Source organism: Halichoerus grypus, chromosome 4 (genome assembly GCF_964656455.1).
Source record: "Halichoerus grypus chromosome 4, mHalGry1.hap1.1, whole genome shotgun sequence".
Lineage (NCBI taxonomy): Eukaryota > Metazoa > Chordata > Mammalia > Carnivora > Phocidae > Halichoerus > Halichoerus grypus.
The window spans coordinates 187,450,193-187,591,606 of NC_135715.1; the positions used below are offsets into that span (position 1 = coordinate 187,450,193).

The 141,414-nt window shown below is 48.5% G+C and overlaps 4 protein-coding genes across 6 annotated transcripts; 2 read left to right on the forward strand and 2 right to left on the reverse strand.

Moving 5' to 3' along the window:
• The first annotated feature begins 3,582 nt into the window (after positions 1–3,582).
• LOC118546694 (UDP-glucuronosyltransferase 1A6-like) lies at positions 3,583–37,761 on the forward strand. 3 transcript variants are annotated; one of them, XM_036109596.2, is made up of 5 exons: positions 3,583–4,495; positions 33,106–33,237; positions 33,995–34,082; positions 34,371–34,590; positions 36,731–37,761. In XM_036109596.2, the coding sequence occupies exons 1-5, from the start codon at positions 3,647–3,649 to the stop codon at positions 37,026–37,028; spliced, it is 1,587 nt and encodes a 528-aa protein (XP_035965489.2). In that variant the 5' UTR covers positions 3,583–3,646; the 3' UTR covers positions 37,029–37,761. The 3 variants fall into 3 exon arrangements, with proteins under 3 accessions (XP_035965489.2, XP_077927611.1, XP_077927610.1); XM_078071485.1 differs by lacking the exon at positions 3,583–4,495 and adding an exon at positions 13,147–14,052; XM_078071484.1 differs by lacking the exon at positions 3,583–4,495 and adding an exon at positions 24,058–24,958.
• Positions 18,541–19,977, reverse strand: LOC118546695 (dnaJ homolog subfamily B member 3). Its single transcript, XM_036109597.2, has one exon. It carries the CDS (start codon positions 19,973–19,975, stop codon positions 19,100–19,102), a length of 876 nt encoding a protein of 291 aa, XP_035965490.2. The 5' UTR covers positions 19,976–19,977; the 3' UTR covers positions 18,541–19,099.
• A 4,741-nt stretch (positions 37,762–42,502) lies between the features above and the next one.
• MROH2A (maestro heat like repeat family member 2A) lies at positions 42,503–87,982 on the forward strand. Its single transcript, XM_036109598.2, has 42 exons — positions 42,503–42,590; positions 43,329–43,427; positions 43,673–43,854; positions 46,838–46,969; positions 47,194–47,356; positions 49,413–49,511; positions 50,001–50,152; positions 50,650–50,793; positions 52,065–52,157; positions 52,418–52,496; positions 52,861–52,974; positions 56,475–56,551; positions 57,513–57,632; positions 57,934–58,044; positions 58,803–58,950; positions 59,767–59,807; positions 60,449–60,590; positions 60,847–60,899; positions 61,348–61,455; positions 66,369–66,488; positions 66,711–66,833; positions 68,038–68,190; positions 69,325–69,447; positions 70,393–70,472; positions 72,071–72,179; positions 72,969–73,064; positions 75,093–75,197; positions 76,305–76,428; positions 76,967–77,085; positions 77,912–78,064; positions 78,471–78,625; positions 80,711–80,870; positions 80,950–81,143; positions 81,502–81,639; positions 82,135–82,249; positions 83,366–83,512; positions 83,656–83,838; positions 84,391–84,546; positions 85,986–86,117; positions 86,758–86,860; positions 87,124–87,189; positions 87,706–87,982. The coding sequence occupies exons 1-42, from the start codon at positions 42,503–42,505 to the stop codon at positions 87,825–87,827; spliced, it is 5,121 nt and encodes a 1,706-aa protein (XP_035965491.2). The 3' UTR covers positions 87,828–87,982.
• A 1,665-nt stretch (positions 87,983–89,647) lies between these two features.
• Positions 89,648–106,956, reverse strand: HJURP (Holliday junction recognition protein). Its single transcript, XM_036109599.2, has 9 exons — positions 106,842–106,956; positions 106,437–106,503; positions 103,684–103,739; positions 101,037–101,139; positions 98,538–98,599; positions 97,140–97,232; positions 96,078–96,156; positions 92,515–94,084; positions 89,648–89,908 (listed from the first exon to the last, which is right to left on the reverse strand). The coding sequence occupies exons 1-9, from the start codon at positions 106,935–106,937 to the stop codon at positions 89,872–89,874; spliced, it is 2,163 nt and encodes a 720-aa protein (XP_035965492.2). The 5' UTR covers positions 106,938–106,956; the 3' UTR covers positions 89,648–89,871.
• Between the last annotated feature and the right edge of the window lie 34,458 nt (positions 106,957–141,414).

Sequence of the window (141,414 nt, forward strand, 5' to 3'; positions counted from 1 at the left end):
TTCCTAGGTCCCAGCATGCCTCTTGAGCCAACAGGCATGGGTTATGACAAGACCTTTTGTGACAGTTCAGTTGTGCGTGACTATCTGTGGGCAAGTCTGTTCTAGCCATGCCAGGAACCACCTTTCACTTAGACAGCCTGGTTTCCACATCTATCATCCTCTTGGACCTCCCTTGGTCATGTGGTAGGATAAATATGACCCTCTCTCTCTGGGTCTCAGTTGAGAAACCAGTCAGGAGATGGGTCATGCCCCAGGCTGACAGGGAGCAGGGCTGGAAGTGGGCTCCAAGCTGTCCAAATCCTGCTCCAGGGCCCTCACCACCTGCTGGCTACACTTAGACTTCTCAGATCTTAACTTCCTAAAAGGCAAGTGACCCATCACATGCTCATAATGCCATTGACCAGTTTCTTCTCAAAAAAGAGCACATGGTTCCTTAAATTTCGTATGTGAATTCTCACAACTTGGAAAGAATCATGAAAATGAAATGTAGGAGGGGGGTGCCTGGGTGGCTCAGTTGGTTAAGCGTCTGACTCTTGGTTTCAGCTCAGGTCTTGATCTCAGGGTGGTGAGTTCAAGCCCCGCGATAGCTCCATGCTGGGCATGGAGTCTGCTTAAAAAAAGAAAAAAAAGAAAAAAGAAATGTAGGAATAAAACAGGTAAACCAAAGTCTCATTCATTAATCAGCAAACATTTGTGGAGAGCCTACTGTATGCTTGGCGTTCTTCTAGACATAGGGCATACAGCAGAGAACAAAACAAATATTGTTCCTGCCCTCAGGGTGCTCCCATTCTAGTCGGGAGAGACGCATAAGTAAACAATAGGTTAGGAAGTGTTGAATGAAACAGAGAAATATAAGGAGGGTGAAGGGCTTTCTAGTGCTGGGCTGGGTTATTTAATAATGAGCTCACCGGAGAAGGTCTCTTGGACATGACACTGACTGAAGCCGACATGAAGGGAGGGAGTGAACCATGTGGATATGGAGGGCAGGGAAGAGGTGATCTCTTGGCTTGTATCATTAACTAGGGCAAGGGCCTACAAAAGCTCAAATATGTACTATTTAGGCCTTTCCAGAAAAAAAAAATTGCCATCCCTTGATCTAGAGCAGTGATTCTCAAAGTACAGAAACTGAGGGATCCCTGAGACCCTTCCTGGGAGTCTCTGAGATCAAATGATTTCATAATAGTGCTAAGACGTCACTTGCTTTTTCCACTTCATCTTCTCACCACGGTACCGTTGAGTTTTCCAAAGGCTCTGTGAGGTGTGGTGTTGGACAGGCTGAGTGCAGAAGCGGGTGGCAGAGTCCTGCTGTCCTCTACCAAGCCAGACAGACGTTCATATCACAAGGGCTTGCTTGCAGAATGTGTAAAACAATGTCACGCTTCTGACCAATTTTTTGTTTCTTTGGGGAAATAGAGTATTTTTTTCACAAAAGACGTCAGTCATGCTAACTTGTCATGGGCTTATTCTTGTTATTGTAAATGAGTGAGGAAGTCTTTTTTTTTTTTTTTTTAAAGATTTTATTTATTTATTTGACAGAGAGAGACACAGTGAGAGAGGGAACACAAGCAGGGGGAGTGGGAGAGGGAGAAGCAGGCTTCTGCCGAGCCGGAGACTGATGCGGGGCTCGATCCCAGGACCCTGGGATCATGACCTGAGCCGAAGGCAGACGCTTAACGACTGAGCCACCCAGGTGCCCCGAGGAAGTCTTTTTTGTATGTGTCAGTTTTAGTTTCTGAAAGAGTTCATCTGGATAGACATGACCCACATAAACAAAAGTTTTGGGGGGGGGTCTTCCATTGTTGCCAAGAGGGTAAAGGAGTCCTGAGATGAAAAGGTTTGAGAATGGCGGGTCTGGAAGGGTCCAGTTCTTGTATTTCCTTCTGAGCTGCGGAAGTTCCCCAAAAATGCCCTTTCTGTAAAGCAACAAGCCTCAGTTTCTCACATGTACAAGGATGATCAGACCTGTACTTTGGGGTTTGAATTGCGTGAGATGATAGATGAGCGCTATGGGTTAACTTGTATCCCTGGAAAGATGTGTTGAAGTCCTAATACCCAGTACCTCGGAATGTGACCTTTTTTGGAAATATGTTAGTTAAGAGGAGATCATTGGGAGTGGGCGCTAATCCAGTATGACGGGTGTCCTAATGAATAGGGGAAATTCAGACACAGACATACACAGGAAGAAGGGTGAACATGAAGGTAGAGATGAAGTGATGCCTGCATCTATCTAGTAATGCCAAAGATTGCCAGCAAACCACCAGGAGCTAGGAGAGAGGAACAGATTCTGTCTTGGAGCCTCCAGAAGGACTCAACCTTGCTGATGCCTTGGTCTCAGACTTCCTGCCTGCAGAACTATGAGAATACATTTCTGTTTGGGCCAGCCAGTGTGTGATACTTTGTTGCAGAGACCCTAGGACGCTAAGACAATGGGAACCTGTTTTGCAAGCCAGAAAGCGTTCTGCAGGTGTCAAGGCTCCCGATGCTAGAGCCTCCTTTTTATTTTGACTGCTGGTTGGTCAGTTGCTGTCGTCAAATGCCTTGTCACCGGATGCATTCCCATGGTTTTATATTTCTACATGTTCTTCCCTTTTAATTTTTCCACCTCCTCTTCTGTCCCCTTGTATTCCTCCTATACTCTTGCGTTGACAGTGTAGAGCTGGATCTTTCAATTGCTGAGACTTTAGGGGCTACTTTCTGACCAGCAGAGTGCTCCTTAGTTCATATTACATAGAACCCAGCTGCCTGATGACAGCCAGAGGGAGCCCCTCCAAGGGACCTCTCCTGGGCACCCACGGATTACGAACTGACTCACTAATTTTCACAGGCCTCCCCCCACCCCTCCGGGGGGTGGTACAGAGGCAACTCCCGTTTGAGAGATGGGGAAGTCAGGCACAGAGCAGTGGGAATGCACAGCTCGGAAGGGGTAGGCTGACTCCAAAACTTTTGCTTTTAACCACGGTCAAAGTGGGAATTCTGGTTTTAGAGCATGTATCTTCAGGATTAGATTCTGTCTCTGATAGAACAGAAAGCTCCCCCAAACAGTGGTTTACCCCAGAGAACGGGGGGAGCTAGATCAGACTCCTCTGTGTCCCCTCAGCTTCCTGCAGGCCACTTTTTAATCCAGCTATGGGCTGGAGTAACCGGATCACCAGGAGCTGGAGTAGGCAGCTCCGTTCTGTTGTTTCAAATCTTGAATTTGGCATCTGCTGACACTTCCTCTCGGAGAAAAGTTGAGGAAGCGGAGCAGGGCTAAGAGCTATTCGTCTGTGGACATCATCCCCATGCTGTGGAATCCAGAAAACTCAGGACAGAGGCCTGCCACCAGCCTCCAGGGCCCTCACAAGCTGTCCTCCAAGTGTGACTGGGTTTGGGAAGGGGAGGCTGAATGGTGGAGAGAAAGAGAAAAATAAACCCAGAAGCTCAGGTGAAATCTGGTAAGAGACCTCATTGGTTCAGGTTCACTTGAACCATAAAAATGGTTAAATATTAATTTAGGTTCTTTTAAAACAAGGGGCAAAATTCAGAGCAAGGAGAGGTGGGCAGGGGCTATAAAGAGCACTGGTTTGTTTAGGGAGAAGAGCCAGGAGCCGCGAGGTTTAGAGAGCGTGAACTGTTTATTCTTGTTGCTACCTGTACTCTCCCCCAGATGGCCTGCCTCCTCCACGTGTTTCAGAAAGTTCTCTTCTTAGTGCTCTGGGCGGGGGTTGTAGGTGACAAGCTGCTGGTGGTCCCTCAGGATGGAAGCCACTGGCTCAGTATGAAGGACATAGTTGAGCTCCTCAGTCAGAAGGGGCACGACATTGTGGTGCTGGTACCAGAAGTCAATTTGCTGCTGAAGGAATCCAAGCACTACACAAGAAAAACCTACCCAGTGCCATTCGATCAGAAAGAGCTGGAGAATCGTTACCACTCTTTTGGAAACAATCACTTTGCTGAGAGATGGCTCCTGAACGCTGCTCAGATGGAGTACAGGAATAGCATGATGGTTATTGACATGTACTTCACCAACTGCCAGAGCCTGCTGGAGGACTCAGCCACCCTGAGTGTCCTCAGGGAGAGCAAGTTCGATGCCCTTTTCACAGACCCAGCCCTACCCTGCGGGGTCATCCTGGCCGAGTACCTGGGCCTGCCCTCCGTGTACCTCTTCAGGGGCTTCCCATGCTCCCTGGAGCATATGATGAGCAGGAGCCCAAACCCTGTGTCCCACATTCCCAGCTGCTACACTCAGTTCTCAGACCAGATGACGTTCCCCCAACGGGTGGCCAACTACCTCGTTAATTCCTTGGAGACCTATCTGTTCTGCTGCCTGTATTCAAAGTATGAAGACCTCACCTCCAATATCCTCAAGAGAGATGTGCACTTACCCACCTTGTATCGGAAGGGCTCCATTTGGCTGTTAAGATATGACTTTGTGTTTGAGTATCCCAGACCGGTCATGCCCAACATGGTTTTCATTGGAGGGACCAACTGCAAGAAGAAAGGAGTCCTGTCTCAGGTTGGTAGTTTTATTTCTTTTTGATTGCTCTGTTTCTTAATGGGCAGACATTGTTCTTACACGCTCAATCTTCCCTCACTCATTGCGCTCTTAGCCAACTGTCACCTGTGAGGGCTTCCTGAAGAAGGGGATGCTGGGCTCAGAGTAGAAGGGTATGGATCTGAGGCTGAGGTTCTGAATGATGCTGAGGCTTTGGATGAAGACAGGGGGCATGCCTGGCAACAATAGGAGGTATCTTTAGCTAGGTCATCTGGGGACAGTCACAGAACATAGAATGAGCCTTAGAAATTTCCAGTCTAAATCGTACAACCACCTGTTGAAGAAACAGATGAAGGCTTGAACAAGAGGATGCATTGCTGAGAGGACAGTCCATGGGGAAACCCATTCTCCCACCTCTGTAACATGCTTTTTTCTGGGCCCACAAAGCAGAGATCATCAAACGGCAGCTAGTGGACCAAATCTGCCCAGAGGCCTGTTTTTTTAATATGGCCCAGAGCTAAGAATGGTTTTTATATTTTTATTTCATTTTTTAATTTTTATTTTATTTGAGAGAGAGGGAGTGAGAGAAGGAGAGAGCAAGTGTGGGGGGGGGCACGGAGAGGGGTAGAGGGAGATGGAGAAGCAGGTTTCCTGTTGAGCAGGGAGCCCAACTTGGGGCTCGATCCCAGAACCCCGGGATCATGACCTGAGCCAAAGGCAGACACTTAATCAACTGAGCCACCCAGTCACCTTGTTTTTATATTTTTAAAGGGATGTTAAAAACAGCAACCACGAAGAATACGTAGCAGAGATGCATGTGGCCCACTAAGCCTACATATTTACTACCTGACCTTTTATAGAAAAAGTATATTGACCTCTGACCTAAGGCAAATGCTCTTAGATGCCTTCCTGACATATGGGAAGAGAGCCCAGAGCTACTATGGAAAGTTAAAAACTTGTGAGTTCTTTGTTTTTGTTTTAATATTTATACCTTTGAAAGGCTTCAGATCACTCTTTCCCAGCAGAATTCTCTTTTTCAATGCATTTTTCATCAGAAAGAAAGCCTCAAATAGGTCCCAGAGACCCTCATCCCTCTTCTTTCACATCTGACAATTTCTTTGTTAGCACGTTGGACAGTTGGCCCTAGCCCTGAGAGCTGGCAGGAGCAGGGGCAATGAGCATAATTGGACTGGGTCCAGGAAGCGTGTGGCACAGAATACAAATCCCACGTGCCAGGAAAATTTAACCAAGTAATTAATAAGCAAAAATATTGTAAGAAACATTTGGCATAAAAAGGAAAAGAAATCGCTTTTTTGGTACCTTTCATCCCGACCGTCCTATTTTTGCAAAAAGAATTAGATTTAGTCATATTGCAAAGCAAACTGTAGTGAATGCATTTTTTTGAACATCAAGAACTTACATTGGCATCTCAGTTACCCAAATGTCCACCATAGAGAACCTTCTGTATTACACAATATGTAATTATCAACTTGTATTTTTATATTAGGAATTAAAGTGATTAAAGAGTTTTTTTTTGTTGTTGTTGTTAGATGATCAAACCATTTCAACGCTGTGGGGAAAAATGTGTACTTGACGTGATGGAAATGTTTTGGAATCATTTAGAGGTGGTCGTTGCATAACACGGTGAATGTACTAAATGCATTTACCGTTCACTTAAAATCGTTAATTGTGTTATGTAACTTCATCTAAAAAGATTACTTAAAAAAGAAGATACATCGTAGATCAGGAAAAATAAAGACCTGATGTATAGCTGGAAACAAACCAACAACAACAAAACAAACCCAAACACTCCTTAGGAGGCAAATAACTGGATCAGGCAACACAGAGCCCACCATACAAGGGTCCACTAAAAGTTTAGAAACATATTTGACTTCAGAAATAATCCAAGAAATTCAAATTAATAAACAGTGAAATTCGATTTTGCTCATTAAATCAGCAAGCATGTTTTATAGGTAACTATTGGCCTACCTACAAAACAACTATAATTAAGTTTCTTATTACGCTTTTGCTAATGTGCAGAGCCTTTTGAAAACCAGAGCCTGGTGAACACGCCTTGCAATAATGCTATGATTCACAATCTGGGGAGGTGTGCTTATTCTCAGGGTCACCTGTGTGCTGCCAGGCTTGTGTGTAACAGAGCATGAGATCACTCCCCAACACCCACTGTTGTGTGACTGACTACAGCTCCTCCTGCCTCCTCTGCCCCAGGCGGGACTTGGCCCTCTCAGAGGGCTTCCTGGCTGTTTTTACACAAGATGCTCCCAGAGAAGCTGCTCAGGCACCTGGCTGATGGTTCGCACTGGGGAGACCAGATGTCCTGAAGCCACTTATCCCGGTCCCCACCCAGGGCCTCCTTTCCAACCCCGTGCACCCTGTCACCTGGTCCCTTCGCCTTTCCCTCTGCCTACAGGGGCTCTAATCCAGGCCAGATGCTGGAACACTCTCTCCGCTGTCCATGTTTCTTAGTTGAGACTCATCTGTCCCATGGCTAATCTCTTTTCCTTAGGTTTCCAATATCTCCATTTTTAAAAAAGTTTTATTTATTTGAGTGATCTCTATGCCCAACGTGGAGCTCGAACTCATGACCCTGAGATGAAGAGTCAGATGCTCTCCCGACTGAGCCATTTTAGAAGAGTTTGATGTGACATTTCAGTATTAAAAGGGCCGTTGAGGTGTTTTCCTTAGAATAAAGGAATTCAGAGATAAATCCTGGTCTCTTCCAATTGCAAAGCAGAGAACTGCTCAAAGCTTCAGGGACAGGTTTTTACTCTCCCTCTTAGGGGCCACACAGACCCAGGGAGCTCAGGCTCCTGGACTAGCACATCCTCTCTGCCTAGCCTGCTGTGGGAGGGAATGCACCAGAGCCCAGCCCTAGCTTGAGCCAGGGTGGGAAAGGACCAGGTGTCCCTCCCCTGCTGGCTCCAGGGATCCCTCCTTTGTCCCCATTCCATTAGTAGAGTAAGGACTATAAGACTCGGCTTCAAGTCCAGCTGTGTGGCCAAGGCAGGTGGCTTATCTCTGGTGTTCATTTCTCCATCTGTGAAACGGGAACACTCTAGAGGTCAGGGCTGGGGGCAGGGAAGATAGAGTTTATGGGAAAACTTTGAAACTGTAAATACAACACATGCAGGACAGGCTGCTTTAGGCTGGAATAACAGGATGGAGGCCCCTCAGACAGGAGATAGTCCAGTTTTCCCATATGTGAGCAAACCAAATTTTCCAGGCAAGCCGAGTGAGCTGCCTGAGGCTACCGGCTGCAGCAAAGGGCTGAGGCAGGGTAGAACCTACCCCCTTGTCACTCTCCCACTCGGAGGCCACATGTTTGCCCAGAACTCTTTTCCCAGCTATACAAGACCTAGAGGGTAGCAGCCCCATGAAGAGAAGGAAGGAGGGAGAAGGATGAGTCAGCGGATCTGAGGAGCTTCGTTCTGGCCACGTGGCCTTGGACGTGAGTCTTCTCATCTCACAATGGGGCTGACAGCATGTGCCTCACTCCTCACAGACTGTTTGAGGATCATGAGGGCAGTGTGTGGAGGGGCTCGGTGGACTATCAGGGGAAGCCATGGCCCCTGCCCCTCTCTTTTCTGGACCTTCACTCATTGCAGGCTGAAACGTTCTCTCTGCGAGCTGATACGAACAACATGACTTTCTCGCACCATTCTTTGGGGAGCATTTTCTCAGAAAACTAGATCCCAATTCCTCAGGACTAGTTCTTCTGTTCCCAGGTTGTCTCGTGTTCTGGAGTCATCTAGATAGTGGTTCTCAAATAGGGGCAATTTTGCAACCCTGGGGGATAATGTCTAGAGACATGTTTGGTGTCATGATTAGGGGATGACACTGTCTAATTTTAGAGGCCAGGGATGCTGTTAAAAATCCTTTGTAAAGCACAAGAAATACCCACCCACCCACACCCAACAAAGAATTATCTGTCCCCCAATAGTGCCGAAGTTGAGAAATGCTGATCTAAATCAATGCCACGTGACTATCAGTGACTTTTACCAGCAGGGCCCCAGCTGGGTGGTGAGGGGCCCCAGGGATCCTTTGCCCACTCCCTGAGCCATCTGGTCTCCTTTCAGGGGTCTCTACAAGTAATAGTCACTAGGGCTGCAGCCTCTACATTTGTTGGTTGAGCTGAGGATTGAATCCCAGGCAAGTCAGGGGAACAAAACCCCAAAATGCCAAGTCATTCTTAATAGGTACTTTTTAAAGTACATGACTTAGGCCAATGTCTACAATGTCTTTCGTGGTTTGTTTTTCTTTCAAAAAGGATTTTGAAATGTGTTTATCTTTATGACTGATCGGACATGCAGAATATTTTGACAGTATTGTTTCTGTTAATAAGTAATTATCCAGAGTAGCTAAATGTTAGCAGGAGTCAGCAATTTTTTTTTTAAGATTTTATTTATTTATTTGACAGAGAGAGACACAGCAAGAGAGGGAACACAAGGAGGAGAACTGGTAGAGGGAGAAGGAGGCTTCCCGCGGAGCAGGGAGCCCGGTGTGGGGCTCGATCCCAGGACCCTGGGATCGTGACCTGAGCCGAAGGCAGACGCCTTACGACTGAGTCACTCAGGTGCCCTGGGAGTCAGCATTTTTTAAAAGAAGTATTCAACATGAGTATCTGAAAAACTCGAGAACCTTGCTTGATTAATAATTGACATAATTTTGGGCGCCTGGGTGGCTCAGTTGGTTAAGCGACTGCCTTCGGCTCAGGTCATGATCCTGGAGTCCCGGGATCGAGTCCCGCATCGGGCTCCCTGCTCAGCGGGGAGTCTGCTTCTCCCTCTGACCCTCCTCCCTCTCATGCTCTCTGTCTCTCATTGTCTATCTCGCAAATAAATAAAATCTTTAAAAAAAAAAAAAAAATAATTGATATAATTTTTTTTTTTAAAAGATTTTATTATTTATTTGACAGAGAGAGACAAAGGGAGAGAAGGAACACAAGCAGGGGGAGTGGGAGAGGGAGAAGCAGGCTTCCCGTTGAGCAGGGAGCCCGATGTGGGGCTCAATCCCAGGACCCTGGGATCATGACCTGAGCTGAAGGCAGACGCTTAATGACTGAGCCACCCAGGTGCCCCAATAACTGACATAATTCTAAGAGAATGAGATTAAGTGGGTTTAAAAAAACAAACAAATAACTTTCCTGAGCTATAAGTCATGGATCATACAGTTCATTCATGGAAAGTTTACAGTTCAGTGGTTTATAGCATATCTTTAGCAACCATCACCACAATTGGTTTTGGAATGTTTGCAATCACCCCTAAAAGAAACTCCCACCCTATTAGCAGTCACACTTCAGCCCCTGGCAATCACTGATTTATTCTTCTGTCTCTACGGATTTGCCTATTCTGATCATCTCAAATAAATGGGAATCACAGAATATGTGACTGGCTTTTTTAACGTGGCATAATGTTTTCAGGGTTCATTCATGTTGTAGCATTATTTTTTATTACTGAATAATATTTCCTTCTATGGATATACCACACTCCATGTATCTACCCATCAGTCGATGGACTTTTGGGTTGTTTCTATTTCCTGGCCATTATAAATAATGCTGCTGTGAACATTCACGTGCAAATTTTGTGTGGACATATGTTTTCAATTCTCTTGGGTATGTACCGAGGAGTGGAATGGCTGGGTTGTGTGATAACTCTATGTTTTATCTTTGAGGAGCTGCCAGATTTTTTTTAAAAGTGCCTGCTCCATTTGTTTTATTGCAGCAAAATACACATAAAATAAAATTCACCATTTTAAAGTGTGCAATTCAGTGGTGTTTAGTACACCCGGCATGTACACCATCACCACTACCTAGTTCTAGAAGAGTCTCGTCACCCCAAAAGGACACGCACATACCTTTTAAGTAGTCACTCTGCATTCTGCCCTCCCCAACCCCTAGCGACCATCAGTCTGCTTTCTGTCTATAGATTTGCCTATTCTAGATACTTCACAGAAATGAAATTGTACAATAGGTGGGCTTTTGTATCTGGCTTCTTTACTTAACGTAATGTTTCAAGGTTCATCCATGTTGTAGCATGTGTTGGTACTTAATTCCTTTTTTTTTTTAATAAGATTTATATATTTATTTGGGGGAGGAGGGGCACAGAGAGAGAGAGAGAGGGAAAGAGAGAATCCTGGAACATACTCCCCCCTGAGTGTGGAGCCTGACACGGGGCTCCATCCCAGGACTCTGAGACCATGACCTGAGCCAAAACCAAGAGTCGGACGCTTAACGGACTGAGCCACCAAGGTGCCCTGGTACTTCATTTCTTTTTATGGCTGAATAATATTCCATTGTGTGGATGGACCACTGTTTGTACATTTATCAGTTGATGGACATTTCTTTTTTTTTTTTTTTAAGTTTTATTTATTTAAGTAATCTCTGCATCCAATGTGGAGCTTGAACTCACCATCTCGAAATCAAGAGTCGCATGCTCTTCTGACGGAGCCAGACAGGTGCCTCTGCTGCTGGACATTTATGTCATCAGTTGATGGGTTTACACTCTTTGCCATTGTGAATAGTGCTGCTATGAGCATTTGTGGACAAGTTTTTGTTTAACAGTTGTTTTCAGTTCTTTTGAGTATATCCCCAGGAGCAGAATTGCTGGGTCAGATAGTATTTCTATGTGTAACTTATGGAGGAACTGACAAACTGTTTTCCACAGTGGCTACACCATTTTATATTCCTACAAGTAAGGTATGGATATTCCAGTTTCTCCACATCTTTGCCAACACTTGTTATTTTGCATTTAAAATTTGTTATTATAGCTATCCTAGTGGGCAAGAGGTGATATCTCATTTTTATTTGCATTTCCCTAATGACTATTGATGTTGAGCTTGTTGACTGTTCTTATATCTTCTTTGGACAATAATTTATTCAAATCTTTTGTTTAGTTAAAAAATTTGTTTTTGGGGCGCCTGGGTGGCTCAGATGGTTAAGCGACTGCCTTAGGCTCGGGTCATGATCCCGGAGTCCTGGGATCGAGTCCCGCATCGGGCTCCTGGCTCAGTGGGGAGCCTGCTTCTCCCTCTGACCCTCCCCCTTCTCATGCTGTTTCTCTCTCACTCGCTCTCTAATAAATAAATAAAATCTTTTTTAAAAAATTTGTTTTTTTTGTTGTTGTTGAGTGTTGGAGGGAGTAATTGGGAGGATGCTCATGCTGGTTTACCTGGGGGCTGGACAGGCAATTGGAGGCTTCTCAGCTCCTTTGCTGTCCTTGGGATGTATGTTCTGCCCACCATTCTCCAGTGGGAGCTGTTTCCAAGGATGTAGCCTTGAGGGAGTCAGGTGTTGTTGATGGTATATTATCTGGATCGTATAGATGACTGAACCCAGTTAAGGCCTCTATGTAAACTTTTAAGATTTGGCAGGCAGGGGCAGAGATCTACTGGTCTTGTGGCCACTCAAGACAAGCCTTGTGAGTGAGTTCCCTTCGTTATTACCCCTGCCACCCACCATCTGGAGTGGCCTGCCTCTTTCTTTAGTCTCTCCTTGCCCTCCGTGTATGGTGGCCAGTTCGTGAGCCAACAATTGGTGAACCAGCCAGGAAACTGAAGAAATGGGCCTTGGGAAAGAGTGTCAGGAGCATTACAATGTTAAATCTTCCCATCCCGTCTCCTTATTTATTCTGTCTAGATTTCTATCTTAGAGTTGCTAAAGAACAAAAATCCAACTGAGTAAATTTGCAGATCTAATTGGCTTTATTAAGGATTCATGAATTGGGCAACATCCCATCTAGGAAGTAGAGGGGAGCTCTGAGGCATTGTATGAAAGGGTGGTTTTCATGGGAAGGAGGGTGGGGTAAGGAAGTTATTAGTGAAAGACCCCTGTCCCTAAACAGAGTAGTAGAAGACTGGAGAAGAGGAGTGGAGTCAGAGCTTGACCCGAGGCTGGGTGACCACTACCTCTTGTTCTGAGGAAAGCAGGCTCTGGGGGAGGGTGCTCTCTGGTCCCACTATGTCATCGATAAGGGTTGTTTTGCCCATTTACGCTTTAGATAACAGCAACTCTTATTCTGCGAAGTAAATATAGAACCCTCAACAAACCCTTGTGTTGTCCTCATGTCTCCAGTGCAGGATCCTTTGAGATATTTCCATATTTGATGGCCGCTTCAAGTAGATCCTTCCCTGACCATTGCAAGAGATGTCCTGGTGTGGAAAAGGAACAAAATCAAAGGGCTAGTGCCTCCCTTCCTGTTTAGAGAAAGCTGTCTTAGCAATGTTATATATTCTTCTGGGTGTGCTCCATGTTCCCCATAAATGGGAGGAAAGAGTTTTAGAGATTTCAGGTAAGGTCACATCCAACAGAGAGGTTATGCTTGGAGACTGGGGCATTGGTGACTCCTCAGAGCTCAGAAATAGGACATCAAATGAAATGGGCATCCACAGCCCTGTTTTGGGAACTGGATAAAAAGCAACAGAGTGAATTAGAGTGTTCCCTGGAGAGAGCAGCCAAGGCAGATGAGCTTTTCCGTGATAAGGGAGATTGATCTCTCCCTGCGTGGAAGCAGAAGGGTAAGGCCGGTCGTGAAAGCGAGGGATAGATCTAGTCTGTAATGATTAACACGAGGAGGGCATGCTGCCTGCCAGTTACCTGCCATTCTAAGTGGCTCAATGATAAGATAAAGACAAAGGAAATAAAGGCGTAGGAGGCATAGCCTGGTCTGAAAAGTCAGCTGCTTTGGGCTTCTGTGGACATGGCCGCAAGATTCCTGGTTCCCCTGCCAGCACTCGTGGGGCTATTGCTCTTCCTGTGCGTTGGACCGGGGGCTGAAGGGGGGAAGGTGCTGGTGGTGCCCATGGATGGCAGCCACTGGCTCAGCATGAAGGAGGCCATGCAGGAGCTCCACGCCAGAGGCCACCAAATGGTGGTCGTTTCGCCAGAGTTGAACATGCATATCAAAGAAGAGGATTTTTTCACCCTGACAACCTATGCCATTCCGTACACCCAGGATGAATTTAATCATCTCCTGCTGGGCCAGACTTATCTGGTTTTTGAAAGAATGCATTTTCTAAAGATGTTTTTGAAATCTATGGAAAGTTTGAAGAGTGTTGCTTTGGTTTTTCAAAGGTCTTGTGAGGAGCTGCTGCGTAACAAGGAGCTGGTCAGGGACCTGAATGCCAGCTCCTTCGATGTGGTTTTAACTGACCCCGTTTACCCCTGTGGAGCAGTACTAGCTAAGTACCTCTCACTACCTGCTGTGTTTTTCTTGCGTTCCATTCCATGTGACTTAGATTTTCAGGGCACACGGTGCCCAAACCCTCCCTCATATATTCCCAGGTTATTAACAATGAATTCAGACCACATGACATTCCTGCAAAGGGTCAAGAACATGCTCTACCCTCTGGCCCTGAAGTACATTTGCCACATCTCTTTCACTCCTTATGCAAGCCTTGCGTCTGAGCTTCTTCAGAGAGAGGTGTCAGTGGTGGACGTTTTCAGCTTTGCATCCATGTGGCTGTTCCGAGGAGACTTCGTCCTGGACTACCCCAGGCCAATCATGCCCAACATGGTCTTCATTGGGGGTATAAACTGTGGCCACAGGAAGCCATTGTCTCAGGTCTGTATTGGTGCTTATGTCCAATCAATGTTCCAGGTAGAACCCTTTTTTTTTTTTTTTTTTTGGTTGTTGTTGTTTTTGTTTGTTTGGTTTTTGTTTTTAATTTACTTCCAGGTGCTTACTTATCTGCCAATCTTTCTAAGATTTCTACCTCTCATTCTCCTAACAGTTCGGTGAGATAAATGTTAAAGTACCTCCACTAGGGTAGTAAAGATTTGCAATGGTCACCAAAAGAAATGAGAGGCAGGGGTGCCGGTCTGTGATAGGATTGACAAGCACTGGTGTGGGTCAACCAAGACTGTTCTTTCGTAAAGGCACCTTTTTTGTGGTTGTGCAATTTTCTCCGACTGTGTAGGAACAGGGATGCTGAGTTGTGAGCTGATCCATCAGGGGTTTTTGCTTGTGGGGTGTTTGCTTGTTGAGGAGAAGGACAAAGGAACCAGCAAATTGCGTTTGTTGACATGATAGTTTTTGGTGGCCCTGTCTCAGAAGGGACTAGAGTGTGATCTGATCACAGGAGACCTAAACACCAAAAGGAAGCAGAAGTGTCAGAGAGCTTGAATAAATTAAGTGGAAGTGAGACAATGTGGAAGAGATAAGAAGGGGTCTGTGTGGTCCAAGAAAGAAGTAAGTGAGTTCAACTTTTCAGAGATGGAGCTGTGCTGACAAGTTTTCTGACCAGGAGTTGATGTCAGGGATATGACATGGGGACAATCAGAGTTGGATTGCAGGTTGGATAGGTCTTATACTTAGGATGCTGAAGTCATCAAAGGATGGTGGGAGGGACTTGGAAGATCAAACTATGAGCCTATAAACCCAGTGAAGGGGGCGGGCAGTGATGAAGAGAACAGAGTCTAAAAGGGGAAGGGGATGTTAGGAGGAGAAATCAAGAGTTGGACGCTTAACCTACTGCGCCACCCAGGCGCCCCTATACCACGTCTTTATCCATTCACCTATTTTATTTTATCATCCATTCTATTGATGGACATTGGGGCTCTTTCCATAATTTGGCTATTGTAGATTATGCTGCTATAAACATCAGGGTGCATGGATTCCCTTCAAATTAGTGCTTTTGTATTCTTTAGGTAAATATCTAGTAGTGCGATTGCTGGATTGTAAGGTAGTTCTATTTTTAACTTTTTGAGGAAACTCCATACTGTTTTCCAGAGTGGCTGCATCTTTTAGTTTTCCTATGTGAATATATTCTCTGGAGTTAACTGCACTGGTTCAAATTCTCACTCCCATTTTTCTAGCTGAATGGGCAGGTGAGCAAGTGACCTAACTATTCGGGCCTCACTATTGTCACAATGAGTACACAATAAGTATTTTCTATTATCATTATTTAAAAAGTGCCCAGAAGGACAAGGTATGTCATCTGAAGACCTTTAGATATGTTTGTGCCAAATTTATTGGGTACACGAGAGATCGTTTATACTGAAATTCTCAAGTATTATATTTGATAGGCATACCATTATCACTTTTGTTCCACTACATTTTTTTTTACTTTGAGATCTTGTCACTCTTATTTATTTGGTTTGGTTTACCCTTAAATGTGACTTCTTTTAAGTAGTTTATGGAAATTTTCTCCAAGTATGAAAGATCAAAGCCTAAATCTTTCATATTTTTGCTCCTTTTCTTTCTTCTTTAAGATTTATGATGGGTTCGGGGCACCTGGGTGGCTCAGTCAGTTAAGCATCCGACTCTTGATCTCAGCTAAGGTCTTGATATCAGGGTTGTGAATTGAAGCCTCACGTTGGGCTCCACGCTGGGCATGGAGTCTACTTAAAAAAATTTTTTTATGATGGGTGAAATTATTTTACTGGTTTTCTCAAAGAAATAATTTTGGGAATTGCTTATTCTTTTTACTATTTTTGTTTTCTATTTCATTAATCCCAGCTTGCTTTTTATTAATGATTGTCATTCTTGTGTCTTTTGGTTTATTTTATAGTTATTTTTCTAATTTTCCTTAGGTAAGCATTAAGTTCCTTTCTGTAAGAGTTTTCTTAATAATGAAAACATTGAAGTTCATAGAACATTTTCTATGTCTCCTAGGTTTTGGCATTAATCATATTTTTTTCTTTCTTTTGTTTTTGGTCATTTAATTTTCTGGTTTGGCTTTCTTTAAGTCCCTGGCTATCTTCAAACCTGTTTATTCCCACATAGTTAAAATTTATTTTAGCTAACTCTCTCTTATTTTTTTTCTAATTATTTTAGATTTTAATCAGAGAATGTTTCTTATGAAATCCCTACATTAAATAATTTGATAGGTTTTCTTTGTGGTCTAGTACAGAATTGCCCAATGGAAGTATAATGCAGGCCATATATATAATTAAAAAAATTAGTAGACATGTTACAAAAAAGGCAAAAAGAGGGCTAAAATTAATTATATCTTATTTAATCAAATATATCTAAACATACTTTCAACATATGCTCAATATAAAATTATTAATGAGATATTTTACATTCTTTTGCTTTCATACTAAGTCTTCAAAATCTGATATGTATTTTACACTTACAGCATATCTCAATTTGGACTGGCCACATTTCAAGTGCTCAGTAGTCACATGTAGCTAGTGGCTACTGTATTGGATAAGATATGATCAACATTTGTAAATGTTCCATAGATACCCCTAAAAAATGCGTATTTAAAAATTTTATTTAAAAAACCTCAATATGCCCAATTCTTAAAATGATGTCTTACACTACTTCCTTATTTAACTGTGTGCTCCATGGGAAGGGGCTAGTGAGTCCTCAGAGAGAGTCCACTGCAGGGTCCTCCAGATGGTCATCTTTGCACCAGAGAAAGTGCTGTTTTCTCTACTCTGAAAGCCTACTCAAGCTATTCCATAAATGAGGAATACTGATATACAGGACTGTGATTTTGGAGCCAAGACATTTTTTAAAAGCAGTTTTCAGTTTTGAAAATTCTTTAGATAAAATGCTTTATATTTCTGTAAAAGAGAAACTTTCCACTCAGCAGCACTAATCCAGATCTCTAACTGAATGCTGTTTGTTTCAACAAATGCTGTTAAAACCCCTGGCAACCTGCAATCTACTGTCTTCACTAACTTGACCACTCTAGGTACCTTATATAAATGGAATCAGAGTATGTCTTTTTTTGACTGACTTATTTCACTTAGCCTAATGTCCTCAAGGCTCGTTCATGTTGCAGCACATGCCAGAGTTTCCTTACTTTTAAAGGCTGAATAATATTCCATTGTATGGATTGACCACATTTGCTTATATATTCATCCATTGACTTGTGGGTTGCTTCCACTAGAGCTGTTAAGATCCATGACTTCTGAGTGACCCCCGTACGCCAGTCTTACTGGGCCCAACTTGAAGACTTTCCTGACCAATGGAGACTTATGTTAACCAATTGGATAGACACAAATGCACTTATTCTGTCCCATACAGAGTGGTGATTTTTAACCCTTAATTAGCATAACCACCATGAAATTGTGCACCGTCTTTTCTATCACTTCAAAACTCTTGACATCCCTTCTCTCCCTACTCCTCCTCCCCTCCCCACCAACAACTATGAATATCTTCACTGGTCTGAGTTCCCTAGCCTAGCAAGCAAATGCACTGATTTTTTAAAAGCCCCAGTACTGTTTTATTCTGATACTTCTCGTACAGTTAGTGGGTGAGAAGCACTGCCTAGGTACCTCAGTGACCATCTGATGTAGTTTTAACAGACCGTGTGCCCTCGTGGGACAGTAGTGCTTGAATCCTATGTCCCTGCTGCATAATTGTTCGCATGCCATTCCATGGGGATTGGACTTCACAGGCATCAAATTCAATTTCATATATTCCTAGTTAAACAGTGCGCTCAAGTCACACGACCTTCCTGTAAAGAATACGCTGCATTTTTTAGTCTGTCTAGTTCAGTTTCCTTTTTGCTCCCATGCCTTATGCAAACTTTTCCTTAGACATGACCAAAGGGGATGGCACAATTTGTGATGGACCATCCCAAGGCAACCATGCCCAAAATGGTTTTCACTGGGGGTATAAACTGTGCACAACAGAAATGTACTCTCAGATGTACGCTGCCTCACCCAATCTGTACTCCAAGCTTTCCAATATTCTTGGCTTTTGTCAACCTAATTTGAAACGAGATACATCCTGCACGCGGCAATGGGATAGTTTTGTGTAGTCTTAAGAAACACTTTCCACATTTTCATCAATCATAGTTGTAGAACCAAGTTGGCTACAGGCTAGCAATCAGATTTGTATTAAGGTTTTGAGTTATCACTACCTTTTTTTATTCCTTTTTTTTTTTTTTTTATCTGAATAAAGTCCACAGGATGCTCTTAACTAATCATGTAACTGTGAGTAATTCACTTAAGTATTTTGCTCAAGCCTTTGGAGGGAACATGTTCCTGCTTACACTTTCAGTCCCCTGAAACGCATTTCAGACTTCTGACCTCCAGATCTTTAACAGAATAAATCTGCATTGTTTTAAGCCACCAAATTTGTGGTAATTTGTTACAGTAGCCATAGGAAACGAATACACCCACTTTGCCAGGTTTACGCCTTTTTAAAAAGCCTAGGCTTATTATATTTAAACGGAAAACTCTCACTAGTCGCCAGCATTTATGTGGGACTAAAAACCATCCTTAAGCCAGAAGTATTAGTGTAGTCACATCTTTTACTATTGTGTGTTGAAAAAACTTGAAGTAGAACGATTTATCTTGGCAACGTTAACTTCAGAGAAAACTACCTGGCTGACATTTCAAACAAAATGGAAAGGCAAGGTTCAAGGTGCTGTAACACTTTGTCCTGGTACTAAGAAATAATCACCGTCTGCCTCGGGATTATGTTTAATAAAAAGCAAAGTGCACACAGATATTTACAACAGTTTTAAAGACAAACAGAGGTCCCATTCGTGCAGTCCCAACAATGACAACAAATAGCACTGGCATGACTGTGTATAAATTCTTGAGAACAGCTGTTCCGAAAGTAGAGTTCCCTTGTCATCTTCAAAAAAAAAAAAAAAAAAAGTCCAATTCCTCACAACGTGCTCTAAATTAACCGTGGACTGGGATTACTTGGTGTCAATGCGCAGCAACTGCTCTCTGCCATTTATCACCAGGGACTTTAACTCTCCATCTTCCTCCACCTCCACTCTTTCTTGGCCATTCTCAATGATTCTCTTGGTGGTGATTTTTTTGCCATTGACGATTTCGGTGGAAGTCGACATGGATTTGAAGTTGCCGGACCCACCACTACCACAAGACACGGAGAAGGAGGAAAGGCCTCCGCTCCCCAGGGAACCAAAGGAACTAAATCCTGTATCGAAAGAAGAAAAACCACCCCCAAATGCTGGAAATCCACTGAAGGCCGAGAAGAAGGGAGTGGGTCCTCTGCTTCGGCTTCCCCGGGAGCTCCTCCGACCACCCACGATGTTCTCTAGCGGGTCTCCGAAGAAGTCGAACGAAAATGGGTCGCGGCCGCCGAAGAACTCCCTGAAGACCTCAGCCGGGTCGCGGAAGGTGAAGACGTAGTCGAAGGGGTGGCGGCAGGGCCCGCCGCCCCCGCCGCCCCCGCCGCCGCCGCCGCCCTCCACTCCCGCCTCGCCATAGCGGTCGTACACGTCCCTCTTCTTGGCATCTGACAAGACCTCGTAGGCCTGGGCCACTTGCTTGAACCGCCTCTCCGCCTCCTCCTTGTTCTCAGGGTTTTTGTCGGGGTGCCACCTGAGCGCCAGCTTGCGGTATGCTTTCTTGATGGCCTCGGACGACGCCTGGCGGGGCACGCCCAGCACCTCGTAGTAGTCCACCATGGCGGAAGGCCCAGCGCGGCCCGCGGGCCACTGGCACGACGGCGGGGGTTGCTGGCTGCCCCCGGGGCACAGGCCCGAGCGCCCTGCGAGGCCAGGCCGCCCAGAAGGTGCGCCCTTGTGACGTAGCCCGCATCTCATTGGTCGAGACCGCATCCCAGGATGCACTGCGGGGGGGGGGCTTGCCGCTCTTCCGCGAGGGCCTCTGTGGCGTGTTTCGCACGGGCGCCGACGCCCGCCCATCGAGGCCCCGCCCACCCTCTGGCCCCGCCCCACCTGCCCCCAAAGCGAGCTGTGATCTCCAAATCGCCCCCCGCCACGGTGCCGGCGCAGGAAGAAGAGCAAGTTCTTGGGAGTAAGGTGGCCTGGGGCTATGGCGGTGGGGGAGGAGGGTTTTGCTGAAGTAGGCTTTCTGTCAGGCTCCTGCTCCGCCTGTCGGGGTAGAGTGATGGGGGTGCGTTTCGTCTGACCTTGTGCTCAAGGACAGCCGCATCATTTGTCCAGAACAGCAGTTCTCCGGTTTTTTGGCTCCAGGACCCTTTTGCTTTTTTTAATGTAGGTTATATCTATCGACACTTACTCCATTAGAAATTAAAGCAATGGAAAAAACTCGTTAGTCAATTTAATAGCAATGAAACCTTACGTGCTAACATAAATCATATTTTTATGGGAAAATCACTTCTTTTAAAAAAAGATTTTAGAGAGCGCGAGAGCGCGCATGCGCTTGCGCGAGGGTGGGGGAGGGGCAGAGGGAGAGGGAGAGGGAAGGAATCCCCAAGCTGACTCCGCTCTCATAGCAGAGTCTGTATGGGGCTTAATCTCAGGACCTGGAGATCATGACCCCAACCGAAATCAAGAGTCCTGTGCTTAACTGACTGAGCCACCAAGGTGACCCCAAATAACTTCTTCAAAGCAAAAAAATTAGTGAAGAGTGGCATCCTACTACATTTTTCACGTTTCTCTGGTTTAAAAGAAGAGAAGGGGATTCTTCTCTCTGCTTCCGCAGTCAATCTATTGCTATATCACAGGTGATGTGGCCACGGAGAAGCTCCACTGTACCCTTAAGAGAGCATGTGAGGGAGAAAGCCAAATATCATTATGGAAATAGTTTGACTTTGCAAAACTCCCCTAAAAGAGTCTTGGGTATCCCCAGGGTGTTCTGGCCCATAGTGTGAGAACTCCTGGTCTAGTTTATCAAAACGATTAAAACTTGCCATGCTCGTAGTGCTGTTGGTCGACGTGGTGCAGTCATTATTTCCACTAAAACTGCTGTACCGTGACCGTGACTTTCTTTTTGGCATTTTTGGACATCTGACCTCTGTCTACTTTCTCCTTATTTTCTGACACTATATTTTTTGCTTTGATAAATGGCAAGGCAGTACCAATAAAGGTCACTTAGTTCTAAGAGGAAAATGATTAACCAGTGAACTCTAATATTTCATCATAAAGGGTAGTAGATCCAATGAGGCACTCTATGTCACCAGGACAAACCTCATGTCACCTTGAGGGGCCGAGTACGATCCTGGAGCTGGCACTTTAATCATGCAATAAACAGCAGTAGGAAGTGGATTGGGAATAGAGTCTAGTGTGAACAAAGCCATGTGGGAAAAGCCTGTTTGGGGAAGGTCAAGTGATCCAGAATGAGTGGAGGGAAAGGGGCAGAGGGGTCGGGGTCGGGTGAAAGGGCTGGAGAGGAGGAATGAGCTTGGACAGGTGGGCTGAAGGTCCATTCCAGGGAATTTTGAGGGCAAGGCTGAAGAGTCTAAATTTTATTCTGGGTCCTAGGAAGCTGTTGACCAAGGTTTCAGGGATGGTGGTGGGGTGGGGCAGTGCAGGGAGCAGCTGATGCTGGGACTCAGAAAGGGTAGATAGGGGTTGGAGGCCCCAAAACAGGACTATGGCAGCTGGGTCTCAGAGACAGTGGATTCAGCACTTGCTTGCTTGGATATGGGCCTAGAGTGAAGGAGGGAAGTGTCACATCTATACAAAAACATTTACTGAGTGCTTACTGTCTGCAAAACCAGGGACTGGCACCCAAGTGAGTGATTCCAAAGCTGAAACCCCGCTTGTAAGGGCAGAGTCATGTCCCCAAACCATCCAGGTACACAGAGGCCTCAAAAAGTCCCGAGGCTCTGTGTGATGCAGAAAAGTCATAAAATCATTACAATGGTGACTGTGGGTTTACAGCTCTTTTGCTACGGGTAATTTACAGATGAACTCTTTTCACATAGAGAGTTCAGAAGAATTATTGCTCCTAATGTTTAAACTGGACTATGAATTTCAGAATTGCAGATAGGGGCACAGCAATGGGTTGAAGCATTGCTGCCCCTTTTCTAGCCACCCAGAACCTTAGCCCAGGAGAAGGAAAAGTGCTTGGGGTGGGGTGAGGCTCTGTGTGGGTGGGGAGCTTCAGAGTGCATGTGTGTTTGAGCATATGTGTATGCGTGCACCCATATATAAGCATATGGGAGCCTGGAGATCTCTGGAGGAAGGATAGTGGTACAGGAAAAAGGGACTCTAAGTACCTGTTCTAAGTACCAGAATGAAGGGGTCCCTGTGAATATGCCCCACAGAACATCACAACTTTAAGAGTTAGCAGTTTCTCCATGACCTTCCTATCAGGTCCCCGAATATGGGTGGCTAGTGATGTCCACGGTCAAAATATTGAGATCTGTGCTCCCATCCTGGGATTGTAACATACAGCAACAGATCCCCAAAGGACAGGGCGAGATGACCGGTTCTCTCTGCACTCAGATTTGCCTTTTCTTCGGGAAGGGCATTTCTGTTTGCGACTACCATACTTGCTCCCTGACCCTACCCTTGAACTTTTGGGGCACCAGCTAGTGCTGGGTATTACTGTGTGAGCACATCTGCCTTCTCCCCATTTATTTCGATTGGGTAGTGACTGCGGGGATCACAGCTTTACTTCTGGCTCCTAGTTGGCTGTAAATTTCGACCCTGGCCCTAAGATCTGGATAGTGCTAGAGGCCATGGGGAGTTGTGGTTAAGAGCAGGGTCTCCACGCTCTGACACTCAGGGCTGCGTTTCAGCTCTGTCACTTAGTAAATGCAGGACTCTGGCTGGTCGTATTTATCTCTCTGAGCCTCAGTATCTTCTTTCGTAAAATGGGAATAATAGTATCTGCCTTTAAGGGATACTTTTAGGGGATTACATAAGATGTGTTGTAAAGTGCTTAGCACCGTACTTGATATGTAGTACATACTCCATACATATATGTTCTTACTGGTTTTGTCACCTTTCCCCTTTGCTTCAACCGGGTCATCAGAATTTCTCAGAGTGCTCTCGCTGCTGCCTGTCTGAGCGAAGGCACGTCTGTCCTGAGAAAGGCCTTCTGCACATGTATGCTCGAGTGGGCTTCCCTTCCCGCCATTCACTAGCCAGCAGCATTCGTCTCCCTCTTGACATGCTTCACAGCCTCTGACATGTCTATCTGCTTTCGTTGTCAGTCTGTCTCTTCTGATGGAGCCCGAGTTCTGGGGAAGAGGGAGACTCATCTGTGGTGGTCTCTGTGGGCACTCCCTAGGCCTGGTGCCGTGTAGGACTAAATAAGTATTTTGTTGGACGAATACATCAAAATGATGATGGGTTGGGCAAGACCCTGAGTGACCGTGGGGAAGGACATCCTGCAAGACTGTTATGGCCCAAAAGTAGGCTTGCAGTGTCATGCTCTTCTCTTTCTAAAAGGCATATTCTGCTTTCTATTTCATTCCTAAAAAGGAAGTCTAATTTGTCACCACATAACCTTTTTCTCCCATCTTGGTCCATGGAAATACTCATTTAATGCATTCAAAGGTGCTGAAGCTGCTCTCCCTTCTCTGGCCCCTCAAGAATGTGATTTGAATGGTTGGTAAAGAATTCCAGCCAGTTAAACTGTTGTTGCCTATCAAGAAAGCTAGTACGCTTGTCGGGATGAGCACCGGGTGATGGATGGAAGTGTTGAATTGTACATCTGAAACCAATATTAGACTGTATGTTAACCTAACTGGAAATAAAATAAAAACTTTAGAGTAAAGAAATAAAAAATAAAAATACTTGGGGGAAAAAACCCAGAAACCTAGTAAAGCTCTGCCCTCATTAGCTCTAGAGGTAAACTTCCTGCTATTTTCAGCTGACTGACCAGCTATAATCATGTGATACAATCAACCATTAACTTTGAGTATAGATTGGTTCTTGCGACAGGAAAGTAGGAGAGGGCAGATTTTGGCAGGAGAGAGTCTTGGTGGCAAAGGCAGGGGAACCATGGCGGCAGGGGCCCGGGGTCCGCGTCCGCTTGTCCTGGGCCTGCTGCTGTGCGCACTGAACCCCACTGTGTCCCAGGGTGGGAAGCTGTTGTTGGTCCCAGTGGACGGCAGCCACTGGCTGAGCATGCTCGGGGTCGTCCGGCAGCTACACCAGAGGGGACATGACATAGTGGTCCTAGCTCACGAGGCCTCCGTGCACATCAAAGAAGGAGCATTATACACCTTGAAGAGGTACCCTGTGCCATTCCGAAGGGAGGACGTGGAAGCGGCTTTTACCAGACTTGGGCACGGTGTTTTTGAGAAAGAGCCTTTGCTGCAGCGTGTGGTCAAAACGTATAAGAAAGTCAAGGAGGACTCTGCCCTGCTTTTGTCTGCCTGCTCCCACTTACTGCACAACAAGGAGCTAATGGCCTCGCTCGCGGAAAGCAACTTCGATGCTGTGTTGACAGACCCTTTCCTCCCTTGTGGCCCCATCGTGGCCCTGTACCTGGCTCTGCCTGCCGTGTTCTTCTTGAATGCGCTGCCGTGTGGCCTAGATTTTCAAGGTACCCAGTGTCCCAGCCCACCATCCTATGTGCCCAGGGCTCTGTCCCTTAACTCAGATCACATGACCTTCCTACCGCGGGTGAAGAACATGCTCATTTTCTTGTCAGAGAGCTTTCTGTGCAATGTGGTTTATTCCCCGTACGGACCACTTGCCTCAGAAGTCCTTCAGAAAGATGTGACTGTCCAGGACCTGATGGGCTCTGCATCTCTCTGGCTTCTCAGAAGTGACTTTGTCAAGGATTACTCCAGGCCCATCATGCCCAACATGGTTTTTGTTGGTGGGATCAACTGTGCCAGCAAAAACCCACTGTCCAAGGTGTGTATTTGAGGGGGAACTTTACAAGTCCATATCCTTGCAAGTACTTTGGATGGATGAACTTGCCCCCGATATATGCTGAACGAGCATGCTGAAATAGTCTCAAATGCCCTCTTTCGTTAGTTTCTACCTTACAAATCTCCCAGGTCTGGATTGTAATTTATATGTCTTAGCCATCCTCTTCTGGGTTATTTCTTTGTATGGGACACTTTAGGAAAGTATACTTTGGGCATTTTCTTCTGTGTGCTCCATTGAACAGTAATCGGTTAGCTGCGACGAAGGTTAATTGTCATAAGCACAGAGCAATGAGTGTAGGGATCCTTGCGGAGAACACAAATTTGCATGGACCTTGCCCTTGACTGGGTCAGACACACAAGGGTCAAGACTGCTGAAATAATTCTTTGACATCTATGGGTCCTGATGGCAAAAGTTGCTTTTATGTTTCTGGTTAAAGATCCAGTTGCTAGATATTCTGATAGGAAGCTCGCTCCTGCGGTCCCTTCTCTTCTAATAAGTAAATATCAGACAATCAGTTTCTGGCATTGGGCAGAAAGGTCCTGAGTTTCATTCTCTGCAATGCTTATGAGTTAATTGTTTCCCATACAGAATTTGAGGTATGCAAAAAAGTAGCATTCACATCCTCTTCCAATCTCAACGGAGGTGATAGAGAATAACAGGAGAACCTCTGTCAGATGAGGGGTTGGGAAGAATTTTCCAAGGAGGTGACATTTCAGTGGGCATTCATTTATTTTTCAAGTATTGGTTGAGGATTAACTGGTAGCCCAGGCACTTTGCAGGTGCTGAGTCTGGCTCCTACTAAGGGACTGTCATCACCCTCGGAGAGCACTGAATCTTATTCCCAGAGTGACTCCAACGTGATTCACATCTTAAATGATCATGTCATTGTCATGGCACGGATCTTAAATGATCATGTCATTGTCATGTCATGTCACATCTTAAATGATCATGTCATTGTCATGGCACGGAGAAACTATGGATGGCAGAAAAAAAAACACCACATGAGAAATCCGGTGCTGTGTGTTTGCCTCCACCCCATTGCCGCATGACAAGATCCCCTCTGTGGGGCTCTGATTCCTCCCCCATAATGTGAAGAGAGATCTGGTGACCTCCTCAGATCTCTCACCAATCAGATTCTGACACCCCATGGCCTGTTGGAGAAGGGTATGTCTGATGGGGTGGTCTGGTTAAGAAAGAAAGAGATGGTGTTGATTTTTTGGAAAGCAAAATGAGAGAACCTCACGTTATAGAAAACCAGTAATAATTCTTTCATATATAGGAAAAGGTGAAATATTACCGAACCAGGGGTCACATAATAGATCAAAGAAAAGAGAGCTAGTCAGCATGTCTAAGTTAGAGTGGAATTAAAGAGGAATATTTTTGGCATCATTATATAGGATCCAAGTGAAAACAACTGTGTTTCACCTTTACTTTGAAATGTAAAACTTTGGAGATGTGCATGCATAAACGAAATTCCATTTGAAATAGAAGGGCTTGCTTATAAATCTGCATGGGTATTCTCCATTACACTGGCTTTCTTTCTATTCCTGGGACATTCCAAAATCTTTCCCTGTTCAGGACCCTTTAACATGATGTTCTGTCCTTCTGGGATGCTGTGCCTGAATTTGTGAGGTGGCTGTCTTATTTTTTAGGTCAGCTGTAATGGCACTTCTTCAGGGAGTCCTTCTCTCTAAGATAGGATCCTGTGCTCTTTCCTTCATAGCACATCAAGTACTGTGATCATCTCATTTAGATAATTGTTTATTGATCGTCTCTTCCATATATGTGGGGGGCAGGGATCACTGCTGCCCATTACCATACCCTTAATACCTGGCAATGGGTTTGCACGTGATTGGTGTCTCATAAATTATCAGCATCTTGGGCATATAATTAGCACTTGCTAAAAGTTTGTTAAAGGAATGGATGAGAACCACGAAAGGGTATGAACTGAGGACTAGTCACCAGATAGGCAGTAATCTCCCCCAGTTCTTTATACTCCTACAATTACGTAAAACATATGTGCTTGTTTTTTTTCTTTTCTTTTTCCTTAGGTGATTTTTTAAAATTTAAATTCAATTAGCCAACATATAGTACATCATTAGTTTCTGATGTAGTGTTCATTAGTTATGTATACCATCTAGTGCTCTCGTCAGATCATGTGCCCTCCTTAATGCCCATCACCCAGTGACCCCAACCCCCCACTCCCTTCTGTTCCACAACCCTCAGTTTGTTTCCTGGAGTCAAGAGTCTGTCATGGTTTGTCTCCCTCTCTGATTTCTTCCCATTCAGTTTTCCCTCCCTTCGCCTGGGGTCCTCTGTTCTATTCCTTATGTTCCACATATGAGTGAAACCATACGATAAGTCTTTCTCTGCTTGACTTATTTCACTTAGCATAATCCCCTCCAGTTCCATCCATGTCGATGCAAATGGTGGGTATTCATCCTTTCTGATGGCTGAGTAATATGTATTGTATTTATGTATATATGAACCACATCTTCTTTATCCATTCACCTGTTGAAAGATATCTCAGCTCCTTCCACAGTTTGGCTATTGTGGACATTGCTGCTATGAACATTGGGGTGCAGGTGCTCCTCCTTTTCACTACATCTGTATCTTTGGGGTAAATACCCAGTAGTGCAATTGCTGGGTCGTATGGTAGCTCTATTTTCAACTTTTTGAGGAACCTCCATACTGTTTTCCAGAGTGGCTGCACCAGCTTGCATTCCCACCAACGGTGTAGGAGGGTTCCCCTTTCTCCACATCCTTGCCAACATTTGTTGTTCCCTGTCTTACTAATTTTAGCCATTCTAACTGTTGTGAGGTGGTATCTCATTGTGGGTTTGATTTGTATTTCCCTGATGACAAGTTATGTGGAGCATTTTTTCATGTGTCTGTTGGCCATATTACAAAGCTTTGATCATCAAGACAGCATGGTGTTAGCACAAAAACAGACACATAGATCAAAGGAACAGAATAGAGAGCCCAGAAATGGACCTTCAACTCTATGGTCAACTAATCTTTGACAAAGCAGGAAAGAATATTCAATGGAAAAAAGACTGTCTCTTCAATAAATGGTGTTGGGAAAATTGGACAGCCACATGCAGAAGAATGAAACTGGACCATTCTCTTACAGCATACACAAAGACAAACATATGTACTTGTATTGAAGTTTTTGTTGCTTGTTTTACAAAACAGGCAATAATATATCCCCATGGCTCACATATCAATATGTCATGGATATCGTTTTGGTTCTAAATATTATATCTATTTTTTTAATTGCGCCATGTTTCATGGTATTTACATGCCACAGGTTGTTCTGTTAACCATGTAATCTTGTTCCCTAGGAAGAACACTGAAGTTTATATTCCAGGGCCTTGCTCTTCTTGTTGTTACTTCAAATATCACCTTACCAAGGATCAAGCTCTTTGTAGTTTTCTTCATATTTGTTCTGTTCCTTTCTTGTTCAGTTTTTCTTAAGTATTTTACACTTTTTTTTTTTTTTTTTGGTCACTCCTGTGAATGTGATAGTTTTTCCGTTTCTGTTTGTAGCTGGTTATCTACTCACTATTCAGCCCCAAATCAAAATTGAGCCTAATAAAAATATTGATTTCATCATTAAAAAAAAACTAGCATGCAGACTTTCATCAGTAAATAAAATATGGTTTCTTCTGTTCTGAATTCCATGCCAGGTATTGGTCTTACTGAATTCACTAGAATGTTTGAAAACAATTGAATAATTTCGGCAATCGCAAGGATTCTTGTCTTGCTCCTGATTATAATGAAGATTGATTTTCATTTCATCATTTTATATCATGTTTGCCATTTTTTTTTGGCAAATAGTCTTTATGTATTTAAGTGATTTCCTTCTTTACTTTAGGATGTTTACTAGGAGGGTCTACAGGGCTTTATCTACCATCTTTCTCAATATCATAGTTTTGTCATCATTTATCGATACTTTTTCTTTGCCTGAAATTTGTCTAAGTGCTGAGCTCTAATGATTATGCGTTGGCTGCGGCTTTGTTTGGTGCAAGCAAGCCTTGGTGTGAGGATGTCTTTGTAAGTTGTACTGGATGGCAACCCTCTTTGTCTTACTTAATATTTTTAATTTGAAATTCCACTTTTTTTGGTATTAATATTACCATTCCTGTATTATCTTGTTTACCTTTCCCTAGTGCCTCTTTGGTACCCCTTTGTCTTCAAGATTTTTTTTTTTTTTTTTTAAACACGGAGCTGAGGGCGCCTGGGTGGCTCAGTTGGTTAAGCGACTGCCTTCGGCTCAGGTCATGATCCTGGAGTCCCAGGATCGAGTCCCGCATCGGGCTCCCTGCTCGGCAGGGAGTCTGCTTCTCCCTCTGACCCTCACCCCTCTCATGCTCTCTTTCATTCTCTCTCTCTCAAATAAATAAATAAAAAAAATCTTAAAAAAAAAAAAAAACATGGAGCTGATATTTTTAACCTGGTTGGGAAACTTTTGCCTATTTGCACTTAATTTAACAATCGCTAGATTTGATTCTAATTTTACCAGTTTATTTTAATTTTACTTGGTCATTTTCCCTTTTCCTGGCAAGTTGCTGTTTATTTTCTTTTTCCCCCTTGGTTAATTAAAGAATGCTTTTCTATGCTTCCATTACTCTAGTGGAAATCGTCCTGGTCCCAGTGCTCTTGGTCAAAGTCCTGAACTTCAAGAAGAGAGATACAACCTTTAGCTGATAGAGTCCATATGGAAGGCACACCTGGTGTTGGGCATGTCTGGGATGCCTGGCAGATAAAAGATAGTAGGACAGTATTAAGAACAAAGCTCAAGGATTCTAAGATGTCCTTCCCCGCTCAGGGTGAGAGACCATCTTTGGAGACGTGTGGGGATTCAGAGATGATATCCATCCATACATGTTGGGTCTGAGGGAAACAGCCAAACGGAAGGTCAGTGAGAACAGAGACTTGACAATGGCGAGGAGAAGAAACACTGGTGAGCAGGGAAGCTGGCAGTCTGTCCGTGGCTCTGAATCCGTAGTGATAAAGCAACAGTTTTCCGACATGCTAAGTGCTTACCAAGCATTTTGAGAAACAGATGACATTTGGGAAGAGAAAATCTAATAAAAGCCTGGAACTCAAAATACTAAACTCTCAGCAAAAGTTAGGACCGGTGTTAAAGTCATCGACAGGGTGGGCAAGTGCTTTCGTGTCAGAGGGGGCCTCATCCTTTTTGGAAGGGGTAAGAGAGGGGGCAATGGAGGGTTATTTTCGTTAACCCGTTGCTTCACTCTTTGGCCGCTCTAGAGTCTGTGAAGTCAGGGCCAGGTTTGGGGAAGTTTTGCCAAGTAGAGTGTGGACCTCACCATTGTTGAATTCCAGAAGAGCTGGCCCAGAAGAGGTGTTGGCCGCGATAACACAATCTCTGCAGTTTGCCCTTCTGTGATCTGTCGATGAACCTCTGTGACATTTAAATTTTAGTCTTGCTATGTACCTTTGGGTGTTTATGGACCTGTGGGTTCCATTTTATGATAATCACACCCTGCTGGGTGCCGAGTGGGTGTGGGAGAGTGTACGAGGAGGGGAAATCAGACGTGGCCCTTTGTAGATATGGTTAAAGTAAGAGTGGGTTTCATGAAGAAGGGAAGGTCCTAGGAAGTGAGGTGATCTGTTTACCTTCACTCAGAAAAAAAGAGCTCAAAAGGTACTTGGAGATGAGCTTTCTTTTCGAGGAAAGAAGGATGTGGTGTAATCCAGAGGAGGAAGGACTTCAGGAAAACTGTCCTTAGGATGTTTTTGTCATAGACCAGAAATGCAGCATGGTGGTGGGGAGGATGATGCTGGCCTCCCTGACCTTTCAAATGCGCCCCATGGAGAAGGCTGGGACACACCTGCTAGGAACCAGAGGCCTTGAAGAGAGCTGGTGGGGGTGGACCAGGCTGGGGCTTTATCCCTGAGGAGGGCTGGGCAGTGTTCGGGCTTTATTGGTCATGCTCTGAACCAAACCTGAAAGAAGTCTCTTAAAATCACATGTGCTGAGCCCTGTGGGAAATGCTTTCCATGTCACACCCAGGGTGGCCAGTGTTCTGGTTTGAACAGAACTGAAAGTCCCATATCTCAGGAAACCCCTCAGTTCTGGGCAAACCCCAGCACATCATACAGTGACATCATTAATGTCCTTGGCATTCTTGGGAAACTTAAAATAATTTGGAAGACTCTAGGGGAGTTCATTAGATCATGAAAAGCTTACAGTTGGGGGAAAATTGCCACACTCACACATACTCTATTTCCTCTACATGGAATTGCCAGTCTGTGTGCGCGTGCCCCCACATGCGTGTGCATGCAGCTGTGTGCATGTGTGTATGCCCAAGTGCGTGTGTATGGTTCCTGAAGACCACAGGACACTGGAGTTGGCTTTGAAGGTTGGGGCCAGATCAGGCTAGGCTGAGATTATTGCTGAGGGTTGAGTCTGGGGGCTTCCTTCCCCCTAATGTTGCTGTTCTTCTGATTGGATCATCTTTTTCTTGCTTCCTCTCAGAGCTTTTGTCTGACATTCATCTCTAAATTAGTCTATTCCTTGTTACTTTAGGGGTAGAGGCTTGATAGGTCATAATCTGTGATCTGTACTTACTAGTGGGGTCCCAGCCATCACTGTCCCTCACCCTTATACATGCAGACACTTCTGAAGATCCCATCCCCCTGCTTCATCCAAGGGAACCATGGATTGTCCATTTTCTAGTAGTTGTAAGTTTCATTATTGACTACAAAACCACTCACAGTTCATTTCTTATTCCTTGGGTCATCTGGCTCAGAAGTTTCTTCAGAAACAAGTCCCATTGCTTTGTCTTGAGTTTTGTCCTTATGTAGCCAAGACTGTAATGCCCAATGGTGGTCTTGGTTGGAGGAGTCGGAGCAGCCTTATAGTTGCAGACTTCCTTGGATGATGGTGATGGATATATTGCTAGAAGGGATCAGCTTCTGGAATGGGACAGGAATACTCTGCGGAGGTCATGTGCTGGGTGGGTTGAGACTCACTGCTTGTTCCCATTGGTGGCTGGTACTCAGGGTTTGCTCACATGCCCTTGACCCTCTCTGAACTCTGCAGAAGCGGCTCAGATCCTGGTACACCCTTGGCAAGGTTTTCTGTCCCATTTTGTATCTCTCATACCTAGAGAGAAATATTTTGCTTTTTACAGTACATTATGAAGCCGGCAAACAAAGATTCAGATATCTTTCTGTATGTTCTTGCTAAGGCAGGAAAGTTGACTTAGACTCTTCAGAAAGCTCTTCTCCAGGAAAGGTGGGAAATTGCCTGGTTGACTGGTTAAGTTTCAGCACTGAGTTGACATGAATATGACCCCTAATCACCCCAGTGTATTGGCTGCCATATGGAAGACTGCTGTAGACTGTGGGGAAGCAAGAATTGTTACAGGCTGTCTTGGCTATTTGAGGTTTTTTCTTAACCATGAGCCTCATCTTCAACACTATTTGCAGCTTTCTGCTTTGGCTCCATTCATTCTTTCAAGATAAAAGGAATATTCCAGAAGCCTTGGAAAATAATACACATCTTTACTGTAGATTTTCATAAAGGGGTGGTGCAGGAGTTTTAGAGTCTGCAGAAAGCTTTCTGAAATCTTCCTTGGACAGCTTTCCTCTCTCCCAAGGTCTCCCTTCACTGATCTGCTAAATGGCTCTCTCCCTTCTCTGTGATGCTCATTCACCTTTCCCTCCTCCTTCCGTACTGCCTTCTGCTCTCTCCTTTAGTTCCCTTCCTGAAAGCCTGTTTTCTCCCAAGACCCTCCCAGCTGCTTGAAGCCCCTGGGAAGTGGATCTGGTCTTATCTCTGATTGCTTTTCTTTTGGGAAATTAGCATACTACCTGGATTCCGCATCTCAAAGAAGAAGAGAAGAACCCAGGAGACAACCTAATATGCAAGAAGCCTTCCTCCTTTGGAAGGGAGTAAGGGGAGTGGGGGGGGGGGGAAGGCTGTAACGTGCACTAATATTTTGTATCTCTAACACACACACACACACACACACACACACACACACACTCCTTTAATCACATTCTTAAGATGAAGACATCTGATTCATAGCTGAATGTATGCAGTTCCCGAAGGTGAGAAAAAAATTAACTGGAAATTTCTCTTACGGTTCTAGGAATTTGAAGCCTATGTTAATGCTTCCGGAGAACATGGAATTGTGGTCTTCTCTTTGGGCTCCATGGTCTCAGAGATTCCCGAGAAGAAAGCTATGGAAATTGCTGATGCTTTGGGCAAAATACCTCAGACAGTAAGAAGATTCCATACAATTCTATCTTCCCAAGAGTTGGAACCCCAGACTTCTAGTATCGATGTTAATCCTATTAGTTGGACTTTTGGTTTGGGTTTCCCTGCAACTTCTCAATTATTAATCCAAAGTTCTTTTTGCCATGTCACTCTCAACTACTCTGTTAAGCCATGGTCTACGTGACTTGGAGGTCTCGTTTTCTCTAAGAAACTCAAAAGTGTACTAAGGAAAATTTATTTTATTTTATTTTATTAACTAATTTATTTGTAAAGATTTTATTTTTTTAAGTAATCTCTATATCCAACCTGGGGCTCGAACTCACAACCCCGAGATCAAGAGTTGCATGCTCCACTGATTAAGCCAGCCAGGGGTCCCAAGGAGAATTTATTTTAAAGATAAAGTAAACAGGATAATGTACGGGATGGTGTTTCTTCATATTATGTAGGAGTATTTCCACAAAAAGCCTGCTGGTCAGGACACTGGATTCATTTCTTATATTTCTGCTTCTATAATTCTACATCCACTCACTTTATTAAGTAAACTTCCCTTTGAAGTGCAGAAAAGTGCAAAAGTCGTAACTGTACAACTTGATGAATTTGCACAAGTACACAGAATGTTACCAGTCCCCAAAGCCTTCCCAGTCCCGACACCTCCCACCCTTGCCAAGGTTATGTTCATTCAGAGGACTCCACATTGTAGCTACTATGGCAGATGTTTTTGAATCATTGTGTTCCTTAAACTCTGTTCTTGTCTCTGCAAGGTCCTGTGGCGGTATACCAGTACTCCCCCACCGAATCTCGCGAAGAATACAATACTTGTCAAGTGGTTGCCCCAGAATGATCTGCTTGGTATGTGGGCAGGATTTGGTGTGTTGGTCAAACCCAAGTGAAATTAAGGAAGTGGCTCGTGCCAGGCTGTTCTAAAGGATTGTTTAGCTGGAAAATATTATGGCCAAAGTGTTCCACATTGCTTTTTATCTGGTGGGGCATCTCAACCCACATTTTCCTCTGCAGACTTCTGCAGGAGCTACATGTGGATGGCACTGAGTCCTCAGAGCGCTTTCAGAACCTAGACGGTGTCAGACTGTGAAACTCGGTGACTTGACTGCTGGCGTCCCTCTCTGCTTTGCTTCTCAGGTCACCCGAAGACTCGGGCCTTTATCACACATTCTGGCTCCCATGGCGTATATGAGGGAATTTGCAACGGCGTTCCAATGGTGATGCTGCCCTTGTTTGGTGATCAGATGGACAATGCGAAGCGCATGGAGACCCGGGGGGCTGGAGTGACCTTGAATGTCCTGGAAATGACTTCTGAAGATTTAGCAAATGCCATAAAAACTGTCATCAATGACAAAAGGTAAGAGAGAAGGTACAGAGGAATACTGCCTGTATTTTGGCCATCTCATTCACAACAAATACTCAAATGTGCAAACAAATGAATAAAAACCCAATTTATAAGTAAGATGATTTGGGGATTATTATTATTCATTTTATAAAAGGATGCTTTAATTCCTATGGAACTTACCATCAAAATGATTTTAAATATTATTTCCCTCAGTAGGATTAAAACTTCAATTAATTAAAAAATATAGTCACCAAGTAGACATCTGATCTGTAAGTTCCTGCAAAGAGAGAAATACTCCATTACAAGAAGCATAGTGTCCATAAGATAAAAATAAGCCAGGAGCTTAGAAGTACAGCTCTCTCTAGCACTGAAGCAAATGAGAAATTTTGTTCATGGGGATTTATAAGTGGGATCGGGTCATGTGATAGCACAGACAAAGGCTTATAATAAAAGCAAAGATCAGTCTGTTCAAATGTGGCTCTGAAAACAATTCAAGAGGCAAAAGCCATCAGATCAAATGATCTGTGCATGAAATTGATCGTTTTGCTGTCAAGTTCCCTAGTAACAGACTGGCCAAAACCTTATGGGAAGAAGTGATGGCCAGGCGTGGCCTTCGTCCAATCATTGATGTGTGCGTGTGTGCACGCGTGTGTGTGCGTGTGTGGGAGCCTGTGCACACGTGTGTGTCTAAGAGAGTGTTGGGAGTCTTGACCCATAGTTGCTTCATTTTGAAAGAGACGTCAATCAGAGGGACAGGTGTGAAAAGACTGGAGTGTGTTCAGATGGGAAGAGACATGCCACAGGGTGGCACGGTAAGCCTGGGCAAGGAAAAATGGAGAAATGGGGCGCTCATGTGTGTGGTGCCAATGGATGAGAAAGAAAAGTCCACACAACCCTGGGGTAAATGCCCAGCGCGCCCAGAGCGGCGGGTGACATCCCTCCATCCTGATGGGCCTCTTCTGATGGCCCAGCTTGCCGGCATCAGGTCGTGCTGCCCCCACGTCGAATGCACTGAAACCCCGACTTTTCTCCACGCGCTGACAAAAAAACTCATTCCTGAGGTTCGCATTAGTAGTACAATTTTGATCTTCTGTTGAGTGGTACAGACAACTACCTGGAACCTACAAATGACTTGGTAGAAGTTCTCTTATCTTTAAAAAAAACCTTCATCAATCAGCTTAAGTTACCAGCAAACTTCATCTATTTGCTCGGGAGTCATCTCTGCCTAATCGTCAACCTCCATGTTCCCAACATGCCAAGCTGGGACATAAAATAAAGACAAATGGAAAAATTTTGAACATCAGATGATGCACCCAGGCCATAACAGGTGCTCAGTAAATGGTGGATGAGTGAATGAAAGTTCTAGAAAATCTATTTTGTTTAAGAGAAGATTTATATAAAAGGAAGATGTTTAACAAGACTTATGGCCAAATATTATTATCACAGTATAATAATGTATCCAGATATAATGACAGGCCTGTTTAAAGATAGCAGTTATCATGACTGCTCTTGAATAAGATTGAATAAGAGTGTCTTACTCTGGTCTTTCTTCTCCTTTTCCTTTTTTTCCTCCTCCTCCTCCTCTTTCTTCTTCTAGTGCATCCATAGTAAGGGTCAAGTCATCTAACCCAGTTTGGATTTGGAGGTTCCGATTCAGCTATCCACACTGTCCAAAGCCAACAAAAATCTGTTTGTTGAACAGGCTGCGTAGACACAGTCTCGTCCTAACGTTGTCACCACCTTGCAGATGGCACTTATAAATCGCTTTTGCTTTGACGAGATGTGATTGTTTAAAACCATGAAAGGAAAACTGCTCATAATTTCTGGCACACCCTTTTCTTTTATTTCTTTCTCTTACTGTAAAAGTATCTAATTTCCTATAAAAATACCAAGAAAAAGAAAAGAAGAAAATAGGAAGTAAGGTTCAAATAATTTAATATTATAATTTTGGCTTCCGGTTTTCTTTCTACATTTTTTTTTTTAAATTTCAGAGATAAAGACCGTTGTGTGTGTGTGTGTGTGTGTTTTCTGTCTATAATGGAAACACATTTCCTTTGCCAAGTTTAGCAACTTCCCAACCACAGCAAGCCTAAAGGGAGGATGGTTCACTGAGGCCAATGTTCCAGACACTCATAACTGTCTCTGTGTTTAGCTATAAGGAGAACATCATGCACCTCTCCAGGCTACACAAGGACCGCCCCATCGAGCCCCTGGACCTGGCTGTGTTCTGGGTGGAGTTCGTGATGAGGCACAAGGGGGCTCCACACCTGCGCTCTGCAGCCCACGATCTCACCTGGTACCAGTACCACTCTCTGGACGTGATCGGCTTCCTCCTGGCCATTGTGCTGGGGGTTGTCTTCATCACTTACAAATGTGGCACCTTGGCCTACCGGAGGTGCTTTGGGAAGAAAGGACGAGTTAAGAAATCTCACAAATCCAAGACACACTGAGAAGTAGGTGGGAAATGAGATGATCCAAAGGTGCAACCAGAGGCAACGTTAAATTCATGTTCTGCTTATTAAAGAAATACTTAGCCCTGAATGAGATACCCCTGAGTGTTTTTTTTTAAAATAAAAACAATCTAATTGCTAGTGATAGCTACAGGTCGAGACACGTGAATGGTTTCTGCCCCCTCTAGTATCTTTAATCTGGACTACCCTTGTCATCTTTAAAATGACTTGCCAAAAGGGTCAGACAGGTCCCTCCTGCACTTTGCATTACTTTTCTTACTTAGAAGTGAGGCCTATCTGGGGGGCACAGGTTTCAGAGGTCCTCCCTGCCTCCACCCCGCAACCCGGGAGGACAGTTCTAACATCATCGTCTGGCTTCTGTAGACTGTTGTGATCAATTCCTTCACCAGGACGGCAGGTCTTAACTTATGCTCGTGCTTCACAAATGTCACTTTGTGTATTTAAAGAAGGAGACGTTTGTTTATTCCCAGGGCACAGTGCTTTGTACTTGAAATAAATGAATGACTTAGGATCTTTTGAGAATTGTGTGTGATTTCTGTCTTTAGGGAAAAGAATGGTGTATAAAATCGATGAGTGATGTGTTCAAGAGGATAATCATGGCTTGTGGCAAATGGATCTCATTTGAGAAAAGCCCAAAGTAGAGTGTCTCACAAGTGTATTTTCTCTGATGTTTCCCACAAGTGAAAACATTAATAAATTCATATAAATTATATTTCTTAGGTGTTCTTCTCTTCATTGTTGTAGCATTTCTTGGTTAACCACATGTGCTGATTACAAAAATGATACATGATTACGACAGAAATTAGAAAAATACAGAGGTGCACACATACACACACAAGAAAATAAAAATCTGGTAATCGTGTTCCCCAGAAATAACCACAGTTACTATTTTGGCAAATGCATATCCTTATAAAATACTGCAGCTACACCAAATGTATCTAGCACTTTCTAACACACTTTTCCACTTCACCCTACCGGGAATGCCCTCCCCACACTTTTCTATAACATTTAATTCATTTTTAGTGGCCAAGAAGTAATTATTGCTTGGATGTGGCAGGATTGATTTAACCAAGACTTCTGGGTGGATTCACTTTTATTTTCTTCCATAAAAGAGCCCTCCTTGAATAGCCCAGTGGCTAGGTCTTTGCACATCTTTGTGACTGTCTCCATCAACTCGCTGGTTGTCTAAGCCTGGGTTCCCTTGAGGCAAGGATTCCAGGGCAAGTAGCTTATTTGGTAAGTGAAGGAAGCCCTGACATGGGAGTGGGGAGTGGGACGGGGAGTGAGGGCCTCCAAGAAGCTGCTCTCCTGTGGGCGGCTGGAGCTGAATCCCTCTGTTGACGCTGGGGGCCAGCGTAAGATGCCAGACTTATCCCACCTTAGCGAGACGCCAAGTCCTGGGCTCTCTGAGCACCCGCCCTGTCCATGACCGGCTACTCCCAGGTCCTGTTAATTTCCCTTCGCCTCCAGTAGGCCACGAGGGCAGGCAAGGGGACCCTAAAGGCCAGAAAGTGCCCCCGGGAGAGAAACTGAGGTGTGGTGTTGGAGGTGGGCCCTTGGGCACTAACACAGAAGGATGCAGGGATCTGGGTCGGGCACCACAGCATTGCAACCCTGAGCAGATGGCTTGGGTTATTCCCAAACTGCACGCAGAGAGGTGCTATCCATGTGTGGGAGAGCCATTTCCTGCACCCTCTTTGGTGTAAAGTAATATCTTGAAGGAAATTATCAGTTGGTAGATAAATAGTGGGATCTTGTTTTAAATTTTTTTAAAAGATTTATTTAGAGAGAGAGAGAGGGAGGAAGAGGGTGAGCTGAAGGAGGGGCAGAGAGAGAGGGAGAGAGAGAATTTCAAACAGACTCCCCACTGAGCACAGAGCACAGAGCCCAACACAAGGCTCGATCTCACAACCCTGAGATCATGACCTGAGCCAAAACCAAGAGTCAGAAGCTTAATGGACTGAGCCACCCAGGCACCCTGCTGGGGTCTTGTTTTAAATGAGTTTTTATTACTATTATTACTTCAAAGTTTGTTGTTGTTGTTGTTGTTTTTAAAGCTTCTGAGCCATTTGTGTTTCTTTTTTGGAGAATATCCTTCCCTGTCTTCCTATGGGGTGTATTACCCTGAGGATTTGTTCAGAGAGTTTACTGCATTAATGAGAATATCCTTCTGACCTGTACTGTATTTTCTCCCCTTGTTCTGTGCCTTTAGTTTTGCTCACACTTTTGCGTGTTTGTGTGTTACAAGTAAACATTTTAAATGTGTAGGCTTCAAACTGGAGCTGGGGCCACATGGATAGCTAGTTTCTCCTGACCCCAGCCCCATATATTCCTTCCCTTGGCTGCTTTTGGAAGCTGTTCACGCCAGACCCCTCCCCACATCTTCGAGCCTTGCAGGGCCTCATGGACTATGTCCACCGTCCTTTAAGGCCCTTCTTGGTCCGTCCAGGGACCAGCTCCTGGGCTTACTGCCTGCCCCTGGTTCCCTGCCACCCCCACCTCTCCGGACCTGAGCTGCTCTGGCCTCCACCAGCTGGTGCTCCTTCACACTTTTATTTCTCTGGCCCCTATGTCCTCTTGTTGGGATATCCTAAGCAAAAAAGGGGCCTTTTTGTAAGGAGGCAGACTTCGTAAGGATGTGGGGCTCATGGCCGGGCCTCAGTGGTGCCAAGCGGAGCCTCTCTTGCCTGGCCCGGTCCCTGCACACTCTAGGGGCTGGCCCTACTCTTCCTTCTCCTCTTGGCCTTGTCTGCTCCTCAGTCCCCAAGATCCCACAGGACCGAGGAAGACTGACCAGATTCTCTCTTACCCAAAGGGGAAGAATCTGATTGGTCCAGATCAGGTGTCCACTCCCGGTCATCCAATCAGGAATGTTGAGGGAGGGATTGCACAGGGAAAACATGGCCACGGGGAGCCATAACTGACCCCCAGGGTCAGGGAATAGGGAGCCCAGTGAGCTGGGGAGATATTCCCAAATGTGTCCACTCCATACGTACGTTGTGCCCATTTTTTCTACTTCCTCCCTTGGCGCTTTCATGCATTTAAACCCACAGGTTTCTACAATTCAGTTTTTTCTTATTTTCAAGGTAGTTCCTGTAGAAGGTGGGAAGCTCAGTTGAGTGACAGCACGTAAGAGTGACTGATTTCGTGAATGGACTGTATGGGAGTCAAATATTATTGTCCTAATCTGAAGAAAAAAACACCCTGGAAAGTATTTTTATTTCAGAAAACCAAGCAGAACCCACTTCTTTCTCCCTGATCTCATCGTCTCAGTATCTTCTCTGGATAGTGTGTTTCACTTTTTGCCATGGCTAACACACTTATTATGTATTCAACCAAAAAATGGCCCCATACTCCACCCGTCCTGATCGCCGTTGCGATGCGGCTTAGCAGCTCTTCCCATCGAGAGGCGGGATCCATTTCCTGGATCTGCCTCGAGACCGGGCTGGCCTGGGACCTGTGTTTGGCTAGTAGCATGTGGTAGAGGGGCGGGTGCCGTGTTACTGCTCAGTCTCGTGGAAGCCCACCGATCTGTGAGAACAGCCTGGGCTAGCCCTGCTGTGGGACAGACATGTGTCCCAATCACCCTAGGCACTTCAACCAATAGCTAGCCAACTGCCAGACCTGCCAAGCTGTGGGAGGCTGTCCTAGACCAGCCAGCCCTCGCCCAGCCCACCAGCTGACTGCAGATGGAAGAGTGACTCCATGGCTGGATATGGCCCAGATCAACAGAACCACCCAGCTGACCCGTAGATTTATGAACAATAATAAATGGTTGTTTTCAGTTGTTAAGCTCTGAGGTGGTTTGCTACACAGCAATAGCTAACGGATGTGTTCAGTCCTAGCTCTCCCTCCACAATCTTTCATGTGTCGCGTCTTTAGACTGTCAGAGGACACGGGTGTCCTACCCCCTCTGTATCCAGGGCTACCCGGAGAGCCGTGTCAGCGGCAAACAGGCAGGCAGGTAGCGTCTGCCCAACGGGATGGCACCCATGTCACTTGAGTGATCCCTGAGGGAGAAGAGCAGGCCCAGAGGAGAGTGGGAGGAGGTAGGGCAGAGGTAGCTAGGAAAGAGGGGCAGGGGATAACGGTCTTCTTGTGCCTGTTCCATATTGGTCAGTATGTCCCCAAAGGGCAGAGAGAGGAACCGTGCAGGACTTCATGGGGAAGAAGAGTTTGGCACTATGCTGGGGAAGCTCGTTTTCCAAGCATCTGGCTTCAATGAAGTAGAGATGGGCTAGGAAGGGTAAGGAGCACCCCGGTATCAGGGGTGTCCAAGCAGAGGCTGAGGAACTTCCCCTGGGGAGGGTGAACAAACTTTGAGTGGGAATTTTAACAAAGCAGTCTTGGACTGAGGTGGCTCTGAGTCTTGTTCTGTTGCCCTGTAATGCATAGAAAGGTTTCCAAAGGCCAATATTTCATTGCTCAGACTCTTGATCTGGCCTGTCTCACAGCTACAACTGACAGGGGAATCCTTGGGCCCCACTTTGAGCTCAGGGAAATAGGGTCCTTGCCCACTCCCCTGTCCTTGAGATGCTTTATCTTCTGAGTATTCTACCAGGGGAATCCCCTTCCCCATCCTGTAATCTGTCCAGTCCTCTTCCCAGGACCCCTCTGTGACCCACCCCACCCCAGCTGCTCTGACCACAGCTTCCCACCCTGAGGTCCTATGACCACATGTTGGAAGAGGTCACTGAGAAGACATGACTGCCAGTTGGTCTGTGAGCTGGGCCTGGGAAATTGGAGGCTCCCCATCCCCTCTCCTGTCCTTGGAATGAGGGTTCTGCTTGCCTTCCCACTACCAGAGGCTGGTCCAAGGACACGGCCCTGAGGTGCTGATATGGTGTTGAGGTCATCTGGATGGTATACATGACTGAACCCAGTTAAGGCCTCTGTATAAACTTTTAAGATGAGGTTGGCAGGTGCAGGGATCCATTGGTCTGGCTGCTGCTCAGGATGATCATCGTATGTAAGTTCTCTTGCTTATTAAAGCTGCCACCTACCAACCCGCAGTGGCCTTCCTTGGGTCTCTCCCTGCCCTCTGAGTACAAGGGGCCAGCTTCAGGTTTCACCGAGGAAGCCCCCGTGGAGCTTGCAAACCAACAGTGCATCCCCAGGGGACTTGGTAGTGACTCGCCCCCACTGCCCCCATGCCCCTTTCCCAAACAGGCCACCGTACTTCACCACACATGTGGGTAACAGAAATGTTTAGTGACAACATAATGTGAGGTTTTAATCACAGGGCCCTGTGCACTCCTCAAAGCCCTCACTTGATAAAGACTCAGGAAGGCAGTTAGATCTCAAAGTTCCAAGGGTCCGCGACCTAACGGTGATGATTCTAATGAAACCCTCCCACCCGGCCCGGGGACCCATTCCTCACCTACATTACGACTGAGAAGCCAACTGTCCCACTTCTTCAACAACCCCTCCTGCTATTGTCCACATTACCGTTGATGTGTATTAGGCAAAGAACGGGGCTTTTTCTTGTGGTATATTTTTGTTCCATCCAGGAGAGGACTCCGAGGAAAGGTCAGTATTTAGGTCCCAGAGTAGCTCTTTAAAGGATTCCCAGGAGGGAAGGAGCACAGGACAGATCTGGGAGTGTTCAGCCCTCCATTCTGACATCTGTGTTGTTTGCCGAACCTTAAGAAGCTGCTGATGTTGCAAAAGCCCCTTGAGAGGAGCAATGAGGGCAGCTGAGGTGGATTTCTTGTTAATCATTAGTTTTCAGTATCAAGAGCAGAGAGAGGAAGGGCCCTTCTTAACGAAGTGTATTAGTTAGCTACTGCTGTGTAACAAATGAATTGACTTCATGCCTTAAAACAGCACCCATCTATTATCACACAGTTTCTGTGGGTCAGGATTCTGGGTGCAGAGCGTCTCACAGGCTGCATTCAAGGTGTTAATGGGGCCGCGTCCTTCCTGGAGCTCGGTTCTCTTCCAAGCTTATGTGGTTGTTGGCAGAATCCAGTTCCTTGTGGTTGTAGGACTGGGGCCCTCGTTTTCTTGCCACATGGCCCCTTCCACAGCAGTTTGTGTCATTCGGTTTCCATTTCAATGCTAGCGTGAGAATCCCTCTCCAGTCTTGTATGAGATCGTGTGACCATGGGAGAGGCTTCCCATCACCTATGCCACGGTCCACTGCTTAGAACGTGGGTCTAACCAAGTCACGGTTCTGCCCACACTCAAGGGGAGAGGGTCATACAGGGCGTGACTCACTGGGGGTCATCTTAGGGTGTGTTGACACACCAACTATTTTACAAATTTTGTCTCCCTTAGAGGAGGTTGAGGAAGAGATGACAGAAGCAGCCGCAGACTCAAGTGAGGACCCGTCAGAGGAAATGGAGGACCTGGAACCTCTGGAACCAGATAACAGAGGTAAGAAAGTCGGCCCCACCCCTGCATTCCTGCCCCCCTCCCCCGCCCCCCCGTCCTGGCCACCAACTCTTTGGGGGCGGGTCTCAGCCTTGGTGTCAGTTTCTCCTTCTGCACGGTGGACAGGGAGGCCTGGCTCAATCACGGGGCAGGTGGAGCTGAAGCTGTGCGGTGTTGGGAAGGCCTGGGCACGGGAGCACCTCCCGTGACGGCCCTCTCAGCACCACACCTGTGCTACCTTGTCTCAGGTACTTTCCAACAAGTCACGAACCTCCTCAACATCATGGACAGCGGGTCAGCCAAGACGGACGCTGCCGGGGCAGGTCCTGACATGCGGAAGACGCTGGCCTCGGTGATAATCACGGAGAAGGCCACCACGGAGCCCTCGGTGGTGATGAACGCTCTCATCCGCTGCCTGCAGGTGCCGGAGGTAAGGCCTGTTCGCCCTCGGCCGCCCCTCTGAGCCCAGCCACCTGGGGCTGCTTGTGCGTCCAGCCACGGCTCAGCGCACGTTACTGACTATGACAAGCATGGGGCCAGGTGCTGGGGCACAGAGACGGGCGAGACTGTGAAGTTCTTACTCGGAGGACCAACGGGGGCCTGGGGCTTTCGTAATTTTTAAAAGCTGCCTTATTCTGACACAGTGGGTTTGGGAGCCATTGTCCTAGGGCGCGCGGACTTAGTTACAAGGTGTTGAGCAGGACTGAAGCAGGTGGACATGGGGCAGCACAGACACACCAGGGCTGGATGCAGGATCGGCTTGGCCAGTGGGGGGACTAGCTGGAGTCGGGGCTGGGGTGGAGGGTGTTGGAGGGAGTGATGGGAAGTGTAATGGAAAATCACAGTGAGCCTTGTAAGACAGGGCAGAGTTTGGATCAGAGCATCAGAATTCCCTGGAGAGCTTCTCAAAAACCCAGATGATTGAGCCCGGCCCTGAGACTTACCAATTCAGTAAGGTCTGTGGGGATGGCCCGAGAATCAGCATTTCTAACGCCTTCCCAGGTGATGCTGATGCTGCTGGTCTGGAGACCACACTTGGAGAGCTGCTGGATTTTAGACTATCCTGTAGCCTTTCAGGGTGGGAAGCACAAGAGTTCTTTGTAGGAGTTCTTGATTTTATAGAAAGATGTGTGCTGGCTGAGAGAAAGGTGGGCCAGAGTCTGGGAGCATAGGCAAAGGGTTTTTGTAACAGACTTATAAAATGTAGGTTTTCTTATTATGCTGATGTCAACCCTCAGGAGGCGAGGGCAGGCCACACCATGCAGGACCCCAGGAGCCAGCATCAGGGTTGGCCAGGAGGCAGAGGGAGCAAGGAGAAAATGTGGACAAGAGTCTATACTGTGGTCTCTGTCGGGGAGGATGGGGCAATTTGAATAATTGAGTAATAATGGGCTCTGGGCATGGGGGCTGTCCAGGTCATCTGCACCTGGCTCCCAAGTGTGAGAGTCTGATGGGGGAGGAAGTTGGGGTGCAGGCTCTGGATTGGTTGATTTGCATTTGAAAAGCATGCTCTGGGCTGAGTTGTTTGCTCCCTGTGGTAATTGGCTCATCCTGGGAGGGGCTGTCTCCCCAGGATCAGCGAGGCCCCAAGATGTCAGGAAATATAAAAAAAAATTAAGTACAGGATTAATACCCAGGCCATAATCAGTGATAAGTGGCAATAAATAGACAACAAACAAGTAGGCATATTTTAAAAATGAACACGTTTCAAAGATTTGTTATTCATTAAATAGTGAAGGAACCGGCAACATATTAAAATCTGTTAAGATGAGCATTTTACTTATAGAGATTTATATACTATTGCCGACAAAACTCATTTACGTTGCCATGTACAGGAATAATGTTTGTTGCTATGGAGGAAACATTTGCATTGTTATCAGTTTCTTAAGACTGAGCTTCTGTCCCCATGGAGCCATAACCTAGCCTAGAGGATCACGGGAGATCAAGGACACGCTCTCCTTGAGGCCCCATAATCCGAGAGCCTCTGCAGACTGCAGACGGCACCCAGACCTCCTCAGGTGCCTGTTTTATGCTAGTGTCCAAGTCTTGGACAGTTTTTGTCTTGTGACCATAAATATTCTCCAGAGATTCCTCTTGATCACAGATAAGGCTGGTCTTGTAATTTACCTGACGGTTTACGTAGGTGCTACAAGAGTGTTAATTAAGCATACAGACCTCCCTGTGCTCTCTTTGAAAATCTAGAACATGCATTCTCAACAGGGGTGATACTGTCCTGAAGTGGGTAAAATGGGTTCTGGGTTTGGAGGGGGCATGAAGAAAACCTTACTTTTTTATGTATAAAACACGGAAATGTATATAGCCCATAAACAGATACATAATATATTGTGGTGTTAAGGTTTCATGGTGGGGGAGGGGGAAATTAGGAAAAAATGTCTAAGAAGGATCTTTAGGGAGCAATAAAAAAAAAAAAAGATTGAAGGACACTGGTCTAGGGCCAGGCAGAACTGGACAGCCGAGGCCCCACAATTTTCTTCCTTCCAGTGGTTTTCATGAGGAATCTCTGATTGGAGTTTAGAATTGCTGGTTTTTTGCTCTGCCAGGACCAGGCAAACAAGGCCAAAACTCTCTGGAGCAGATTTCACTAGGAGAACATATACATTTGGGTGAATTCTTTTCTTCTTGAGGTGCCCACACTTTCCAAGGCCTCTGGGCTGTTGGGAAGTGACCGCCCTCTCACCTGAGAGCGGAGGTCACCTTCCCAGGGCTTTGCAGGCCATGGCCCACACTCATCCTTTAAGAGCGGCTCATCATACCTGATTAAGTAAGAGTTATTCTCAAATGTGGATCTGCAGGCATGGTCTGGGTTGTACCGTCTATTTGTCCAATTTTGTCCTAAACCAGGTCGTTTAAAATGGTGATAAGGCTATCTAGGAATCAAAGTAGAGTAAGAGGCACTCTTCCTGGCCTCAGGTGCTCCCACACCTGGGCGAAGGGCAGGGCAGTCTGCTTTCTTGGACTTTCAGGGGGGCCAGTGCTGGAGGGCACCTCTCTCCCGGAATCCCCACGTGTTCTGAGCCCTGTCCTACAGAGGTCTCATTACAGAGGCACGGCGGATCAAATCATTGGCTATGGTTCATCCATTCAGATTCCAGCCCCTCGGAAAGGTCCAACCCTTTAATTAAAGGGTTGGTTCTCCAGGCAGCCAGCCCCCATCCTTAGAGGCTTTCCAAGTCACCTCATTAACATAACAAAGGACACTCTAAATTGCCCTCTTCACTTAGGAAATGCCAAGTTTTAGGAGGTCTGCACCAGAAAGGGGACAAAGATCAAATATACGTATCTTATAAATCACGGGTACATGGGAGGAGGGACGATGGAGGAAGACGATGGTGGACTGTGCTGGGGGCAGGGCGGGGTCCAGGATCTTGCCACTTGCCATACTTGTTTCCCAGATTTCTACCCAGCGCAAAGTCAACATCTACAACATCCTCCAGGAGATCATCCAGCAGGAGGGGGAGCTGGAGGAGCGGGGAGTCCAGAGGCTGGTCACCATCGCCTCCAAGGAGATGAGGCAGACCCTGGAGGTAGTAGAGCCCTCCCCCCACCCCCCCAACCCCCCACCAACCCAGGGGCTGGGCCGTTGGTAGGCATGGCCTGGGATGCGCGAGGCCCTTGTCCAGTGACCTCAGGGGGCAAGAAGAGGCTGAGCCCAAGGAACACACGGGGCTGGGGCAGGTGTGGGGCAGGAGGGTTTTCGTGAAGGCTGAGCGGATGGTGGAGCCCCACGTCCCTCTCCCGTCCCCTGCAGGTGGAGGGCTACGTGAAGGCAGAGGTGGCCAGTGACACACTGGTGGCTCTGTCCCGAAACCACTTCAGCATGGTCATGTACGAGCTGCAGCACCACCTCAAGCCCCTCAACCTCACGGACGAATTTGTCATCATCACCTTGGCGAAGCTAGCCAACGGCAATGGTAGGTGCCCGCGGGTCCTCAGCCCTGTGTCCGGCCCCGCAGGTCCTCAGCCCTGTGTCCGGCCCCGCAGGCCAGCCCGGCGCCCCCTCCTGGCCTCTGCCTCTCTCTTCCTCTCTTTTCTACTTTTTAAATTTTATTTCGTTTTTATTTTAATTCTGGTTAGTTAACATACAGTCTTATATTAGTTTCAGATGTACCATATAGCGATTTAACAATTCCATACATCACCTGGTGCTCATCACGACAGGTGCATCCTTACTCCCCATCACCAATCCCACCCACCCCTCCCTCTTTTCTTATCTTTCTCTGACATTCCTTCTTTCCCTTTCCATGTGTCTCTCTCTGCTGTTAAGATTCTCTGTGTCCCTGCCTCTCATTTCGGTATCTTCATTCCTCTGTTATTCTTTCTTCAAACCTTTCTCCCTCTCGGGCTTCCCCCCCTGCCAATTCCACAAGCAGGTGCTGAGCTCCTACTCTGTGAAAGGCTGCGGTCAGTGCTGGGCCACGCAGTGAATATGAGGTGCCGGTCCCGCCCCATAAAGGACCGTAAACAAGTCAGCAAGAGAATCGGTGATCATCATATGAGATGAGGCATAGAAGAGAACAGCCTGGTGGCTATTTGAGATCAGGAGGAGGGAAGGGATCTCACCTCTGTGGGGCCCTCCCTGAGGTAGCAACATTTCAGCTGTCACCTGAAGGGATGAGAGGATGGTAACTGTGTGAAGAACCACATATGCATCACGTGCAAAGGCCCTGAGGCAGGAAAAGGCTTGGTTCCTCTGAAGAACTGAGGGGTTACCATGGCTGTAGTTAGGGTGGGGGGAGATGGTGTAAAGAGGGTTTGGAGAGGCTGTCAGGGCCTGGGGGGGGGTGGCGTGTGGTGGAGTCTGGACTTTATTTGAGGGCCCTGGAAAGCTGTTGAGGGATTCAAAGCTACAGTTGCCTTGTGGAAGGTAGGTTCTGGGAAGACCATTCTAGCTGTTGTGTGGACGGAGAAGGGATAAGAGGTGTGTACCTGAGAGGCACTGGTGGCTCGGGCTGGGGGGACTTTGGGGAGCGGTAGACAGAAGGGAGATATGAAGGAGACTCCAGTTGATGGGACTTGCTGATGAAATGTGTGCTGGAGGTGAAGGAATAACTGGAAGTGGCCGAGGATGACTCCCAGGCTTCAGGTTTGAGTGGCCGGCTGTATGGTGCGTGCCCTGAGTTCACATGCATGTGGGACGTCTGATGAATGGGGACAGGGAGCCAGCTGGTGTGCGGATGCAGAGCTCGAGGGCAGGTGGGGGGCCTTCCTCACAGGGTCCTCAGCATGCGGGTGGTGCTCAAAGCGGCCCATGCCTTCGGAGCGGCGCAGAGAGAGGAGAGGTGAGGCCAGCACCCGCCGGGGAAGCCCAGCGCAGGGAGAGAGCTGACAGGGACTCGGGGACAGTGTGCGGCATGGAGCGTGCGAGGCCAGTGCCTCAGGAAGGGCCCAGGGGCCCGTGTGTCCCGTTTGGCATGGGGTCTGGTCACACGGGGCCGGGTGGGTGGAGAGAGACGGCAGAGAGGCAGTGGGGCCGGGAGGACTAGCCACTCTGAGGGGGCAGCTGGAGGGACCGGGCCTGGGGGGGGGTGGTTCCATCCCCCCCCCCAGCCCCTCCTCGTTCCCCCTCCCACCTCTCGGTTTCTCTCCTCTCTCACTTCTTCTGCTCCGTCTTCCTCACTGGCTGTCTCCTAGTTTCTTCCTTCATCCAAGGACATTTGTGGGACACCTAAAGAGCGGGGCATGTACCCCCGTGAGCCACACTGGGTCTCCCCTCCCCAACTTGCGGCTCTGCCCACTCTTCCCTGCGGCTGTCTCTGCTTCCTCCTCCTCCTCCTGTCTCCTTGTCCCTGGCTCCTTCCCCCTCCACTTGTTTCTAGCGCCTTTCTTTCCCATCGCGCAGATGTCCATGCTGTTTCCTGCGGCCCTGGCCATGCGCTCTGCCCGGTGGGGGCTGGAGGCGGCAGGCGGCGGGCTGTCCTCTCGCCTCGTCCCCGCTGACTCCCTGCCCCCTCTCGCCCCACTGCACAGTGTTTGAGTTCATGCCATACATGGGCATCACGCTGGCCACCATATTCACGATGCTGAGACTCGCCACGGAAGCCAAGATGCGCCAGGTGATCTGCAGCGGTACGTGTCCGGCCGGGTCACGGGAGGAGGGACTGCGGCAAACAGGTGGAGGGGTTCATTGAACAGGAGGTGGGCTGTTCATTTCTTCCCAAACACTGGCCGAATCGCCTGCGTTGCGTGGCCTCCGATTGGCTCTCGGGGAGGGGGCGGGGCACGGGTGGCTGCACGGCGGCACGTGCTTTCGGGAGAACGCGGCTTAGCGGGAGCAAGTCGTCACTGTGACTCAGTTTAGCTGGCTCTGTTTCAAGCATTTCAGGAGGAGGCCGGGGAAGGACGGCGGGATTCACCGGAGAGGGACCAGGGAAAATGGCTCTATGGTGGGCCTGCCCAAATCAGGCCGAAGACAGGGTTTTCCCGGCTGGCTGAGGCCATCGGGGTCACCTGCTGGTTCCAGAAGTGTGCGAGTGCGCTCTCCTGGAGGAGGTGGCCCGGGGGGACCCAGTCCCCCTCCTGCCCCTCTGGGCTCACTGCTTCCCCCCCACTCGGCAGCCATGGAGACCTTCTGTGAGACAGTGCAGTTTTACCTGAAGCATCTCGAGGACAGCGTGTACCCTGTGATGACCGAGGATCAGTTTGCCATGAAGTTGTTCCCCATGTACCGCTATTTTGTGACCGTGTGGCTGAGGAACAACAACCCTGAGGTGAGAAGCACCTTTCTCGGGTGGGGGGGAGGGTCCCGTGGTCCCCCCAGGTCATGGCTCCCCAGCTGGTGTGGCTAGGAGGGCTGAGAGACCACTGGGTCCAGCCTCATTCCCGGAACCCGGGAGAGAGACAGTGACCTGATAAACAGAGTTGCTGAACTGCATGGGCCCTGGATCCTTAGGAGGCCGGCTTGAGAAAGGCCCTGGGATTGCTGGATGAGGGTCCCCGTTACAGCGCCTTTTACCTAGGGGAGCTATTTCCACATCAACTCTGTGCTATGGGACTGTTTTACAGATGAGGAAACTGAGGCACTCAGAGAGGTTCTCCTAAGTGACAGAGCTGGGACTTGCAGGGGCAGTCCGGCCTCATTGCCTGCCTGTGGGGTCTCGGGCGGGGGCCTTGACTACTTCCTAGGTCCCCTCTGTCACGCGTCCTTGACTCTCTGGATGGGGTGACATCACTGAGCCTTGCTGGGGGTCCTGGGCTCCTCGGGTAGGTGAAGCTGGGGGTCATCAAGTCCTTGAAGCCCATGCTGAACCTCCTCCTGCCCAACGATGACCTGCGGGATCAGTTGTACGACTACATCCCCCTACTGCTGGCGGAGTACCGAGGTAACCTGGAAGCACTCTTCATCACGCAGGTGAGAGGTCGCTGGGCGGCAGCTGGCCTACAGGCTTGGTTCCGGGGGGGTGGGGCGGTGTCACCTGGGGAGAAGTTGGGCCTGGCACTTGCTGGGTTTTTGCTGTTCCAGGTGGAAGGGATGAGATCCCTAAGGGTCTTGGAGGCCACGGCGAGGTTGTGTGTTAGTTTCCTGGGGCTGCCATAATGGAGAACCACAAAGTGGGTGGCCTAAAATAACAGAAACGGATTCTCTCATAGTTGCAGGGGTCGAGGTGTTGGTGGGGCTGCGATCTTTCTGAAGGCCCTGGGGAAGAATCCTTTTTTGCCTCTTCCAGCTTCTGGTGGCCACATCGTTCCAGTGAGACCCTCCCCCCCTTCACGTGGTCTCTTCTCTGTGTCTGCCTCTGTGTCCTCTCCTTTTCTTATAAGGACACCGGTCTCTGGACTTAAGGCCCACCTTAAATCCAGGATGGTCTCATCTGAGACCCTTAACTAATTACATCTGGAAAGCCTCATTTTCAAATAAGGCCATGTCCTGAGGTTCCAGGTGTACATGCGTTTTGGGGGGACCCTTTAACCCACGACAGCCCTTAACCCACATAAGATGGAGTCTTGGCAGGGTTCTGCGTGGAGATGTGACCCAGGCTGAATGTATTGTAAGGGGATCGCTCATCTGTAGATGAGGCGTGCTCCTCAACTCTAAAAGCAAGGAGCAGAAATTAATGTGGTAGATGTAGGGGGCTGCCTGTAGATCACTCTGGCGAAAGAACGGGATTCATCTCCAGGTAGATAGAAGAGAAAGGGGAAGAGGGCCTTGAATGCCATGCTCAGTGGCCTCGCACAGCACTTTGCAAGCTTTACTGTGTGTAGGCATTGCCGGGAGGCTGGCTGAAATGCAGGGTTGCATTCAGCAGGTCTGGAGCAGGGACCGAGAGGCTGCATTTCTTTCTTTCTTTCTTTTTTTTTTTTTAAGATTTTATTTATTTATTTGAGAGAGAGAGAGAGAAAGCACATGAGAGGGGGGAGGGTCAGAGGGAGAAGCAGACTCCCTGCTGAGCAGGGAGCCCTAAGCGGGACTCGATCCTGGAACTCCAGGATCATGACCTGAGCCGAAGGCAGTCGCTTAACTGACTGAGCCACCCAGGCGCCCTGAGAGGCTGCATTTCTAACTAGCTCCGGGGGGATGCTGATACCACCGGCTGATGGGCCACGCTGAGTAGCAGGAGTCTAGAGTTAACTGACCCTGAATCGGCAGAAGGTCATCTGCAATCATCTGCCTCTCCATTGTAGGTCTTGAGGCAGATCCTGGAAATGTCGGTCACCACCAACACTCCGGTCCCCCAAATGCAACTTCACACCATTTTCACAGAACTCCACATCCAGGTGAGGCCGGCAAGCTTGGCTGGGCACCAGCGTTCTCAGGGTGGATCCGCGGGAAGTGGGTTGCAGCAGGCGGTGGGCCGACCAGGGGAAAGGGTGTGATGGTGGGGGACCCCCCGTCTCGCTCATCCGGCTCCCATATCCTACTGGGGTGCGAGGCGGTGGTGCGCACGCGGCTCTGGCACGACGGCGCTGGGCCGCCCCTGCACTTGCCCCCCCTCCGGGCGCGATCTCACCACCCTCCCTGCACGCCCGCTCCCCAGGTGTGTGCCAAGGCTCCTGCCCACGAGCGCTACAGCAGCCAAAACCTGGCGGAGATCGTACACTGCTTCATAGCCCTCGGTGAGCCCCCCTCCCTGGCCCCCGGGGCCACTGGGAGCCTATGGGAGTGCCAGCCCCTGTGAGGCCTGGGCCCAAGGCGGCCTTTTCTGGCTCATTCTGGCTCCGAGGGCATGAGTAAAGCTGTCCTTCCTCCTGGGGCGCCTGGGTGGCTCAGTCGTTAAGCGTCTACCTTTGGCTCAGGTCACGATCCCAGGGTCCTGGGATCGAGCCCCGCATCAGGGCTCCCTGCTCGGCGGGAAGCCTGCTTCTCCCTCTCCCACTCCCCCGCTTATGTTCCTGCTCTCGCTAACTCTCTCTCTCTGTCAAATAAATAAATAAAATCTTTAAAAAAAAAAAAAAAAAAAAGCTGTCCTTCCTCCTGCAGCCCGGTCCTACCCCAAGGAGCTGATGAAGTTCTTCCTCAGTCAGATGGAGATGAGCAAGGAGGCCATCCGCGTGGGGACCCTGACACTGATTAGGGCAGTGGTGAGCGCAGATGGTGAGCAAGAGCGGGACGCCAGGCGGGAGGCCTGGGAGGCAGGTCTCACCCATGTCTGGGCCTTCATCATTTCCTCTTTTATAGACACTACTGGGTGGACCAAGGTTGCTTCATATTTTCTGCCCTTGAACCTCACCAGCACTGTGACCCCCACCCCCCGCACCCTCAACCCTCTCCTCAAACTCTGAATCCCAGCTTCCACCTGGGAGTCTGAATTTCCGACTGTTAACCTGAACCCTAGAACTATCCCCCAAATGTGAAATCAGAGGCCTTAAATAAGGCCTAGTTATACCGTGTAGGTGTAGTCCTAAAGCCCCACTGTCCCAATGCCCAATCGTAGTCAAAACTCCTTATTCTAAATCCCTAAGCCCAAACTCTGAACCTGGCCTTGCCATCAAAAGGGAAATCCTGTCCCCAACAATGACACCAGCTCAGACAGCACCTTTGTGTGAATTGGAACAAGGCACCCCTTGCTGGCAGCATGTGGCCCCGCAGGTACATGATTTGTTTAGAAGAGCATGGGCCACTCCTGTTCAATCTTTCAACTGGGTGCCCTTGTGCAGTACGCAGACTGGGCAACTGTCTATGAAGCACATTCTGCTGATAGTAAAGTCTTCTCTGAAAAAACCCGCAAATTTAAGCAACAATGAGACCATTTTTATCTGTCTGACAGACAGAGATGATAATGACTAGTGTTGGCCTAGCCATTTTTCTCTTAAGGGGCCTGATAGTAAAAATATTTTTGGCCTTACAGGCCACATGGTCTCTGTGACAATTTCTCAACTGTGCAAAAGCAATCATCAACTGCAGAGCGTGGCTGTGTTCTAATAAAACTTTATTTACAAAAACAGGCTTAGGGCTGGTTTTAGCCTGCGGGTTACACTTTGCTAATCCCTGTGCTAGAATAACAAGAAACTAGTTTCTTGCCCTTTATTGACAAGGGTGTAAATTGATAAAGCATTCTGAGTGCTCAGTTGCATAGGGACCAAAACTTGGGCTCAAGCGCCTAACTTTCTGACCATTGTCCGAAGGAACTCATTGCCCAAAGAACTGGACAACGATGTTCGTTAGCACGTTGTGCATAAAAGCAAAACGTTAGAAGCAATCTAAATGTTTTTCTATAGGGAATTTCTGGAACAAATGATAGTTTATCCGCAGAGTGGAATATGACTCAACCGTAAAGGGTGTAGTCAATCTATACTTTTTTCATGGACAAGATGCCCTCTCTAAATTAAGCACACCAGCATGGTATGGGGCAGTGTATGCAGCATGACCTTGGTTACTTGCAAGAAATCTGTGTTGGTTATCTTTTCATAAATGAGCTTAGGGACGCACTTGAACTGTTGAGTGGTTACCTTTTATTTTAATCTTGCAATGAGCATATACTATTTTTATTTTATCTTTATTATTTATTTATTTATTTGACTGGATGGATTTTATTCAGAAAATAATTTTTGAATGATTTTCTAACTCCTTAGGAAAAAAAGGATGACAATGTGTTTTCTTACTGCTTACATCAAAATATATTCAATTTGGAGAAGATTTTAATGTAAAAGCAAAACTCCGTAAAATGTTAGAATGAAAATAAGTACCTTGGGATGGCAAAAGGCTTTTTTTTTTTTTAATTTAAATTCTATTTTTAAAATCAGAAAAAAATTTTCTACTTTGCAGATAAAAACTCAAAGCTGTATCATGCTCCCTTAGTGCCCGATTACCTGCTACTTTCCTCTTGTCCCACTTCCCTCTTTCTTCCACCAGTGTTGACCTGGACCTGTAGTAACATCTAGCCTGAAGTCTAGTGTCAAGTTGAGCAGCTAACTGCAAATCTGTCCATACTGGACATCTCCAGAACCTTCTCATGGCTCTTTCTTACCTCTCTTAATCTTCCTTCTCCCCGAATCGACTGTCTTCAGATGTATGACTAACAAGCACTTACAAAGCACTTTCTTGTGTGCCAAGCACTGTGTTGGCTCATTACTGCCCACAGAAGCTCTGTGAGAGAGGTACTATTATTAGCCACATTTTATTTTTTTAAAGTTTTTTTAAATTAACATACAATGTATTATTTGTTTCAGGGGTACAGGTCTGTGATTCATCAGTCTTACACAATTCACAGAGCTCACCATAGCACATACCCTCCCCAATGTCCATCACCCAGCCACCCCATCCTTCCCACCCCCCTCCACTCCAGCAACCCTCAGTTTGTTTCCTGAGATTAAGAGTCTCTTATGATTTGTCTCCCTCTCTGATTTCATCTTGTTTCATTTTTCCCTCCCTTCCCCTATGATCCTCTGTCTTGTTTCTCAAATTCCTCATATCAGTGAGATCATATGATACTTACCTTTCTCTGATTGACTTATTTCACTTCGCAGAATACCCTCTAGTTCCATCCACGTTGGGGCAAATGGCAAGATTTTGGGTTTTTTTTTTGATGGCTGCATAATATTCCATTGTATATATATATGTGTGTGTGTGTGTGTGTGTGTGTGTGTGTGTGTATGTATATACCATATCTTCTTTATCCATTCATCTGTCTATGGACATCTTGGCTCTTTCCATAGTTTGGCTATTGTGGACACTGCTGCTATAAACATTGGGGCGCACATGCCCCTTCAGATAACTACATTTGTATCTTTGGGGTGAATACCTAGTAGTGCAATTGCTGGATCGTAGGGTAGCTCTATTTTCAACTTTTTGAGGAAACTCCATACTGTTTTCCAGAGTGTATTAGCCACATTCTAAAAAAAGATTTTATTTATTTATTTCTGTGCGTACACGCGCTCACATGTGCATGAAAGTGAGCATGAGTGGCGGGGGAAGGGGCAGAGGGAGAAGCAGACTCACCGCTGAGTGAGGACCCCAACTCGGGACTCGATCCCAGGACCCTGGGATCACGACCTGAGCTGAAGGCAGACGCTTAACCGACTGAGCCACCCAGGTTCCCTATTATTATCCACATTTTCAAGTAGGGAAACTGAGGCATAGGGTTGCTGAGGAGTTCACCTGAGGTCACATGGCTAGGATGTGCCTGGCACAGGATTTGACCCCGGGCAGCCCGGCACCACAGCCCAGGCTCTGCACCGCTGTGCTTTGCAGCCTATGCATGCCCACAGCGTGCCTGGCCCTGTGTGCCCACCTGAAGGAAGAGCAGGTGGGGACCCTGCTCTCAAGGAGAGTCCACCTGGGTTCCAAAGAGAGTCACAAAGCAGAGGCCAAGGGAGCGAGGCACAAAAACCATGCTGTCCCCTGGCCAGGTGGGGTGGGACAGGTGTTGAGAGGACAAGGAGGTGGCCAGCGAGGCTTCTGAGGGAAGTGTCCCTGAGCTGTGGTGGGAGTCAGAGGCTCTCAGGAGGTGTGACGTGGACGAGCCCCCCGAAGCCTGGCTCCCGGGGGAAGGTGGTGGGCAGGCCTGGTGTTCTGGGAGTCTTGCTACTCCCGGGCATCTCCTGAGAGCCCAGCTCTGAGGCTGGTGGCCCTCCAGGCCGGTTTTCCTCTTTCAGAGCCCAGAATGAATATCAGGACCATCTACCTGGCCATCCGGGTGGTCAAGAACACCCTCTGTGACACCCGCTCCAAGGTGACAGGGCAGAGACCTGGAAGGGGGTGGTGTTCAGGGCACTCTGCGGGGGAAGCAGAGGGAAGTCCTGCAGGTGGCCCTTACCCTTCTCCGGCTCTGTGGGTGGGGGCTGCCTGCCGAAGGCCCTTTGCTGGAAAACCTAGCTTCCTGGCCAGCACTGAGTAGGGCTGGAGGAGAGAGGCCCCCCTGGGCTGTGTCCTGCTCCTGAGACACTTGCTCTCATCAGGGACCTGGAATTTCCCAATGAGGGGGCTCAGACACTGTCCTGGACAGAGGAGAGGCTGAGTGAATCCAGCTTCATCCAGAGCCACGTGGCTGCCTGAGGGTTTTATAAAACCTTCCCTGCGTTTGAAAAAAGCAACTGAGGAATACACACTATACCCTTCAAATAAAGGCTAAAAAACCCCACAGTCCAGGCTCCACTGGAGCCAAGACCACCTTGGAATGTAGCTTCAGTTCTGGCCGTAGGCCCTGGAGGCCGCAGCACATCCCCTGGGGAGGGAGGTCCAGGAGGGTGAGGGTCTGCACAAATGGGAGAGGGCATGAGGTGGGGCAGGGGAGGGATTTGGGCTGGAGATTTAACGCAGAGCTGTTCTCAAAATGTGGAGGCTGTCAAGGGAAGACAACCACCCCACATAGCAAGCCTGAGCCCAAGCCTGGGGAGCCCAGGATAGGAGTCAGCCTGTCCCCACCAGGGCTGCCTGAGGATGGAGCAGCCTGTCTAGGAGGGAGTGTGCTCCGGGCTCAGACAAGGCTCCTGGGTGGCTATGTTGCCCAGGGGGATTCCCTGGATGGGTCAGGGGGCGGTGGACGGAGTGGGCAGTAGCCCCCAAGGCCCCTTCCCACCCAGAGCACCCCCAATTCCTAGCTGTCTCATGGGACAGGATTGGATGTAAGGTGCCAAGCCCCCCACCCTGGAGCCCACCCCAATTCCTGCTTGTCCACCGCCCTGTCCCCTCAGGTGAGGATGGCTATTCTCCGCATCATTGGCCAGTTGGCTCTGTCCGGCTACCAGGACAGGATCAAAGGCTGGGGCCTGAAGTACGTGTCTGTGCAGCTGACTCTATCCACCTACAAACTGGTGAGTGGCCCTGATAGGCAGACCCGGGTGCAGCTGGTCTTTGGAAGTGGTTTCCAAAGCGTTGAGGAAAGAATCTGCTTGCTGCACCCTGTGCTAGACCCCGCACGAATCTACCTTCGTGACACCAGTGTGCCCGGGCACACGGCAACTGTAGGTAGAGGTGTGTGCAGTCTATCTAGAAAACTCTGGAGACCCGGTATCTGGGCATGGAGCCTCACGGGGGGTGAGGAGACCCCACCCAAGACCGCAGCAAGGCCCCGGCCGGCGCACAAGCAGGGACCCCCTCGATTCTGGCTTTCAGACAAATCACCGGGAGAACTTTTATCAGAGGAACCTGGAGGAGAAGATGGTCCACAAAGTCACCATGGACACCGTGAAGATCATAACCTCTTCCATCAGTGGGATGACCAATGTGAGTGTGGGCCGGGCCCCTGCAGCTGACGGCTTGACTCGTGTGCGCCCCGCGCCGGGCTCGGAAGGGAATGGTGCATGCCCAGAATTCCACGCTGTTGCTTCTCCCATTCCCACTGTCTGGGATGCCTGGAGGGGCCCCGATCTTCCCACTGCCTGAGCGCTTGTTCTTGAAGGTCCGGTTCCAGAGCTGGGTCCTTGATGGGAACTTAGTCCCCCAGAGGCTGAGGCGGTGCTTAGCTCACAGTGGGCCTCAATATGTATCCATTGACTTATAACCAGAAATATGTCGATTACCTTAAAGCCCCTTCAGTCCAGGTGTGTGTGTGTGTGTGTGTGTGCGTGTGTGTAGAGATGATTTTAACGGATTAATTCCACAAGCATCCAGTGAGTTCGTACTATGTGAAGACATGAAGGCATATGCTAGAAGGCTCAGTATAACCCCAAGGAGGTCACAGGCTGAAGGGGAAACAGATGTGCCAACTTTCCATTGCAATGCATTGTGACATAGCGAAGAAAGTAGAAAAAATTTACCGTGATAGCACAAGGAAGGAATCACTGTCCATTAAGTGAGGCCTTGGGCTGGATGCTCCCTGTCTGGGGGGCAGTTTACCTTAATACCAGAGGTACTGAGAAGAATCATGGGAGCTGCCAGTCGTTGAGCAGCTGCTAGAGCAGGGGGGCTGTGCGGCGAGCCTGATGGATCTCCTACGCGGCTGTAGATGCCCCAGCTAATGCTGCCCTCTGCCCCCGACCCAGGAGTTTTGGGTGAGGCTCCTGTGCTACATCATGGAGACGGATTACACAGAGGCCTTGACCCCCATCTGCATCAGCCTCACAAATCTGGCGGAACGCCAGCTCCACGCCGAGGACGTGGAGACCAGCATGGCCCGCAAAAGCAGACACGGTGGGCAGCATCCTGGCACTAGTCGGTGGGACTGGGCAGGTGGGCCACTCCGTGTCCTGGGACGTTTCCCTTCTGCATTTTCCAGGAAGCGGCCGGGAGTCCCAGCCAGCCAGGCCAAAGGCCCCCCTTACCATATCTGAGGAGGTGTTAAAATTGGGCAAACTTCCTTTGGCAGTTCGTTCCCCATGTCCCCTCCTCCCGCACCCCGTCCCAGGACCCCTCCCTGTGGAGGTGCAGCCTTTCTCCATGTGTGGCTTGTCTGTGTCTCTGTGAGCCAGCGGGTCCCATCCGAGTCCTCTGCAAACCATCATACCGTGGCTCCCCCTTACCCCGGCCCCCGATTCAGCACTGTCAACAGCAGACACTCAAAAAAGTGACTGTCACCACTTAATGGTGGGGTGACACTGCTCTTCCAAGAGGACTGTTCTCATGGGCCTGGAGCTTGGCTGGATGGGCGTCGCCGGTGGTGGGTGTGATTTTAGGAGCCCTGTAGGACCCAGGGATGGCAAATGGCGGGGGGTCTTCTTCATGACCTCACCCGGACTCTGGCTAGGCCCTCCCCTTGACATCTTCTAAGCCCTAGCCCAAAGCATGATTCTCCCCTCTTCCCAGGATAAACCAATTAAAATGATGTTCCTTATGGACAGATCACCGGTCCCTGTGCCAATCCATTCTTGTTCTGGGGACAATGGGATGATGTTGGGGAAGTACCTTCCAGGCCAGCACCATTCTTGGGCTCAAGGGCATGGGGGCAGGGGGGCATGTCCTGGTATGAACTGGGCGACTGGAGCAGGTTCGCATCTCCTTCTTCCTTAGTGGACCTGCCCGCACCCCAGAAACTGTTGGCCCGTCTCCTGGTGAGTGACTCACCCAGGCCTGACTGAGGCCATGGCCTGTGGCCCCTCTCCCTTCAGCTCCTAATTCCCAAAGCCTCCAGAGGGAGGAGGGAGCTAGACACTTGGTAGGACAGATCTTTCTGGGTCACTTTCATTCCTCTTGGGTAGACGTGGCAGGGGCAGTGTGCTCGGATGCCCAGGGACCTGGTGACCAGATTCCTCTGCTCAGCCTTTGAGCAGGCCCGAAGCATCCCCAGGACACCGTCAGTGCCTGCCTGCCCCTGGGAGTCCTGTACCTACACCTGCTCCTCTTTTTCTTTTTTTTTTTAGAGAGAGAGAGAAAGAGAGAGAGGGGCAAAGGGAGAGGGAGAGAGAGAATCCCAAGCAGGCTCCATGCCCAGCACAGAGCCTGACGTGGGGCTCGATCTCATGACCCTGAGATCATGACCTGCCAAAATTAAGAGTCAGATGCTTAACCAACTGAACCATCCAGGCGCCCCGGTTCTCCTCCTTATGTTGACTGTGGGCGTTAATCCACACTCCATGGAAGCCTGGGTGGGGAGAAAGCCCACTATCTTACCCCTCTTCTTCTTTCTGGGAACAAAATGCCTGGCACTGCCCAGCCTGGGGCAGGGCCCCACTGGAGTCTTGGTGTTCCCCAGGTGCTGATGTCATCCCCCTACAAGGGGGAGGGCCGCGGGATAGCCATGCTCAACCTCCTGAGGACCCTGAGCCAGAGCATTGCGCCCTCCATGGCTGACATGTGGGAGCTGGAGATCCCACTGCTGGTCAAGTACCTGGAAGGTGAGGCATCCGGGGCGCCAACCCCAAGTCAACTCCCCTCTCGGTGCGCATGCTGGAGTATGAATCACACGGCTTGAACAACAGGAACCAAAGCTCAAGGTGGACCAGTATGGCCTATTTAGGTCCTTGGAGAAGTGGGGAGGGAAATAAGCATGTGCTGAGCCCATCCATGGAGGGCTTCGCATGCCTGACTAAGGAGGCTGGTCCAGAGGGGAGCAGCAGAAGAAAGCAGCACGTGTGCACCTTCTTTCTGCAGAGCATACTGAGTTTACCTGGAATCAGAAGACCTGGGAGGGCAAGCTCATTCAGGTAAAGACGTGATCCACCTTGCTGAGGTTGGGTCGGGAGAAAGGGGAGGGGTGCATGGGAAGACGCTTGGTGGCGTTGGCACGTGGAGGGCTTAGGAGTCCCTAAAGGACACCTCTTCCGTCAGACGACTTGGGGAGTACCAAGCATGTCCACAGCTCTATCCATCAGCAGGAGAGAACAGACAGCCTTCTATCCTGGGGGACCAAGTGTTCAGGAAAGCAGCACAGGGGTGACCCTCCTCCCTCGAGCCCCAAAACCACAGCTGTTCCCCAGGCCCACAGACTGTTAGCACTGGGTTGGGGTTCAATGGGTCGAGCAATCTAGAGATTGGGGAAGGGGGTTAGAAAGGGTGAGTCACTGCTCAGTGTCACACAGCACCCCTGGAGCCTGGGACAGAACAGGACTGGGGGCCTCTGGCACTGGCCACCGACATCTTCTGTCTCCTCAGTTTCTGAGAAACTCCCTTAAGAAGACCCGAGGTTCCAATTGGAGCTTGCGTCTGAGCAAAGAGCTGAACAACCAGATTGAAAGCTTCGACAGCCCCTCCCTGGAGAAGGTTTGTGCTCACAGTGTCAGGGCAGTTCAGATGGGGAGGGGACTCCAGGGCTGATGGAATGGAGGCTCGGGTTGTGTGTGAGACCAGCAGTACCTGTGGCTTCTACAGGGTCCTGGGAGGAGAGGTGGGTGGTTTAGGCCAGTGGGTTTTCGTGTCTTGTTCTGTTTTGTTTTTCCTCTAAGAATCTGCTTTGTTGAAGCTGGTGGGGGGGTCTCTTCTCCAGTCTTCCTGATCTTCTCACTTCACTCTCCACCTGATGTGGTCTCCTAGCAGAGTCCAACAGGCAAGGATCAAGGTTTTGGCAGTGAAAATGATGAGGATGACACTGAACCACAGAAGGCTAAAGGGGTTGCTGAGTTCTGGCTCGGCAGTGAAGATGATGAGGCTGGAGGGGCAAAGAAAGAGTAGGCAGGCTGAGCTTTGGAGCATGACTTTCAGCTGTCCCCACCTCACTGGCAGATTGCTGGATGTTGTTGCGTACACCTGACCCATCCAGCTACTGGCTCATGATCATGTGTGTGTATTTCATTGTAAAAAGGTCTTTTTTTTTTTAAAGATTTTTATTTATTTATTTGACAGAGAGAGAGATAGCGAGAGCAGGAACACAAGCAGGGGGAGTGGGAGAGGGAGAAGCAGGCCTCCTGCTGAGCAGGGAGCCCGATGTGGGACTCGATCCCAGGACCCTGGGATCATGACCTGAGCCGAAGGCAGACGCTCAACGACTGAGCCACCCAGGCGCCCTAAAAAGGTCTTTATAAAACTATGAACATTGTTGAAATCAGAGAAGGTCTCAATTAACGGAAAGGATCCCATGTTCACAGATTGGAAGATGATATGGTCAAGATGGCACACTCCCCAAATCTCTCTACAGATTCATTGTGACCCCTGTCATGAACCCTAGCTGGCCTTTCTTTTTTGTTTTGTTTTTTTATTTTTTTATTTATTTTAATTTTTTTTATTTTTTAAGATTTTATTTATTTATTTGACAGAGAGAGAGAGACAGCGAGAGAGGGAACACAAGCAGGGGGAGTGAGAGAGGGAGAAGCAGGCTTCCCGCGGAGCAGGGAGCCCGATGCGGGGCTCGATCCCAGGACCCTGGGATCATGACCTGAGCCGAAGGCAGACACTTAACGACTGAGCCACCCAGGCACCCCTTGTTTTGTTTTTTTAGAGATTGACAAGCTGATCCTATATTCATGTGGGAATACAAGGGGCCCAGAACAGCCAACGTAATTATGATTAAGAGAAAGGCCAAAGTTGGAGGACTCAAACTTTGCAATTTCAGGACTTTTTACTACAGTAAACAAGACAATGTAGTACTGGCATAAGGATGGGCAGACAGGTTGATGTAATAGAAAATCAAGAATGCAGAAATAAACCTCACACTTGCTGTCAGCTGATTTTGGACAAAATCTTCTTGGATATGACACCAAAAACACTAGCGAGGAAAGAAAAAATAGATAACTCGGACATCATCAAACTAAAAACTCTTATGTTGAAAATCAAACCATCAAGAAAGTGAAAAGACAACCCCCAGAATGAGAGAAAATATTTACAAATTAAGTCCTTGGTAAGGGACTTGTATCTAGAATATATAAAGAGCTCTCCTCACTCAATAACAAAAAGATAAGCCCAGTTCAGAAATGGGCAAACTATATGAATAGACATTTCTTCAAAGAAGGTACATACATGGTGAATAAGCACATGAAAAAAATTGTTCAAGATTATCACCATTAGGGAAAACGCAAGTCAAAGCCACAAGGACATACCACCTCACACCCACTAGGATGGCTGTAATAAAGAAGACATAATAACAAGTATTGGTAAGAATGTGGAGAAATTCGAACACTCATAAACTACTGGTGTGAATGGAAAACCAGTTCCTTGAAGTATTAAATACAGAGTTACCATATGACCCAGGAATTCTGCTCGGAGTTATATATGCCCAGGGGAAATGGAAACATACATCCATACAAAAATGTGTACATAAATGTTCACAGTAGTGTTATTCATAAAGCCAAAAAATAGAAGCAACCCAAATGCCCACCAATGGATGAAAAGATAAACGAAATGTGGTCTATCCATACAACGGAATATTATTCATTAAAAGGAATGAAGTACTGATTAATGGTACAGAAAAGATGACCCTTGAAGACACTATGCTAAGTGACAGAAGCCAGACACAAAGGAATGCAAATCAAGACATATTATATGATTCTGTTTACTTGAAATGTCCAGAATAGGCATCTTTTTAGAGACAGAAAGTAGATTAGCGGCTGCCAGAGGCTGCAGGAAATGTGCAGTGACCGCCAACAGGTATGAGATTTCTTGGGGGGGGGGTGATAAAAATGTTCTAAGTTTAAATTGTGCTGATGGTTGCACAACTCTGTGAATAGACCACTGATTTTGTAAACCTTAAATGGGTTAATTTTATGGTATGTGAATTATATCTCAATGAGATGTCTAAGAAAAGGTATTTACAGGTCTCAACCAAAAACTGTGTTTGTTCAAATAGTCTTTATAGGTGAGCATGTAAAATAACAAAAAGCAAGGATATCTTACAGATAATCTTCTATAGCTAAACATAAATTTGTAGGTTTAAGATTTTATCCAGTATCAATTTAAGGACAGATGTCCATTTGGAAGAAAGTTGTATATAGGATGTGAAGGCCATCTGGCTGCGACCTTTGTTACCCCATTGATTGCTGGGTTGATTCGGGTTATCTGGCTGGCTAGCTGGGTATCACGTCCTCCCTCCCTGCTCCATGTGTGTCTCTCCTGAAGCTGAATGCCTGGTAGAAGAAGATGACCTTCCTCCATAGAGGAGGACCTTTCCTTGGTCAAGGGCATACAAGTAGCTGCGCTCCCCGGCTAGAACCTCCAAACAAGCTCTCAAGGTCCATTTATAAGAGAACATAGGATTGTCAAGCTTCCAAGGCCCCAGACACATCCAAATGAGGCGCTGCATGTGGTGATCTGCCTTTCTTAAAAAAGAAAGTTGTATATAGTATTTGATAAGCAAATGCATAGAATTCAACCATATTTCAACAGATCACCTAGCTTAGGGAAAGTAAATCAGTAAGTAGGATTAGAAAACTTAGGAAGGCACAGTTGGATACAGGGGCTTAAGGAACTTCACCAGGACCCTCCTGTCTCTTCACCGCTCAACTGGCACCTCTAAGATGGGGCAAGGTGATCACCAGTGGCCTCCAGACCTGCAGCCCCAGTTGTCAGAGCCAGTCTTCTCCCAAAATTGATATGCAGAAATCATTCTCTCCCACATACAAATAAAGCAAAAATATGATTTGATGAAGGAAGATCCCATTCCAAGTAGCAACACAATGTAAATATGTAATCGAATAAATTATTGACTACGTGACATATGTGAGGAGCACAGAATGGCAAGGAGGTGCAGGGACACTGAAAGAAACGGGATGACATTGACACAATCTTTTGTTCTTGGATGGGAAGTCTCAATGTTGGAAAGGCGTCCACATTGCTCAAATTAATCTGCCGTACGTTGTGCTCCCCGTCAAATTCCCAAAAGGAGTTTTTGTGGACACTGGACAATTTTATGGAATTTGACTAGATTATTTCCAAGTTCATCTGAATTGTTAAGAACGTATTGACAATAAAGCTCGCGAAGGAAGGATTTACTCTCTGGGAACAGATCAGAGATTGAAGTGTACGAAATGAAAGAAAACCATGGAACGACTAGGAGAATACATCAATGAATAGTTTTTTTTAATCTTGACATGGAGTAGGCCTTCATATGCATGAAAGGAAACCAAGAAAGACAAAGGAAAAGAAAGACACTTTCCTCTGTGAAAATGAACCTTTTCTGTGTGACAAAACAAAGTCACAATAAATAAAATCAAAAAGGAATGGAGACTCGGGGGGGAAATACAGCAGTAGAGTGATCTGGAGTTGAGACCTCTGGTACGCGATCCTTAAGAAAGGAGCCTCAGGAAAAAAAAAAAAAAAAAAAGAAAGGAGCCTCAGACCGGGCTCCATCTCATGACCCTGAGACCATGACCTGAGCTGAAACCAAGAGTCGGATGCTCAACCCACTGAGCCACCTAGGTGCCCCAGACAATGTTTGATTTAAAATCCTGGTTCTACATGAGAGACTGTGGACTCTGAGAAACAAACTGAGGGTGTTAGAGGGGAGGGGGGTGGGGGGATGGGTTAGCCCGGTGATGGGTATTAAGGAGGGCACGTACTGCATGGAGCACTGGGTGTTATACGAAAACAATGAAGCGTGGATCACTACATCAAAAACTAATGATGTAAAAAAAAAAAAACTAATGATGTATGATGACTAACATAACATAATAAAATAAAATTTAAATAAAATAAAATAAAATAAAATAAAATAAAATAAAATAAAATAAAATCCTGGTTCTGCCACCTCTTGCTTGCTTTTCCATGTCCCAAAACAGCAACCGTATCTACAGTCTGGACTTGCTGCGTGGGTTAAATGAAATAAGACATGTTTGTTCTTGTTGTTTTTCCAAATATACACACGAAGTTCTTCTTACAAGTAGAAGAAAAAACAGGAAGAATAAGCAAAGAATACAGCAGGGATTCAGAGACTGGATGGTGAGAATGTGCACAGGTGATCAGCATGGCTCATCACCAGGTGCTCTTAGATTTGTTAGTGTGAGGGAAAACGGGTTCAACCGCTATGGGAAGGAAATTTGGCCTCCACTAGTTATAATATGCTGGCCTGCAAGCAGTCCAACCCTCCAGAATAACCTAAATGTTTATTTTAAAGACTCTACGACATGCATAGATATCTGCGCATTAAAACAAACGATCTAGAGTGTGAGGGAGGGGACTCCCCACGGCCACAACCCCTGGAGCGCAGGGCGGAGAGGCCAGAAGCTCCTTTTGTCCCTCTGCCTCTCCAGGGCTTTCTGTATCGGGCCCTGGGCTTCACTCTGGCCACAGGCCTGGAGGCTGACAAGGTGGAGGTGTTGCTCCTGGAGCTGCTATACAAGACAGACTATGGCAACGACTTTGACCGGGAGGTGAGGGTGCCCTGCAGCCCCCTCCTCCCCACCAGACCCCTTTGCTCCTAGGGGTTATGGGCACATGCGTGCTTGGGTGTGCGTGAGCGTAGGCGTGCATGTGTGTGTACTGGTTGTGTGTGTGCGTTCGTGTGTGTGCCTGTGTGTGTAGGTACGTGGGGGGGGCTCCTCCTCTGGCCCCCGCCCGCCGCCCTCACCCCAGCTGGCCGGGTCTCCCTGCAGGGCGTGATTCTGTGCTTTGGCCTGTGTGCCCGAGGCCAGGTGAAGACAGTTCTGAACGTGCTCCATGACTTCGAGGAGAGGATCCAGGAGTCGGAGCAGTCCTGGCAGATCGGCGCTTGGCGGGTAAGTCACCCTCGCTCCGCAGTCCGGTCTCCGGGGGCCTCGTAGACCGGTGCCTTCCGCGCTCAGCCGAGTTCTTGCTGGATCTCAAGAGCCAACTCCCCTCAGGATCACCTGGAGGCCTCCTCCAACAAAGCTGTTGCTGGTGGGTAATCGAAAGAGCACAGGGTGGGCCCTTTCAGGACCCAGCTATTACAAAGGAGTGCTCACCGTGGGCTCCTCAGCGCAGCAACAGGGGCAACCCTGGGTGCTGGAGCGAATGCAGGGTCCCAGGCCTCACGCAGACCCAGTGGATCTGAAGAAGCTGCTCAGGTAGTGGGTACTTTGCACGTGTTGGGAGCTCTGCCTCAGTGAATCAATGGCCCTCGGGGGGAGGGGCTTTCATGCCCACTGTCCTATAGAAGAGAATGCTGAAGCTTGTCCAAAGGCATGCAGCTGGCCCGTGGTGAAGCCATGGGCCGGCCTCTGGAGGCTGCCCCTCTCTGCCACAGGACACAGAGCCACGGGCTGGCTGAGGCCCCGGTGGGCAACCGCCCGGAGTCATCGATGCCTCAGGCTTCGGCCTTGACCTAGAACCCTTGCCCTGGGAGTCTGGTAGTTTGGATGGAGAGAACTAAGAGTGTCTCAGGCTTTTGGCCCAGCTTCTCCCTGAGATGTGGATTTCTATTCGAGGCCTGGCAGGGCATGGGCACCCCTGCCCCCCCTCCGTGGTGGGTTTGGTGGCCTGCAACACCTCATCCTAGGCTTGTGCCCACTGGATTCCCAGTGTCACGAGAGCCCCTGGCCCAGAGCGGGTGCCTGGCAGGTGAGGGCATGGAGGAGTGTCCAGGTGGCCTCTGTTTCGCGGTGTCCACACAGACCACCTGCTCCCAGCTAACGGGTGCTACTGGCATCTCGCTGGACTGAAGCGTCCGTGGGGGTGGGCCCTGGTGGGAGCGGCTCACCACTGTGTACCCAGGGCCCAGCAGATCGTAGGTGCTCAATAAAGGTATGTTGAATGAACGAGTAAGTGAATGAGCGTTTCAGGCACCCGGAAAGCTATCAGTTGACGCACTTTCTGCTGACTCTACGGCTCCTTTGGCCACGTGACCAGAGACTGTCCATGTGCAGCCAGGGCGGCCCTGCTCACCCTCGGAGGGGCAGTTGAGCAGACCCCCCTTCCCACATGCACATCCAGTGGTCCTTCCTCTTCTTGTTGGGCTTGCAGAAGGACCAGCCCTGGAGGCGGGAGACGGTGAAGAGCGCCCTCATGGTGATGTACAGCTGCGTGGCCTCGTACTGCCACCCCCAGATGCTCCTCACCCACGTGGACAACCCCATCACCGCGAAGATCATTCATCACTACTCCAGCAGCTGCCAGGTAACCCCAGATGCCACCCCCCCATCCAGAGCCAGGCTGGTGGAGAGTCACCTGCCTCGTTATCTGTACACCCCATCCCCGCCCAGCAGACAGTCAGGAGTCCGACCCAACACCCAGCTTTTGGGAAGCCCATTGCCTCAAACTGTGGTGTTCTCTGCTGCGGGGGGAAATAGGGGACCTCCTTTGCGCGCAGTGCTGGGCGGGTGAGCGTGGGTCCCAGAAGTCACAGGATGAGCACCCCCTCTTCCCAGCCTTGCTCACTCCCTCTGCCTTCCTCCCTCCTGACACCTGACCGAAGCCCTTTAACAAGCGACAAGAAGTGGGGCTGTCCTCAGGGAGGCTGAGGGACTTGCTACTTTCTTGGAATGGCAAGGAGGCAGAAACACAGAATAAAACAAAAATTATTTCATTATTGTTTTTAAAATTGTGGTAAGATACACATACAATAAAATCTGCCATTGTAATCATTTTTAAACACGTGGTTCAATGGCATTAAGTACCTTCATGTTGCCGTCCCCCACGACCGTCCCCACCGGCTGTCTGCAGAACTCTTCGTCTTCTGGAACTGAAACCCCACACCCAATGACCATATGCTCATGCCCCCTCTCCCCGGCCCCTGGCAACCCCCATTCTACTCTCTGTCTCTATGAATTTGACTGCAGGAATCTCAAGGAACTGGACTCACACAGTATTTGCCTTTTTGTGACTGGCTTGTTTCATTTAGCATAACGTCCTCAAGGCTCATCCATGTTGTAAAAGCAAAAACAATTTTATCTCAACGTACTCGGTCTCTGTGCTGACCCACAGGGCTTGGTGTCTGGGGCCAGTGAAGGTGCCCCCTGGTGGGCATGGCAGTCCTCCGGCACAGGTTGGGGGTGCCCGGACGGAGATGGTGTTTTCAGAGGGGCCCAGAGGTCCGTGCCTTGTCCAGCTCCTGGCTGGCATCCTGGCCATGTGGCAGATGCTCGGTCAAGGTGGCTGAAGGACAGAATGAGGCCTGCCATCTCTCAGAGTGCCCCTGACCCTGCCTCTTCTTCGGCGCGGACGGAGGGTCCTTATGAGGGCTGTGGCTTGGGGTCTTAGGGCTCACTCACAGCATGCTCCTTCCTTGTCCTCTTCTTGGTCTGGGCACAGGACATCTGCCTCAAAATGGCCTTCATGAAGAGTGTGGTGCAAGTCACCAGCACCATCAAAAACATCAAGGACCTGGAGGACTTTCAATTTGCCCAAAAGATGACGCTTACTGGCATTATAATGGTAAGCTGGGCGGGGGGCTTCCTTGGTCTTGGGCAGTTTTGGGGTCTAACTGCTGGACAACTTCTCCTTGGTCAGAGGTTTTTAGAGCTCCTCAGGGCGTCTGAGGGACAAGGGGGCTGCAGGGGTCCCTGAAACCCCTCGCTGTCTCGATTCGGCTTCCATCCAACTATAGGAGTTCTGAGTACGAGATTTGTCTATCTGACAAAGGGTGTGATGGCCAGGAATCCGGTGGTGCCCGGAGGTGGCTGGTTCAGGGCTGGGGGACGGAGGTCCACTGGGTCTGCCCCTCCGTAGCCCCCGTGTTTCTCCATAGGGGAGATCTAGGGGGCAGGTTCGGCTGCAGGCAGGTCTCAAAGCTCTTTTTGCACAGAGCTTCAGTAAATTCTAGAAAAACGTCGACTGACTAAGGGCAAGAAGCCATAGCAGAGGCGGATGGAGGAGTGGGCAGCCACTGCCCTTCAGCCCCAGACCCTCCCCACGCCCCTCCAATGCCGTGGTCCCTGGAAGCGCTGCCCCTGCGTCGGAAGCCGACCCCGAGGGAAGTGAGGGGTGGATGAACAGGAGGCCCCGAGAAGGGAGAGAACACTCCCGCTCCCGCTCTGGGCCAGAAGCTGTCCGTGTGCCATTTCACGCTAGCCGGCCACAGCCCCATGAAACAGGCCTTGTTTTACATGTGATGGCTCGGGCAGGGGAAGTGTTTGCCCAGGGACATACAGCAAGGCGGCAGCAGGCCTGAGCAAGAAGCCCCCGGCCTGTCTGGAGCCCCACTCCTTCCCACACCAGATTTGGCTGCCTCCCCTAAAATGCTGATGGCCAGGTGATCCTAAAAAGAGAGAATGTGGTATGGGGTGTCTGCACCCCGTACAGCGCCAGGCCCTGAGGACACTCACTGTCCTCACCGGCGGGCTCTGGGCGGCTCGTTCACCGCCCTGCTGTGCTGGGCAGGCCACCATCAAGGCAGAAGCCACCGACAGCCTGGTTTCTCCCGTGCGGACCATGGCGATGGAGGCCCTCTCGCACCTGAGGTGAGCTGGGCCCCTGTTCTGGCCCCAAGTGTCTCCGAGGGTAGGGGCAGAGTCTGAGACCACCCCTCAGTGCTCCTTGGCGGGTCGCACCTACTTTGCCTCCCCCCCTCTGTAGCAGGGCTCTTGGGGGGCAGCTCTGGGGGCAGTGGGCCGCCCTAGGAGATGGGGTCTGCTTCCACCAGGTCTTTTCCCTAATTCTCAGCAGTAGTTCAAGTTGGGCTCTTCTCCTGGGTTGGGAGGTGACTGGCAGGTGGGTGGGTTGTTCCTTGGTCCATTAGGGGTATTTTGAGCAAGAAATCACACAATGACACTGAATAGGATAGCAGGGAGATAGCATCCTTCTAGTTGGGCTGGGCGGGGTCAAGGAATTTATTGATTGATATGGTACTGATAATAGTTAATACAAAGTAATATAATACCCCAGGTTTGCCTTCCTGGAGCTGTCCATTCACTGGCGGGGAAGGGGGAAGAAGTTATGTAACATCAGTGTTTGAAGTGGTTGGGTGGTCTCTGGGAATTCAGCACCTGTGGGGGCAGATGCATTATTTAGGCTCATAGCAGAACTACCTGTTGCATTTTTCCGCCCCCTCCCCCCCGTTGCCTTAAGAGGCTGCACATAGGCAGATTTTAAGTAAATTTCACAAACATCTCTTCGGGGACTTAGAGGTAAGATGAATGCATACAGAAGGAATTATAGGTCAGAGCTGAGTGTTTGTGGGTGAATATTAAGAACAAAAATCTAAGACCAGAGAAATGGGGGCTACTAACAAGATATAATTTTGTCGATACGACAGGGGCGATCGGAAGGTTTTGGCATCTGACACAAAAGAGCAGGATTTGGGTAGGAGCTAGAAGCTCCCGGCTGGGCAAAATACAGGACCTCTTTGGGGGGCAGGAGTTTAAAGTTAAGCAGAATGGTGGCTCCCAATCCTGGAGGCACAACAGAGCCAACCGGGGACCTGTGAACAATACCGGTACCCTAGCTCCACCCCAGACCTTTAAATAAGGATCCCTGGAGCCTGCACGTGGCCCTTGGGCACCTCGGAGCTTCTCTAGGTGATCCTAGTATGCACCTAGACTTGAGAACTATTGATGAAGGGATAGGAGAAGAATGAGCTAGCATGCATCAAGTACCACCCCTGAGAGTTCACTGAAGCTCAGATGGCTGGGCTCCATTCGGAGTTTTTGATTCAGTAGCTCTGAGGTAGAGTTTGCATTTCTAAGAAGCTCGAAGGTGGTACTGGTCCTGCTGGTGCAGGTACTACACTTGAAAATGCTTCGGCCAGGGCCAGCCTGGGAGGCAGAGTCTATGGTTACAGCCAGGGAGGAGCAACGGAAGGTTTCTGAACAGGAGAGGGACAGGCTCCGAGCAGGCAGCAAGTGGCAGAGCTGACCTTGGGCCCCTGGCTCTCCCCATCCATCACAGACCCAGTCACTGGATACTGGGGGCTGGGTGGACCCAGCACCCCTGGGGAAGGATGCATGCCTGCACCTCCAGCCAGGGAAGCTGGCCTCTCCCTCCCTCCCTGGGCAGTGACCGGGTAGCAGGGTCTCAATTCCCCTCTGACCTCTCCTCTTGTCACTTCTTCTTTCCTTAGCAATCTGAAGCCTTTCTACTCCACAGAGGAAAACAATGAGCTGATGGATATCAGTATTCATTCTGTAATTTCTCTCCAACCCCCAGCGGAGGACAATGAGTCCATTCAGGTAGGTCCCTCGGGGCCACCTCATTTTCTGGGTCAGGACTTGGAAGTTTACAACAACTTGGGCAGTGCTGAGAGCCCACCATCCTGAACCGCCTGTGAGTGGTTAAAGGCAGCAAAGTGCAGTAGGCCCTATTAGTTAGTATACGGTAATGCTAACTGCTGTAACAGCTAGACCCTCAAGTCTCCATGATCTAACAAGATCTTCACTCAAGTCAAGTCCAATTGGTGGTGGGGGTGGAGATGGAGCTGCTGCAGGCAGTTATTTGGGAACCAGGCTGACAGAGGCCCCACCATCTTCAGTGCGTGGCCGGAGGTCCCCTGTGGGTACTGACATCCAGCCTGGAGAGGAAGAGCAAGAGTATGGAGGATTTATGAGCCACTCTGCCCACCTTTCATTGGCCAGAACTCAGTCACATGGTATGACTAGAGGCAAGGGGGGCTGGGAAATGTAGTTCCTGACTGGATGGCTGTTCCCCAAAAACAATGTGGAGGAGAATGACAGACCTTTTGTGAACAGGTAGCCTTGAGGTCCTGGTCCCGGATGAGGAGTCAGAAGAACTGGGCTATGGGGGTTCAGTTTCCTCCTTGGTAAAATGGGTTCTTCTTCAGAGGTTGTGTCATATGTCACATGAGACTATGGGTATAGATGACCCAGTCTGAGCAGAAGTAGAGGGATGATTTTCAGACCACCTCATACTTCTCAGCCCTGGTATGGATCCTTGCAGAGTCCTGGTGGGTGGCTGTGCACAACCCCTCATTGCTGCCCAGTGCTCTCCTCTCTTGGCCATAGACCCTGTATGCAAATGCGAAGCATGCCCTGGAGCAGCTGATGGAGAGCCTTATGCAGAGGCAGCTGGACCCCAAGGGGCTGCAGGAGATGGTACACGTGAGTTCCCTGGTGGAGGGCCAGGAGCCAGGGACGTCCACCCCTCCCAGAAAGCTGGCCTGAGGGCCAGAGTCTATGGAAAACTGGGGTATGTGTTAAGATTGCTTTAGTAATTTTATTTTGGTAAAATTTCAGATTTGCTGAAAAGTTATAAGAACAGTATGAAGAACTCCTATATACCCTTCACCCAGATTCACAGTTCTTAATAGTTGTCACATTTTCTTTTCCTCTCTTTCTCTTCCCTTCTCTTTCTTGTTTTACACACACACACACACACACACACACACACACACACACACACACACACTTCTTGAACCATGGAGAGTTAGTTGCAGACATCAAGAACAAGAAAACAACAGTACAGTGATCAAAATCAGGAACTGTAATGTTGATACAATGCTATATTTTAATCTATGGCCAATATTCAAATTTCATGAATTGTTCCAATAATATCCTTTATAGCTATTTTCTCCGATTCAGGGTCTAAACTGGATTACACAGTGCATTTACTTGCCATGTCTCTTTAATCTCCTTTAATCTGGAACAATTCCTCAGTCTTCCTTTATTTTCCATAATCTTGGCATTTTTGAAAGGTATTGGCTAGGTTTTTTTTTTAATTGGGTTGTTTGCTTTCTTATTATTGAGTTTTCGGAGGTTTTATATATTCTGAATACAAGTCCTTATCAAATATGTGATTTACAAATATTTTCCCACAGTCTGTGACTTGTGTTTTCATTGATCTCACAGTGCCTTTTGAAAAACAGAAGTTTTAAAATGTGGATGGAGTCTAATTTACCATTCGTTTTCTTTTATGGATCATGGTTTTGACATTCCATCTAAGAAATCTGTGCCTGACCTAAGGTCACAAAGATTTTCTTTTAGGAGGTTGTAGTTTCAGGTTTCACAAGGAAGTCTAGGATATATTTTGAGTTAAGTTTTGTATATGGTGTGAGGTATGGATCTAAGTTTGTTTGTTTGTGCACAGACAACCAGTTGTTCCAGTACCATTTGTTGGAGAGAATTTTCTCCGTTGAATTATCTTTGCATCTTTGTCAAAAATCAACTGACCATGTATGTGTGGGTCTGTCTCTGGCATCTCTTCTGCTCCATTGATGTATTTGTCTATCTTTATACCGATGTCATCCTGTCTTGATTACTGTAACATTATAATAAGTCTTGTGATTAGGAGTAGGTAGTATGAGTCCACTGACTTTGTTTTTTGCTGCTGTGTCCCATAAATATTCATATGTTGTGTTCTCATTTTGTTTCAGTTCAAAACACATCTTATTTTGTCTTCTGATTTCTTCTTGGACCCTTGGGTTATTTAGAACATCCCAAATGTTTGAAGATTTTCCAGAGATCTTCCTGTTTTTGATTCCCGTTTTAAATCCATTGTGGTCTGAGGACACACTTTGTATACTTTGAATCCTTTTAAATCAACCCAGACTTACTTTATTGCACAGAATGGTCTATCTTGGAGAGTGTTCTTTGTGCACCTGTGCTGTACTGTGTCCGGTGGAGTGTTCCTAAATATCAGGCCAAGCTGATTGGTAGTGCTGTTCAGGTTTTCCCTGTCCTTCCTGACTTTCTGTCTTCTTGTTCTATCAGTTTCTAAGAACGAGGTACTGAAATCTCTGACTCTCCCTGTGGACTTGTTTCTTTCTCCTTCAGTTGTGGTAGTTTTGCTTCATGTATTGTTAAGCTCTGTTACTGTGTGCATGAACATCTAGGCCCTGCAGGGCAAGGTGGGTTATGCTCTTGGACTTTGACCTGCAGGCAAACATTTAGAGTAGGGCCAAACACATCAGCCAAGTGCCATCTTGGTGAGGATAGTGGGGACACCCTCTCTGCCCACAGCCTCATCTCCCTCATGGGGGTGCCTGGAAAGAGAACCAGAAGTGTCTAGAGCTAACCAACACCTCTGAAAGTCAGACTCTGAGTGGAGAGACGAGGTGGGCAATGGCTGGCTGGGAAAGGCTGGTGTTGGGATTTTAATGGCCCCTTCTGTGTTCTGGGCTCTACCCATAGCTCCTGGAAAAGTGGATCTTGTCGGAGAAAGAAGGGGAGCGGGAGAAGGCCATGAAACTCCATCTCCATCTCATGCAGATCTATGTGCAAAGCATCGGTGTCTGCGTGAGTCCCTGAGCACCCGATCCCCCAGCTGGCTGCTCCGGCATCCACAGAAAAGTTCCTGTCTCTATTCATGAGAAGAGGGAACACTTTTGAAATCAAGTTCTGCTCCCTACAGAGTCCCTTGGGAAGAGGCTGTCTTGTTTGGGAATGGCAGAGGAGGCCCCACGAGGAGCTAACCCTGAAGCTCTGTGGGTGCCAAGAGAGGGGTGGGCTGTGGCTCAGCATGGATCCGGGTTTGGTGGGGCCTGAGGCTCATACAGCGGTGAGGGCCCTCTTTAAGAAAAAAACACACACTTACGAATATCACATTGGTTAGGAAAGGGAATATCTACTTAGAAAATAAACCCCTACGAAATCACAAATTTTACAGAGCTTGACAAGTGCCACAAACATCACAAAATCTGGAAAAACATGAGGTGTTTTTGTTGATTAACTCTCTGACCTGGCTCAATGAGACCTCTCTTTGTACATTTGTTGGCCTCATGCTCTTTGATGGCTTGGCCTTCAGTGATGGCGTTGGGAGGATGGTGTCCCTGGGGCACGGGGCCTGGGGTGTGGGGACGGCCTCAGGTCGGGGGACTGGTGCATGGTGAGAACAAGATGAACAGCACCCCTGGTGGTCTGGGAGCACCATTGAGGTGGAGGCCCGGGCCCAGCAAAGCGAGGTCAGAGCCTAGCCTCATGCTAGGTTTGGACCCAGATACTGTGCAGAATGCATTGTCTGGAGTCCCTGACACAATTCTCAACATCTCCTGGAAGAGGAAGCACAGTGAATTATCTCCCCTTTATGGATGAGGAACACAAGGGCGCAAGGCTCCGCACCCTGCCCAGGTCACACAGCTAGTGAGCGGGGGAGGCCAGATTTGAACCCAGGGCTCAGTTACAGGAACAAGGCAGGTGCCCTGATACACAGCCTGGGCCTGAGGCCAGAGGGGCAAGTCCTGAGCCAGACTCCCCGGATCCTGGCTGCTGAGCCTCCAGGGGCGCCGCTGGGGTGTTTTCCAGCAGGGCTCACTCTCTCTGGCTGCTTGTTACGCTGCCCCTGGGCAGCACCAGGTGTGCGTGAGCAGACAGAGGGTGTGAGCCTTGAGGTCTCCTGTCCCTCAGATCCCCCTGAAGCTGGGGCAGTTTGGCTCGCTGGTCGGACTCATCGCCCCTTGTACCTGTGACTCCCATAGAAGAACCCGCATGGCCTCCATGGGTGTCCTGTCCAGCCTGCTGGAACTTCATGGTATGGGGAGGGCGAGACATCAGGACATCGAGGTTGGGAGGGAGGTCTGAGAGCAGGGGAGTCAGCTGTGGGGCTATCCCGGGGGAGCATGGACTCTCGCTGAGTGGTGGAGAGGGTGCAGAGCTCGCTCAGAGGCCATGGAATTTTCCAGAAGGAGAGGCTCACTGGTTTGGCACAACTCATTGAGGGCATGTCCTGGGTACTAAGGGGCTTCACTCGGAAAAGATCAGCTCACAGATACCAAGGACACAGCAGAAGTGACCAGAGATGAGCTCAGGGGTGAATGCAGGGTGGTGAGCTTCAAAGGGGGAGACTTTGTCTTTGGTTTGGTGGCTGGTAGCCTCCCAGAGCTGTGTGTAGAGGTGGTTTGGGGGAACAGGACAATGAAAACAAAAGCAAGAAGGGATGGGATGTCCAGACACTGAAGGGTGGCCCAGGCCCGCGGAGCCAGGGAGCCCTGTGGGCCAGGCCAGGAGGCCACCCTGATGTGGCCTCTAGATGGCCCCTTTGTCCTTCTGATTGTTTATATTCCCAACAGCAAGCCAGACCTGCTCCTTATGGGGCCCTTCCAAGGAGTTGGAGCTTGCAAAATGTAAGGAGGATCTCCAGGGCTTGGATGTGGAGAAGATTTTTAGTGCATCTTCCAGAATCGCCAAGGTGATGAGCTGGGAAGGCGGTGTGGGCTCCTGGGCTGGACTCTGGTGCTTGGACCATCTCTGGGGTGTGGGACCTTGTTCAGCCTGGCCAGGCAGCCTTCCTCTTCCTCCCGAGGTCGCAGTTCCCATGGCTTTTGGCCCAGCTCATGCCCTCTGTACCTAAATGGCCTGCAATATATAAAATCCCCACTGTGGTGCCTGGCACATAGTAGGTACTTAATTGGCCCCGCCTACCTTGTCTCCATCCCTATGGTGTACTGCACTTGGGGTGGACGGCCCCAGAGAGAATTAAACACAGAGCCTCGCACAGAGGTGTCAGCACACGGGCACACTGATGGCCGAATGCCCAGAGCCACCCGAACTCTGCAGAGGGGCCGAGTCACTTCTGCCTTGGGGGGCAGAGGCAGCTTTCTGGAGCAGGGGGCCTAGGGGTGGCAGGAGGAGGTTGCAGGGTGTCAGGGCTCAGGGCACACCCTGAGTGAAGGCTGCAGGACGGTAGAGACAGGATGGGGAACGTTTGGGTGGAGCTTCCTGAGCGGGGTTCAGGTGGGGTGGGTGGTGTCAGGTAAGTGAGGTGCGGGAGAAGTTGGGGCACATGCCGGAAGCCTTGGAAAGCCGGGCTGAGCTTTGAGTCTTGGAGGTAGAGGAGTAACATCCCGAGAAGGTCGGCGACTGGGCGGGGCAGGGAGGTGGGGAGGAGGCCCTGGCATTGGTTTGAGAGAGGATAGGGCGCTGGGCTGGGGCCGTGGTGTTGGGCAGAAGTGGGGGGCATGTCAGTGGTGGCAAGTTGGTTGTTGGACCCCAGGAGTGGTCTGCTCTGGTCCTAGGTGGCTTGCATGCAATTTAACTGCGAGGAGGTGGTCTCGCTCATCCAGAAGCTCTGTGAGAACATCGGGGCGCTGGACCTACAGCATGATAAGGCCTCCGTCACCTGGATAGGCACCTTCCTCCAGATGCGGGCCAAGGAACTGGAGGACAAGGTGGCAGAGACGTGGCTGGGCCACTTAGGGCCTGGGGCTGTCCAGTATACCCAGGCTAGAGGGACAAGCAAGGGCCCAGCTACGCTTGCTGAGGTCTCCCCAAACCCTTGCTTGTAAAGGGGAGGAGGAAGTAGAGTTCTAGAATGAGAAAGAAACCAGGTGAAGGTAGCCCGATTAGTAGGTGGACAGCAGTAGGTGGACAGAGCCCGTGGCTCGCTCTCCCGGAGGGTACTGCCTTCCACACAGAAAACCTGAGCAAATCCGGGAAGAGACCAAAGGATGCGCTGGTGGTTTAGCCTCCCCATCATCCAGTTGGGGAAGGGGCCCTGGGGGAGGGGTGTGCAGTGGGCAAGGGCAGAGGGCCGTGGGGGTCCAGGCTGTGCCGCTGATGCCCGCCCCTCCCCAGGTGGCCGAGATCCTGGGCGCCATCCTGGGCCAGCTGCCCGTGGTGGACCACCTGGAGGTGCGGCGTCTCCTCATTGAGGGCATCCTCCTGCTGGCACACTACCACCCGGAGACTGTCCTCACGTCGCTCCTGAGGCAGCCCCTGCCCATGGAGAGGTGGGTGCCCTGGACAGGGAGTCACAGCCCCCTTTGCGCCCCAGACCAGGCCCACCTCACCACCATGGATGTGTCCCAGAGGACGGGGCCCTCAAGCAGTGCCAGGTCTGAAGCTGGGATGGGTCCAAGCCTCTCTCTGCATCTCCTGTGGGAGGTACAGCCTCTGGGAACCACGGACCCGGAGCCCCAACGTCGCAGTTCCGTCCTCTGGAGCTGGAGTCCAGATCCCGTAGCTTCTCACGTGTCCTGGTCATCCCCTCCGGACTCTGCCCACAGCAGCCCTTTCATTCCCTGCAGAGGACAGAGCTCTGGGCCCCCTCCAAGTTTGGGCTTCCCCAGGATACACCTGAGGATGTGGTCACCACGGCCTGAGTGGGCCTCTGGAGGAGCTCCACTCCGTCCCTCTTTCTTTCTTTCTTTTTTTTTTTTTTTAAAGATTTTATTTATTTGTTTGACAGAGAGAGACACAGCGAGAGAGGGAACACAAGCAGGGGGAGTGGGAGAGGGAGAAGCAGGCTTCCCGCTGAGCAGGGAGCCCGATGCGGGGCTCGATCCCAGGACCCTGGGATCATGACCTGAGCCGAAGGCAGATGCTTAACGACTGAGCCACCCAGGCGCCCCTAGTCTGTCCCTCTTTCCTTCCACATGTGGCCCTGAGAGGGAGGTCCAGGTGCCCCTCAGGTGGCCTCCCATTAAAGCAGCCTGACCCCCTGCTTCTCAGTGTTATGTGCAGACAGCTGAGTCCCTGTGGCTCTGTCACAGTGTCCGGCAGCTGGCACGATCTCACCAGCCTGGGGGAGTGTGTTTAGGATGGGACCAGGACTCACAGAAAGGGGTGGGCAGGTGTCCCCAGATCAGCTGAGGCTGCCGAGTGAAGAAAAGCCTTGAGACTGTAGGGGGAGGGACAGGTGGTAGATGTCACTCAGCATGCTGTGACACGAACAGAGAGGCCTCGGGTCAAGAACCTCGAGGGCTGCCCCGTGTGAAACGCAAGCCTGGCTTCTCATCAGGAGGGAGGACAGGGCAGATTGCTTGATCTGGTGGGGGTTAGTGGCTTTCAGAGCAGTGCTGGGGTGGGGGACGGTGTGCAGCGTGGCCTTGGTGGCCAGGTGGCGCTGGCTGTCCTGCACTGGTTAGCTCTCGCTGTGTAACAAATTGCCCTGAGCTTGGAAGCTCAGAACAAGCCCTGTCCTCACCTCACCAGGGGTCTGGGGATGGCGGAGCTGGGGCCTTGGCTCTCCCAGGCTCATGTGGTTATTTCTTGCTGTTGTAGGCTGACGTCCTGCTTTCTTGTTTCCTTACACCCCAAGGGCTTCTTCATGGGAAACGGTTGCTGGTGAGCTCATGGGCCCACCGTCCATTCCGTTCCTACCACCAGGCGCCCCGCCACGTGAACCCCGAAACTCACCTCCCCGCACTTGTGCATTTGGTTTTGTGGATTCACATAGGCTGCCTGCACCTCTCCTTGTTCGATTTGATCTTGGTGGACTTGCCGCTTTAGCCCTTTAGAGCCCCCCCGGCTCCCCACTCCCCTGTACCTATGCACATCGGGCCTGTGAAGTCGCTGTCCTGGGGACCTTCCCTTCTCAGCAGAGCCACGGGCTTGGACTTGGGGATGGGGGGCCTGCTTCAAACTGTCGTCTGGCACCTAACCTCTGCAGGCCCCCCTTCCTATTGTGTGGGCTATGGAGCTGAAAGCATCTTCCTCAAAGGTGTGTTGGGAGGAGGAGGTGCTTTGCGATCAGCCAGCTGCTAAGGACCAGCCTGACAAACTGGGTACTTGGCAGCTGTTGCTGGATGGATCTATGAAGTCATTAGATAGGAGGCCTGGCGGGGACCTCTAAGGTCATCTAGCGGTGGGGCTGCGTGTCCGAGGGCGCCGTGGCAGAGGAAGGGAGCTGAGCACAGAGTCACGGACCTGGGTTCTGGTTATGTGACCTTTGGCAACGCAGTCCACCTCCCTGAGGTTCAGCCTCCGGAGTCCAACCCCTATTCAGGGGGCTGCCTGTGGGTCCAAAGAGGCTCTTACCTGCCAGGGCCCGAGGCGGGAGACCCACAGTGGCTTTGTCTCCTGTCTTTGGTTAGCCACCTGACGGAGGTGTGGCTGGCTGTGGCAGAGAACGTGCCCTTTGCCTGGACGATGCTCCACGGGCTGATGGGCCGGCTGCAGTCGAGGTTCACCCCCAGGGCCAACGCCATGTCCAAAGCTGACATCTGGCGCCTGGCCGCGGTGGATCCTCTGATGGTGAGTCCCAGGGGCAGGCCCCAGGGCTCCTTGGGGGCTCTGAGTAGGAGCCCTGATGCCCTACCCCTTCTCCCTGTAGACAGTGTGCACCATCCACCTTCTCATCCAGAAGATGGATATGGACGACAAGCTCCTGGACCTCTTCCCAGACCTCGCCTACACCCTCCTACTGCAGCTCAGCAGTAGCCAGGGGCCAGAAGCTGTGTCACCTGTCCTGAAGACATGGAGACTGGTCCACACGGGGACGCTGCCCGAGGAGATCAATCTGCAGAGGTGCTCTCGACGGTGGGGGGGCATGGGGTGCAAAGCAGTGGGCCTGAGCTGGACGCTGCCTCTTCAAAGTCAAGGACCCCAAGAGTCACCTCCACCACCTCCAAGAGGCCTTGTGGTCCTCTCCTGGTGGAGAGAAGTTTCTGGAAGCAGATCTTACAACCCTCCCTCACATGAGTCCAGCACAGTGTGGTTTTCTTTGTTTGCAGATGCACTCCCTCATGTGATCTCCCTTAGCCCCCTGAGCTAGGCCCAGCAGGCATGGGGACCCCCGTTTCTCCGACCTGGGTGCGGCGTTTGCCCTGCGGTGGGTGCTCCCAGTGGGGCAGCTTCGTCGGGCTATAGTCGCACCTTCTTCCAGGATCACGATCAAGTCCATGCAGCTCTTGTTCAGAAGACTCAACAATGAGCAGCTGGTTCGCACCCTGGAGGAGCAGGGCGTGTGGGCCCTCCTGCAGAGCAGCTCCACATTCCTGCAAGGGGTGGGCCTGCTCACCAGGTGGGCACCCAGCCTCCCAGGCCTGGGCAGCGGGACTTGCGGGGCCATCGTCTTCTTGCTGGAAGGTCTAGGTCACGGCTGAATGCCTGGCTTCTGAGGGATTGCCAAGTTGACCCATGTTCCAGACTCTGGGACGGCAGCGTGTAGGGCAAAGGGAATCTTTTATTCCAACCCTTTCTGCTCCAAGACAGGAGATGCGAGGTCAGAGGCAGGGTGGGGCTCACCCAAGGCCACACGGGGCTTCCAAGCTGGGCCAGGACGGAGAGCTACTTCCTGGGTCCTGGTCACTCATGAGTGGCCCTCATTCTGGTCCCTTTTTAGAAAAAATAATGAAAAGTAGGTACTCCAGCGACACCCTGACCAAACCCCCCTGGCGAGGAGGGAGAGGCCCAGAGAGGTTAAGGGATGTGCCCTGGGGGTGCATGCCCGCAGAGCAGCTGTGCAGGGCAGCGGCTGAGAGGCCTTGCCCACCCCTCGGCTGCATCCCCCCTGTAGGCTGTGCATGCGGAGCTTGGAGGGGTACAGGCAGCGACTGGCGGAGCTGGTGCTCAGAGGCATGGACTCGGATGTCCTCAGCTGCCGCATCAGCAGCACGGCGGTCTGCGTGGAGGTGAGGCTCGGGGCGCAGAGGGCTGGGTGAGCTGGGGCGGGGGCTGCTGATTCTCCCCCCAACGCCCTGCCCTGGCTCCTCTGAGGGGCAGGAGCCCAGGCTCTGAGGGCCATCTGAGTCAAGGGGCAGGTGACTGTCCCACCCCCCAGGGGACATGAGTGATCAGGGTGCACACTGTGGGGAAAGGGGTCCCGAGACCTGGGGTGCACAGCTAAGTGAGGCGTGTTATGCTGCGTGCCGGCAACACCCAGGGGCCCGGATGAGGGCACCGTGGCTCTCGCCGGGATCGATGGTGCTGGGGAAGGCCTTGTGGGAAGGCCTTGAGGAGCCAACAAGGCTTTGCCAGGCAGGAAGGCCAGGGAAGGGGGGCGGGTGACGGCCACCGGGGCCCAGTGACCCTCCTGAGCAGTTGAGGCTCTTACAGGGTCCTGCGGGAATTGGCCAGAAAACTTTTAGGAGAAATGGTGTTGACTGCATGATTCCCGATATGCCCAACATCCTCCTAGTGTGGGGTCGGCAAACATTTTCTATAAAGGGCTGGATAGTAAATTTCCCATTTTGGGGTCACCAATTTGGTGTTTAGTTTTCTTTAGGTTTATTTAAAATGTGCGTATGTGTGCATGCACGCACAGACACACACACACAAGCCAGAGGCGTCCCCCTTGGCCTGAGGTCCGGACACCTTGAATGCTGGGAGCTGGTTGTGACTCTCTGAGTCCCGGAGGAGTGAAGCTCATGCCCTTGCTGAGACCCAGCGGGCCGGGCTCCTGCACGCGGAGCTGCTCTGCCAGGTTCACTGAATGAACCTGTCCCTATAGGTCACGCTTACGAGGCTTTCCCCGCACATTTCCTTACGAAGCCTCACAGCAGCTCTGTGAGGCGGGCTCCAGTGTCAGCCCCTTCTTGCAGGTGGGGAGGCCGAGGCCCGGAGGGATTCTAAGTGACTGGCCAGGGGCCCCAGCTGGAGCCACGCGTTGGTCCTGAGGAGCTGGGGCTCCGGGTCCTCTCCTATTCACAGTAGACCGCCCTGTGCATTGGATCTAGTCACACGTCCGGTCTTGTGGCTGAGAAAGGGGCCCACAAGGGACATAGCTGTCAAAAAGTTCTCTCTTCTAGTTCATGAGCGACCCGGTTCTGTACCAGGAGAAGCTGCTGAAGCCCACGGTGTTGATGCTGGAGAAGGGCGCGGACCAGGAGGACGAGGCCTTGAGGGTGCTCTCGCTGCGTGCCCTCGGCAACATGGCCCTTGGTGCCCCCAAGAAGGTGCTGCGCCCGACCCTGAGCCCAGGGGCCCGGCGTGCAGGGCCCGGCGGGCGGAGGGTCTGGGGCTGCTGTGTTCTGGTCAAGCGGGGAGGTGAACCAGGCGGGGACTGAAGCTCCTCGCGGTCCCCCCCCCCCCCCCCCAGGTGAGACAGTACCGGAAGCTGTTGCTCGAGAAGTGCCTGGACTCCCTGAGGGAGCCCGTGAACACCGGCGTGACCTCCGAGGGCATGGAGGCCCTGGCCAAGATCCTGGCTGAGCTCCGGGAGGGAGACATGGGGTCCTCGTTTGGCATCATCTGCGAGCAGTGCAGGGCCTTCTTTGACAACGTGAGTCTAGGTTACTGCCTCACTGGGCCCTGGCTCTCTGGGTTGGGGGGGTTCCCCAAATGCCTCCTCAGCCAACGGCTGAGCACTTCTTCTCCCCTAAAGAAGAGGCATGCTCAGGGACAGAAGGGGCCGCAGGTCTGCCTTGGAGCCGATGCATCCGCTAGCTGGTCGTGGGATCTTGTGAAAGAACACCAGAAACCCTTGCTCTGGGACTCGTGGGCCCCCTCCCCCGCTGTTAGGGTGTGAGCTTCCCCTTCGAATTCCTTGCAGCCTACAGCTGCTCTTCGGGCACCTGGGAGGCACTGGGCGGGCCCTCTGCCAGGCGGCGTGCCTCGCCTCCGACACGGCCCTCCTCTGGGGAAGAGAAGGTCACAGGTGCCAGAATGGTGCCCAGTCCTGAGAGCCCTGCAGGAGAGCCTCCACCCTGGTGGAACGATCCAGAAGCCTTTGCAGGGGCCAAGGCGGCTGAAAGGGTCCACGGAGAGCAGCTAGGGCTTTGTTGGGCTTCCTGCTTCCCGGATTTCAGGACACGTTTGTGCATCTCGGCCACAGGAGAGCGAGCTGCTGCGTTTAAAAGCCTTCGTCCTGTTCGGGAAGCTGGCGAAGGTGGTCAGGATTTCCAAGAAGCACTTCTTCAAGGAGGAAGTGAGAAGAGCCTGGATCCCCCTCATGCTGCACTGCCAGGACCCCTGCCCGGACGCAGCCCAGGTAAGACGCGCCCTCCTCCCTCCAAAGTGTGGGGGCCGCTGGCCCCAAAAGGAGAACGTGCAAGGGGGTCTCTGTCCCGCCTCTCTCGGCCGGCCTGGTTCCTCATGCCAGGCTGGGGAGGGGGCCGTTCAGATGACCCGCAAACCGCTCTGTGGGGGCACATGGCGTAGCTTTCTTCTCTGGTGGCTGCCTGCAGGCGTCCTCTGCCCCATTGCCCTTCTCTTCCAGTGGATTCTATAGCTTGCCATCACTCTTGGGTGTGATGACTCAGTGACGCTTAAAACTCACCTTAAATCCCTCCTCAGCAGCTCCCTGGGGGGCAGGCCAGTGCTGGGGCTGCTGGGGGTGGCGAGGGAGGGGTGCCCGACCTGGCCCTGCACACCGCGGTTCTCCTCCCTACAGAGGCCCAGCTCCTCTGCTGTTTGAGCTCCTCCCCCAGCTCCCACCTGTCTGATGGCTGCCCCTCACCCCGGGCAGGCCCCTGACCCTGACGTCTGTCTTCCTATGTGGACTGGGGAGGGACACGGGGAGGGGGCTGAGATTAGGGGCTGTTCTGCCGCCTCCCAGTGAGCTGCGGGGTACTCAGCAGCTCGTGCTCAACTAGCGCCTTGGTCTCTGGTTCTGGGGTCCCAAGAATCCTGCGGGGGTCCACACGGGGCGGGGTGGGATGGTGGCACCTGTAGGTTGGTGAAGGCATCCCTCCCGACTCCTCTGCCCGGGGACACTGATGACCCAGGCCATGAATTGTCACCTCTCAGAGATGCTTTCCTCACAAATCCATCACTGGCTCACACTGTTCTTTCACGTTGTCTCAGCAGCTGTCCTGTGGGGCGGGCTTCAGGGAAGGAAGACCTAGTAGGGTGACCGAGAGTGTTTAATGAAGAAACAGCCAAGAGGGGCTGGGGCAGGGGGACCACGTGGGAGGCAAGCCCCAGGGCCGGTCCTAGCCACACTGCTGCCACTCCTGTCCCCGGGGAATAGCCAGCCAGCCTCTCTCCGCCCCCCCCGCCCCCGTCTCCTGTCGTAGCCTCCTGTGGCTGAACCCCGCTGGGGGCTGGAGGCCAGAGGCCAGGGGGCCCGATTGCTGCAGTGCTCAGAGAGGGTCTGAGGATGAGAAAGCTCACCCTGGTGCTACCGGTCCCTGCCAGGCTCCTGACGCCAACGTCCTGGAGGGGCGGGACCCAGGCAGGGCTGCTGAGGGCACTGAGGTGCTAGCAGAGGGGGCAAGTGGGCTGCATCTGCCTCCAAGGGGTTTTTCGTAAATGCACACACAGCCACTATATAGGCTGGCAGGGCTCCGGTCCCAGGTACCTTCTGTGGCTTCCTGAGGCTTTTCCGGGGCTGCCCTCTGGCCTGTCGGTGGAACGTCAGCCCTGCCATGTGAGCCCCCTTGGTCTGCCTGACGCCCTCCCTCCATCCTCGGCCCGGTGTCCCTCCAGGCTTGCATGGCCACCATGTTTCAGTGTGTGCACTTCTGGGGCTGGAAGGCCCTGGAGAGCAGCTCGGGCCGAAGGGACAGCAGTGCGGCTGATGAGATGACCGTGTTCCAGACAACGCTGTGCTCCATCCTGGTGAGGAAGCTGAGGGCCACGGGCCTGTTGGAGGTTGGCCGCTCCGGGGCTTGGGGTTTAGGGTTGCGGCTGCCGTAGACTTCCGACCCTGTGCTCACCTTCTGGACGTGAAGCGTGAAGACCAGCACCTTCCAACAGAGCCACAATGCAAGCCACGTGCCCATACGTTTTCTGGTAGCTACGTTAAGAAAAGTGAGAGAGGTGAAACCAAATTGAATAATAGATTTGACTCAACCTGATGGATCCAAACCATTGTCATTTCAACATGTAATCTATGTACAAATTATTAGTGTGATATTTTACATTTTTGAGTTTCTGTCAAAATGCAGGAGGCTCTTCATACTTAGTTCAGACTGGTCACATTTCAAGTGCTCAAGGGCCACATGTGGCCAGTGGCCACGGTATTGGACAGCCACGCCGTTGGCAGACAATATCATCTCTTCTCTGGTCAGATGGAATATAACAGGGGTCTGAAGTTCCTTGAGTTGTCTAGCTACTAATTTGCTGTGTGGTGCTGGGATGAGCACTTGCCCTTTCTGGGCAGACCCTCCCACATCAGACAGATGGGAACACACTCTGTGAGTAGCCGATCTCTAGAACCTCATCCTCCATGGCTCTGTTCATCCTTTGTCTTTTGCAGACTCAGAAAAAACCTGCCGTGCTCTACAGCTTCTTGCTAGAAACAATGACCTACATCAGTAGTAACTTGCCAAGGATCAGAACTGCTGCCTGCAACTTGGCAGGTGAGTGAGGGGATGTCTGCTGATGCGGGAGGGACATTGAGGGCCAGCCCCGCACCTGGAGTGGGAGGGGGACAGGCAGCAGGGTAGGGCCAGACTCAGTGGAAGTCCCCTTCTCTGCGTCCTGTCCCACTTTGCTTCACACCTGCCTGATTCTCAATTAGGCATCTTCAGCGGAGTCCTAAACAGTTATCTCAAAAGGTAAAACAGACTCTCTTGCTGACCTAATATTTGTGTGATGAGCATTTCGCTGGCTCTCGTTTTAGGAATTATTATGAAGCAGATGTCTGCACATCATCTGAGAAAACTGGACTTTCTGACATTAAGGAATTGTAAGTAGTAGAGGCTCAATCATACTGAGCCCACTAACCCCATTTGGGGAGCTTAGAGAAACCGCCCGGGGAAGAGCCAGCCGACCCTTCCTTGTGTAATCAGGGCGCGGAGGGATGCATGAGCCTGCAGAGGGCTTTCCAGGAAGACAAGTATTTGGGCGTGGAGTCCTTTCGTTCCCCGTGCCTCCTGCCCATCTCCCCATCATAAATATTTACGAAATGTTTCCACCCTGAATCCTTCCACTGATCCACACGGTGCTCGGGTTCTGTGGATGATCTTTCTGTCCCTGGTAGAGAAGTAGCGGAAGCTCAGATGGGGGGACGTGTGTGCAGACACAGCCGCACCTGCCGTCCTCTGCCTGCAAACACAGGGTTCCCCTCTGCAGCCCACGTGAGCCCCGCACTGCACGGGTGGCTGGGGCAGAGGGGGGAAGGCCTCCCACCAGCTGAGCCGCCCAGGGCGGAGGGCCCGGCTGCGCCAGGTCCTGATTCTCTCCTGTCTGTGCTCACTCTCAGCTCTCCAGGAGCTGCAGCTCGACTCGGACCCTGGGGTCCGCAAGGCAGCCCTGGAGACTCTCAAAATCTTGGATACATGTAGCCAGCACCCGCTCTTGGCTTCCCCCGGAGGATTTTGCTAGATGGTTCGAATGTCAAGTGTAAACTGCCTCCTCGGAGTGCCAAACCACAGCCGGACTGCAGCAAGGCAAAACATTTTTAATTTAGTTTGTTAAGAAAAGCATCATTCTAAAATAATCAGCGTCCCTTTCTTTCCTCCCCTTGAAATAAACCTCCATTGCCATTGGGAGCGCAGATTTCGGACTGTGAGGTGACAACATGCCAGAGCCAAGACAGCGGGGCAGAGGGAGAATTTGGTCCAATGCTTCCCCGGAGTGTGCGAGTGTCCGGCAGCCCCCTCGGCCCAGAGGGTCTGAATCCACCTTGGTGCCGTCCGCTGCCGGGCACTGTGCCGGACAGTGAGGGGAGGCAGGCGCTGTCCAGCCTCGGCCCCCCAGAACCCCACCCTTGCGCTGCCAGGGACTGTGATAGGCATCCAAGTAAGGAGGGCGGCGGCCAGGGTGCGGGGGGGGGGGGGAGGGGTGGCGGAGGAAAGAGCTACGGGGCGTACAACCAGGCGTTATCCCCTTCGTGCCCGAGCAGAACATCTCCAGGTGGTTCCTAGACCTAAATTTGAAAAGCAAAGATGCAAGACAATAGAGTATTTTTAATCCCAAGACTAGGTTTTCTCTAAAAAGTTAACAGCAGATGCCAGAAAAAATAAAAGGGTTAAGCTATCTGACTCGGTTAAAATGTAACTTCTATACAATAAGATGCCATAAAGTTAAAGGACACGTCACAGATGGAAGAAGTTACTTGCAATTTATACAAAACTAGATTGGTTTGTATAATTGAATTGGCATCCAGGATATACCCAGATCGGTAAGAAACAAGGCCAATGAAAGAGAGAGTCCTGAGAGGACACTTGAAAGGCCAGTACCCCAGAAACACAAACCGCAATACGTTTCACACCTCCCCCCCACCCCCGCGCCCCCCCGGAGTGGCGCCCACTGGTGGCAGTAATGTGGGAAAGGGGATCTCTTCTATCACTGGACAGAGCGCTAACTGGAATAGCCGTTTGGGAAAGCGGTTCGGCAATAACTAGAGAAGTTGAAGACACACCTATCCATGACCAGCTCACCTCCAGATGTGTGCCACAGGTGAGCCCACGTAGGCACTCAAGGATCGTGGCTGCACACGTCCTTAGAAGCAGACACCCCAGCAGGACCGTGGAGACCAGCTCCCTAGACTCTTGAAAAACAAGACACCCACACCCATTAGCTCCGGTCCAGCGCAAACACCTCGTGGTGAAGCCAAGTTGCAGAATACGTGCAGTACTAAACTCTGCATGTTAAAAATACAGACCATCCCACCTAGTCTATGGCGTCCTTTATTGGCAGATCCTATAGATTACCCAAGACCCATGCCTGAGCTCTTCTACCTTGCCTTCTTCCACTAGATGACACCCAAACCCCTGATATCCCAGCAGTGAGGCCTGGCTGGGCCAGAGAACAGTAGCATAAGCCTGCTGGGTAGGAGGCGGGAGGTGTGGGGGGGGCGGTGGGGGTGTGAGCAAGTGCTTCGTCAGGGACGCCGTGTGGCTGCAAGGTTTGGGACCATCCCACGACTGTCTGAATACAGCACGTTTTTAGCCAAAAACATTAAGATGTTAGGAATTACTTTTCAGGGGTGAGTTAACGTTTCAATTTTCTACTGCTAATATGGAAGAGACCAAGTCCCTGCTTCTGAATTCAAACCTTAAACCATCATATCTGGGGCTTACACGGGTTTTAGAGCAAACACGGTTCTCTAACGACTGGGAATGGAGAGCTTTCTGAGGACGTGTCTAGATTTTAAAAAGAACACATGGGGAAAATAGACCTATAAAAGATCACATGAAAAATTTTAATTGAGCAACTTTATTCAAATAATTTCTATACCAAGAACTCAGAGTCATTTCAATGGGACCAGTTTCACTGAAATTTGCTTTGAAGGGCAGATAAGCGAAGCCAGTTCTCACATATTCTTGAGGATTAAACACACACACACAGTAAGGGGGAAGAGGGACAAACTCTTAAAAATAACTTGGTTATACATCTTCAGCATTCAATTTTTCTAAGTACAAAGTCACTTTTCTCTTCCATCTTGAAAGATGTGTTCTTTCCTTTAGAAAAAAAAAAAGACAAGGAAAATGATTTCAGTAAAATCCCACTAGGATTCCCGAGCCACTGAAAGCTTAACTGTTTCGTATTTGTCCCACGGCATATACGTAAGCATTTCTGTGCCGCTAGAGAACACGCCGCCATGCTTCATAAACAGTGTCAAGGATGTAAAAGCCCACCCGAGGGTAACCGCCGCCTGGTGGTTACGCCCCCAGGCTTTGGCTCCTGGCCTGGCCTCCCATGCCTGGGTGGACTCCGGAGCCACGAGGCTTCAGCTACATTCCCTTATTTATAAAATGAGAGCCAGAACCCGCCTGTTGGATGAGACCTATCTCATCAAGGGTTCGTGTGGGGATTAAGGAGGGAGGGGGTGAGAAGGTTCTACTCGGCCTGGCGCCCAGAAAGGGACTCAGACGTCAGCCATTAACATTCTTTCTGTAGTCACAGCTCATGAAGATTTGGGCCCTTTCCTCAAGACATTTATAGTTTAAGTAGAAAAAGAAGAAAAACGTGGAAAATGGTTGAGTATGTTTATATCACAGTTTTGAGACAAAACCCCCCAGGGGGCAGCCACCATGACTTATCAGATTCCAGGGGAGCCGGGAGGGCCCCACAGAGGGCTGAATTCTCCTCCAGGTGCTCCACCACCCGGCACAAGGCATGGCTCACGGCTGTGACCTTGGCAGGCCGACCCTGCTCCACGCGCCCTCGCTGGGCAGGTGAACGAGAGGAGAATGCCAGGCATTGAGAAGGTAGATCTCCTAAGGTGGGAGGGGTGGGTCGGGCGCAGCTGAGGCAGAAGAGGGCGGGGGAGTGACCCCGCTGAGCTCCAGGGGTCGGGTCAGCAGGGCTTGACATGCCAGAAATCTGGGGACGAGGTGGGCAAAGCCACAGAGGTGAGCCTGAGGGACAGGACAATGCAGAGGACGGGTCAGGAGGAATGCCGCGTGAGCAGGTGCAGGCGTAGGCCAGTGGGGCTGGCTCTCACTTGAGGAGCTGCCTTCGGCAACAACCCCTCTCAACTGAGAAGGAAGGTCATCCTGAGAGGTCACATGGGAGCTTTGCTCTCAAGTCTCCTTGGAGTGCCTGCCGTGATCCCTGAAAGCCTCGACCCCACAGGACTCAGCACGTGGCTCCGACTTACCCTGCTGGTGGTCTGGTCTGAGACGGGCGCAGGCAAAGAGCCCCAGGCCCAGACAAAAGGGAAAGCCTCGTGCTGTGAGGGAAAGAGCCACCAACCCAGGAGGGCCCTGCCCACGGCGGGGCCTTCTGGGGTGCGGGCCACTCTCCTGGTCTGGCTGGGCCAGGCGGACCCCTCCCTTTTTGCTCCAGCTCCACGTCGGGCCTCACCTAAGGTCCCTGACTTCGTTCCTTGACCAGAAAGACCAATCACAACGCAGGTCTGCTTATCTGACAAAGGCGACGGCGTGGTTAAGGCCACGGGACGTGGCTGTCGGAGGCGCTGCTGGAGGGAGCGGCTTTGGTGCGGCACAAGCTAGACGGCAGGCCGAGGAAACGGGAGCAGCCGAAGGATGTGGAAGCAGAAGGAAAAAAGACCAGCCCACGATTCCGGCCCAGAGGAGCCAGCGCCGGCCACCACGCGTTGTGCTCGTGCAGGAAGGATGAGCGCCCAGCCCCAGCTGCAGCCAAAGCACACTAAGGTTTTCGGAAATACTCTCCGAGAGGGGAGCCATGGGGGTCTGAACGCTGAGAAGCGTAAGCAGGCCAAGGCAGGGAAGGACCAGTGGGGTCACTCAGGGGTGGCGACAGTGACAACTCGGGGCTCATCTCTGAGAGGAATGCACCTGTCCCCGGGAGGGATCACAGCGGGGGAAAGAGAACACGGGACGTTTAGGGCAGATGGGGTCCATCTGAATGGCCGCCGAGGGGGGCCTCCCATCTGCTGGGGGCCAGGAGGGAGAAGTTGTCCACGCGGCCTCACCTGCCCACGCTACCGACGCATAAAACCCCAAACGTGCGCTCACTCAGAAGAGTCACATCGTCCGAATCCCGGCCTGGGGACACCGAGGCGGGCACTGGAAAGCCTGGCGCTCATGGGAAGACGCTGAACAACCCACGGTGACTTGCTCCACCCCACCTTCTTGCATCTCGCCTCCCAAGAGAATGGCGCATGCACGTTGAGTGGTCCGCACAAACCAGACCGTGGGACGAGGTGGGACCTCCGTGCCGAGCACAGAGATCGTGCGCAGGGCAGCAGCGTGTGGCCCGAGCCGGCCGCCCCCGCTGGCCCCGTTAGGGAATCCAGAAATAAAAGCGAAGTCACTACTTGCAGATCAGTTCTGCTTTACGACGGCTGTTTTCTGAGTGAGACCAGGATTGGCTGGGAAGGACACAGTTTGACAAGGACAGACCGAGCACCCTAGTGAGGCTTTTTAGAAAAGTCCCCTAAGTGCATTGCAGTGGGAAAGGTGTAAAATGTTCCCGGTAAGAACACTTTCGGCCCCACCCTGATGCATCATACACATGCACAGGTTCTGGATATAAACGCTCCTTTCAGAGGAAGGGAAAGAATTTGGGAGAAAGTTTGGAGAACGGACACAGAAGAATCCTACTGTAAAACACCCACATTCAACCAACAGGAACGCACCTTCTTTTCCCAGGGGGGCTGTCGGGAGCTGGCTGCTCGATGGCTCGGCCCAGCACACGCGATGGATCCTGGGAGTTGGCCCCCTGTCCACACAGCAGGGAATCTGATAATCGGCGTCTCTTCGGAGGGGACTGGAGGCCCCTCCCGGCAGCGAGCCCAAAGCGCATAGACGGTTGGGCCTCAAGTGTGGTCGAGCCCAGAGGACTTTCTACGCTCCACTGGGGTGCTGCTGACAGCTTCGGGGGACCCTGGAAGCCAGAGTCTGGGTTTGATTTTCCCAGGGTGCCTCCTTTGGGACACTGAACTTGCACACTAGCTCTCTCTGGAGATGTTCCACTACGGAAAGGGGCCCGTATCCGCCGCGGTGACTGTCGGCAATACTGTTGATAGAACTTGTCAAATTTTTCCTTTATTTCGTTGTAACGACCCCTTCCACAGAGCAGAGGCTGTCCGCCTGCTACGGAAGCAGCTTTCCTGGGTGATACGGACTTTCCAAGTGTTCCAAGATCGTTGGCTTGAAAAAGAAGGTCAAGTGTCTGCTCCGAGCAGCCTGGGCTCTGCACGGAGCTGGTCTCTGAAAGCGAGGGAGGGGCACCCCTCTTCGGCGGGCATCTCGCTGCTCCAATAGCTCGTTCACCCAGGTCTCCGAAAGCCTCATGGAACCTCCTAGCTTCTGCTCTGCCGAAAGGTCCGCTGAGCCCGCGGGAGTCGAAGCTCGCGGGACCGCCCCCGTACACGGCCACAGCCGAGGGTCCCGGGAGGCAAGTCAGGCAGGGCTGCTTCCTGGGACGTGGGCAATATTCCTGATGAAGCTTATCAAATTTGATTTCAATTTCCCTGTAACGATTCCCTCCCTTGCCTGGCAGTATTCTGGGTCTGGAAATGATTTTTACAGGAGAAATTAACCATTTTAGTGCCATAAGTCTATTTTCCTGACCACGATGATGCACCTCGCTGGCTCCTCCATACGTCAACGAAGAACACCTCCGGGGCATTAAACTCCGCGACCCCTTAAGCTCCTTCCAACTTGGATCTAATTCGCGGATTTCGGGTTTGTTTACTTCAGGGAAAGCTTTTTCCAATTTTAAACCCACCTTCCGGTCAGAAGCATCTAGTAAGTTCTCACAATCTCTTAACACTTCCCCGTCCCTCAGTGGCTCAGAACAGGGTGGGAGTGTCTCCTGGGAACCCCTTCGAGGGGGCCCGCCTCCTCGGCAATGCGTCCTGTTCATTCTGTTCTTACACTTGTGCCTCCTTCTGGAGCTCCAGCTGTGAGCGATGAACGATGTTTTGGTGGAGATGATGCACGACGGCTTTGTGCTCAGCAGCCGGCTCATCGAGTGCAGCATGCCCGCATACAGGTCGCTGATCGTCACGTCACAGATGTCGGCCTCGAAGGCTGGGCTGCTTGAGGAGCTGTTCCCCCCGGCCCCCGGTAACGAGAGACTGTCACTTCTAGGCACGATGGCCAGGTCTGCCGAGCAGGGGTGTGAAGGATCACACTCTCTGGGACGTGAAGCTGGCTTGACTGGGCCGCCAGGACTCCTTCCAGACACACAGCCACGGCTTCCTGGAGGAAAACACACACAAGGTAAAGTGCCACTGTTCAAGACTGTCATCTCAGAGACCACAGAACTAAAGGGTGGAGGGTGACGAGGCTTTAAGCAATACAAAAAACCAAGAGAATAATTCCATGAAAATGTGGAGATAGATTCTTCTCAGAGATTTCTTTCTAGCTATCAAACTTAAATTTCAATACTTTCCACCCAAATTTCCCCAATGGGGTCTTTCCTCCCCAGGTGATGGTGTACCTGTCGGATGCCTTTTCAAAGTCTCAGGAGAAACCAATGACACTGTTTACCTGTGGGGCTGGGGGGTGGGGAAGACACAGGACTCCCGGATACACCCCTTCGTGCAGATTTGACTTTCACATCATGTGCAATGTTTTATGTATTTAAAAAATACAATTAAACCAACAAGGATAGGGAGAACTCTAAAAGTGAAAACAGATCCAGAAAGAACTCAAGTGCTTATCAAATTGATGGTAACGGAAAAAGGGAAAAGAATCCAAATGACTTTGAACACCATACTCAAAACACGTAGCCTCAGTGGGATCTGAGGATCAAAGAGCTGCTTGGAACTCCAGAATCTTCTTTAGCAGGTTGTCAAGCAAGTGGTAGCAGGGGCCGTGACTCTGAAACGGCTTCGCGCCGCACGACCAACCAGACGAGCGGAGGGTTGTGGTGCTGGCGATCACTGGGGGTGGGGGCAACCGTGGAGTCAGGGTGAGGGCACGAAGTGCTCAAAACATGGGACGGGCCAAAGGACGTGGAAGCCAGTGAGAAGGGCTCCTGCAGCCTACATGTGGGACAGCTTGAGCACCAGCGGCTTCTAACACGTGTGAATTAAAAAAAAAAAAAGTGGGGCGCCTGGGTGGCTCAGTTGGTTAAGCGACTGCCTTCGGCTCAGGTCATGATCCTGGAGTCCCGGGATCGAGTCCCGCATCGGGCTCCCTGCTCAGCGGGGGGTCTGCTTCTCCCTCTGACCCTCCTCCCTCTCATGTTCTCTGTCTCTCATTCTCTCTCTCACAAATAAATAAAATCTTAAAAAAAAAAAAAAAAAAAAAAGTTCAGGGACTTGTATTGATTCTAGAAAAGTTTTTTGTTTTTTTTAAAGTAAAACCATGTGTGGATAAAGGAACAAAATTCAGGAAAGAAGTGATACTGTGCTTGTTTATGGAAGAATGCCAACAGGTGTACCCAGGAGGAAAGGCAGGACCGGGAGAGGGAGGGTTTGCTGCATGGACTCAAGCAGGTATTAGGGCCCGACGCCAAAACCGCGGGGTGGGGGGTCTGTGGGGAACCAGGCAATCTCAGAGGGGCACCCACAGATGACTCTGAGGAAGGGAGAAACCTGGAGGGTCCTCCCTTAGCTAAGTGCCCAGGCTCGAGCGTCACCAACAATGGGACAGGGTGACGGGCCATCCTCGGAGAACACATCGTCACCTATGCAGTGTTTTTGCCAAAAATGGTTAACATGAACTTAGCCTTGAGAAAGTCCAGAGAAGTCCAAATTGAGGGACGTTCTGCAAAACTACCGGTGGCCGGGACTATTCCGGAAAGTCGTGATAGGAGACAGCCCAGGAGCCTTCTAGCCTGCGGGGACAGCTACACCCTGGCCTGTGCCGGGGTTTCCCTGTTCTTAGGAGACCGGGGGTCACTTAGGGACAGCACATAAGTGAAAGCAAGTCGATGTACACGGTATGGGTGTGTGGGAGCAGTGGGCAGATAAGCAAATGCCACAAAATGTGGATTGTTACATGCAAGCAAAGGGTGTTTATCGTAGGAGTCCTGAGTTTCTGGAGATTCAAAGTTTCAGAACGGTACGCTGGGATAAAGAGCTAATCAGTACTTAGCATGCCGGAGTCTTAGGGAAAAAAGGCAGTTCACTGGTTAAATGTGACTGATTTACCTATGAAGTGCTGGTGTCTCTGTTTATGTCAATGAAACATGCACGTAAGCAAAAGGGACACGGTTCACGCAAAGTTTCTATGTCGTGCTCACCATGGGCAGGCCTGGCAGGCGAGGCCCAGGAAGGGGTCGGTGTCACATGGGTGTCCTCTCCATCTCCGTCATCAGTACACTGAAATCAAAGCACATGATTTTAACATGTGGGGGCGTCCTGAGATGCCTCCCACCGCCAGCGCCGTGCCCCGCAGGATGGCGTGAGGAGCCGCTCCTCCCCAGCCACAGGCCGTGCATCTGAGCTTGGCAGCAGACGTGACAAGTGTGACCACAATCACAGTGGCCGCAGCCTCCAGCGGTGGTCGGAAGAGGTGTCTTAGTAAAATCTGGGAGCTTGCTTCACGTGGTCCCCAGGGACCCCCCAGAGGGCCACCGCCGCCATGGACCGCCCCCCGCTGCTCTAGGATAAAGGGAAAGGCCGTTTCCAGTACATCCACCTGTTCGATGGTCCTCAGCCACGGCCTTCTCACTGGCCAGCAGCACAATAAGATAAGGTCTATGTTCCTGTGAAGTTTGCTGCCTTCGAGATAAAGGACTCAACCCACCACCCGTACCTCCTACTTACTGGACACGAAAATGTCCTTTCTTTATGAGGCGATCCTGACAGAACTTCGAAAGCTAGAGATGGCGTCCTTGTTCTTTGTCGGGCCAAGCTCTGGGAGACTGGCTGCGGAGGAGCGCAGTGGGCACCCACCCTGGGCGAGGGCCCGGCGGGGCAGGCCAGACCCCAGTGCGAACCCCCCACCACACAACCTCAGATCAGGTGCAGCGGACCCCTTGCTGCCGACGCCCGGTCACCCCAGAGCCGCGGGGAGGTGGGAGCTCTCGCTTCCCCGTCACTGCCCCCAACGTGGGGCCCCTTACATTTCTAGGAGCTGCCCCAGAACAGAGGGCAACGGAGGGTGCACCCCATGAGTTTCCCTGATGGCCGCTGACCCCAGGGACCCAAGCGCTTCCTCAAGAACGGAAGTCTGCAAGCCCGGGAATGAAATGGTTTATACACTTGCTCAGGAGGCTCCTTCTGGGCCCCACGGAGGGTGAACAAGAACCTGATTAATGGACCTTCAGTTATCAGCAGATGCATGCCGGGAAGCACATTACCTCTGAACACCCTTCATCCTGGAGCAGTGCATCCACTTGGGTCAAGTATTTCCTCCTTAACTCGTTTCTCAAAGGGCTCCAACGCACTGTGGGCTGATAAAGAAGAGAATCAGTATTCGTAAGAGCTTGTGGGTCTGGTTGAGCTCTTGGGTTCTGGAACAAACTGGCAAGTTAATTAATTACACATCGGTAAATGAAGTTCCTCAAAGTCACTTTTCGCTCCTTGCTCTTAGTGCAGAGCGGTCCAGACCCTCTGAAAAGCCACCTGACCCAGAAATCGAACTTGAGATAATTTATCCAGTGGCAACCATCCAAAAGAAAGTAAAAAAAGACAAAAAAAATAGAAGCCTGTGGAGGTTTAGGACAGCATTACTAGAACAGAAAATAATTTAAAACAATCTGAATATTCTCAGGTGAGTTCAGGACTCAACTATGAGAATCAGCCCCGATCAGTACGTTTATAAGATGCTCAGCATTTGGCTCAGGAGGGAGAACAGCCGCCTCTCCATTCGCCTTCTGCCTCGCGCCGGGGAGAGGGCATCTCGACCTTCACTCTGCACCCGAGTGGGATGCAGATGGGGCATAACACAAACATACATTGTCCAGAATGTTCCTTATTGCTGGGGCCACCTACTTCCCCTTCACAGCCGCCCCTATGTAATACTTCACAAAGTACCCCCGCTCCTCCCCCAGGGTCACAACCCACTCTAGTTAAACACTAGAAAGTCACACATCGGGTGTATGGGCAAACTCTGCACGAAAAGAGCAATTTTAGAGAAAACCCACACACTAGCTATTCCAGCATCTGACACGGGCCAGGAAAGATGCTCCTCTAGACTATGTACTTTGTGTATTCTCGTGCATCCCAGTGGAGGGAAGGTGAGATCCGATCCTGATGGATGGGGAGGAGATAGGTGGTTCTGGGACCACTAGGGCCACTCTGGGGGGGCAGACAGAACAACGGCCTGAAGGCATGACCTCGTGACCACATGGGCTTCCAAGGGCTGATCTGGAAATACCTCCCAGAAACAACCTCCTTATGACATTGCCTCTTCGGGCAAAGGCCAGCTTAGAGCCTAACTTTCAATATCGCGTGCTCGGTCAAAGGCCTGGGCACATTATGAACTGTGATTGTTCTATGTGCAGACGGAACATCATCCAACGGGTATGAAAGTTCAGTAAACCGAGCTTGAACCGGGGGCAGTGACGGCTGCCGCATGCTAGACAGAAGGAGCCCCTCGCGGCCTTGGGGGATCTGAAGGAGGACCAGAGACGTGAGGGGTAGTATTAGCAAAGAGCGAGCCTCCAAAGAGGACAAGAAAGACACTGGAAATGAGGATGTGCCCTTGTACCCCCGAGCCCCGGCTCGGTCCCTGCATTCCAACAGGCAGGTCTTACCATGAAGGACCCAGCAATCACATCTTCCTGATATAAAGATGTATCATCATTGCTTTTTGAATCTAAAAGCAAAAAAAGGAAATCTAAATCAGCATTTTAAAGAAAGCTTGCATTTTCCTCTTAAGGATAGTTTTTGCACCACTAGAGTATGTTCTAGGGTGCTCCCTTTAATAAGGACATGGCCATCTGTCGCTGTCCTGATTACTAGTAATGCAACAAACCCACTCTGGTTTTTAAAACAGCCTTGGAAGAAGTCCTAGTGAGGGATCTGGACTTTAGACGCTGTACCAGGGACCCGTGCCCCTCCCGACCCCGCCGCCCAGCACAGGGACACTCACCCATATCAGAACAGGAATATGACCGGAGAAGCAGCTTTCTTTTTTCTTTTTTTTTTTAAAGATTTTATTTATTCATTTGAGACACAGAGATACAGAGAGAGCGAGAGAGCATGAGCAGTGGGAGAGGCAGAGGGAGAGGGAGAAGCAGACTCCTTGCTGAGTGCGGAGCCCGACCTGGGGCTCGATCCCAGGACCCTGAGATCATGACCTGAGACGAAGGCAGACGCCCAACCGACTGAGCCACCCAGGTGCCCCTGGAGAAGCGTTCTATCACCCCGAGCTCCTTCAGTGGCCTCTGATTCTAGGGGCGGAGTCGTTCTGGCCCGTGCTGTCCCGTTCTGTGATGACGTAAAGTTCCCTACCTGCTGTCCGGTGCATCAGCCACTGGCCACGTGTGGCTGGTGAACTTGGAATGTGGCTCATGAGGACAGGGAACTCAATGATTAAATTTTATTTAATTTTCAATTCATTTGAATAGCCACAGGCAACGAATGCCACCAGGCTGGACAGTGCAGCTCTGGGATAAACGATTTCTAATTGTTTCAAATGGTCCAGAAACTCATGGACCTAAGGATTTATGGAGTTGAAATTGGGATCAAAGAGTAAACACCTTCATTTAGGTCTTTCTAGTTCTACTGGGCAAGACCACCCAGTGTTCCCCCGAAGGACTGAACCCATTTTACAGCTGGCCCGGAGGGCTGGGCAGAGCGCACAAAGCCTGGGGAGGACCAGTGCCGGCAGGAGACGGGGGTTTCGACCAGTTACAAAGTCTGACGTTACAGACATACCGTCTGGTTAACTGCTACCCGGAGAGGAGCTGGTGTATGGAGCCTGGGTGAAGGAGGGGGTCTGTTCTGATCTGGGGGTCAGGGGGCTTCCTGGGGGCAGTGAAACACGGCAGGCAGGTCAGGATTCTGCTCTTTATCCTAAGAGCAACAGGAAGTCACCGCAGTGCTTTGAGCAGAGAAGCGGCGTGACCAGATGGGCACGGTCACAGATGCCAGGGGGCAGGGCTGGTACTGTGGGGGGTGCAGTGGGACACGGGGGCAGAGCCGCGCGAGGGACGGGGGGAGACAGAGGCACAGGAGGGTGACGTCTTGGGTAGGAGGGAGGGAGGGGCTGGGTTTCTGGCTCATCCTACAGATGTGCCGAAGGCAATGCTGCTGGGTTGACCTTTTCAGTTTAGATGTGCCAAGTTTAGACAAAGCATTCAAGAAGAGAAGCTGACAGTGTCTGGGCTGGGGGTCCAGAATGAGGGGCTCAGACCAATCTCAAGAAAGGGCATCTGGTGGAGAGGGAAGGTGGGCTGGCAGGACGGGAAAGAAAGAAGAAAATCCACAGGACCACCGGCTAATGCCAGGATTTCCAGAAGCTTCAAATGCTACCAAGAGGGCACTGGGATAGAAGCCACAGAATGCCGATGGGTCAGCAATGGGGTGGTTGGGACCACTGAGAGTTACGCCTTCCAGATGGAGTTGGGAGCCAGAATGGAGCTGGTGGAGTGCATGGCAGGTGGTAAGCATGAGCAGCCCCTACAAGTTGGGTTGTGAAGGGAAGTTGAACCAAGGCAGGTGACTAGAGAGGGGCACGGGGCGGGGAGACTGGTCTACTATGCTCTGTGTGCTTGAGGTGAAATCTGAGCGTGTTCAACACCGACGGGCTGCGCCCAGGGCAGAGAGAGACACCAAAGAGAGAAAGACGGCGGCGATCGACAGATGCCCCAGAAAGCCGGCTGGGTCAGGGTTTGGGCAGCAGGACTGGCCTGGGAAAGGAAAGGAGGCCCCTCTGAGGACAAGGAAGGAGGACAAGGTGATGCAGAGGCAGGAAGACGTCACACAGAAGTCAGCAGTTCAAACACTGCCCTGTGGGACAAATCTGAAGTCTCATGAAATTCCTGAGATTAATTTTTTTAAGGGGGGGGCGATAAGTTAAGAAACGAACGGGAGGGTGCACGTCCATTCTTCAAGAAGGTTTGAATGCTGTTTAGGCGTCATGTACCACGGATGTAACTGAGCAAGACAGAGGAAGTAGCAGGCACTTTAAGACACTCTGGTTTCTAAAACTGCCTTGGAAGAAGTCCTAGTGAGGGATCTGGACTTTAGACGCTGTACCAGGGACCCGTGCCCCTCCCGACCCCGCCGCCCAGCACAGGGACACTCACCCACTGCCAGGACCCGTGTGCTGGGCACGGGAGGTGCCGGACCTCTGGCGCTCGCCTCCGCGGGGCCGCCACCACTCCTGCTGACCGTCTCGACCGGGGAGTCCTCAAAAGCACAGAAGTGGATCAAGGCAGGCTCGATTCAGTAATAACACACTTCAAAGCCGCTGTGAAGTAACAACCCTATAGTCCTTCCTTTAGCATGTGAGAGAACAGGGTTTCGCGCGCTTCTCTTCTAGTACTTTCCTGCATAAAGGGACTCGAGACTCCTCATCGATTGGAGAGGCCCCCCTCAGAGAAGGAACGGCTCTCTTCCTCCAGGTGTGCCCTGGGCTACTACTCCCAGAGCCACTGGGATGGTGAGGGACAGAGCAGGGGAAGCGAGGAGAAAAGGCGGGAATGCAGGGGCCAGACCGTGGCCCGGGTGTGGCGGCAACACAGAACCCAGAAATCTGAGAGGCCCTGAGGGACTTCCTGGGACCTCGTCTGTGACCCTGTGTGTGTGAAGCCAGCTCTCAGGGGCAGTCAGCCGTCCTGACCAGGACTCATGCTGCGGGGGGCGGCCGGCAGGCCACGTGCTTCTCTCCGCAGCCTGGTCTCTACCACCGGCCTCGCTAACAATCCTGACAAATGCCCCCAATGGGTTCTCATTAGCAAAACCTGAGAATTCAAGACACCAGACTGGCTAAAGTATCTTAGGAACTCCCCCGCCCTGCAAGAACAGGAGTGAGAACGTGGTGAGGCCTGTCCCTTCAGGGATGATCCTGAGGTGTCACCTCAGATCAGGGGGCGTTTGTGGCTGGCTGTGAACACAGCGTGGTAACTGAATCTTGCCTTGGGGAATGTCGCCTCCTTTGCCTCGGGTAAGAAGGGACTGAACCACCTAGAACAGACAGGAGAGACTAGAGGGGCCTCTGCAGCTGTTTCGTGGCTGCCGTGTCTGGAGGTGAGGCCGAACTTGATTTGAGAACTAGGGGGAAGCGGAGCCACGGGCACTGACCTCCCAGCGACCGGAAGCTCTGGGGGCTACAAAGAGAACCCAGGCCTTGTGTTAGGACCAGACCGACAGGTCAACACACACACAGCCCACCGTGGCTTACTACCTCCCACAGCCTCCAGGCACCATCTCGGGGGTGCAGTGGGGGGCCAGCTGAGTATCTGGCTGTCTGGGGAAAGAAGGCAGATTTGGGCAGTCACACACAGTAACTTCGGGGGGGGGGCTTGCAGACATCTGAGTGGTCAGCACAGATGATGCCCAGTTTTCTAATCCTAGGAGAGGAGCTTCAAATTCTATAGACCCCAGGCAGGGGTGCTCCTACACTTCCAGCAAAAACCTTAAATACATGTCCAGATGAAAACACGTGGCTACCGGGGCCACTCAAGCACCGGTCTGATCGGTGGGCATCACTATTCCGCATAATTTAGAGTGCGAATCCTTTGACCTGATAATCGCACTTCCTGACAGCTATTATATAAGGGATAACATTGGCGCTGGGAAGAGACAAGGATGGTCCTCCGAGGAGTACTTCTAACAGGGGTCTTATAAATAAAGTTCCATAGGAACGCAGCCATGCCCGTTCACATATGGCATATGGGAGCCTTCCCCTCATAATACAGAGCAGAGTAGCTGGAACCACACGGCCAGCAAAGCCTCAAATACTTCTCACCTGGCCCTTCGTCAGAAGTGTGCTGATCCCAATTTATAATAAAGGAAGGTGCAAACAGCTAAATGCCTATCCATGAGAGCAGTTTTTAAAAAAAGGTAATTGAATTATACAGTGGATGATGAAAAGAAATGTTCACGATGTATATTATGTGGAAAAAAGAGGATAAAAAAACGTATATTATGAGCAGGAATTATACTAAAATATCATTAGTGACTATGGAAGTCAGGTTGATTTAATAGTTACATGTATTTCTAACATTTCTGCAACTACCTGCATGATGTGTGTGATGAAAATAATCGGGAAGAAATTTTATTTCAGAATTGCTGTTAACGGCTTGGGAATCCTAACCCTGACGTTTTCATTCCGGAGTACAGGCTTCTCGTCTGAGAAACAGTCATTAAGGGGATACTGGACGTCCTTGCAAAAATTACTGTAGCAAGGCTCCGTGGGTGTCCCAGCAGGAAGGCAAGCTGCCGCAGTGTGCGTGGATAAATTCAGGGAAAACCACACCTGGCTTTTGGAAGGTAGCTCCATGGGAGAAAGAAGCACGATCCTGCACCCTCTCCCTAATCTCTTCCCCTTGCAGAAGAGAAAAGAGGCCTGTTTCTTTCCTCAGAGGAACTGGGTCGGGTCTTTTCTGTAAGGACCCAACAAAGCAAGCTTGCAGCTGTGGCTAAAGCTGGGGCGGGAGTAGGTTTCTCCTGCCGGCCAGCCCTGAACGTGGGGCTGTTGTCAAGAGCCCCTCGGCCTCCAGCAGAGGAAACGGGGACTGGTCCTCCTGGTACCTGACAAGCAACAGAAGCGAAGCTTCTCAGTAAATCCTTAGAGGAAAATGGGGTAGTTCGGGCGAGAAAGCCAGAGATCAGGAGCCCCGTGGTGACCTCCAGAGGCTCCCAGCGCGGTCACAGCTGAGCCGCACTTTTATTCACATCGATACTCCTGCACGGCAGCGTGTGTAGACGATAACATTTGACATTAAATACCTGGATGTGTCCTTTGTTTCTCTCCTTTACTAGTCCTCCGCCCCAAATTCTCAATCCTTCAGAAAAGAAAGAAAATAAAAATTACCACTTAAGCAATCCTGACCGCTGAATTTCTGTTCAATCCATGTCAAAGAAAACCAAAGTGACGGGCAAAAGAGATATAACACTGAAAGAAAGCCCTACTCCTGATATTCTGTTGTTTTTCATCTTTGTGAGGTTGAAGGTTTGTTTGTTTTTTTTTTTAAATTAAGATTAGACAAAAACCTGTCATTAATGTAGGCAGCAGCTCGTCCAATTCTGTCATTAAACCAGAGTTAAACGGGAACAAGGAACACACATAGGCCAAGTATTGTCCTTAAAATAGATATATTGAGAGCAAACTATGTATTGCATATAGACTGGAAGCACTGTTTGAAGGCAATCTCTCTATCCCTCGTACAGAGTGCTTTCTGAGGGCAATCTATATGTACAGAGCACGGCCCAAGCATGCAGGTGAGCACTGAGATATGGGAGTCCTGCCACTTACTAGCTAGCAGGACCTGGACAAGAATACTTAATCTCTCCCTAAACCTCCCTTTGCTCCCAGGTAAATTCAAAGTGAATAAGAAGGGATCGTTGGTGGGGCGCCTGGGTGGCTCAGTCGGTTAAGCGTCTGCCTTCGGCTCAGGTCATAATCCCAGGGTGCTGGGATCGAGCCCCGCATCGGGCTCCCTGCTCAGCGGGGAGCCTGCTTCTCCCTCTCCCTCTGCCTGCCTGCCTACTGATGATCTCTCTCTCTCTGTCAAATAAATAAACAAAATCTTTAAAAAAAAAAAAAAAAGAAGGGATCGCTGGGTTGAGATGGTTGCTACTGATGATAATCGCAGCAAACGTTTGCATGGTGCTTACAATGTCCCAGGCTCTATTCTAAACACTTTTCATGTATATCACATTTAGTATTTACAACTCACTTCTATGGAACTCGTGGAGTACTCCTAACTCCCTAGGGGGTAGGCACTCACCAAGTTCATTGTACAGATGGAGACACAGTGGTAAGATGTAGGTCAAGTCACCAAGCCCAGGCCACTTAGCCAAGTGGTGGGGCCAGGCTGTGAACCCAGGGGAGTGACTCTCTGTGCTCCTGCCCGCTGTGCCATGTGGCCTTTCCAGAACAGAGTGATGCTGAGCAAATGTGCTGAGTCAAGTCAAGGTTTTGCTGGTGTGGCTAAGTGACATGGGCTAGTTCCCTAACCTCTCTCTGCTGCATCTCTGCTAGGAAACAATGATCCTAAGAACAGTACCTACCTCAAAGTGTTGCTGAGAATCAAAAACATGAGACTCTCAGAGGCATAGGGCACACGGTTAGCTGTCAACCCATGTGGACAACTATTATTCCCCTACTGTCTTCAGCATCATCAGCGTGGGAGTGTTAACTACACTCTACACCCTGTGGCGTTGCCTTAAATTGTGAATTCCTGCCACAAGGTGGTCTGCTAGCTCTAATCGGAAAATACCTCCCCAGGCTAAGCAACAGGTCAGCGGAACTGTGTTATCATCAGCCAGGAGCTCCTTAGATCTACTGAATCCGCACCCAGCACTGCTGCCAGAGGCCCCAGGAATCTGTGTTTTAACGAGCTCTCCAGGAGGCCTTGGTGCTCTAAAGTCTGAGTGCCCTCAAGCTGTTCGATGCTTCAATTACTGTTCTCCTCAAACTGGAGTCAGAGTGAGTTTCACTGGTGGAGTTAGTGGTGCTCTAGGTATATGGAGGGGCCAAAATACTCGCGGCACTGCCCATCCTTGCGGAGACAGTGCATAAGACCAGAGTGAAGCCTGCTGATGGCACCCTTAGGAATGATTCCTACGTGGCCCTGTGTCCTGCCCTCCGGTTAGATTTTCATCGCCTGACACTACACTTGATCTCAGCCAAAGGGCCAAGAAGCGATTGTCATCGCCCGAGAGAGACCAGAGAGTAAGTGAAACCTGGAGCTGGAATATCCTAGCTTCTGTCTTCATGAACTTTCTACACAAGGTGCGGCTGGCTCACCTAAAAAGGCAGACAGTTAACACTTAACTTCAGAAGCTGATCCTATGAAACTTTTAGTGCCTGCCTGTCCAGTGCACAGCAGAACTGGATCTGAGATTTGCCTTCATTAGTAGGTCAGAATGAGCTGGTAATAAGACTGAGTGGGTGGAACTGACCTCTTAACCTAGTTACCAAAGAGAATCCATGAGATTTAAGTCAGCTTACAGCATCAGCCACTGAACAGAATGGCTCCTTCTCCCTACATTCAGGTCAAGTTCCAAGTGCTCAGAACCTCGAAGAGGACAGTTAATACTCCAAGTCAAATAGGTCAAATAACAGTCAATAGGGGTGTTTACTAGGGCCAGGCCCTGTTCCAAGAGCTCCACAAGCATGCTTATGTGACTTACAACATCCCCATCAAATAACCCACTGGACAGATGAAGAAAAAGAGACACAGCCTCCGCTGTTAAAGCACCAGCCTAGGCGGACAGGCTGAGTGGCCAGGCAGGGGCATTTTTAACCAGCATGCATCTATGCATCCGCAGAATTCTGTTTTAACAAGTAATTCCGCCGGAAATTAGTAATTTAAGTATCTTATAGGTTCAAGGGAATTAGTAATGTTTTAGTTCCTACTAGGTGAACAAAGTTCATTTTCATAAGAGAGCAAGGACAGCATTTCAAACTCGGGGAAGACGCTATTCTGTTCACACTCTTAACTGTAAATATTCAGAAGGTGGGAATGACTCCGTACCCTGGGGTGTCTCATAGGTCAGCGTGGACATCTGCACCAGCGGGGCATCCTCGAAGGGCTGGTTGTACTGCGGAAGAGACAGGGGCGTCCCCTCAGGTCCGAGGGCCACGAGGAGGTCCTGACCCGGGCGAAGGAGGCGCCAGCGCGAGGCTGGAAGTCTGGAGGACCCCCCAAACCCAGCTCCCTCCCTCTCGCCCCCCAACCACCTCCCCCCTCCCCCCAACCCCCAATCCCATCTCCCCAACCCCGCTTCCTCCTCCCCACCCCCGTCTCCCCTACCCTTCCCGCCCTGTTGGCCCCGCGCTCGGCCGCCTCCATCCTTACCCCAGCGCCCAACCCCGTTTTCCTCCATCGGCCTCGCGCCCCGACTCCCCGACTCCAGTGGGCCTGGGAGGGGGGGCGTACCTTTTCTATCAGTCGCTGCATGTGCCTCTGGAAGCGGCGGCGGCTGTCCCGGAGCTGCCAGAGCAGCGCGTCCTCCCCCAGGAGCTGGTCCTCCATGGTTTCACCGAGACCCACGCCCGACTCCAGCGGGAAGCAGAACGGCAGCCCGCGCCCCGGTTCAAATAGCGACTCCCGCCCTTTCTGTCGGCCCTCCGACTGCCTACTGGCTGGCGCGGAGAGGCCGGGCGCTGATTGGGCCTTTCAAACGTATTACGCATCTTACTCCCGGCCAATCCGCGCCCGAGTTTCCGGCTCGGCCCCGCCACCGCGCAGGGGCGAAGAGGAGGGGGGGGGGTGGGGTCTGCCACCGCGCCTGCGTTCCGAGGCGGCCCCGTGGGAGGTCGGCGGTGCTGCTCGAGAATCCTGTGAAATACGTACGATTCTTCCGTTGTGCGCATGAGCTGTCCGGGTGACTTGCGGGGTGGGTCTGGCCGCAGTGTGGGGGCCGCCCCTCTCGGGGCCGTGCGCAGTTAGGACCCCGGGGGGGCGCGTCCAAGAAAGACACCGCCAGATTACCGTTACAGAAGGAGGGAAGCGGACGTGTATTCTTAAATATACCATAAATGTCACAGGATCCAAGAAAATGTCATATTTTTATTAACGTCCTGGCGCACCTTTTTTTCCCTGCATGTTTTCGAGTGCTTACTCAGCCTCTTCATTGATACTAATTTTGTAGTATTTCCTCCAGAGAGAATGGAAAGATAATTCAGTCTTTTGCATAGCTGATAGAATTTATTTTATGATTGACAGTTTAGATGTTTTATTCAGCTTCGTGGGTTGGCCGTATTTATGTGCTTGTGCCGACGTGATTACCAGCGTGTGACTGAAAAGAAGGGGGGTAGCTGGACTTAATACTGGACAAAATCAACTTTAAAACAGACTGTGATAAGAGACGAGGGTGTTACGTGATGATAAGGGAGTCAGTCCAGTAAGAGACATTCCGTTTGTAAATACGGATCACGCACCACGGCCCCTGAACACGCAAGGCAAATATTAACAGACTGGAAGGGAGAAACAGACCCCAGTGTGATAACATGGTAGGGGACTTTAATATTCCACTTACGTCAGTGGATATATCATCCAGACACAAATCAATAAGGAAACATTGGCCTTAAATGATGTGTTAGATCAGACGGATTTGGATATATATGGAACCTTCCATCCAAAAGCAACAACACACATTCTTCTCAAGTGCGCATGGAACATTCTCCAGGACAGATTGTGTGTTAGGCCACAAAACAAGTCTTCATAAATTCAAGAATATTGAAATCAACAAGCACCTATTCTGACCACTGAAACTAGAAATCAATTACATGGAGAACACTGTAAAATTCCATAACTTTGAGCACCATTCTGTCCCTTAGATGGGGCTCTTCACCTCCTCTCAGCTTGTACCCCAGTCCTCTCAGGCCATCAGGCAGAAATTAAGGGAGAAGTAGGGGCTGAGAACTTTGGAGAGCATGGAGTGTAAGTGTCCAGGAAATGTATTGTGATGGGCACAGAGATATGCCACCTGGATCTGCCTTGGAGCTGCCTCGGCTGCTGGGAGGGCTATCTGCAGGTGCTTTCAGCTGTCAGCCTTTTCAGGGATTACCCCTCAGTTGCAGAGGAGCTCCTCACCCATGGTGTGCAGCCGAGGGCAGCCCGAATTCACTGACAGATCTAGATGGGAATGTGAGGGCTGGGCCATTTCACTCCAATGGAGGAGAGTCCTGATGCTTCATTCCAGCTCCTGAGCTCTCCATGGAATCCGTGGAGGCAGCCTGTCCCATCTTAATACCTTCCCTCCCTTCGACAGTTGTCAACCTGAAGGGCACTTCCTAACAAACACCCTGCACAATAACTCAGTCTTCCAGTCTGATCTCTGCAGGACCCAACCCGTAACAAGGACCTTGCCACAAGTAGCCACTGAATCTACAGATTCAATTTCTCGCTTTTTGAATTTTTGCAGATAGGCTACATTTTCTTACTCCCCCTCCCTTGGGAGTGTTCAGAAATTTAACATGCTCTTCCCTGTTTCCACACAAGTTAGTTTCAAACATTTAACTCATCACATTTAGAGATTTGAGACTTCAAAATTGGCCTCTCCTGGGGCTTGGTGCCCACTCCTAGGAAACCACTCCCAGATTTCAGGGCTAACCTCCCTCACTGCACTGACTGTCCAAGGATCTGCCTCTATCCCAGGGATTCATGGGCAGCTTCAGGGGAACAATTTCTTAATCTCAAGTTCATGTCTTTAATTGAAATTCCCAAAACACACCCACTTTGGCCAATCCCCTGTGAACCAACCAAAGCCAGGGCATTGGCTCTTTTCCTTCTGGCCAGCTGGTCTCCCAGTCTTCTCTGATGGAGTTTTACCCATCCCATGGTCCAAAATGGTGGCCCAGCTAAGGAAGGAGCCCTGCAAGATGCTTCTTATTTGATACCATTCCCTACAAACAACCTGCCCCTATGTAACCAGCCTAAACATGTGACCTCAGGACCCCAGAGTGGCTACGCAAACTCCCCCTGCACCGCTCCCATGTAACAGGGGAGGATCACAAGTCAGCTCCTTCCCTGGTAGCAGAACTGGCTGGGTGCAGCACCCAGGGTCTCACAGGGTTTCCATAGCAACAGAGATGAAGGCGTGCTCAGCCCTGCCGAAGGATCTCCACCTCCGGTTGCTCCTGCATAGCGCCCTCTGCTGGCCTGGCCAGAATTTTCAAGCCTCTAAGTACTGTTTAAAATTATGGGCATAGGAAATAATTCTCACCGGAATTATTTTATGACTGCTCTCATAAAATGTGTCTAAGCTTTTATAAAATTTTTATATAATAGATGGGTATTTGTTCTTCAGAGTTTTCATGCATATAATTCTGTGTTGGAAAGGTGTGGAAATGTCACCACCATCTGTGGTTGAAGCACAGCTTTGGGCTGGTCCCAAAGTTGATATAGCAACTGCTATGTAACAGTGAAAACGTCGGTCCGAGATGAATTATCAACCACAAGCATCAAAGCTCCATCCGTTAGGCTGCCAAGAAAAGGGTTCATTCTCTTAGGTGGCTCTGGAGCCGATGGAAAGGGACTGTAGTGGCCGACAAGTTGGCTTTCCAAGAGGTGTCACTCCAAGTTCACAAATGGTGCTTAGTCTTTGATTTAATGAGTCTACTTTTTGAAATCTATTTTAAGTAATTAAGGATGTTGGCAAAGATTTAGCTGTAGGATCTTTAGTGAAGCACTGTTTATAAAGTCCAGCCCTAGATGGGTGGCTGAATAAATGGTCACAGATATGCAGTGTGTTCCATTCATAACAATTTTGAGAAACTGTATATTGGCATCTGAAATGTATATTATTTTTTTAGTATAAAAGGTTATAGGCCGGTATTATATATCTGCATTTAAAATATACGTTGTATATTTTAAAACTTTGACTATGTATGTATCAAAATGTTTCTAGTGTTATTTCTGGATGATGGCATTATGGATTATTTTTAATATTAGTTTTCCTTAGCTACATTTTCTAGAACAAACAGGTATTCTGCAATTATGAGCGTGCATGTAATAGAAAACACAGCAGATCTAGTCGTATGTTTTTGCCTTGGCTCTACAAAGTTAGAGACCACTTATCCAAACAAGACGTGCATGGCTCCACACATTCTAAAACTGATATCATACAGCTGGACAACGTTTTATCATAATGATACCTCACCTCCCAGCTTTTACCCGGAAATGTTTTTTTTCCCCAGGAAAAGTAGGGCTCCAGCTCTCTTTGGTGATATTCCCGCCTCAGCTTCATGTGGTGGGAAATTGCTTTTTATTCTTCACCTTAGGCTTTTTGCAATACTAACACACTTTCAGGGTCATGATAAATGTGTTTTAATGGACTATCCATTTTAAAAATCAATGAAAAGAATTTATATTAAAAATAGAAGGCAATTAGATTGATTTGGATGACCTATTTTTAATCAACCCCATTATTTATGGATCTGAAAACTCTGAGGACATCTTTCTCTGAAAAATTCAAGGATCAGCTCTTCTGCTATTATGTGTGAATAGTTTTAAAACAGGAGGCACCAGGTTAATTGATAATTTGCTAGATACTTAAAAAAATTACTTACCTTAGGAGTGTTCCAGGATTCTCTCTCTTCTTTGACAAGTCATTGTAATTCTCTTTCCTCCCAGGGTCGATTGCGGTCCCCTCTGCACAGAAAACACCCTGTTCTGGTTTTTGCAAAGTTTTGGTGCATCCAGTCCTTACTTAAAGTTAACTTTTATGTTCATTCATAGTGTTAGCTCTTCTCTCAACTACCTTTATCTTCTCATAGCGTTAGCTCTTCTCTCAACTACCTTTACCTTTTTATATTTAACTACCGGCACCATTCTTGTAAGGTTATTTCCTGCAGGAGATAAGAATTATTTCTGTGTCTCTCTCATTTATCACAATGATTTCTTAACATTGTTGTAAAATGCGCAGAATGTAGGCTTTTTAGGAATTCTCACCTGTTTTCTCATCTTCCATATTTTAAATGTCTTGCTTAATATCCCAGGGTTTTTTTTTTCTATTGCTGAGTGGGATGTGTATTTTAGAACTCTTTATGAATTTTCTTAGTTCTATTGTTTTGGAAGTATTTGACAAAAACAATAACTCCCATTTCAATTCCTACTCCTTTCCATGGTCCATGAGTAGTGTTTTTTTTTACCACACATTGAATTTATTATGAAAATGTTACGTTCTTCATTTGCAAGTCATTCCTCTGAAATTAATGAAATAATCTGCTACTGTTCAGAGGAGGAGAAACTACAGAAACCATTGTCTCCTTTATTTGGAACATTCGTTAGGTATTTGCAGTAAGTGTCCTTGAGCCTGATTGTCCATCCCTGAAGGAACTGTGAACTCCTCATATCTTGAAGATGTCGACACAAAATGAGCAAACCTTTTAGAATCTCTAAAAGTAGGAAAGAGAATTTTATTTGAGGCCACGTTAGGACAGCTGCCTGGGAAACACGCTCTTCACAGGAAGAAAGTGCTCCAGAGAATGAACAGTTTTTACAGGATTATATATGTTTTACGTCTTGTAAAATCTCAAAAGATTATAGATTAACACATAGGCAGGAATCAGGAGTTTCCCTGTCAAGGAATGCAGGGAGTAGGGGCATCGATCTGTATCCCAAGGACAAGATGATTTTCCTTAAGGCTACTCATTCACAAAGCAGATGTACTGTTTTGTGGCGGGGCATAAACCAGGCTTTTGGTTTGAACAAAATTTATTTGCAGTCATGTTGACTTGGAAAGAAATCTAAAATGACTTCCCTTGTATATCAGACCTTTAGAGAGTTTTTCTGTTATTATTTGAAAAAATCTTAGTTTTGGTTAGGTATAATTATGTATAGTAGCATTTATTGATTCAGTGTAGGGTCTCTGAGTTTTGACAAATGCATATCATGTAATAGCCCCAGTGATCAAGATATAGAAGAGTTTCATCAATTCCCAAAATTCCCTTGTGCTTTTGTTGTCAAACCCTTACCCACCCCCAGGCCCGGGCCAGCACCTTAGAGTTATTGATTTCAAGTGTAATTCTGTTATGGTCAGAGAATCACACTTTGTGTGATTTCAGTTCTTTTAAATTTGTTGAGGACTTTTTTTTATGGTCCAAAATATGGTCAATCTTGGTGATTGCACACTTGAAAAGAATATATATTCTGCTGTTGTTATATGTCAATTAAGTCAAGTGTGATTGTATTATTCAGGTCTTCCATACCCTTACTGATTTTCTGTCTACTTGTTTTATCAATTATGGAGAGAAGAGTTTTGAATTTTTCAACTAAAATTGTTTGTCTAGTTCTTCATTCAGTTCTATCAGTTTTCACTCTGTGTATTTTGAAACTCTGCTGCTATCTACATCTGGGATGACTATATCTTCTCAGTGAATTGATCACTTTACCATTTTATAATGTCCCTCTTTATTTGTGGCACATTCTTGCCCTGAAGTCTAACTTGTCTGTTATTGATAGAACCATACCATCTTAGGTTTGATTAGTGTTTGAATGGTATATCCTTTTCCATTCATTTTCTTTTAATTTATTTATGTCTTTCTGTTTAAGACAGATTTCTTATAGACAGACTGTAGTAGGATATTGCATTAAAAAATTTAATCTGGTTATCTGCTTATTATTTAGTTAGTTTAGATCATTTACATTTAGCGTAATTATTGATATGGTTGGAATGCAATCTGCCTTCTTCCTGGTTGTTTTCTCTTGTCCCATCTTCTTTTTGTTCTCTTTTCCTCTAGTTCAGCTTACTTTTAGATTAATCATTTTCTATGATTCCATTTTATCTCCAGCTATTGGCGTAAGCATTTTTAAATGGTTGTCCTACGGTTTACAACATAATTTTTATTTCTCACAGTCTACCTTCAAATAATACCATATCACTTCAAATATAGCATAAGAGCCTTAAAACGGTATACTTCCAATTCCTCCGTCCCATCCTTTGTGCTATGATTATCATGTAAAAGTAAAACTTTTACACATTATAAACCCTATAACTCATTGTTTCTATCTTTGCTTCAGACAGTTAATTGTTTTTTAGAGCAAATGAGAATATGATTTTTTTATATGTACTTTCATTTTTACCATTTCTGGAGATCTTATTATTTTTTTTAATCTGTTATCATTGTCCTTCTCCCTAAAGAATTTTCCTTAACATTTCTTAAAAAATGACTACTGGCAATAACATTTCTTGGCCTTAAAAAGTATGTATTTTTTCTAGGCTTTTTTTTGGGGGGGGCAGTCTGAAAAGCTCTTTGTTTGGTCTTCAGTGTGAAGAATAATTTCGATGGGGTCTGCAGCATAGTGTAGCAGGTGCGTGGGACTCTGGGCCAGTCTGCCTGGTTCAGAGCCTGCCTCTGTCACTTCCTAGTTGTGTGAGCTTGGGAAAGTATTTACCCTTTTTGTGCCTTTGCTTTCTCATCTGCGGATAGGAAAAGCACCCTTCTCATGGGGTCTTTAACAGCTGCTGAGAATGGCGTAGCATGCACCCGTTGTCTAACTGGCTCGCTACTGATGGGTAGATGGTTCTCATCTTTGATCTCTAACTATTGAAAAAACAGAGCTCTGCATTTCCTTGTCCCTGCATGCCACAGATTGAGAAGTGTGTGGAAGCGAGCAGAGTTAATTCAGAGAAAATGAATCGGTGATTGCACGTAATATTTGATAGACCTTGCCAAACTGCCAACTTTGGGGTCTACTAGTTGACAGTCTGAGAAGAAATGTCCTCCTCAATGTCTTGTTTTATCAAAATCTTTGACCTTTGCTCCTCCAATCTGCTGATCTAGATAGACTTTTAGCTCATGTTAGTTTTCCTTATTATGTTGAGCATATTTTTATAGGTTTAATGGCCACTGTTTTTTTCTTTTTCTGTAAACTGTCCTTTTTTTGGCCCTTTGCCCATGATAGGCTCTGCTTAGGGCATCAATGGACCTCGAGGGTGGCCCTGACTGAATGACTCTTTGAAAGGGTAATGTAAGGGGATGGGGAGGTGGGTCCAGGGGCAATCCACTTCCTATAAAGTACTAATAACAATAACCCTGGTCATGGAGCAGACTGGGCTAAGCAGCTTACATTGTGTCTTTCAATCATCTTGGCAAAGGAAGGGGACAACCCATGTTGAAGTCCCAATTCTGCTTGTGATAAGGCCACCTTGGGTGATTTATCTGAGCCTCAGTTCCGTCATCAGGAAAATGGGAATCATGTTTACTTCCTGGAGTTGTGTTAATTCGATCAGACAGGCTATGTAAAAGCCGCTGGTCCAGTGCTTGACTTGAACTGGGACGGCTGCTGAGGAGCATAGTTTGCTGCCTTGCAGGCGTGGGGCTGGGGAACAGGCAGAAGAGAGGGGCTACTTCTAAGTCTCCTTGCAATGCCCTGAGTGGCAGTGACAGGAGCCTGTGGATCCAAGGTATGTAGTTAGAATGGAATCTGGGTGGAGGCGCCATTTTCCAATTAGCATCCCAAATCTCAGGCCTGGAAAGAACTACCAATTTATTTCAGAGAATTGTCCTTGGATCTAACTTTAAAGTTGTGAAGAGCCAAATGGAAACCAAATAAGTATTAGCACAAGTATAAAGACAGAGATTTCTAAATGGCTCTGGAGCGGGGGCTTTAGCTAAATTACTTTCCTTCTCCCCTTTTTGGAGGGCAGCCCTTTTGCATTTTCCAAGTATCTACTTTGTGCTTGCGTTCTTGGCTTTTACAGGACACCTACCCTGTTGTGGATGGAGCCTAATGGACCATTTTGCCTCAGAAAGGTCTGACAATATCACACTTCTTTGCCACAAACTTGAATGGCTGTGAACGGGCAATGTTGCTTTCAGGCTGTGGCTTTCTTCCTTATCGGAGTGTGAGGCTTGCACTAAGCTTTCTGATGGCTTTAAGGACCATGGCAAGGAAATTTCTAAGCCGTGGTGTTTCCTTGGGCTGCATTTCCTCTAGCAGCTCATCTGTTGGAATGATGAGGTTCAGCTCTCCTCCATTTGTTGGGGATTTTTACATCCATCTTGGTGTCTACTTGTTCTTTGATTGAATACAAGTCTCAGGAAGGGGAGGATGTCCATTAACGTCACAGAGAAGGTCAACTGATATGAAACTAACATCCTGGAATTGGGCTCATACATCCCACTGCTGGGAAGAGCAGGTAACACGAGACCCGATCTTGTCATTCCTGGAAGCAGGTCAAGAAGGCAGGCATGACTTTGTCAGACCACCTGAAAAAACCCTCATTGCTACTCACCTACCCTGATTCTACTTACAGTTCCTCTCTGTTAGGAAACCTGGATGCCAACGTTTGGGAACACAGTTGTCACCCAGCCTCGGCTTATGTTATATTTACAGGGAAGCCTGAATAAATGGTCTTTCTTTCTTCCTGCCTATTGGAGGGGACAGAATCCAGAACAGTGGACAGCGCCACAACTAAATGGTAACAGTGACAGTAATGATGAGAGTAAGTATACTTTTTTGTTGTTAAATCTCTTCTTTTTTTAATGTGAGATTTAACATTACAGAGGACTGCATAAAACATCCATGTACAGTGGAAAGAATACTCATAAAGCAGACACCACTGGAACCCCACAAAGATCAAGAAATGAGACATCGTCACCCCCCAGAAACTCACTGTGTGCCCCCTCCCACTTAGGTGACCTCTGTTCTGATGTTGTGGTGATAGCACCCTCACTCTCCTGCAGTTTTGCAGACTGGGAATGCACCCCTAAACGATAGGTTCTTTTGGCCTGCTTCTGAGCTAAAAATGTGCAGTATGGTTTCCTCTGTAATGTGCTGTCCTATCAGGTTGGGAGGAGAACTTTGAGATGGAGTCTGAGACAGGAGGTTTATTTGGGGTACTCAGGATTGACCCGTGGGAAGGAGGGGGTGGAAATGGGGGTGGACAGAGGGAGAAGTCAGCTGCCCCTGGGGCAGTTCTGGTGCTAGATGGGTCTCTGGATTGCCCCGAGTTGGACCAAGATAGCCAGGCCTTTCAACATCGATCAGTTGTTGGATCTGGACCCCCCGGGAAGGAGTACAACCTTGGGCCAGGCGGCCGCTCTCTACAGCTGAGGTGAGCCCAGAAGAGGCTGCAGCTAAAGGCACTTACACACCAAGGAGCTCAAGTGGTGGCTTCTCCATCAGCACAGGAAGATGCTGCTTAGGGTCACCATACTTTCAAGGGCCACAAAAACGTTTTAATTTCCTTTAAAATCAGAAGAAAAAAAAATGGATATAGCCCAGCTTGAATTATATTAGTCTTTATACCCACACAGTCATAAAAATATAAATTTTAATATATATGTATTTTTTTTTTTTTTAATAGGGGAAGAGGCCCATGAAAGCAACATTACTTAGGGCACATGAAAGTCATAATGCTGCCTTGTTGGGTCCTGGGTTACAGGGGTCTGGGTGGTACAGCACAGCATCCCCTACAGTCAGTGAGCATGGCATTTGCTTTTGGCACCAGATAATTCTTTTTATTTTATTAAGACATTTCCTCACCGCCCCATGCCCCAATTTTGCTAAACATTTTGATCTTTAATTTTATCAACACTTTGATCTTTAATTTTATCAACTGCCATTTTGGTGTCTATCAATATGATTGTGTTGATTTTCACCTTCACCCACCTAGTACTGTGAGTTGTCTTTATTAACTGCCCAATGTTAAGTAATCCCAGAATATATACCACTCGGTCAAAGAGCTTTGCCCCTTCTCCTGCTGCTGGACTTCCTTTTTATCCATCATTGTAAATGAACATGTTCCATAATTTTCTTTCTTTGTCTTATCCTAGTCAGGTTTTTGTTGTCTTAGGAACTGCTTGTTTGCTTGAGTAAATTGGGAACCTTTCCATCTTTTGTGTGTGTGTGTGTGTGTGTGTGTGTTTTGAAAAAGTGTAAATGACATGGGTATTATTTGTTTAGCAAAATTGGTAAAAATTCATGATAAAGCTCTGTGAGATTTGAGACATGTTTAGCGTGCAATAAATGTCTCCTGCCTGGTTTTTTAAAGTTATAAATCCCAAACGGTGCTTCACGGAAAACTTGTTTTGCAAGATCTTTAAAAAAAAAAAAATGTTTCCCTGGTTGAAAACACAGGTTTAAGCTAAGTTAAACCACTTTCTTTACAAGATTCTCAGAGCATTTGTATTCTAATTACATCTTTAAGAGGCACTAACAGATTTCTCGCTTCTCAAAATTTTAAGACCCTCATGTCCTGCAGAACACAATCTAAGGAATACTAAAATATGTTCATTTTTTTGTCTCTTCCCTAGAAATTTTAGGTTTTACTCCTTGTTGTTGTCAACATGCCACTTTAATTTTTTTGGCGGACTAGAAACCATATAGTAAAACTTATTAAAAGTGTATAAAAAATAATCATACATAGATTCTTTATGATCTCCATGACAGCTTGAGGTAATTTTCCATGGATGAAGTGGTTTTTATACATAAATATTGGAATACCCATTTTGGCTGCTGAGCAATCACTTCTTCCTGGGTTCTTGGCCATGTTCTAGATCTGAGCTGTCCAGTGCTCTTGCATATAGCCATGTGGCTATTAGAATCAAAATTAATATTTAAATTTCAGTGACTCTGTCACACTAGTCACATTTCAAGTCCTCAATAGCCAAATGTGGCCTGGTCACTGGCTACCATATTGGACAGAGCAGATAGGGGTCTATCCATCATCAAGTTCTGTTGGACAGGCTGTTCCAGATGGTTGATCATGACAGATAACTGATGAGTCTGTATTTTAAACCAGGACTCATAACTTAACTTGGAAGAGTATGTACTAATGGTCTTATATGATAACTAATATTTTAGTCTCATTTAATCTCACTTTTCTGAAATAAATTCTCCAAGTAGAGGCAGGCAGATTTGTTTATCCAATAAGAGAGGACCTGCTTTCAGTTTCATAACAATGTTTGATGTGAACAGTTTCAGACTCAGTAAGAATTTACTTTCTAAATGCCTTAAAGATTAATTTTATCTTCCCACGAGACTGTCAGTGCTTACAGACAAGGACCACGTCTTTGTGCCCATGGTACTAATCCCAGGCCTAAGTATGTAATAAAAAGTTGTTACCCTAATGATTAATTTTCAAGATGATGGAGTTTACAAAGGCAAGTCATTACATTTGAGCCAGAGATAACTTCTCACAACAGAACTTCAAATGATACTTTAGTTGATGAATGTATTGATGGCAGCTCTGTTAATGTGCATTGGCCCAAGCCATCATACAGATATGGCATAGCCCATTGCTTTAGTGATAAAAATCCAAAATCCTTAGCATGGTCCATGAGACACTGTGTGATCTAGATCTTCCTACATATCGAGCCTCATCTCACAAGACTCTCTTCTCTTTCTAGAGTGCTCCAGCTATACTGGCCTTCTTCCAGGTCCTTGAATGTCTGGCTTCTCCCTCTGGTTCTAGTGGATGAGCTCAGCAACCCGTTATTTCAGAATGAATTGTTATTCTGGTGGGGCTGTCAATCATATGGCCTCACCTCTGCTGCAGAGGTGAGGGTGTGACTTAGGATGGGCCAGTGACATTCCTTTATGGAAAGATGCTGGGAGAAAAGCCTTCTTCCTTCTAGAGTTGCCAGCCCCAAAGCTGTCTGTGGCTCACACGTGCCCAGGCTTTGCCCTCTGGCATCCAGGAAACCATGTGCAGTAGGGGAGAATGAGGGCATCACTCAGAGAAGCAAAGCTGAGGGGCGAAAGAGGTGAGTGGGGACAGAAGGGCTTCTTAAGCCAAGCACAGAAAAATATTAACAGTAAAAAGAAATGGATACATTTGGCTACATTAAACTTAAGATAAATCAAAAGATACCATAAAGTAAAGAAACAGAGTGGGAGAAGCTAAAACAAAAGCATATATAATAACACAATAATATATAGTATATTTATTCCAGATCAATATGAATCAATCAGTCAAACATGGGGCAGAGATTTGAACATGCCCTTCTCAACAGCAGAACTCTCAAAGGCCGATAAACACATGACAAAGCGCTCTGCTTCATTCATAGGGAAATACAAAATAAAATGACAATAAGATACCATTATGCACTATTGCGTTGGTAAGAATTTAAAAGTCTGGTAATAATACCAAGTGTTGGCAAGGATATGGAGCAACTAGAATTTGAACACCCTGCTGATGAGAATGTAAATTAGGTCCTCTACTTTGGAAAACACTTGGACATTATCTATATACTTTCAACCAACGATTCTATGCCTAAGGAGTATATGCCCCAGAGAAGTATATATACCCTTAGAAAAGCTTGTGAACATGTGCAGAAAGGAACACATATGAGAATGTTAGTAGCAGCCCCAAATTGGAATCATACTGCATCAGTTTGCTTGGGCTGTCATAACAAAGGACCACAGACCAGGTGGGTAGCTAAAACAACAGAAATTTATTTTGTCACAGTTCTGGAGCCTGGAAGTCTGAGATCAAGGTGTTGGCAGGATTGTTTTCTTTGAGGCCCCTCTCCTTGGTTTATACATGGCCGTGTCTTCACATGGTCATCTCTGTGTGTGTCTGTGTCCTAATCTCTTCCCACCCTAATGGGATCAGGACCCACCCTAATGATCTCACTTTAACGTAATTACCTCTTTAAAGGCCTTATCTCCAAATATAGTCACCTTTTGAGGTACTGGAGCTTAGGACTACAACATTTGGATTTGGGTGGGGGCGGCGGGGCGGGGGGGAGGGACACACACAATTCATCTCATAACCGAAACCAAGTGTCAATCAACAGTAGACTTGTGGCATATTCATACTGTGGAAACCTATTGCAGTACAAAGAGCTGAACTACACATAATGAAAAAACAGATGAATTTTTACAAAAACAGTGTTGAGCCAAGGGATTTTTATAAAACAGTATTTTTTGAATTTTACAAAATTTAAAATTTACAAAAACAGTATTGGGCCAAAGAAGCTGTGTTGCACACTGTGACGTGCCACTTAGATTCTGTGATGAAGGGCTCCATGCCTCAGCCACTGGGAGGGAGGTTGGCAGACACCCCCGGGGCAGGCAGCTCCTCCAGGGGTCACCTCAGTTACAGAAAGCTGCCTCAGCCAAGGGCACACCCAGCCAGGGTGGTCCACACCCGTGACTGATCACTGTGGCCATCTTGACCCAATCTGAGTCAACTCCAAGGGTCAACCAAGGCTGTAGTTGGACCTGAGCAGTGGCTCAACCCTCTGTCCACTCTTGCTTCTGCCCGCAGTCTTCCCTTGCATAGATATTGGTTCCAAGGACAATCTTCAATAATTATTCTGTGTTCTAAACTCCATTTCAAAGTTGGCCTCCTCGGGGACCCAATTTGAGATAGTTATTTCCAAGGTGGTTCTACAAAGAAGATTGTATTAGTTTCCTAGGGCTTCCCTAATAAGTGACCAGGAACTGGGTGGCTTAAAACAGCAGTCTGGAGATTGTAACTCTAAATTAGTGTGTCAGCAGGGTTGGCTCCTCCTCTAGGCTCTGGGGCAGAATCTGCAGGCAATCCTTGGTGTTCTTGGCAGATGGTAGATCTTGGTAGATGCTTGTCTCAGCTCCATCTCTGTCTCCATCCCCATTTCACCTCCTCTGTCTTCTTGCTTTCTCTGATAAAGACACATGTCATTGGATCCAGGGTCCACTCTAATCCAGGATGATCTCATTTCAAGATCTTCACCGCAATGACAACTGCAAAGATTTTTCCAATACAGTTCCATTTACAGGTTCTGGGAGACATGTCTTTTTTGAGGGACCACTGCTCAACCCACTACATAGGTGATAAGATGGGGTTTTGGACTTTGTCCTGATGGGAGCCAGGTACCAAGTGGAGGTCTAATTGTTGCCTCTTTCTCTGGTGGTGGATGAGGAGGGTGCAGTGTTGGAAGGGAATGTGTTAACTGGTGCAGTGTTTCAGGCAGTCGGGACATATGGGGGGAAGTAGCAGCCCTAAGAACAATGAAACAGGATGGCTATGATAACTGGACTGATGTTCTGGGCATAGATAAGCTGAGAGCAGAGGTCTCCTTGGTAGCATAGAAAGAGGCTCATCTCCTGCCGGAGGGAGGCAGAGAGAGCTGAGGTCCAGGCCCAGGACTGAGTGCTCAGTGTGGCTGAGCTCTGGAAAAGGTGAAATCCCCAAACAAGGCAGGTGTACTGTGCCCAGGTCAGGCTTCTGGTTGGGAATGAATGGGAAGTTCAGGCTGGTGTCTCCAGCAACCTGGCATTCCCAGAGCCTTGGAAAGAGCTCACTGGTCCTTATGAGTGAGGACCGCCTCCCCTTTTACTTGGAGACGATGCAGAGTCTTTAGCCTCTCCAGACAGCGCGAGCCTCTCCTGCCCTTGGCTGTAACTAGGGCTGAGTGAAAACAAAAGCTAGCAGGTGCTGTGCTGGGTATGCCTCAGGCTGCAAGACCAAGACAGCACGTTCCCGAAGGAGCCAGGAGCCCACAGCTGTAACTATGACAGAATTACAGGGGTGTTACTGTTTGCAGGGAGAGGGGGACAAGGTTGTGTGTGAGTAACATTGTAATTATATCTATGCAGCATATAATTATATCAGTATTAATATAAAGAACTACCCAGTGTATTATGTGTAAAAAAGGAAAGAGTTTAAACAGCAGGAAAGAATAAACCGATGATTCGCTAATGATACAATTGTCTACTGAGAAAATTCAAGAGAATAAATCAACTGAGAAACACATAGAATTAATTAAGGATTTTATCAAGTGACTGAGTTTTTTCCCCCTAGCCTCCCTCCTTTTCTAGGTAACTGAAATTAAAAAAAAAAAAATTAAATACATAAGTAAAATTTTCTAGTTTTCTCACATATCAACTACTAACTATAATATATAGCAGAAAAATAGAAAAATTGGAATATAAATAATAATATATAGAGTCTATATGATTGTAACTGCAAAATTTTTTTGAAGGAGGCAAAAAATTTAAAAGAATTGAGTGATATACCATGTCTTTGAATGGCTAGACAAAATGTGGTAGAGTGCAACTGTTAATTCAGGATTAATGAACTAATTGGTCAATTGGATATTTAACTATATAACTTTTTGTTTTTTAAAAAATGGCTAATTATAAAAATTAGTCAAGTAATGTAGAAAGTGCAAAAAAGAGAAAGAAGCTGAAGAGAATTATGTAGAAATAATTATTATAATAGGTTTAATACTCTTTCAGACAGGTGTCTCTGAATATGACATATATAGATCTGTGTATACAAGCTCACATTAGGAGAATACTACTGAACTTCATATTTCAGAACTTGTATTCTTCATTCAATAATACATCATGGTCATCTTTCCAGGTTAAATAAGTATATAACCACATCATCACAGCATTCCCTTGGGATATACCAAGATTTACTCGAGTGGTTCTCTATTCTTGGGCATTGTTGTTATTCTTTTCTGTTATTAAAAATGCTACATACTAAATAGTTTATATATTTATCATAATTCCAATAAATATCCTAATGGATTTTTTTTATTTATAAAAGGGCTAGAAAGTGCATCTGGAATTACTAATGTACAAGTTTAGGCAGGAAATATTTGAAAGAGAAAACCAACGTGGGATATTTGTCCTACAAGATTTTAAAATACCTTCTAAAGCTATAATGATTAGAATATGAGTAGACCAGCCAAGTTTCAGAAACAAAGCAAAATAACTATTTAGAAAAAAATTGAAGTTGGATTCTAATCTCTCACCATGAGCAAAAGATACATTTCAAATTAAGTAAATATTTAAATATAAAATGTATTAGGACAAATTATAGGCCAGCATTAATATAATTGTGGGGTGTGGAGTATGTAAGCCTGATACTGAAAACCAAAACCACAAAGGAAACACCAGATAGGTTTTACTTTAGTAAAGAAAATTAAGAACTTATATACACAAAACATTACATCTTTATGATATAGAATGGTTCTGTTTGACAGAAATGCAATGGGAGCCACATATATGAGCCACATACGTAATTGTAAGCTTACTAGTAGATACATTAAGAAAGTGAAAAGCAGGTGACATTATTTCAATGACATATTTCATTTAATTCAATGTACCTAAAATATTACCATTTCTACATGTAATCAATATGATTTCACTCATATGTGGAATTTAAGAAACAAAACAGATGAAATAGGGGACGGGAAGGAAAAATCAAACAAGACAAAATCAGAGAGGGAGGCAAACCATAAGAGACTCTTAATCATAGGGAGCAAACTGAGGGTTGCTGGAGGGGAGGTGGGGGGGGGATGGGGTAATTGGGTGATGGGCATTAAGGAGGGCACTGTGATGAGCACTGGGTGTTATAGGCAACTGATAAATCACTAAATTCTACCCCCGAAACTAATAATACACTATATGTTAACAAAATTGAATTTAAATAAAAAATTAAAGAAAACATTATTAATGGAATATTTTATGTTCTTTGTTTTCATGATAAGTCTTCAAAATCTGGTATGTATTTTATACAAACAGCACATCTCACATGGGAACAGCCGTATGTGAAGTCTCAATAGCCATACGCAGCTAGAGGTTACTGTAATAGGTCGCATGAAAACAGGGGCGCCTCGCTGGCTCAGTCGGTAGAGCGTGTTACTCTTGATCTCGGGGTTGTGAGTTTGAGCCCTAGGTTGAGTGTAGAGATTACTTAAAAATAAAATCTTAAAAAAAAGACAATACAAGTATAAACTTAAAATTAAACATTAAAAGCCAAATGAAAACTCGGAAAGGTAAGGTGTTTTCTTTGTGTGTGTATGAGTTGGTAAGGATGGGCAAGTAGACCCATAGAAAAATGGGTAAAGGATAGGAACAAGTAATTCACAAATCAATGAACATATAAGGATGTCCAAGTAATAGTGATCAAATAAGGCAGATTAAAATACAATAAGATAGGTTTACCTATCGTACTGTGAAATGTTATAAGACAAATTCTAATTTCCTGGATTAGTAAGAATATGATAAAATGGACCCTTGTAGATGTTGCAGTTGGAAATGTAAATAGATACAACCTTTGCGATAGCAGTATGTTCAAAAACCTTAATAGACGTTTCCTACGGAGTAGCAATTCTGTTGTAGGAATTTATCCTAGGGAGGTGTTATTAGTCAGCTAGGGTTGCTGTAACAAAGTACCACAAACTGGGTGGCTTCAAACAACAGAAATGTATTGTCTCACAGTGCTGGAGGTTAGAAAGTTCAAGGTCAAGGTGTCAGCCGGGTTGGTTCCTTCTGGAGGCTCTGAAGGAAAAACTTGTTTCACACCTCTCTCCCAGCGTCCGGTGATTTGCTAGCAGTCTTTTCCTTGGCTTATAGAAGAGTCACTTGCTCTCTGTCTTCTCTGCATGGTGTCCTTCCCTTGTGTACCTCTGTCCGCCAATTTTTCCCTTTTATGGGACATCGGTCATTGAATGAGGGACCAACCTTACTCCAGTATGACCTCATCTCAACTAATTATATTGGCACTGACCCTCTTTCCAAATAAGGTCACATTTTAAGGTACTGGAAATCAGGACTTCAAGAAAGGAATTTGGTGGGGGCAGGGCACAATTCAACCCATAACAGAAGGTAAAGGTGTGAACAAAGATTTGGTTGCAAGAACTTCTCTCCATGCCCAATTTCCTGACCTTGGCTAAGCCACCACCATTCTCATTTGGATTTTGTAATTACCTTCCCACTGGTGATGATGTTTTTATCCCTGCCTTCCTATGGCCCTACTCTCCATAAGCTGCAGTTGTGAAGAACACAACTCAGTCCTGTCCCTCCTCTGTTAGGAACCCTCCGCAGTTTCCCTCTTACTTAGGGTAAAATCCCAAGTACTGACCTGTGTTCTCCAATGTCCTGTGTCATCTGCTTCTCCCATCCCCTCTGCCCCTTGCCTGCTCTACTCCAGGCACGGGGGCCATCTTGGTGTAACTTGAGCACCTGTCCTTCTGTCTGGATGTGCTTCCCCTGGGTATATGCTTGGCTCCCTCCTTCACTACATGTATTTCTCTGCTCAGGTGTAAGTTCCTCACCTGGTCACCCAGTTAACATACCAACCTCCCCCCTGCTTTCATTCGATTTCCCTTATAGCCCTTGTCGCTGTCCCACAGATTTTATGTTTGTTTTTTTACTGTCACTTTTCCCCGTTTGGAAGGGATTTTTCTTGCTCCTTGCTATACCCTTATTGCTTTGAACAATGTCTGGCATAAAGCAGACACTTAGTAATATTTCTTAAATCAAAGAATGAATAAGCACATGAATGAATGTTTATTGCAATGCTATTTATAACATACAGAAACTGGAAACAGATTATTTGTTCAAAAAAAGAGAGGGTGTGACTAAATATATTATGGTAGCTTCTAGAATAGAATAATAAGTCTTAGAAATATATTTATCAACATGAAAATATTCCTGAAATGTTAAAGTAGAAAATGTAGATTTTAAAACAGTATACCTCGAATGATCTATTTTCTTTTTTTTTAATTTTAGAGAGAAAGAGAGAGAGAGAGAGCGAGAGCAGGGGGAGGGGCAGAGGAAGAGAATCCTGAAGCAGACTCCCTGCTGAGCGGGAAGCCTGATGTGAGGTGATCCCAGGACCCTGAGATGATGACCTGACCTTAGCTGAAGCCAAGAGTCAGCTGCTCAACCGACTGAGCCACCTAGGCTCCCCTTGAATGTTCTACTTTTGGAACATATACTTGGTTACTAAAATCTGGACAAGTATCCAACGACATGTGAATAGTAGTTTTCTCTAGTGTGGGATCATAGGAGATTTAAATGCGTTTTTATGGGCTGTTCTTTTCTAATTTCTAATTACCTATGTGAATTTTAAAAAGTTTTTAATAGAAAAAAGAATAAGGGAAAGTATGCAGCATATTTTAAAGACCTTTCCCGCAAGAATAGCTAAAAGGCAAAGAAAATCAATAATTAAAGTGGAAGTCAAAAGTCATTGGCAGCCCCGTGCCACGATGAAGCAGGTAAACCCGCTGGTGATTACATACGTCAAGCCCGGCCACACATGCCAAACATTACGTAACACGTGCCAGGCACTGTGCTAGGGGATTCTGTCATTTAACTTAGGGGGAGGGGTGTCTTAATGCTGCCTGTGTATTAGAACCACCTGGGGAACTTTTAAAATATGGTGTCTGGATGGCCAGGCTCCACCCCAGATATTCTGCTATCATTGGCCCAGGGTGGCCTGGGCATCAGTATTTTTAAAAACCCTCCTGATGGGGGCAGCTGGGTGGCTCAGTCAGTTAAGCAGCTGACTCTTGATTTCGGGTCAGGTCATGATCTCAGGGTCGTGGGATCGGGCCCTGTGTCCGGCTTTACACTCAGTGGGGGGTCTGCTTGAGGATTCTCTTTCTCTCTCCCTCTGCCCCTCTGCCTACTTGCTCTCTCTTTCTCAAATAAACAAACAAATCTTAAAAAAAACCCCTTCCTGATGGCTCTAATATGCATCCCAGGTTGAGAACCACAGCATTAACTAGTTTTATATCTCACGACAAACCTCAAAGGAAGATTTAACTATTATCTTCATTTTATAGATGAAGGAACTAAAGCTCAGAGAAATTATGCAACCTGCCTAAAGTCACACAGCTTGTCTGTGATGAAAGTGATTGGAACAGAGGCAGCCTGGCTTTAAAGCGACCCTCTTAAACGAGATCTATCTGGCTATGTGCCATGCTGAAATGCCAGATATCTGGGTTTCATCTCATCCAGGCCAGCATTTAGCTGAAATATGGGTAAATAAAAAGGTACAGTATATTCAAAAGTTCTTTATAACTGATAAGGAACTATTTAACTGTGAGAAATTATTATTTAGGGTCATACAATTTCCCATTTGAAATCTTATTCTTTTACTGAATGGTATCTATGATTTGACCAATATCAGGTTTTTCATCCTTTTTTAGAAATAAGGCCTTGAAATCTACTCTTCTTTTAGTAGATTATTTTTACCAACTAACTAAATTTGAGATGAAACCACAATGGTGAGAATGTTTGGGGAAGGAATCTAGCGTGTGAATTATACAGAAGAAAAGAATTCAAATCCCAAGATTTGAAACGGATGAGGCACTTCTAAGTTTGTCAACAAGGAACAGTTTCCCCCTAGGTACATCCAGAATTGTTCACTGGTTTTTGGTGCGGTTCATTAGTTACACAACATAGACCAAGCACTCTCTGACTGTCCTGGGCGTCCCAGAATGCCAGAAGACATCAGCCCTGTCCTCACAGAAGTCACAACACAGTGGGGGACAGAGGTAGAGGCGGTGATGGTCACATGAGGTGTGACTCAGGGAAGCAAAGGGCAGGAACTGAGAACAAGTTTCCTGAAATAGGAAATGCATGAGTTGGGCCCTTCAAGGCTGTGTAGGCCTTAGCCAGGCAGAGAAGGTGGGAGAGAAAATGCCCTGATAAGAGAGCAAGCCAACATGAAAAGCATGGAGGAGAGAAGGCATCAGGTCATGGTTGTTCAGCCTGATGGGGGCATGAGATCAAAGGCAGTCATGAAAAAAAAGGGAAGGGATGCATTGGCCAGCCAGCTTGCTGGTTTTTAAATAAGAAGGCAGGTTGGACTTTAGTAGGTTGAGCCAGGCTGGCAAATGGTTTTCCCAATGAGTGGGCACCTGCAGCTGAGTTTGTCTTGGAGTGAAAGCGTCTTCCCCACCATCACCACTACTTCTGTCCTGAGTCACCTCCACCACTTTTCCTACTTCTCCGCTGGCACTGGGGAAGTTTCCGTGCTGTATACAGCAGGGACTGTTGTGACCGCTAGAGATCCAAGAACAGGAAACAGCACAAAGGTAAAAAGAGACTAGAACAGCCGTATGTTAAATACCGTTACCTGGACTTGAGTTCTGAGTTCATGTTCCCTGGGAGGGGTGGGGGGTTGACCAGATGTCATAAAGAAACTGGGGCCAAGTCTGATCTCATACTCGTGGGTGTGGCCAGGACATCCAATGGGCCATCTAATCAGGACGCTATCTGAGCCAGGACACTGCCTAAGATGCCCATTGTGTCGGGCCACCAATTCTTAAGAATAGCATCATCTCTGTAATCAAGGAACCTAATGGTTTCCCTCCCCTTCCCCCCCGAAAAAAGTTGTAAAAATTCTCACCGTAACTTTAGGGGGTGGAGGGCAGGAGAAATAAGTTCCTCGTAAGGATGAGGTTGATTTTGATCCCAACAACTTATTCTTTCTTTCCATGCCAGTCACAGGAGAGAAAGCCCGTCTTGAAGTGGAATCTATAGTCTGTCCCTTTAAAGAACACATTAAAGCACCCTGTCCTAAGTGGTTTTAAGCACACAGCACCACAAGAATTGATAAATAATTGATATAAATTAATGGCCAATGAAAGAAACATATCCACATCTATAATTACTGGAAGCAACCTCATCTATTTTTCATGAAAGTGTCGTTTCATTGCAGTCTTTTTTTTTCTAAAATTCAGTGTATTTAGAACTTAAATTGTTTTCAATAATTGCTTTCAACTGCTTTCAAATGGCTGAGCTTCTCTGTCAAAATGGGCATCAGAGAAGCCTGTGATTTGGGTGTTCCTTTCTTATCTTTTGATCCTGCCTGGCTCTCACCTGGAACAGCGGTGCAAAAGAAGGGAATTGGGATGTCCAGGGACTCCTGTGGCACATGCTTCAGGTGCCTGTAGCTCTGAACTCGGCTCCCACCAAGCCTCGGGGGGAATGTTGTTGCTTCAGAAGCTTGTGGGAGCCGAGGCCGGGGTTGGCACGAGAACAAGTTTACAGCCCAACCGACTGACGGTTCCACTGGGTCCAGCGTAGACATATGATTTCACAATGAAATGAACCTTTTAAGCAGTGGTTGAGACTTCAGCTAGTGTTCTAAATTAACTGCGCCACAACAATTATTCAGACAAAACAATAACAACCAACACCCGGACCTGATCTGGAAACTGACTTTTGTTATGAAGAGCACAGTCTCTGGAGCTGGACAGACTGCGGTTCAGTTTCTGGCTCTGACACTTGTAGCCAAACGTGGGCACATTACCTCATATTTTGGAGCCTCAATTTCCTCATCTGTGAAGTGCAATAATGATGCCCACTCCATGGGGTGAATCAGAGACCAAATGAACTGAAACAGCCAAAGCTTTTGGTACAGTGACTAAAAGCTGGTATTTGACAACCAATCAGGACAATTGAAATCGGTCATTTTGAGAAGACCTGTCTCCAAAGTGGGCACTTAAGGCATTAAGTGTCATCTTGAGGGGCGCCTGGGTGGCTCAGCCAGTTGAGCCTCTGACTCTTGGCTCAGGTCATGATCTCAGGGTCGTGGGATTGAGTGCCACGTCAGGCTCCGTGCTCAGCAGGAAGTCTGCTTGAGATCCTCTCCCTCTCCCTCCCACTCACTCTCTCTCAAATAAATAAATAAAATCTTTTTTTTTTTTTGAAGTGTCATCTTGAGGGATAAGGGATGTGGAGACTATGATCCAAGCGAATGCAACCCTTCATTTGCATGATAGCTTCTCAAAGATTCTGGCTAGCTGTTCATAGACTATTTTCTTTTCTTCCTGGTCACACAGCTAGACTACATTCCCAGGCTCTCTTCAAGGTAGGTGTGCTCACAGACTAGGTTCTGGCTGGTGTAATGTAGTTGGAAGCCATATTTGTCATGTCTAGGCTCAGCCTCATGATTTCCCACTTCCCTTTTGTCTGCTGAATTTCACAGGTGATCTTACAGAGGACTGCAGGGCCCGGTGGATGCCAGAGCCACAGAATGGTGGATATTGGTCCTTGAACACTGTGTGGGCAGCTGCCTCCTAAACACCCATGTGTAACTTAGGCATGAGGAAGAAAGACATTTAAAAAAAAACTGTTTTTTTTTTTTTTTTTTCATTAATCCTCAGAGATAGAACGTGTTGACAAGGGATTACCATTACAGAAATAGTCTCCAGGCATTTTTGCACACACACATCATTTTATCCCCACGGAAGTCTGCTGGGGCACAGAGATATGCCCAAGGCCCATGGTTACATCTGATTAAGTGGACCCAATCCCCAAGTCCTGTAGACTCTTGATTAAGAAGGTAATGTTGTTTGTTGATTGGTAGATTGATGAATCTAATTCAATGTTTTTACAAGCTCTAAAGACATAAGATGAATCGGTGCCCAAAGATCATGAGTTTAGCTACACTGCATTCTCGAGTTCCATCTACAATGGTGCCCCCAAATCAACTGTCTGCCAGACTAATCAACTGTCCCCAAATCAACTGTCTGCCAGGACCAGGCAATGATGTCAGTGTGTAAGTCAGACCGAGCAGATGTAGGAAACCAGACTGGGAGAATCAGCTATAGAGGCCCCCAAATCAACTGTCTGCCAGACTAATCAACCGTCCCCAAATCAACTGTCTGCCAGGACCAGGCAATGATGTCAGTGTGTAAGTCAGGCCGAGCAGATGTAGGAAACCAGACTGGGGGAATCAGCTATAGAGGCCCAAATAGAAGATCTTAAAACACTGTACTGGCCTAACAAGAAATATATTGGGTTGGGTTCAGCCCATCAGCTCCCAGCTGGTGACCACTGCTCTACAACATCCCCCAGAATGGGCTTGTGGTCTGTGCACAAGCCAACCATTGAATTGTATTTGCTGATAACAGTAATTGGCTAGGGTAGACACATGACCTCGGTCAGGCCAATCAGAAATCTGAAGACTCAGTTTTGAGACTTCTGTTTATGTGGTCTGGGAAGTGGACACTCTTTCCCCTATGTGCTTTGCACAAGAGATGATGTAGATCTAGCTGTGTGGTCATCCTAGAATCATGAGTAGAAAAACATGTCTGAGAACAAAGCCTGGATAGAGGAATACATAGACAGAGGCCAGATCCTGGTGATGTTATCTGAGCCCCTGACCAAGCTGATCCTTAAGATGGTATGACCTTGTCACTTACAGTTTCCTGAGCCAATAAATCCCATACTTACTTATGCCAACTTGAGTTTGGGTTGGGTTTTCATTTACTTGGAGCAGAGAGTCAAACAGACAGGCTAATGTCTTTAGAAAATCTGGTGAATAACATTTCTCCAAGTTCTCTAATATAATAGATATGCCATGGAGGGTAGAGAAAGATCTAGCAACTTTCAAGTCTGAGTATCAGTGGTTGGGCTCAGAGGTGATACTGTAATGGCCGAGTCCCAACACACTGGTGAAAGAGAAGGTACAAAATGAGGAGTGAAAAAGGCAGAGAGAGACAGAGAAACAGAGACAGAGACAGACAGAAGGAAATGTCCTTCATAGAGAAAAAAATCATAGTGGGAAGAAAAGTCCTTGTATGCATTTCTGTTCCATTTTGCAGCCTGAATAGGATGGGCTTGTTCTTAGTCCACAACTGATGACTTTCTATGACTTGAGCCCAGAAATAGAGTTGTTTGCAAATAAGAGTCTCTTGATGAAGGAGACTTTTTTTTTTTTAAGATTTATTTATTTATATTAGAGAGAGAGAGCGTGCACATGCATGGTCGGGGGAGAGGCAGAGGGAGAGAGAGTCTTAAGCAGAGATTGCAAGCTGAGTGCAGAGCCTGGTGCTGGGCTTGATCTCAAGACCCTGAGATCACAGTCTGAGCTGAAACCAAGAGTCGGCTGCTTAACTGACTGTGACACCCAGGTGCCCTGAGACTTCTTATCTTCAAATGAAGTAGAAAAGGGGCCCATGTTCTGGGGAGGTGGGAGCGCAGGAAGGGAGCCTATTGGGCCTTAGCTTCTCTTTAGAGAAATGCCATTCAGAGGAGCCTGGTGGATGTGCTGATGAATCAATCAACCACTATGGATTGGGCGCTGGCCATACCAGCAGCTCCGGGAGGCACAGGTATTATGCTGTCGTCACCCTCTCTACACCTAAGATACAGCATCACACAGCAGCTAATTTTCCATTTGTTTGTAGTTTATGAGAAAATGAACAAGAAAGCATTGAACGGATTTGAGTCTTAAATATCTTATCTTGTTCTAGGATTAGGAAAAAGTTAGTGAGGGGCCAGAAAAGCAAAACCACCTACCAAACACACCTGTAATTCCCAGGACTGCATGTCAATGTGTGGCCAGTCTTGGTTGTCGTCAGAGTTATAGCCTTCTTTGTGTAAAGACTAAAGATATATACGTTGGTGTTGATCCTCGATCCACAGCCTGCAATTGATCGAAGAGGATGTATTCAAAAGGAAGTTCAAGGCTTTCTTCTACTGTGTTTCGTGGTAAAGAAGCTAATGTAAGTAGTGATCAACACAATGATGAAAAACAAGACAGGGGATGTGACAGAGTGATGGGGGTAGGAGATCAGAGTGGGCTTCTCAAATGAGGGGATGGTTTCTGAATGTTTACTGTGTGCCAAGTACTATTTTGAATGCCTTACATGTATTAACTAATGAAATCCTCACAAAATATCTATGAGGATGGTGTAATTATTACCTCCCTTTTGCAAATGGGAAAAGTGGGCACAGAGAGGTCAAGTAACTTGCCTGAGTTCACACAGGTGAAATGGTGGAGCTGGGGTGGAGCCGGGCAGTCCCCTTCTGAAGCCTGCGCTCTTAACTCCTCCTCAAAGCAGCCGCGTGCTAGGAGACCTGGGGGAAGAGAGTTCTAGACCTGGCAAATGGAACACGCCAAGAGCCTGAGGAGGGGCAAGAGAGAGGATGCTGCGGGAGGAGGTTGGCAGGTTGCTGCAGACATGATTTTATCCTGGCTACAATGGGAAGCCCTCTGAAGATTCCACAATGGGGACTGATGCGATCTGATAGGGGCTTTGAGGAGATGGCTTGGGAAGAGGGGTGGAGAATGGGCCATGGAGCACAAGTGAAAGGGGACAGACCAGGAGACGCCGTGTCAGCTTCCAGGAAAGAGACAGGGGTGCCCTGGGTGGAGGAGGTAGCAGTGGTGACCAGAGGAACGGTTGGATTTGGGGTACACCGAATTGGGGCTGGGGGCAGAGCCCACAGGAGATACTGATGAATTGGATCATGTGGGAAGGGAGAGCCAAGAACAACTCAAGGGTGGTGGGTGACAGCCACCAGCCATCCTGGGGGAGGCGCAGGTTAGGGATGGGGCACTGTGGACTCAAGGGCTCTGGTTGGGACTGTTAAGTCTGAGATGCTTACTAGATATGGAAGTGAGATATCAAGCAGATTCCTTGGAAATCCCTGAAAACATAATGTGTCCCACAAAAGTGTGGCTGAAGAGGGCAGCCGAACAGCCCTGCCTTTCTTTGAGTTTTATTAGGGCCAAACTGCCTCCCTGTGCCTCTTACCTGAGTAACTGTGTGTGTGTGTGTGTAGGTAAGTGTGTATCTGCGTGCATGTCTCTGTGTGTACATGTGTCTGTCTGTCTGTGCGTGTGTCTGTGTGTGATGGGTGCCCGCAGCACAGAAGTTACACAAAAGGACCTGGAAACAGACAGGCTGGATTTCAAACCTCGATCTACCACTTGCTAGTTATGTAACTTTGGGCAAATTATTTACCCTGTCTGTGCCTCAGTTTTACTCCCTGTAAAATGGGGCTGAAGATACCAATGGTTCCTACCTGCAGGTTTCTTGGGAGGTTCCATGAGTCAGCACATGGAAAGCACTTCGAACCTTGCTTGGCAGACGCTCAGTAAATGGCAGCCTATGTCCCAGGTGTGTGTGGACACGTGCACACGACAGGAGGGAGTTTATGATTGTACACTTGTTAAAAAGAGGACTACTTTATTGGGTGAATGGTCCAATACTTTCCATTTTTGAGATACCATCATTATAGGATGGATATAAGGGAAGAAGCTTAATGGAAAGCCTATCCTTGGTCTCAGGATGGAATGCCTCACTGAAACAGACCAGAATCCCACCATGAAAGACTCCTATTTCTTCATTACCTACCACGATTTTTATTGGACTGCATTCCTCATGTGCCAGGCTTTGCCATCAGCGTGTTTGAATTGGCAGCCCCCAGCCCAGGGCCTGGCAGCCAGCCACTCTGGCCTGATGAGTGGGGACGGGGCTTCTAGGGGCCAGCATGCTGTGGTGCCCACTCTCCCCTTGGAAAACATCTTTCCCGTCACGTGACTTTTGGGGCAAACGCTCAGTTATCATCTGGGGTCTCTTGGCTATTTTTGTTTCTGACATTTGAGCCCTTTTCCACTCAGGGCCTGCTCTGGGGGATGGCAATACTTCTAATAATCCTAATTGTCCACCGCTTTTCACGCTGTCTTTCCATTATCCTCCATAGCCCGTGGCCACCGCGTGCTTTTAAGTAGCGCTCAAGTGTCCTTCCTGTCTTGGGATGGATTTCTCATGCCCCGGAGCAGAAGGAAGGTGGAATGGTTCTTCTAACCCAAGTGGGTCTGCTGCTCTTCCCAAGCGGTTCGTGACCACATAAAAGTGGTCAGAAATCACTCAGAACTTATTCTGTCTCCTTCAAGCAAAGTTTCGGTAATTTGGATAAAAGGGAAGAAATGGGTTCTTATTGCCTTGAGCTCTAAAATGGGATTGAGCAAGGTCATATAGGCCACATTGACCACTATGAATTTTCAATGCGCAAAGTAGTCTCATTTTCTCTGGCACCCCGAGCTGAAGCATCCTGGCGCTGGAGTCAAGGCAAAAGTGGTTCCTCAAAAGACTCACCCTCCCACCTTCCCACCTCATCCCCCTGTTGGCTTTGTCTGAATTGCAGATTTTTCAATGCAGTTTCCGCTGAGGCTCTTTGAAATGATCTACTTTAAGTCTCAAATCCTGTTGCTCATTCCTTGTTCGTCAGCGTCAGGGGCAAGCTTGTCAGGGAATGTCATGCCTGTGGCCAGAGGGCGCACACTCCCTGGTGCTTCATACCTGTCATGTCACCTGAGCTGAGAGCTTTACAGGTGGTAGCATTAGAGGTGAGGGCTCGAGGCTCCGAGAGGTCAGGCACCTTGCCCAAGTTTGTCCCAGAGCCTGGACTGTAGTCCAGATCTGTGTTCCAGAGACGAGCGCTCATGCCTATGGTATTCCGCCTTAGTCGGGCGATTGCTCAAAAAGCATAAGGCGGGCGCCTGGGTGGCTCAGTCGGTTAAGCGTCTGCCTCCGGCTCAGGTCATGATCCTGGAGTCCCAGGATCGAGTCCCGCATCAGGCTCCCTGCTCAGCGGGGAGTCTGCTTCTCCCTCTGACCCTCCCCCCTCTTGTGCTGTCTCTCTCTCTCAAATAAGTAAATAAAATCTTGAAAAAAAAGAAAAGAAAAGCATAAGGCAAGTTGTCACTGTTGACAGCATGCGGCAGAAGGACCCTAAGCTCTGGGAGAAAGGTGCTCGTATTGACCTTTTCCTTCCCCTGTGGACAGCGAGCCTTGGGGGTCGTGGAGTGTGGCCGCTTCTGCACGTGCCTTTCCCCCAGGGCAGCACCCGCCGCGCCCGGCCCAGCAGGCTGAGTTTCTGCCTAGTTCCTGCTGAGCAACAGGACAGCGTTTCTTCTGATGGCCCTTGTTTCTTCAGAGCTGAGCTTGTCAAACTGCCGATCTTCAGGAACATCAGATTCCTCAGACCCGCCCCGAGATCCTGGTTCAACAGGTCTAGGGTGGGGCTCAGAGCATCATTTTCAACCCGTGCTCCTGAAATGTGGATGCAGATGGCCATGGGCCACCCACGAAGAAACAGTTGGGGAAGCATGTGGGGTTCACTACCAATAGTGGGGTGGCGAGCCCCGAACCACTCTCTTAGTGGGGGTTGGGCAGGAGGAGGAGACCCCCTTCTCCCTGCCCTGACACACGGGCACTGAGTTGGAGGGACAGACAGAATTGAAGGGAGAAAGGACACTGATAGGGCTGATCCATCCACTTTGTCTGGTCCTTCCAGAACAACCCTCTCCCCCCAATCCTGCCACAGCCTGAGATGCAGGCATTAGGATCTCATGTGACCGAGGGACTGGGGCTTGGGGCTTGAGTGGTGTGTCCAAACACCCCACCTTTAGCAAAGGCCCCGGGCTGGTGCTCAAACCCTCAATGGTTTCCTTCAATATTCTTGAAAATGATTTTTCATTGGGGCGAAGCACACATAACATAACATTTGCCATCTCACCTGTTTCTAAGTGTACAGTTCAGGGGCATTAAGTACGTTTACACCGTGATGGAACCAGCACCCCCAGCATCTCCGGTTCACTCAGTTCTGACGCGCTTGCTCCCAGCACAGAAAATAGGAAAGCAGAGCTGAGAATCCGGGCCTACGGATTTGGCAGGGAGCGTGCTGACAGGCTTTGCTTATCTGATGGGGGCAAAGAAGAGTCTGGAGGAGCGCGCGTGGCCCGGATCATGAGTCACCTGGGAAACCTGCTTTGAAGATAGAGGTGCATGAACCCATCTCCAGCAGCCACTGATTTTGCTCAGAGAGGCCACCTGCTGACACTGAAAGATAATGCAACCACCTAGCATTTAAAAACTCTTAAAAAAAAATCTTCCCGCTTGCTTCTGTAGAGGAATTTGGGCATTTTGTTAAGTCTTGGATAAAATGACAAATCTGAGGGTTTTATGTCTCTCCCTCTCCCTCTACCTGTCCTATACCTACACCCATACGCATATCCATACCTGTGCGTCTCTCTATCTCCATCCTTCCCCGTGCACGGTGGCATTGACTTACAGCAAGGATCCATTCACTCAAGACTTTCAAGATGTACCGAAGACATTTGACTAGGACTTGTTGAGGCCAGATGACACTTTGGTTGTTATGGATACAAGTTTGGAATTAGGGTGAACATTGGGACAGAACAAAGAACCTGTTGGTTTAAGAATCAGGAAATGAATGAGAAAGTCCACACTAGCTTCACTCATCTCACTCTGAGGGCAGGACAGGGCCACTTGGCTCCCAACATTGCAGGAGGGACCCTCAGAGGGACATGCTGGGCTGGGCTGGGCAGCGCTGAGGTGGGGGCCGGGTGGGAGTGGGAGTGCCACAGGCTCCCATGGGAATTCTTTACTCTTCCCTGGCGAATCTGTGGTGGTCCTGGCAGTTCCTAGGGATGGGTTGATAACCCCCTCCACATCTGACCTCGGGGGCTCTATTAGTCTGCAAGGGCTACTATAACAAAATTCCACAGACTGGGTGATTTCAACAATCAAAACTTTTTTCCTCACCATCTTGGAGTTTCCGGATCGAGTTGTCAGGTTTGGTTTCTTCTGAGGCCTCTCTCCTTGGCTTGCGGATGACTGTCTTCTCCCGTGTCCTCACGTGGTCTTCCCTCTGTGTGTGTCTGTGTCCCAATCTTATCTCCTTATAAGGACACCAGTCATATGGGATCAGGCCCCCCCCCCGAAGACTTCATTTTGATTTGACTACCTCTGTAAGAAAGACCCTGTCTCCAAATACAGTCACATTCTGAGGGATGGGGATGAGGGGCACAATTCAGCCCAGAACAGGGCCTGAATCCAGTCTTCTGGGACAGGAAGTATACAGTAAGGGCAGCTACCAGGCCTGGAGTTTGGACCTACCTTCTTCAGTCTCAGGAGGCATCGGCTTTCCCTGGACCTCACAGGGACTGTGTCCACCTGGAGACTCCTCCTTGCAGCACCGACCCTTCCAGTCCATGCTGTGTGTGACCTTCAGCACGGGTGTCACTCTTGCTGTCACTATTAAGGACCTATAGGGGATGGCCCGTCAAATCAAATCTGAGCCTCCAGCCTTGTAGTCAAAACCCTGTCTTTCTTTTATACCTCGGTGCCATGACATCCTCACATGGATTCTCCCAAACACCACCCCCTCCACTTCAGTCCCCACCCCAGCCTCCTTAACCTTTGGTCCTTCTCTCCAAGTATATTTTAAACCCAAGATGAAATTGTACACCCAATTTTGCAACCTACACCATTCACTTGACGGCATGTATTTTGAGTCTTTCCCCATGAATATGCTCTAAGTCAAGAAGCTCCCTGGCTCTATAATGTGTCATCTGATGAAAGGCCATGCTCCACCCCGTCTCTCATTCCCACATCCCGCTCTTCCCCCTCTGCCACCAGCTTTCTCTCTGCCAGCCCGGGATGGTTGCTTTGTCCCCTCATACTGGTATTCCTACATGCATGTTGTTGTGCACTTTGCACTTCAGTCGATAATTTTCTAGCTTTCTAGTCCTTTCCAGTTCATTTTCTGGTTTCAAACTAGAGTTTAGCTTCCGCCTTCTGATTCCTTTATTTCTGAAAATCCCTGGAAGGAGGTTGTATAGGCTGCAGGCTAAGGCAAGAGAGGATGGGATCCAGGGGCTCTGTGTGTGTGTGGATGTGTGTGGGGGGCAGGAAGGGAAGGAAATTGTAGGAGTGTGGGAATTTTAGTCCTAGGATCCACATTAAGGGTGATTTTGAGATCTCTCAGATTCTGTCTCTGTTTCCTGCTAGATCTCTTCTCACATGGGTCCTTATTTACACGTGGCACCTGTCATTCCCAATTTTCCATAGCCCCCACTCTTCCCCATTGCCTTGCACTTGGTCGCTCCATTTCTTTCCATGACCTGCCTGACCCTTGGAGTATTTGAGTTTGTGGTCCTATCTGAACGTTTTTGTTTCTCTTTGTCAAAGGGGTTTTCTCCCTTTGAATTGAACATGGTCTCCATAGGAGCTGCTGCTCTAATTGCATCTTAATCTCTCCTTTCAGATCTTGCCCAAATCCCTCTGCCTTTACAGAATTGCCCGTTGACATTCCTTATGTTTAATCTCTAACCCTTTTGCATTTGTTTGTACTGTATAATCAATTTTTATTATTTATTTATTTATTATTATTTTTTTTTCAAAGATTTTATTTATTTGACAGAGAGAGCGAGAGAGGGAACATAAGCAGGGGGAGTGGGAGAGGGAGAAGCAGGCTTCCGGCCAAGCAGGGAGCCCGATGCGGGGCTCGATCCCAGGACCCTGGGATCATGACCTGAGCCGAAGGCAGACGCTTAACGTCTGAGCCACCCAGGCGCCCCCATAATCAGTTTTTAAATTATACCATCCTCTTCTTGCCTGTGGCACACATTTCATATATAAATACATAATAGAAAGAGTAGGCAGGGCGCCTGGCTGGTTCAGTCGGGAGAGCGTGCAACACTTGATATCAGGGTTGTGAGTTCGAGCTCCACGTTGGGTGTGGAGATTACTTAAAAATAAAATCTTAAAAAAAGAAAAAAAAGAAAGAATAGCCAACACTCCCGGAGGATCGGCTATAACAAAACTGTTGCAATGACATCCGTAACATCATTTAAAGAAAACGACCAAAAGTTGCCTCCTGGTGATCATCTCTGCTAGTGGAGTGTTCATAAAGACAAAGTGTAAGGAAGGCATGGAAATCACTATAAATTAGGCTTCCTGCCACCCCTCATACCCCCACCCAGCTAGCCCAGGGCAGAATATATGTCAGTGTGGAGAAAGTTAACAGAATCTTAAAAAAAAGGAACAGTTTATTAAACGTCCTCTCTTCACAATTTTTTTCTCATCAATTAAAAGCTTTTAATCTGTTAATTAATCTTGTCATTACCTTCCATAGTGAGCATTTCCTATTTCATTTGTGGTTTTTAAGATGTGCCACAAATTGTAGAAATTAAATTTTAGTGAGACTTAACACTAGGACTGACAGGCCAAGAGAAGGAAGTTTATGTTTACTTTATTAGCATTTAAAATACCATGTTCTACAGTTATGCCTTCGTCACTCATATTCAATTACCAAATTGCTACCATACACCATGGCTTTAAGAGTCTTCTCTCAGCGGCTTAAATTTTTTTGTTCTCCTCTTCAAAGAGCCTCAGGGAGGAGGGCGGGGCTGAGGAAGCTCCCGTTATAAAAGCCTTCTTCCTCTGCAAGACGGGGAGGCCAGCAGGATCTTTCCAGTGAAAGCAAATCCTGCCTGACAAACCTCAACTGGTATGTTATCAACTTTCGCTTTTCATGTCTCTATAAATGTTGCAATTGCTGTAACTTGTAGAACTGGTATGAATAGAGGATGTTTGGCAAGGACATCATTTAGATTTTCTATGAAGATTTGAAACTAACAAGACAAAAGGTGAAATTTCTCAAAGAGCTGTTGGGATAAACAATAAATGCTAGTTCACAGATATTTATAGTACTTGTTGGATTTATTCAGAGATGTAGGAGACTGAGCTAAGTTTTTGAATGATTTAAAATACAATTACAGCCTTTTTTTTTTCTGATTGACAGAATCAGAAATTTCCTCAAATGAGCTTTACTAAAAAATTCACTGGCATCTAAACTCTGCAACTGACTGTCTAAAGCAATCCTATGTTTTTTTTTTTTTAAGATTTTTTTTTTAAATTTATTCATGAGAGACAGAGAGAGAGAAAAGCAGAGGCAGAGGGAGAAGCAGGCTCCCTGCAGAGCAGGGAGCCGGATGCGGGGCTCAATCCCAGGACCCTGGGATCATGATCTGAGCCAAAGGCAGATGCTTAATCGACTGAGCCACCCAGGCGTCCCAATCCTATGTTCTCAGACCTATTGAGGACATCACAAAATAGGTTTTTCTTAAATCAAGACTATGATGGAGCCTAAATTAGCCTCAAGAAAGAATGTATTCAAACAGCCAACAGTCTTTGATAAAGAAGAAAAGTATATTTGACTTATTTTTACATACAGCTTCTGAAACATGCTCATCATGGCTTGTATTCTTTAGAAGCAAAAGGGAAACACTAGGCGTTGGATGAATAATTAAAGGTTTTATCTCTAATTTTGAGGCCATGATTGTCAATGCTGACTTCTTCAGAGTTAAGATTTTTTTTTTTTTTTAAGATTTTTATTTATTTATTTGACAGAGAGAGACACACAGAGAGAGGGAACACAAGCAGGGGGAGTGGGAGAGAGAGCAGGCTTCCTGCAGAGCAGGGAGCCCGATGTGGGGCTCGATCCCAGGACCCCGGGATCATGACCTGAGCCGAAGGCAGACGCTTAACGACTGAGCCACCCAGGTGCCCCCAGAGTTAAGATTCTTAAGCAGAAAACAAGTACACTTACGGTAGGGGTTTCAGCTCCTCAGTGTCTTGAGAGTGTAAAGAACTTTCTTTCAAGGTTGTGACTTTTGATTTATAATTCTTTAAAATTTGGAACAAAGTTG

Coding starts and splice junctions, on each gene's coding strand:
- HJURP (XM_036109599.2), bottom strand. CDS start 106,937: ATGGAGGACCAGCTCCTGGGGGAGGACGCGCTGCTCTGGCAGCTCCGG. Junction 98,600..101,036: donor CACACGGGTCCTGGCAGTGG/GTGAGTGTCCCT, acceptor TTTTGCTTTTAG/ATTCAAAAAGCAATGATGAT. Junction 96,157..97,139: donor AGGATGAAGGGTGTTCAGAG/GTAATGTGCTTC, acceptor CTTTGATTTCAG/TGTACTGATGACGGAGATGG.
- MROH2A (XM_036109598.2), top strand. CDS start 42,503: ATGTGTATTAGGCAAAGAACGGGGCTTTTTCTTGTGGTATATTTTTGT. Junction 43,855..46,837: donor GCTGCCTGCAGGTGCCGGAG/GTAAGGCCTGTT, acceptor CTTGTTTCCCAG/ATTTCTACCCAGCGCAAAGT. Junction 50,153..50,649: donor TGAGGAACAACAACCCTGAG/GTGAGAAGCACC, acceptor CTCCTCGGGTAG/GTGAAGCTGGGGGTCATCAA.
- LOC118546695 (XM_036109597.2), bottom strand. CDS start 19,975: ATGAGATGCGGGCTACGTCACAAGGGCGCACCTTCTGGGCGGCCTGGC.
- LOC118546694 (XM_078071485.1), top strand. CDS start 13,189: ATGGCCGCAAGATTCCTGGTTCCCCTGCCAGCACTCGTGGGGCTATTG. Junction 33,238..33,994: donor TGGGCAAAATACCTCAGACA/GTAAGAAGATTC, acceptor TGTCTCTGCAAG/GTCCTGTGGCGGTATACCAG. Junction 34,591..36,730: donor ACTGTCATCAATGACAAAAG/GTAAGAGAGAAG, acceptor CTCTGTGTTTAG/CTATAAGGAGAACATCATGC.